General features: G+C 25.0%; 8 protein-coding genes and 1 long non-coding RNA gene across 11 annotated transcripts; 5 read left to right on the forward strand and 4 right to left on the reverse strand.

The window, feature by feature from the left end:
- Positions 1-5,201: 5,201 nt before the first annotated feature.
- LOC126895558 (uncharacterized) lies at positions 5,202-11,824 on the forward strand. Its single transcript, XM_050667549.1, has 2 exons — positions 5,202-5,416; positions 10,432-11,824. Exon 2 carries the CDS (start codon positions 10,440-10,442, stop codon positions 11,550-11,552), a length of 1,113 nt encoding a protein of 370 aa, XP_050523506.1. The 5' UTR covers positions 5,202-5,416; positions 10,432-10,439; the 3' UTR covers positions 11,553-11,824.
- Positions 11,825-21,994: 10,170 nt separating this feature from the next.
- LOC126900951 (uncharacterized) lies at positions 21,995-24,568 on the forward strand. The gene is made up of 3 exons (XM_050676993.1): positions 21,995-22,126; positions 22,188-22,284; positions 23,243-24,568. The coding sequence occupies exons 1-3, from the start codon at positions 22,109-22,111 to the stop codon at positions 23,626-23,628; spliced, it is 501 nt and encodes a 166-aa protein (XP_050532950.1). The 5' UTR covers positions 21,995-22,108; the 3' UTR covers positions 23,629-24,568.
- A 379-nt stretch (positions 24,569-24,947) lies between these two features.
- Positions 24,948-29,728, reverse strand: LOC126900925 (uncharacterized). The gene is made up of 4 exons (XM_050676965.1): positions 29,623-29,728; positions 27,230-27,327; positions 27,049-27,147; positions 24,948-26,440 (listed from the first exon to the last, which is right to left on the reverse strand). Exons 3-4 carry the CDS (start codon positions 27,064-27,066, stop codon positions 25,469-25,471), a joined length of 990 nt encoding a protein of 329 aa, XP_050532922.1. The 5' UTR covers positions 27,067-27,147; positions 27,230-27,327; positions 29,623-29,728; the 3' UTR covers positions 24,948-25,468.
- LOC126900936 (uncharacterized) lies at positions 29,427-31,105 on the forward strand. Of its 2 annotated transcripts, XM_050676983.1 has the most exons (3): positions 29,427-29,773; positions 30,224-30,596; positions 30,807-31,105. In XM_050676983.1, the coding sequence occupies exons 1-3, from the start codon at positions 29,653-29,655 to the stop codon at positions 30,808-30,810; spliced, it is 498 nt and encodes a 165-aa protein (XP_050532940.1). In that variant the 5' UTR covers positions 29,427-29,652; the 3' UTR covers positions 30,811-31,105. The 2 variants fall into 2 exon arrangements, with proteins under 2 accessions (XP_050532940.1, XP_050532933.1); XM_050676976.1 differs by lacking the exon at positions 30,807-31,105 and having other exon boundaries at positions 30,224-30,786.
- A 554-nt stretch (positions 31,106-31,659) lies between these two features.
- Positions 31,660-35,847, reverse strand: LOC126900961 (uncharacterized). The gene is made up of 3 exons (XM_050677004.1): positions 35,709-35,847; positions 34,088-34,427; positions 31,660-31,902 (listed from the first exon to the last, which is right to left on the reverse strand). Exons 1-3 carry the CDS (start codon positions 35,730-35,732, stop codon positions 31,850-31,852), a joined length of 417 nt encoding a protein of 138 aa, XP_050532961.1. The 5' UTR covers positions 35,733-35,847; the 3' UTR covers positions 31,660-31,849.
- Positions 35,848-36,345: 498 nt separating this feature from the next.
- On the forward strand, positions 36,346-64,818 carry LOC126900915 (tachykinin-like peptides receptor 99D). The gene is made up of 7 exons (XM_050676953.1): positions 36,346-36,555; positions 40,342-41,024; positions 54,044-54,192; positions 62,277-62,592; positions 63,500-63,600; positions 63,665-63,755; positions 64,267-64,818. The coding sequence occupies exons 2-7, from the start codon at positions 40,764-40,766 to the stop codon at positions 64,459-64,461; spliced, it is 1,113 nt and encodes a 370-aa protein (XP_050532910.1). The 5' UTR covers positions 36,346-36,555; positions 40,342-40,763; the 3' UTR covers positions 64,462-64,818.
- Positions 64,819-80,965: 16,147 nt separating this feature from the next.
- Positions 80,966-90,621, reverse strand: LOC126895022 (cadherin-23-like). The gene is made up of 21 exons (XM_050666468.1): positions 90,413-90,621; positions 89,116-89,419; positions 88,799-89,055; positions 88,281-88,712; positions 87,995-88,130; positions 87,670-87,920; positions 87,353-87,608; positions 86,979-87,172; positions 85,891-86,657; positions 85,322-85,730; positions 85,120-85,233; positions 84,735-85,013; positions 84,476-84,659; positions 84,190-84,416; positions 83,796-84,098; positions 83,081-83,201; positions 82,761-83,012; positions 82,410-82,693; positions 82,032-82,346; positions 81,257-81,381; positions 80,966-81,170 (listed from the first exon to the last, which is right to left on the reverse strand). Exons 2-21 carry the CDS (start codon positions 89,417-89,419, stop codon positions 81,152-81,154), a joined length of 5,229 nt encoding a protein of 1,742 aa, XP_050522425.1. The 5' UTR covers positions 90,413-90,621; the 3' UTR covers positions 80,966-81,151.
- A 3,999-nt stretch (positions 90,622-94,620) lies between these two features.
- On the reverse strand, positions 94,621-95,388 carry LOC126895036 (uncharacterized). Of its 2 annotated transcripts, none has more exons than XR_007701581.1 (3): positions 95,315-95,388; positions 95,144-95,238; positions 94,621-94,830 (listed from the first exon to the last, which is right to left on the reverse strand). It is a non-coding gene; the product is annotated as an uncharacterized LOC126895036 (long non-coding RNA). The 2 variants fall into 2 exon arrangements; XR_007701580.1 differs by having other exon boundaries at positions 94,893-95,238.
- A 5,163-nt stretch (positions 95,389-100,551) lies between these two features.
- LOC126895025 (neurogenin-2) lies at positions 100,552-102,329 on the forward strand. Its single transcript, XM_050666471.1, has 3 exons — positions 100,552-101,056; positions 101,128-101,418; positions 101,657-102,329. Exons 1-3 carry the CDS (start codon positions 100,784-100,786, stop codon positions 102,008-102,010), a joined length of 918 nt encoding a protein of 305 aa, XP_050522428.1. The 5' UTR covers positions 100,552-100,783; the 3' UTR covers positions 102,011-102,329.
- The last annotated feature ends 13,790 nt before the right edge of the window (positions 102,330-116,119 follow it).

Genomic DNA, 116,119 nt, shown 5'->3' on the forward strand with positions numbered 1-116,119 from the left:
AAAAAAAAAAAACACATCTTAGTAAAACCAATACCTTCTCAGCTTCGTATCGAAGCTAAAAAGTCATTAAAAACTAGATCGAATTCTTTTTTTTCTATTCTTATACAAAGGTAAAATTTAAGCATATGCACCAAATAATATCAAAATCCTTTTAATTAATATAACAGATATTTATGTCTGATATTAGGTTACGTATGAATAATCAATAAATATATTTTAATTAAAAAAATACGTAACAAGCAATATATCAATATAAATAATTATACAATTTTTAATAAATTAATTTTAAAAAAGTTTTGAATATTTCAATAAATGGCGTCCTCACTACTCATTAAAAGTTATTCAATCTAAATGAGATATAAATCAAATGAACTTTGAATTTTTTTTCACCCCAAAAAGAATTTAGAAAAAAATGCAATAATTGTCATTTCAATGGGAAGGGTTCTGTTCGTATCTCGTTCCCCGAGCGTAAGAGACTGTGATGTTACCGACGCGGCAAGCGTACATTATATAAAATTGAAGCTAAAAAAGATAATTAAAGCTAGTTTAAAAATTCATTATCGTTTTTCTTAATTTAGGGAAGGTAATATATTCAAAATAAGATTAAATTATATATTTAATGTAAGTTAGGTTTTTGTAATTTTTATATTCATTTTTAACGTAATATTTAATTTAACATATTTTTAAAGGACACAGTATTTCTGGAACATTTACAAAAGTTAAGTTGACTTTTGTGAAAATGTTGCTATTTTAAATCATCTAATTGAGCTAGTTCAAAATTTCAGTTGTTTTTATCGACTAAATAGAGACAAAAATTTTAATTGGTGACTTTACCACTGTGGGCTCCACTTATATCACCAAGTTGTACATTTTTTAAAATTAATAACAGTGTAAAATATAAATTGTAAAAAAATGTGCACAAAGAAAGTTTCAAATAAAATTTTTTTTGGTTAAACGTTATTGTCATCGACCTCTTTTTCGTGACTCACAAAATTAAAAAACAAAATAAATTCCTTTTTAAAAAGTTGTACTAGTTAAAAGTCAAAAATAATATTTTTGAAAAAAAAATAGGGGAGTTTGATCTCATAATCAATCCATTCTTAATACGCCAATGAGATTTACACTATATTCTTAAAAATACTTTTAATTAAATTTTTGTAAATAAAACAATTTATTAAATTTTGGAATTTTTATACAAAATACTTACTTTTTCCTTTAACTTTGAATTCCATTTTTAACATAAAAGAAAATATTAGGTCAATTTATTTTTTCTAATTAAAGTATATTATATAAAGATTAGTTTAAGGTATATAAAAAATAGTCAGTATTTCCGGAACATTTTCAAATATTAAGTTGAAAAAGTTCTAGATTTTATACGCTTGTTTGTAGTGTCGGTGGTTAAAGGGTTAGATTTTCAAAAAAATATTCCAAATAATAGGTTAATACTTAATTTATTCATAAATTTTTTTTTGTATCTATTTATATGTTTTTCAAGAAATTACAGCAGTTTTAAGTAAAAAATATCAAAAATTACCTATTTTTAAAATTGTAATTTTTTGGGGATTTTTCTCCTTTCCAGAAAACGAGGGAAGTTTTTCAATTTTTGAGGGCAATGTCTTCAGCTAGATACAATTTCTGAACGTTCGACGTTATTCATCAAAATCAGTCCAATGAATAAGTGATAACAGACACGAAAAAAACATAGTAAAATAATACAGTATCTATAGATTTGCTTATGATAGTGATTTTAATTACTGTTAGATATAATTTATACTTGTTCCAACTATTCCTTGTTCACGCTGTGCTATCGTTTTTCTTACATGTCTTAAACAAACTATAAAATTTATGTACCTAAATAAAAAAATTTAAGTAGATAATAGTTGCTTATCAATCAGTTAATTTATTTAAAAATAATAAATATTAATCAGATATCTTAACATTTACCATTACCTATATATTTCATAAATATTTAAAATTTTATAATACGAAGAATGGTAAAAAATTAGTGCACTTATATTATAAGTGCACTATTTTATATTTCATCATATAATTATGTATGATATAATTTATTTTTAAATAAGTAGGTATGTGGTGGTGCGATATGTTCAAAAATGGATATTATCAATGAGCGCCGCCCGGAAATCCTTCCATATCAACAACACCTGAAAAAATTAATGGCGTAGACTAGCTGATTCGATTTGGTGAAATCGTTAAAAGTATAAAAATTGCTTATATAAGTGATCAGAGTAGAATATGATAACCTTAAGTACAAAAAAGTTACTTCAATATAAGTACCAAGATTATTGATAGAGGAGTACAACAACCGCCCAATACAAACTGTCAGTTCGTTTTGTTACGATTTAGAGAGGAAGGAACTGATTTTTTGGACAAAATAGTGAGTGGTAGTGAAACGTATAAAGAGTAGAGATTGGAAGTATATCATCATCCTTATAGTTCAGACTTTTTATCATGTAATTTTCAATTTTTTAAACCAATGAAAGATGAGTATGCAAAGAAAGATACGACAGTAATCATGTTCAATCTGGACGGCTGTTTCTTAAACATTACATTTACAAACTTATGTAGTGGTACACAAAAAAATAGAGTTTACTCGATTATGCAGAAAAATAGTATTTTATGTCTATATTTAATTAAGAAAAATATTTTTGAGAGTGTTAAAAATGTTTGATCTTTTATCTATGTACCACAAAATAGTGTGTCTATTTTATTAGTAAAGTATGTATTATCATTTCAAAAATATGAATTTGCATAAGTTACTATTGATGTTTGAAATAAGTTTATTCTATTTTGAAAAATATCTAAAATAAATATTTCATTTTTGAAAATGAGTCACAAAAATGTTCAAGATTACCACTAAGAAACTAAACGATTAATACAATAATATTGACTTTAAAAATAAATATAATATATAATGCATTTATTATTTCATACTATACCATTGATTTAAATAAATTATTTCTTAAATTTTTTTTTTAATAGTCAGTGTGTGATAAAAAGTTTAATAAAACATATCCCTTGACCACCACAATTATGAAATGAATATAAATATAACCCAATAAATATTATAATAAACTAACATCAAATAATACCAAATAAATTTTCATTAAATAAATCTTAGAAATAAGACTTTAAATTTAAAGAATAAAGTACCATAATAAAACTTTTTCAGATTTTTCAAGAATAATAATAAATAATTTCGTGTATCATTTTATTTTATAATTATAAAGATACTCTTGATTCTTAATTTTTTTGTACAAACATAAGATTATAAACAATAATCGAATTATTTATATTTGCTGTTATGTTGTAATAATTAAGTAATTGTTGTTCAAAATGAATAATATCAAATGTAATGATTTTATACCTTGTCAGTCAATGGTCAATATATGACAGCTAATCAGGTAGATAAATAATTTATCAGATTTTTATTTGACTGTTAAAATTATTCATTATTAATCAAGGATGATATTTGAAAAATTACCTTCCATCATTGTTTTAATATTTGATGAATTAACAAGCAGCTATGTAAATATGGTAATGACCTAAATATATGCAACGACAAAATTAATTGAATTTGACTTCTAAGGTTTAAAATTTCGACCCTATCAGTATTTCGATGGTGTTTTTTTTTTGAATGAAAATGAAAAGCTGTCTTTCCTTGACAGTGGTGGAAAGACAAGATTAAAAAAGATACATTGAGGCAGGGAGTAAACAACGTAGAAGAATTAGCTTAAAATAGATATGGGCGGAGGCAAGTGGTTGCAAAGGATCTAAATGGCTCATAAAAATCAATAAAGAAGATGAAATATTAAAAGCTGTAATTTTAATTTTCTTTTATTTAACCCGGTGTTTATTAATATAATATTTTTAATTTTATAAATTTATTTAAATGTAAAAACTTAACATTAAATGTACCATTAAAATAATTTTTAGCAAAAAATTCACAATTAAGCATTTAAAGGAAATATTTGCCTTCGTTTTGAAAAAATGTAACTAAAATACAAAAGTGTTACTTAAAATTTATTACTATAAATTTATAAACTGAAAAATAATTTATTATGTAATGGTATTATCTATAGCTATTTTTTTTTTGTAAAGTGAGAAGGTATCACTATTTAATTATCGATTGTTTTGTAAAGAGTTCATAATTTAAATGTTCAATATAATTATAATATATATATATATATATACAGTAATATTTTTAAACTCTGCTACCATTTATGATTACACAGTGACAATATCTGTTATATAAACCAAAACTGTAAAATTATTTTTATATCTGTAGCACAACAGAGAATGCAAATGATTACACATGAGCTACTATCGACCGTCTTGTGAAGTGGTGACCCCACGCTAAATTATAAAACGTTTTAAATGTCATAAAATTTTCCGGGTTCTTTCCGGTCAACTCAAGTACCGGAAATGCTGCTCAGCTACTAAATTACACTATTTCTCTAATCACGTCTTTGGACTATACAGTATTTTATTTTTACTACCACATAGCCATTACCGTTTCCATAAGCAATATCGAATTTATAGTACAATCGATATATTATGTACAATATTCATTTTTTATTGTCTGATTACAAAACTATCGCGAATGATTACATTTTAAATGTTGTATTACTTAATTTAATACATCATTTATCGATATAAGTTTTATTTCACTGTTAANCAATGCATAAACTATTTATTATTTTCATCGTTTTATCTTAATTTAGCCATCTGTAAATAATTATTAGACAATTAACAGTTACACTAATTATTAATGTAGATATAAATTGAGATTAATGTAAGGGAGATATGCATTGGCTTTCTTCCATTGTAATTGTCTTGACATGGCGCCGGTTTTGTCCTCGACCTTTAGGTAATAACTGCCATCAACATTTTTATTATTTTCTCTAACAAATTCTACAGAACAAGTGAATCATACTGGTGATGCTACTAGGTCGAGTCAACGTAGTGTATCGAAGGCCGAGATTGTCCTCAAAAAATGCCAAGCATAATTAAAGAAAAAAAAACAAGATATTTTTTATGTAGAATTGTCCAGTAGCATTATGTAGGAAATTTACGGCGGGCTATTGAAGATGCTCCCTCCAACGTGTCATTGACCACTCTTACACCTACAACATAGTCTATTCCTTAAACGTCTGACCGTATATAACCGATATGCAGCCTCCGATTAATCTGACATACGTATTTTGTGCACAATACTTTTGAGTTAACTTATTGCACATATATTACATGTGCAAACCGTATAAAAACAAAAGCGAATTGGTTACAAACTTATAACGTGCAAAACTTTCGTGCTAACATAGATAAGTAAAATATCAAGTTAATTTTTCAAACAATTTTATCGTGTATTTAATTCATACGTCTACGTAATTGATACAAAGTAAGTGCAAACACATTTAACTTTAGTAGTTTTAAAACTAGCAGTACAGCTAGTTGAATTCTTCAATTTTGTTATTATTTAATTTATTTTTAAATTATTTAGTAAAAATGATATGTAAATCCATTCATTTTTAGACATTTTAATAACAAATAATAATACTATTTTAAATGAAATATCATTACTCTGAATTATTCATTCAAGTAAATAGTGAAAAACTTTCAAAATAAATATTCAAATTAAAACATTTGGGGTGTAGTAATATGTGTGTATGTAGTAATATAACATGAAGTTTTTATTTTATAAAAGTACTTTTTCACTTTTATATTGCTGTACATATAATAGTATATATATACATGTTAAACAAAAAGAAAATAGTTATGTTAATAAAACATGTTTTTTTGCGAATTATTACTTTTATCAAAAGGTTAAATATGAATAAAATACTTTTTTTTACTTTATATTAAAAAATTAAAAGGTTCTTACTTCTATTTTCAAAGTCATGTTTATTTTTAATGTGTATTAAAAAATTAAAATTAAAATTTCCACAATTTCGACACAATTTCTTGTTTTATTAGAGATAATTTATTTATTTTTTAAAAACCGTGATGAGTTATTAATAACTCATCTATAGATATAATGCATGATTTTTACACTTTTAATTCATGATCATAAAAATTGAAAATAATAAGGAATGAATAAATTCAATATTTTATAGAAGGTCGATCACATTTTACGATAAATAATATACTAGGAAATATATATATATTTTTTCATATTATCAAAATAAAATTTTTAATTTATATCTGAAATATAAAATAGTTTTCTATAAATTTTCTATCAAAACAGATTTAGTTATTATACATTATAATAATTATTTATTAACGTTGATTACATTATATTATTATAAAATTTAATAATATCTAATGTTTTTTACTAAAAATAAAGTATTGTTGTGTAGTTATTTTGCTTTGAACAAAACATGTCCATATATAATTCTGTGTACTTTTTTACGTTACCAGTAGTCATTATTTTGAAATAACCGTACAATCGCTCGTTGTCTTTTTAGACTGACTTATTTTATTTGTAAAGGATTGGATTGTAGTTTATATGTCTCGTTAATCAAGTCATTGACAACTCTGCTTAGATATTATTCAACTGTATTTTATTGTATAGTTCATTGTTAATTATTCGTCAGTTGTAATTTGCTTAGAAATATCTTAACAAGCGCTGCATTTTATTTGGTTTTAACAGTATAGTTGTAATTGTTGAATTTAATAATATTAATGATTCAAAATTTAATACAGAATTCATTCAAAATTAGAATAAAATTAGTGATTTTGAAAAAAAAATTTCTTTAGATATTAGTTTGAATCATATATACAGTAGAAATAAATAATTTGGTAAATTTCAGTCGAATAAAATTTTTCTAAGGTGATAAATTTGTAAAAACTAAGCTATAAATTACTTTGGTGGCTTAATTTTGTTCGGTTATGTGCCAAACGGCACGTACGTACAGCCACGTGGTTGTTCAACATTTTTATTTAATTTTAGTTTAAAAACGTGCATGCGTGTATATTAATAAATAAAATTGGTCTCATCAATATAACCCTAGTGATTTTTGTTTGAACATGAACATTACCAATAGCTTAACAAAAGTTTTTTTCTTCTATATTGTAAAATTTTACATTTATACATCTTTGACCTTATTCGAGACTGGACAAACGAATATATAAATGTATTAATTTTAGAAAGAGTGTACTAAGCTGAAATGAAGTAAACCCGTCAAGTGTTTTTAGTTTAAAACATTCAATTTAAAGTTTTTTTTTCGGAAATAAAAATCATAATTTTAAAGAAAGCCCGAGGTAGTGTTATATTTGCGTAGAAATGGAAAGATATTAAGTAAAGTTATGAAAATTTCAAGCCCTTTTTTCCATCTTTACAGAAGTAATGTCCTACTTCTCTGTACTATGTAAAATTTATATTTTTGTTAATATTTATTTCAAAATAACATTCAAGACAATACATTAAAAATGTATATATATTTTATCGATTATAAACGTTCTTTAAATAGAAGAGTTTTTATTGCTTTGCGAAATAAAACACTTACCTATTATTCTTTCTTTAAAAGTACTTTGGTAGATTTGGCAAATATATTTTTTTTATTAGAAGTTTAGAATTAAGTATGGTAAGTAATAGATCTGAGAGTGATATGAAGTATTTTGAGATTCTGTTTACTGACCAAGAATGTAAATAATTATATGATTAATCTAAGCCGACATTAATGAATCAACAGCACTGATATTATTAAATATATTTTTTCCATGTCAATGTGGTAATATAAAACTTTATTACTACGTAAACATAGTATTTATAGATACTTAACGGTTCACGTCAAGGGAATAAGTAATGAATGAAGAAGCGAAAAGGTCAGAGTTTAAATAAAGTAAAAAATTGGTATTCTATAATTAATTGAACTGAGTTCCTCTTTTTCAAACATCTAAGGAACCGAAAATAATTTCCGTTTTCTTAGAGCAACAGATTTTTGAGATTGTAAACTTTGATTGATTAAGTTCTAGTGATCGTCTTTTTTACACGACATTTTTCATTAAGTAGAAAGATAAGTACCTATCATATTCAGTAAACTATTTCGTAGTTAATAAAAAAGTTTTTTTGTTTTAGTTAACTTAATTAACGTGTTATCATATTATCTTCAATAATCTTTTATTTTGTCTCTTAAAAGACACAATATTAATATTCCAAAAACGTCAAAAATTCAAGTACTTTACTAGATTAAAGTTGAACATGTTACAGTTAATTTCAAACTTTCTTAGTGCAAAGTGACGTGTATTGCGGTATTAATGATAAATGTGTTTACTAAGTTCCAAAGTTTATTGCCTGAGCTATTTGTATATGAAGTATACGAAAAAAATGTTTTGAAAACACAGTTAAAATAAATTGATATATAGTTTGCATTGAACTAAAAGTATTTACAATCTAGAGCTTACAAAAATATACAATAATTGAGGATAAAAAGTTTTCAATATCAAAATTTAATTCAAGAAAAAAGTTTTATCACGTAGATCTTATGAAATGCGTGCACAGCGTGAGAATTTGGATTTAGTTATTCTATTGAGAACTGAAAATCAGCGGGTAACTCTGTCGTTAACATAATACTTATTAAAATTAGATATTCTATAGGTTAACAAGGATAAATTATGAATACAAATTGAGTTGAAATCGGTGGCTTAATCAAAAGCTGATGTCAAAAAATGGGTTTTTGAGATTTTTTTTAATTGTATAGGAGGATGAGAATTATATAATATGGATGTTTCTTTCATAAATCAACAAATTTTAACGGGAAGAATTGTTTTATGCACTTAAAAATAACATATTCTATAAGGTTATAAGTCATCAAAAATTTTAAGTTCCCTTCCCTCTCCTGAAAAATTTCTAAGTGATGTATCAGTTTTTAGAATAACCACAGAAATATGAAAAATCATAATTAAAGAGTCGAAATTTTAAAATACACACATCACTAGGCCAAGGTCTAAGATAATAGATACGACAGCGAGTTCTACGAGTAAAACGATTGACATTCTTGTCAACTAGTTAATACAATATATAATTTTGAAATTCTTTATTTATTGCACAAATATGCAGAGATATGAAAATATAATTTACTGACTGGTTCAGGGAAGAAGTAATAATTTCGTAAAATATAAACAAAAGTTTATCATCAATTACAACAGGTTTTATCGATTTTATTTTCATAACACTGTGATCGTCTTCACGCAATGTTTTTTTAGAATAATACTAAAAAAAAACTTGAATAACACGTTCTGGAATAGGGACGTCTTTAGATATTAGAATACTATTTATATATTAGAAAATTATCTAAGAACTGTTCGTCAATTGGGTTCCTGTGTTATATGATTTGTGTAAAAACAATGACTATATTTTATTAATGATAATAATTTTTTTGTATTTTGAAAAAAAAAGTATAAAAAGACAATTTTGAAATTTAGTATAATTTTGTTTTATTTGAATAAGGTAACAACTAAGGTAATCAAATGTTATTCAATTAATTATTCCGATAAAACAATAATAATTATTATCATTATCATTATTACTTTCAGCTATATTCAATAATATTTATGCAGTTTCCAATTTTAAATAATCTTGAATTGTTAAATGAATTTTTTTAAGTTTTATTATTACATTATTTTTTACATTATATCAATAATAAAAAATAAAAATATCAGATAAAAAAAAAATCGAAGAAAAGTACTATATAATTATTCAAAAAATATAATTTTGAGATTTTCGTAAAATCAATTTATAAACGTTTTGTTAATATTGACATATGACGGTGCAACTTAAATTACATTATACATGCATGTGAATATTGGATACCATCCAACGAAATTCGTTTTAATATGTCATTACTTTAGTATAGACAAGAATTATCTTTTCTTTTATAAAAAAATCTATAATGATTTTGATATGATTAATGCTTTTATAAACGTTAAAGTGTGCATTGCTGTCATGTGTCTGTAAGTGAACTTACAAAGCTCATTGGGTGTTTTATTGTCAAAAAGAACGATGCTAGTAATATTTTATATTTTTAAGGCATATATTTAAAAACTATTATCGGTAATGTATGACACGAGTCAACTATTGCTTTTTAAACCAAGTGTAATAGAAACTGTTGTAAGAATTATAATGGTTATTTTGTAAAAACCAAATGAATGTAAATTATAATTTTATATAATTAAAAGAAATGTTAGTTCATTTTAATTTATCAATTGTCATTTGAATACCATAATGTTTAGAATTCAATTTATAACCAAATTTTTATTTTGAAATTTGTATAGCAAATGAATTTATAAAATTACTTTCATATCGTCTAATTTTTAACCAATTAAAATTAATACTATTTTTGCTTTTGATTTTTAATCATTTTGAAATGCATTGAAAAAATAGTATACAAAATAAATTAAAACTTTATGTTTTAGAGACAACCATGAATAAAATCATCCAAGCTTCACTAGTGTTTTTAGTAGCTGTAGTTTTTGAACATGTTTACGCCCAGCCCACTACTACACCATGTTCTTTATCAATCTATCGATATTTGTATAACTTACCCGGTGAAAAAATTCGGCCAAATTTACCAGCAAGTACTTATATTTTTGGTAAGCAAATTGGACCAGAAGAAGCACAAGGAAGTGATCCTAAACCATCAATATTAAAGCCAACAACTGCTGCTCCAGAATACTTACCACCATCAGCACCATCAACAACTTTCTTACCACCACAACCAGTATCAACAACATACTATCCACCACCGACTTTCCCATCAACCACAAAAAAACCTTCAACATCTGCTCCAATATATATTCCACCAAATCCGTACTTCCCGGAAGCATCAAACACAATTGCCGTAAAATCGGTAAAACCAGATTGTGACAATCCAGCGCATAAGCATCAAACTCCATTACCATTTTTCCCACAATACGATTTGCCTAAATTGCCTCAAGCTACATTTTTTTATCCACAAGTTGACATACCACAGCAACCTCCAAAACCAATTTTCCCCAGCTACAATCAAATAATTCCTCAATTTAAGTTTGCAGCACCAACTCCACCAAGTTCCATTTTCATAAGCAAACCAACTGAAAATTGTGATAAACATATTCATGTTTCATCAACTGCATTGCCATCAACCACACCTGAAGTATTAGAAACCAGACAAAAAGACGTTGTAATTCTTCCAGATCCTCTACAAGTCTTAGACGCACCAAAAGCTGACTGTGGACACCCTGAACACCAACATCAATTTGCTGAAACAAAAGGATATCCACAACAAAGTCTCGGCGTTCCATCTGAAGATTATGGTGTGTCATCTCAACCAGATAATCAACCAGCTCCATCAGCCGGATATTCTTATGATAAACCAAGCCCATCTTTTGGATACCCACAAGTTACTCAATTAGGTTATAACTATCCAAAACCTAGCCCATCTTTTGACTTCCCAGGATATTCGAAACAAGCAACATCATATGTAGAGTCTGAGTCTGATAAGTCCAAAGTATCGACTGCCAAGGAAGACGGTGATTTAGTTATACTCAAAGTGTAAAATCCTAAACGCTTTAGCGTTAAAAAATTTCTAATTATATAATTATGGTTAAATTAATTTTACTTAAAATTTTGGGTAATGTGAAGTCAATACTAAGTTACCAATCTCGCACAAAGGACTTTTGTTACCATTATTTTTAAATGTTATTTTCATCTATTTTATTATTATATTTTATTGCTTCGAATGGCGGTTAATAAAGCTCATTGTATTTTTTTTAAGGATTGTTAAAAAATGTAATTTTATTCAATAAAAAAGTAATATTTTTTAAATTATTTATTGTTTATTTATTCTTTATTTGATGTTGTTATTGAAATAGAAAAAAAATTTAAGACATTAAAAAGTTACTTTTATTTCGGTTTGATAGGTAAATAGACGAAAGGGATCATCAATCGTCAGAAGAATATTTTAATAGAATGGTGTTGTAGGATATATTTTGATTCTTGCTTTAGTTTCTATTAATAAAAAAAAAATAATAAATTTGATACATAGGATTAAAACAAAGTGTACATATTTATGCTATCCTATGAGAAAATACTCTAAAGTAGTGCAAAGTATGTACTATTGCGTAACTTGTACCAGATTACGTACAACTACTAATTTTGTACTTAGTAGTTTTTATAAAAAAGGAAATATCTAAATCAAGTCTTACCCTTTCTTACAACTTTTGATGAAGTATAAATAAATGTTTATTCACTGGAAAATTCCAGTTTTTAATATTTAATAATGAATTTAAATTGTTGTGTTTATTAGTTATAAATATTTTTACAGTATTATTATAAAGAGTATTCCAGAGAACAAATATTTATTAACTTTATGAGCGGGACATCAAAATATAAATTAATAAAGAACTTTAAAAGATGAAAAATTTTGATGATTCATTGGTGAAGTAACTCTAGTTTATAATAACAAATAAAAGTTTATTCGAAAAAATAATTATTTAACAAGAAAAGAAGGAGCAGAATTTTTAATAAATCCCACTCTTTTTGTCTACATTTATATTTTTTGAAATTTAATTTTATTTGAAGATTAATATGATATTTAAAATAACAAAAAACTTTTATTCGTCAATGAACACGAAAATTGTTAAGAATATTTTTTTAATTCGTTTAGTATGAAAAGTAATTAAAGTATATATAATTTTATAATTTATGAGGAATTCATTCGTGTAGAATTACTATGAAACACTTGATTATTTTTTTAATTAAACTTAAATAACACATTTTAACTTTATTTTACTATAAAGAAAATAATTAATACTGAGTAAATCATTTATTTTTAAGTCTAATTGTACTTTTAATTTCTTAGAAAGATTTACTGAGTGAAACTTTAGTTGTAAGCTACTGGTTTTTAGAAATTTTAAATCCATTTTGTTTACTTGATATTTGTACTATTTTTAACTAAATTTTACTTAAGTGTTAAATCCAATATAGTATATTAAACTTATAGTCATAATAGACCTTTCATTCAGTGTTTTGAAAAACAATATTTTTATTTGAAAAAAAAAAGAATATACATTTATAAAAATGTTAGAAAATTAAAAATAATTTTACATTATTTAACATTAATAATAAACAATTACAAAAAATATTTAAAAAATTATTTTTTTTAATAAAATTTTTTTTAAGATTCGAAGGCAGACATTTTATAGATGAGTTTTAAAGAAAAATGTTGATACCAAATTCTTATTTTAATATAATAGTTACGTCTATACAGCATTTTGAAGTTTGTTAAATTTTGATTTTTTTTACAATTTTCCTATGGTATCAAATGTTAGTCCATATTCTGTAACGGACGGAAGTAAACACTTTTTACTTTATTTACTGGTAACAGTACGCGATTTCTTTTCCATGGACAATAATAACGTTTAACACGCTTTATACAGAAATGATTATCTCTAATCTTTATTACTAAAATTAGAAACATTATCGTATGTCTACTACGAGTGTTCAATGGTTAGCCAAGTTAAATGTGATAACAATTATTAATTTGCGTGATTCTATCATTGTAATCATACTATTATAGGATAGTCCTTGTTAGGATATTTGATAATAAATGCACTTATTCACTATTATTCACGTTTAAATTTATGATAATTTTATTCAATATGTTTCAAACAATGTTTCTCTAATTTTTTTTAATAATCTTAATTATAGTACTTCTTGTTTTTTAATGGAAAAGAAATCGCGTATTGTTTCTAATAAATAACGCAATAAGTGTTTACTTAATATAATATCGACTAACATTTGATACCATAGGAAAATTGTAAAAAAAATCAAAATTTTACAAACTTAAAAATGCTGTCTAACGTAACTACTGAATTAAAATAAGAGTTTTTGGTTTCAAAATTTTTCTTTAAAACTTATATATATATATAATAGCTATCTTCAAATATTTAAAAAAATTAATTTTTAAAATATTTTTTGTAATTGCAAAAAATAACATAAAACATATTTTAAATATAGTTCTATATTGTAAAAATTGATTAAAAAAAAAAAAGTATAAAGTGTTATGTAGATCATAAGTTATATGAGTTGCCAGTTAGATCTGTTCTACTCTGTATATTAAGGCGCAAATATTACTACAAATTACTTCATGTTCAAATTATATCATTATATAATAATAAATTATATACATTCATTTTTTCGAAATCTAGTACTTTTTTTAATCAGTTTAAGTATCTTTTTAAAAATTAGGATCAATCCAATAATATTTACCCGAAGTATCTTAAAATTTATGTTTGAATACTACAGATAAAATTTGACGATCAATGACTTCGCTAAAGCCTCATATTCATCAATTCATGTTTATTTTGCATATAATAACTCATTTTTAGTCAATTAATAAATAAGTTAATGATTTTCATGGCTTTATAATATTATAAAATGCATAACATGCATCAATTTCATATACTTCTTAAATTTTGTGCATTTCATTTGGTTTTATGGCTACTTATTTTTCAAGATACCCTAAAATATCAAAATTTTTCAAAGTTTCATCACAAAAAAATATATTTTAAACTTAAAGGCATTCTATTGAGAAATTGAAAAAATTACAATATAACATTTTTGTTCTGAAATGAAATAAATATTTTTAGAGTAAAGAATGAAAAAAGACAATGAATATGTGCTACAAGTATTAAAACATTTATAAATTAATTTTTTGAACAATATGAACATTGTTTAAATGTTCCTAAAAATTATTATTATCGATTATTTGCAACAATATTACACAACTTGTGTAGCGTTAATATTCAACTTGATTATGTGTTATTACTATGATTAATATTATTTAGTGACACATTGTTGAGTTAACAATAAAGTAAAAATGTAAAAAAAGTAGAGTTTACTTTTGAGGTATTAACATAATTATTTGATGCAAATCATAATATTACGAAGAATGAATAAAGAATGTATTATTAATATTTAATAAGTATATATAATAATCATGATTAAGTAGATCAAATGATGAAAATTTTAAATCACTATTCGAAACTTTTCGTGGAGTAAGATTATTTAAATAATTCATAAAAATCCTTAGAATTTGAATAACGTTAAAATTTTAATTAAAAGTTATTTAATATGGTGGCTGATGATTCATTGACAAATCCAAAACAGTTCTAATAGGACTGAACAGTTCTATGATTGACTAAGTAATAGCTTTTTAATTCCATTTTTGAATCAAAGATAATGATATTTGGCGAGTCCAAATAGTAGGTGTTAACTTAGCAATCAATTTAGTTTATTTCCCATGGCTCAAAATTGTTTTTTCAAAAGACACCTCTCTACTTCATTTTAATTATTATTTACAAATAATAATTAAAAAATAAGGTTTGTAAAATTATACAATAGTTACCTCTTTGACTCAAAATTATGTAATTAAGTAATTCATAAAACAATAACAATAATAAAAATAAATATAATTCGACAAATAACTTTAAATTAGTATTCACGATTACAATGATGATTTGCATTGGTCCAGCTGCTATACTAAACACACAATTAAATTACAGAAGAGATAAACTTACAAATTATCACTAAAACAATTGGAAACAATTTCGTAATATTGACTAAGAATTCTATTTAGATACAATGAAGAAAGGAACATTCAATGGATTCAGTAATCACTTTTGTGGTTTCTAAAAAGTTTCTAAAAAGTTGATTATTTAACACAATGTAGCAGCTAACTAAACGTACACAAAGTAAGTTATTTCTTATTATTTGACGATTTACAATAAGATTTGACGATTTTCTTTTATTCTTTTTCTATTCGATTAACAACTATTAATAATTCAGTTAAAAATTGAAAATTTTACTTTAAGTTTTTGGTGCAGTTTAGACACACATAAATCTTGTTCGTTTAATACAATTGAAAACTTTACTTTTTTAACGAGAGTAATCAATATTTATTAATAATAAACATAAACAAATGACGATGTAAAGCTTATATGGACTGAAATTTAATGAATGGTAAAATTTATTCAATGTTCATCATTAAATTTCTATATTTACCGATGTAATTAAATTAGAAGCATTATGTTACATTATGTGAAATGTAACAGAAAAAAAATTGTATTGAGATCCAATAAATAATTATTAATTTGATTTGGCTTTCAATTTGAAAAGTAACTACATTTAAGTGCTTTGAAACTTTTAAAGTTTATTGACTAGCACTTACATATGAATAGGCTACATAATAATGTAATTACCTGAATATTCATATTATTTTTTAAATATATAACAAAGAATTTTGAAAACTTGTATTCATTATAATTGAATTTAAAAAAAAAATGTTTTTTCGATAGATTAGTTGTTTTTGTACGATCCATAATTACATTGACGCAATATCTAAAAAGTTTTTATTATTTAAGAAATTACAGAAAATGATAAGTTTCTAAATATTAAAATCTAAATAAATAATGATAAAGTCAGAATTTTTAATTGGAATTATCTTATTTTTAAGGACATATAAAAATCAAAATGTTCTATGTAACCAATATTTCATTTCGTAGGGATAAAAAAGCCATACGACTAAATTATATCATTCTCTGGTAAAAATTGGTATAATTACTTTACTAATTATTATTAATTTTGTAACTATTTTTCGAATTTATATTTAATATTCATAGTAATATTATATCTAAATATATCTATTAATATTGATAATTTTGTAAATTGTGTATATATAAGGTTCTCTACACAGAACTTTTTATTCTTGACGTCATAATCCAGTAATTTATCATTTACTCAGCTTATAACTAAAGGTTAATTGATAATCAAGTTTCATTACGTTAAGTACAGCATTTTGTATATACAGTGAAAATATCAAAGTTATCTAATGAGAGATTAAAAAAAAAAATAGCTAATCGGAAAAGTGTCAAAAAGTTGTGTTAGAACTTTTTTATTCAAAGGCAACAAACTATCTATTAGCTGAGAAATAAAAAACTTAAACCTGAAATGTTCAGTTCTATATACAATATCTTAAAATTATACTTTCAATTATATCTATTTAATATACTAGTTTTTCCAATTATAAATCAAATCATAGTTTGATGGTTAGTTATTTAAATTTTATATGAATAAAAATGATTAATTAATTTAACAATGTTTTTAAATAACAAAAATATTTATAATAATAAAAATTTAAATAAAACAAAATACTTAGAAGGAATAATCCTATGATATATTATACTGATGTTATTTTAACTATATAGTCATTTTGAACCGTTAAATTTTATATTATAATTTCATAACAGAGATCGGTTGAGAAATGAACCGCGAAAATGTCACGCAAGATAACCACATAACATAGTGTACAAGGTGTACGTGACTTAAAAATATATTTTTGTGAGGTTTAGATCTAGCAATAGTATTACATGTGTTGGAAAGGAGCATAAGTCATACGCATTTTCAAGTTACGTATTATAGATTTGCTAAAATAAGTTATACCAGTAGTAGTGATTTGAATATGTAAGCCGATTAAATTTCAAATTTAACGTAAAGCAATATTGAATATATTTATTGTTAAGAGATTTTTTTAATTTAAAAAAAATTGTGACGGGTTTTAAAAAGTTAATTTTATATGATAATATTAGATTTTAAATTCAATAAAATAATGAAAAATGCAATTTTTAAACGATACAATTTTTATTTTACAGTATGAGATTTGCAATAGATGCAAATTCAATATTGAGATTTGGATTATAAATTCCATTGATATACAACTTTAAGAAGCATAGTTAACAAAAGAGCAAACTTTAAATTTTTAGTATATGCACAAGGCGGTTCAGTATAAGGTAGTATCAAAAATGTGCATTGCACCTAAATACTTTTATTTATCAGAGTTTTTTTCATAGTTACCAAGTGTATCTACAAAATAACTTATATAAAAAACTATTGATTTTTTTGTTTAAAAATACTGCATTTTAAACGGGAAAATATTAAGTATAATAATTTATCTAAGAAAACGATTGACTTTAATCATTAATTACCAATATTATGAAAATGTATATTACAAGACGAGTAAAATGTTTTTTCTATATTGAAGTATTTTTAGAATAAAACATTTGATTAAAATACAGATGACTATAAAATGGGACACAATATTAGGCTATTTAATTTATCAAGCAAGGAAATATAAAAGACATAACATCGACAATTTAAAAATAATTCTTATATGATGTAATGCATAGAATTTTAAGGTTGTATAGTATATAACTTCCATTATAAAGCTTTTAAAAATTCGTTCAATTCAAACATTTTAAGTTAAATAAATGATACTAAAGTAGATAATAATATATCATCATCATCTCCTTAGCCTCTATCCCAACTATTTGGGGTTGGCTCTACCTTTCAATGATTTAACAGAATTTATACAACAGCTGTCGACCTGACACAACCTCATTAGGTTGAGGAAACCAGTAATTGACAATAAAGCAATCGGTGACTAGTAACAGCAATCAGCACAATTTAATATCAGCGCTAAGGAGGCGGCTGAATGTCGTCGCATAAATAATTAATACATCAACGAATAAATGACGAACCAATACATAATTGTTTAATTGAATTGACACATTGTTATGTTTCGCACATACGTAATTTATACAATATTTATTATGCTCTTAGCAAACTTAGTTAAAAGCCTGACGGTGTCTTTTATCATGCATTATCGAAATCTAAAACCATGTAATACTCCGGATTCATTTGATCACATATAGGTTGTCATTTTATTGAACAATAGTTAAAACATAAAGTTAAATTATTATAAGTTATATGTGCGTGATAGTTTTGAGAAACAACAACTGTAAAATAGTAGCATATAAAATTCACCATGTAATATTGTACATGTGAATTGTGTTGCATGATTAACGCCCGAAATGACTTTGTTTCTGCGTCGCTGATAACTGTCATCTCCTCAACGAACAATTAAATCTATTATAGTAATGTTACACGTAGAAAATCGCATGGTTTAGGTTGATGATAATTATTGTCACTCCTGAATATATATGAAACTTCGAAAGGAAATTATATCAATTATGCAAATTTATTTTCGTCAAAAGTGTATCTTGAAATATTTCATCTTCATGTATACAATGTAATTTACTATCGCTATACATCTATGGGAGTAGAATATGTGTGATTAATTGAAATCTCCCCGTGCGTGACGGCGCAAACCTAAATAATCATGCGGTAGTTAATTGGGAGCTTTTATTACAGAAACTACTCAAAAAGGCTACGGTATCCAAACAAATAACACATGTAGGTGAAACGAAATCAAATATTATTCGGCAATAGTTTAGCGGCCAGTAAAATGAGAACTAATAGGTTACATAATAGCGTGGGAATTCATATTAAACATCACTCGACTATTGACTTGCGTGGTTGATATTTACTAAATTCTACTTTTTGTCAATAATTTTGGTGAGTTAACGAAAAATCTAACAGCGCCGTTTTTGTAGACAAATAAGAGTAGTTTTAAAAATAAAATAAACTGTTTTAATTATATATAAGATATTTGTGTTTCACAACCTACTATCCAATTTTTTACTGAATACTTTTGTAATTTTGTTTCACTAACAAAATAAACTATAATCTAATTTTTACTTTTAGTTAACATTTTTCTAAAGTGTTGTATGTGATTAACGTAATTTTCAATGATTAATTTTATTACTTAATAAATAAAAATATGTAAATTAAACTATTTTTTTATACTTGACTGTGGCCATATATAATTTTGCATATGTTCAACAAAGGATTATCCAATACACAATAAATTTATGTATATAATATTATATTATTATGCATAAAATATAGGTTGGAAAACGTTGTAATAATAACGATTAAAACGAAAATTTTTGTCAAAATTTAATTGAAAAAAATGTAAAACAATAAATCTTAAATACGTGATATCAATAGAAGTAAAATATAAATTACTAGTTATGGCGTAAAACAATCCTTGTTAAAACAAATATAAATTCTTTTCATATATAGTATCTCAAAAAAAATTTCGTATGGGAAAAAAGTAGCCTTTTTAAAGTAATTGTAGCAATGAATTATGTTTTAAACCCCTTTAATGTTTAACGTAAATATATAGTCACGTTAAAACGATTAACGAAACCGATTGAACAACGTTAAACTTAATTAACGTTATAATATACTCGTTAAGTAAACGTTGAACAAAAAAAAAATAAAATAAACTGACGATGTAGGCATAAATAAATTTATTCATCTTCAAACTTAATTACATTAAGTGCAATTATAAAATAAAATTTTCTTACGTTTTGTAATTTCCAAGCAGTATACGTGAAAAAAGAAAAATTTTTTCTTCAATATATTTTTTAAGCGATTATGATTAAATTATAGAATCACTAAACAATTTTTTTTTTATTAAGTATTCAATTTTATTTGATTACAAAGCTGATTGGCCGATGACGTTTTTAAAATTGTATTGTAATAAACAAAATTTATACTTTAAAATTATACCTCAAATAAAAAATATGTTTGTGAACAAATAATAACTTATTAATGATTTAATATTTCTATATAAATAAAAATATTTCTCGTTATTATATAATCGTTATATTATTATTTTGATCATCTAATGATTTAATAATTTGATGGAACATTTTTCAATTCTTTTGTGCTATTCTCTATGTGAATAAAACCACATGTGTGACGTTCATTAATATAAAAATAATATTAATTTTATATCTTGGACCATTCATAATAAAAGAGCATTCGTCCTAAAAAGGTAATTATTTTCTGAATAAAAGCACATTAGGAAGTTCGAAAAATCTATTTGAAAACAAAATTTGAGTTCACAATGACATCGGTACACTAATACAATCAAGTTATAAAAAAATCGGACGGAAAATAAAACCGCAATAATATGAGTATCTTTATTATGATAATTTGTAATTTAATTTGGCTTGAAAAGAAATTTGTGCGATCGTAATGAATGATACTGTTTTAGTACAATTAAAAAAAAAAAAATTAAATAAACCTAATATTATAGTTTTATATTTTAATAAAAGATAAATACTGTACATATTAACCAGATAAAAATTATTTTTTCCAAAATTACCCTAATTTAATATGAGAGAAAAATATACTTCGGATAAAAATATAATACATATAGAATGATTTTTGTAACGCTACCAATTTAATTTCTCTTAATATAATGATTTTATTGTGAATTTATTTTTTTGACTTTTGTTAGTTACATATTTATCTTCATTTATCAGTTATAAAATATTTTTATGTTCATTCTTTATGTCTTATAGGAGCGTTAACTTTATTTTTCAAATAGTTACATATATTAAAGTAGCTCATAAAATAAAAAATAATGTAATCAAGAAAATAACTATTGTTATTAATGCTATTTAAAAAAATTAAGTTGACATTCTAAAAGGAAAAAGGGATGAACATAAAAAAATATTTTTTAACAGATAAATGGATATACACATGTAACTAACACAATCCAAAAACAATCACAATGAAATTATTATTTCAAGAGAAATTGAATGGCTGATGTTAAAAAAATTATGGTGTATACTGTTATCAGAGTATGCATAAATAAAAATTCCCATATGTAATATTACAAAAGCGTGTAGAACTACAGAAGGTAAACTTATTAATAAAGTTAAGAACAATTTAATAAGACATGTTCCTATGAAAAAATCAGTCAACTCCCTATTATATTATTATTTATATTTTAGGTGGAATTTATTAGTATTTTTTTTTTCATAATATATTTGTGTCACATTATATAAGCTTAAACACTACTAATGTATAGTAGTATTTGAGAGTCGGATAAAAGCGCCCTGCTGTCTAGTGGGCAAACCTGAAGATCTTCAGAGCCTTGAAAATGATGGCCGTAATCATAGGAAATGTACCATGCAAATAAAAACTAATTTAATGTTATTATTTTTTAATTAAAATTTACGCGTTGGCTAGGTTCCCTACTGTGGTCTCTACAGAGTATAAAAAGGAATTAAGGAATAACTTTGGATTATAACATTTTGATTTGTTCTAAAGTACACTGACAAATACTAATTTAATATGAACATCGCAGCTTATGTAAGATAGCTAAAATTTATATCGGCGTATGAAACAAATTTTATTTATTTTGCTGTTATAGGTTGTTTTATTAATTTTGTCAGCAGTGGCTAATGGTGACGATGAAATTATCAATAAAAAAGAAAACTCGCCTAGTTTAGACACACACTTAGAGCCAAGTAAGAATTTATTGATTAATCTTTATATTTATGAATAATTAAAACGAAAATTATATTTATTTAATATAAGCTATTTCATAATTTATTCAATAGCCTCGGCAAATAAAAAAGTCATTAAATATATTAATTAGATTAGGCTAAATTATGGTACGTTAAAGAAGTCGTCAGGTAATATCGCATTTGGCATTACATAGAAAGTAATTATATCTTCATAACTAATGGTTTGTTAAGTATAATTTTTCTAAATAAGATTAACTCGTAAAATGTTTCGTCTACCATGCGAATTAAAACTATTTTTTCTAAATGAAATATAGTACTTAAGTTACTTAAAATAAAGTAGACCGAATTAATATATTATAATATGTTATATACCAAATAGTACCTTTAAATCAAGATTTTACTTGGTTATTAGGACGTCATAGAATTTTATGTAACTTATTATATTTTGTTGGGTTTGTGATAAAGTCTATTTAATCAACACATTTTATTTGCTTAAAAATATCGGCAATAATAAATAACACAAAAAAAGTTTTCTTTTTTTAAATTGCTTATGTTAAATTCTGTGATACTACTGTGAATGAAATGTTAAAATTTTAGTCAGTAATTTTTTTTTAATGTATGTATATTAATTTCGAAATAAAACTCTGACGAAAAAGTAATTTACCACTAAATAGTATAAAAAAATTATTTTATTTTACATTACTTTTACATTTTTTTTTTCAATGTTTTCATTCTTTTTGACAATATGTCATATAAAAACTATAAAGAGTTATATACTTCTTCAATTTAATATTTTTTAATAATTATGAGTACACATTTATTCATTTAATAATTGTTTAAATGTATTAATCATGCTATTATAATGTAATTTTTGATAAAAAAGTTAATTCTGTTTATTTTTTTAAAAATGATTTTATTCTCTAATTATTGTTCTAACATACTTCGGTTTTATTTACAGGTATTAAATACTATGGATACAACAATGATAATTATCAAAATGTAAATAAACATGCATACCACTTATTTAACACTCCGTATTATCAACAGAATCAAGAAAATACAGTTATGTATCCTTCAAATTACCAGCAAGTACCAATCGGAAATATCGATTATTCTTTTGATCAATATTATTTACCAAATTTGAATGACCCACAATCCCTTCAGAGTTTTTATGACCCATACTATAACCAACAAGAACAAAAATCGCAGCAAGTTATATCAAGTCCAGGTACTAGACCGATTCGTCCACCACCACCGATTCCATTTTACCATGGCTCTATGTACCCTCAAACCACTACCGAGCCTAATTGCCTTCCTAAATTAATTTTAAACAACGCACTGTAATCAGTTCATATCGCTATATCAAACTTCCATTGCATATGAATGATTAAAACGATGGGAAAATATTTCAAATTTCTATTAATAACTATTAATTATATTTAGTTTAAAGTTTATTACAAATTTTATTTATTGTAAAATATTTATTATATTATAGTAATAGTTATTATTGTTGGTCGAGGAAGTCCTTCAAGTTGGATAACTAAAATGTTACCAGTGATACAATTTTTTAACATTGGCAACGAACTTTATACCTTACTAAACTTTATAAATATAAGTATAAGTACTAATTAAAAAATATATATCAAAATATTAATATATGTATGTAAAAGTGCGCATTTTATACTATTGTATAAAAGTATAGCGTTTGAATAATATTGCTACCTATATATTATACAAACGTTTTCTACTCAATATCATGTTTACAAAAAGTAAACTTTATGTATTATTAATAAAATATAAAACATACATTTTACATAATAAACTCAAGAATATTTATGTAGTTGAGAAAATGTGCTAAACACATAAAAGTTTTTTTTATACATCCGAAATTATGGTTTTTACATCTTAGAATTAAATTTGAAAAAATAATGAGTAATAGTGTCTTTTCTGTTCAAGTAGTCTGAATAAAAATATTAATTTGCACTTTTTTTGGAAAAACGTTTTTTTCATATAAATGGTACAGGGAAAAACGGTAGGAGTACATTTTTGGATTTTGATATTATAGTTTGATTTAACAGTCCATTAGCTATATTATCAAGTAATGGAATTTATTCGACGAAAAATATTTTTATATTTCTGATATTTAAATGTCTATTTTTGTTTATCACTAAAAGGAGAGAAATTAATAACTTCATTTTTGCTCTTCTAAAAATTTTACAGAAATGGACTACTACCCTTATCCCATTCATATACTTTTATCATAAACTAAAAATAAATAAATTATTTTCAGGAAATTAGCTTTTGCAATGTTTGTAATTTATTAATAATATAATATCATTCTATAATTTATCGTGGTGATAATTTAACTTATTTATCTTGACTTAAACTGTCATTTATAATAAAAAAATATTGATGTTGTAACTTAGTTTAAAAAACAAGTTTTTCAGAAATACTTATTTACAATTATAAGAATTTTCAGAATAAATTATCTTCATTATTTCTTGAGTTGATGTAGTCTTAAACATCCATTTATATTATTAGTTATAACAAGAACAGTGTATTCTTTTCTTTCTTTTGAATAATTTCGAAAAATTAAGATTTGTAAATTCAATTATGATAATAATTAAAAAAAAAATTGTATTTATATTTTTATTAAAAAAGAGGTAAATAACGAAAAATATATATGTTTATTTGTCATTAAATGAACAAAAGAAAAATTAAATTTCTTTGCCAAACTAATGAGTTTAACTTAATTTAAATTCAACTTATTTTTATCATAGTTGCATAGAATTGCTCAAAAATCTCTTCAGAGTTTCTCTAGCAAAATATGCTAATTCGTTGTTTAATGATAGGTTTGATTAATATGTGTTATACATTTTTTTTAAACAAGTTTTAGATTAATTAATTGCAGTGAAAAAAACAATCTTTCAAAAATAATTTTTGTTTTTTTTTAAATTAAAATTTTTTTATTACTAATTATTCTAAAATATTGAACACGAAATTTTGTATGCTATAGTAAATTCTATACTTTTTGTACAAATTATATAAAGTTGAACATTACACGAGATTAAATTTTACTAAAATATGTCTAAACCTTAATGCTTATCTAACTAAGGTACTAATTTTGAAAAAAAAATATCTTATAATTTGTCTATATATTTAAACTAAATTAATTTAATTCGAATTATGTTTTAGTTTTGTAATGTCTTAAATGTTTTTTTTTACTTTCGGAAGTTTCTTCTTCGTCATAAGGCTCTCCTATTTCATCTAATCTATGATCTATATCATCTTCTATTTCTTCTTTAAATGGTTTATCATCATCGATGTTCTCATCATTTTCAATATTTTCTTCTACGTCGTAAGTGTTAGGTACAATTATTCTACTAGGGCTTCTTTCTCTAAAATCTCTTGCTCCTTGCTGCATCGGGGAATAGTAAATAAGCTTTTTGTGATGTGGCTTTTTCGGTTTATGATGATGACAATGTCCTTTTGACTTTTTTTTAGGTTTTTTTGGTGTATGATGATGTTTTTTATGGACTTTAGGTTCACATGGCTTACATGGTTTATGCTTTGGCAACATTGGTGGCAGTTTTCTTGGGTAAAAGCGGTTATGTGGTATCCATTGAACTGGAATTTGGCGTGCAATAATTATTGGTCGATTTGGATTCCTCACTAATATACTCACATCTCTCATAGGCCTCATAAATATAGGATATTGACCTTGTTGCTGAAATAAAGGATTTATGTTTTGGTTATTTTCTTTTGGGACCAATGAAATATCTGTCTGTATTGATACTTCCTTGATTTTTTTGATTTTTTCATAATCTTTTTTGGGTTTTTCAGATACTTCAGGCTTGTGTGAATTTTCATAGCCATCTATGGATTCCAAATCATATCTATTTTCGTTGTGTTCTGAATCACCAAATTGTTGTGGTGCTAAATTTGTTGAAGTAATTGGCATATGTGTCTGAGAAATCTGAGTTTGGTAATCAACTGCAATATTAGAGTTGTCACTGAACCCGTAACTTCGTGAAAGAATATCACCTTTGTTTACTGGCGTTAAAGAAAGTTCATTTGGCGAATAGTCTTTAAAATTTGGTTGATTAGTAGAAATGGTCCGACAGTGAGTTAAAATCACTAACCAAAGTAGAATCAACTGTAAAAAAAAAGTTCTTATGTTATAAAAAATACAATAGAAAATAAAGAGAGATAGTAAGAATAATTCTGACTTTTAAATTTCAATTGCAAAAAAACTTATAAATAATGAACTTATTTATTTTAATCTAAAGCAATATTATTATTCATCTATTACATTTATACGAATCAAAATAAATTTAATTTTCGACATCAGCGTATAAGAATAGATTTATTTTATAAATAAATTAATAATAACTAACGCTAACGATTAGTAATGAGTAAATTTTAATTTTATTATTATTTATTTTATTAGTGTCACCCGTTGCGCTTTATTACTATCTGTCACCTATCGTAGAATTAATGTACTATATCAGGAACCTTCACTGATGTGTAATCAACAACTTGTCAAAGTTTCATGGCAATTGAATAAATGGTGTAGTACATACAAACATATATTTGTTATAACATTAATTGTATAATTAAATGAAAACTCAACTTAAATTAAATACTATTTTAAAATGTACGCATAAAAACTATTTAGTTTAATTTATATTTATTATCATACATTAAATTATTTCTTTTTAATTATAGATATTTATATAAATACATATCATAATATTAACTCACTAATTCTATAGTATCCATCGCTAATAAAGTGATTCATGACGTCCAATTGACTACAATTCTAACAAACATGATGTTATTAATATAAGTCTTGTTGATAAACTGTAAATTGATAGAAAATCCAATTTACATGATACATTAAACACAAATTCCCTACCAATAAATGAAATGGAGCGTATCTTACTAGCTGTGTAAAGTTTTGGTTTGTACTGACACGCGAATTTCTCAATATTATGTCACATTTATCGTTCACTATTATGACATGTTTTTTTTTCGTGAAGACTACAAATCAAAAAAAAAAAAAAAATCAACATTAACTTATGTAACTTTTTAGTAATCGGAACGAAATAGTAATCTACTTAAGGAAGTTTAAAACTCATTTAATGGATGTGAAAATGGCCGAGCCTAAGTCAACAACTATGTAAGTATAGCACAAATAATTTAGGGTCATGGTCAATGATGGATATTAACGAAAGAACCACAGCGGATTACCTGCAAAAGTGACAATCTCTAATGGAAAACAGATAAGTAGGAGGTATCAATGGAAATAATTCAACGTTTAAAAGCATGTAATTCAGAGTTTAAAATTTAACTTTGATCTTAACGTTTCAAATAGAGTAATATTACAGAATAGTAGATATTTTACTGCTTAAACTTAAATATTGTTAAGTTAGAATGAACGTTTACAATAAAACAATAAATTATGTTGTTTCAATTTTCACCAGGTACATCTTGTTTAAAGTTGAATGATCAAACAAATAAAATTAAATGTTTTGTAAATCTCTCAATAACTAATAAAGTACAATACAAATGTGTCCAAAGACTTATATTTTTTTAACATAGAATATTTTTAATAACATCTTATATTTGATGAAATTCTAAAATATATTTTTCTAATAAGATCATTTCTTATATTGCTTGTTGAATATACATTTAAGTGCAATTCTTATTTGAAGTGTATTACTTACAAAGGTTTTTACGTAAAAATTTTAATTATTTTTTAACATTTATTTAATGCATAATATATTATATTTTCTATTATTTTCTTATTATATTATATTGTCTAGACGTATTTTTTACTATTCACTCGTGTTAGTTGGACCGAATCGATTAGTTTTGTTAAAAAAAGGTGTATTCATTCATTTATACAATAAAATCAATATTATGTAAAGATACCTACTTATTTGTATTATATAGTGAATTTTTTTGTTTAGTTTTGCTGTTATTTAAAACATAAAGTTAGACAACATGAAATGATGTGTTATTACTATACATTTTATTGTATATTACAATTGAGTTTTGTAATAGATACTCCATTTTTGAACATAATAAAAGTAATGTATGGTTTACCATGTTAATGACCTCAACCTCATTAAGATATTTTGTGGTATAATTTGGTTGTACTTAAAAAAAGTTTATGTGGTTAGACAATCTAACAGTAAAAAAAAATTAGTCTATTATATGTGCGATTTGCTCATTTTATAATAGAAGTTACAAATTAATCAAATGAATGCCTACCAATAATATTTCTTTACTAATAATTTTATTTGTAAACAAATTACATATAATTAGTCAAATTAATCAAAATACTTTCATTCGACACTTGAATAAATAAACAGTAACACATATATAAAGGATTTTACAAAAAGTTTTCTTAAAAATATATATTAATATATCATTCAAATAATTATACTAATAAAATAACGCCTTTTAGTTTTATTTTTAATCTCGGATTTACACTTAATTTAATACCCAGAAATTAAATAGGAACATTTTATTTTTATTTTTTAATCATACTGAAATTAAATAATTTTTTTTTTCACTTTTTGGATGACTTCCACATTTTATCGTTATTTTACTAAAGAAGATATTATTTTTTTTAAATACTTCATCTAAATGACTAAATACTATTTAAGTGATTTTAAAGTTTACGTTTAAGTTATTAATAATTAAGTAATTTAATTACTACATATTAAAATCTCACTTGATATTTATGTATAAATCTAATATTATAACTTTTTATAGTAGAAATATTAAATTTTAGTTTTATAAATCACAATACAGAAAAGCTTTGAATGAAGTTTACTCTTATTTACTTCTGGATTTTACTTTTTATGTGTAACAATAAAATGTATGTAATTTACATTATTTTAAGTGCCTTAAATCAAATTTTATTTAAACTTTTGATGTTTTAGTGGAATATATTCCTTGATCCTTTTGAATTTAATGAATATTATAAACACATTAGATATATTCGCACACATCTAATTCATGAGCGTATTTAAATTGTACTATCTAGAGTATTGAAAGAATTATGATAACATACATTTACATTTTAAAATTGAAGTTGTAAGCAAAATTTTAAAGACCATTATATTTAATAGAATATTCCCTAGAAAATTAAATTGTTTTTGTTTTGACATTTGCACTTGGATAGACACAGATGGTCAATCGATTGACCAATCAACCGTTTTAAATGACATTGGAATTGCAAATAGTACATGGTCCTTGGGGTTGTTTTCATCGACCTTAAATCCTAGGCTCTTCCTGTTATTACTTTAAATAAATACCATTTACCTGAGATTTACTGAGTGATTCAACGGCAAGATGTTACGACAAGTCACAGTTGTAATCCTTTTGAGTTTCAGCGGCTTATTTGCTTTTGAACATTCTACAAGCCACGAGTCAAGTCATAATTCAGTATCGGGTTATAGTAAAACGTCTTCACGTGAGTAGATTTTTATTTTCAATTTCTAATTCGACGATTATAAAATATTAAACTATTTTTACGATTTTTCGATAAAGTTAACAAATTTTATTGTTATGTAAAGAAACAATATTCACAGTAAATTAAAACAAAATAAATTTGTCTTTTTTAAAATTATATTAATTATTTTCATAGAAAGCGTTTGTAGCTATAGGAATGTGATTTTAGTTATTAAATAGTTGGACAATAGCTGCCCAAAAATTCAGACCTGTGGGTTCATTGTACGCATTACATACTGAATTATAATAATTTTAATTATTCGTTGAATTATTTTGTACAAATGTAATGTCTAAAATCAGGTAGCTACAAATATTTAGAGTAGCGAAAGTTAAATCCTTATTATAGTTGACATAACTTGCACAACGTGGACATTAAAATTACATGGCAATAAAATAATTTTTATTTTTTTAGACGAAGGTGGCCGATCATACAGTTATAGCAAAAAAACATCACATGGTCCTGGTTATAGTTACAGCTATAGCTATGGTACGGACCATGGATCACCATTGTACTTTTCAGAATATGCTCCTCATTTTCATTCGTATAGTAGTCCTCTCTTCATTCCTGATGTACTGTTAGATATTGAGCTGGATCATGATTTAGACACTGATTTGGATTTCTATATAGACACAGATTTAGATTTGGATTTGGACTTAGATTTTCCTGGAATTGAATACGGTCTTGGATACGTTGGAAAATATGGACATCTATACAGAATACCAAAATATGGACATTCTAGGCTTTACAGAAATTTAGATGGACATATTTTAAACTATGGAGGAAGGTACGGATACAGAAATTTAGGATCATCTAATATTGGATCTTTAGGTTTTTATAAAAGATAAAGTGTTTTTGTTCAATGTATTTTTTGTAATTTTTATTATCTTTTTATTAGTTTGACTAAATAGTAAATTAAATCGCGATAAGAGATATTACACGAGCAACGAAAAAAAATACTGTAAACTTCTAATTATTTATATGATTATTGTTTCAGATAAAGTCTTTAGTAAATTCATGAGAAAAAATAACCCTAGTTTCTTTGAAAAATTCAATTAGTAAAAAAGTTAATTTTAAGTTTCGTAAAGAATTAAAAATGTTTGTAAAAAATTAAGTTTTATTGTATAATATTGAAACCATTCATATTATAATATAATAATTAAACTTATAACACCATTTAACCTTTTATTTATTTAAAATAAATAATTATAATAAATTGTTCTACCCAATATGTTTTATTAAAATCATTTTATACATCTACCTCAACATTAGGGTGGGTGTATTTATAAATTGAATAGACTCTGTAACAATTAATTACTTGTTTTTATTTAATAAACGGAAGTATTTGTTTTTCACTTGAATGAATCTTGCAAAAAATCATTGTTTTTAACTATTGATCATCAAGGATAAATAAACTATTCACTTTTATGACTGCTGTTTTTTAATTTAACTAGTCTAATAAATATTTTTTAATTGTTTCTAAGAATTAATTATTGTAACAAAAATCAATTTTGAAGCAATTTTATATAATATTTTTATAGATTAAACATAATTTGTTTTATGATAAACAAGTGATAATGACGTTTTCATAAATAATACAAATAATTATTAAAAGATATTATAAATTTTTATTAACATACAGAGAAATTATTATAAAATATTATATTGTTGAAGGTTGAATATCCTTAAAAAAAAAATCATACCATTTGAAATAAAAGTTTGGGAGGTCATATAAGGATATATTGTTTTCTAAGAACATTATTTACTAAAAAATTTTTAATAATAACTGTATTGTAAAATGTTAGTACACTTATTTTAGATTCATAAAAATAATTCAAAACAATTACATGTATTTATTTTACTTCTTTATACATTTCAATATGATATTTGATTAGAAAAAATACAAAGGTATAAAGATTAATAATATTATAAAAACTGTGATAAATGTAATAAAAATGAAATTCGTATTAAATATTAATATTTGATTCGTGGTAAACTTATTTGTATTAATATGTTTTATTTTATGAAAATTTAATATTTTTAATACATTCTACCTTGATTTCCACCATAGTTCCCGGATCCTCGGTTTCCTTCTATAATAAATAAATTAGTATTAATTAACATTGATATCATTTGTTAATTTGTTTTTCAATACAAATACAATTTAACTATCAATTAAAACCAAATCAGTTATTTCAAGAGTAAGTAAGTTTTGGTATAATAGGAAATTTCATTGTATAATAATTAATTTTTTTATGATCGAATAATTTGTTGTAATTAAGTTTATTTTTGTACTATAAATATTTGAAACAACGTTAAAAAAACTCTGTAATTATTAAAGCCTTAGATCTAGATAGGTAATATTGAACTGGTTAAATTCGAAATTTCTTCCTAACTTACCCAACCAGTTTGGCCAGAAAAATGTCGTAATATAATCGTCATTATTATTTATACGAGACAACACTAAAAATACCCTGTTCATGTACTTAACAATGTTATCTTTTTTAGTTTTTATTAGTATATATTTTTTCATTTCAAATAGTCACCACTTCTATGGATAGAAGTGGTACATTTTAACTTGTTTTATTATACATTATATTCTTACAAGGACATGATCCTTTTCGAACAAAAACTTAGATAGACATTTAAGAGAAATAGTCAAAAGACTCACACTGTTTAACTACATTGTAGTGTATGCGGTTCGATCATAAATCAATTAATAATTACTTTAAAAATTCTTCCTCACCAAAATAAAATCTATATATTATTTTTGTCATCTTTGTTATTCTACTATAAATAGTTAAATGCATTGTATCAATTTTCGTCTCGCTTGTAAAAAAACATGTTAATGTTATATATGTAAATGTCAAACTAATTTATGTTCTATTTCATCTGTATTGATCTCTGTGTTTTTCATGCTTACTTATCAATAAACAATCATACTAAAAATTCGACAGTGACGATTTTTGGGGGTAAAAAAATATTATAAAAAGCCAGAGCAAACCCTTGCTCCGGGCTGTTCATTTCATGCTCCGTATTGGGCTATTCTTTTAGTGGTCCGTATTAAGTTGTGCGAACGTCGTGATCGTCATTGTCGAAATTTTATATGTTAATTTGTGAACTGAAAATCTGAACTTGTGTACTTTATTTATTATTCTCACCGATATCATCACTAAGGATAATTATAAAAACCAGAGAATTTACCAGGTAAGATTTTTTACATCGTTATTTTATGACCCTCGAATTACACCCCGAATCAAAAGTAACTCTCACTTACACATTTTTTTGCACCAACAATAATAATCATTCTGACCCCTGTTTTAGTATTAGTAATATTATTTATGTATACCATTTTTTTTTTTGAGTTACGACAAAAATATATATTTATTCGTTAAACATATTTTTAGAACATTTTATTTGATACACTATTTAATATTTTTATAGGTAGATATTATAAAATAAATGTGTCAAGAACCATTTTCTATGATTTAGATAATATCGTACAAAACGTAGTAAAAAGATTCAAGTGGAATTACAAAACAATAATATAAGTAAATGTTGTGATACAATGGATTTAAAAAAAATGACTGTTGTATTAAAAAATAATCGATGATTTGATAAAAACCATTATCCTGGAAATTGTAAATTCTTTCAAACTTACACGCGAAGGCATGTCACTTTTAGTTTCATATAAGCGAAAGAATGTGTCAAAAACTTTATTTATTATCGTTGTTCGTTGGGATAAGTAAGCAAATTTCAAATTGTAAATGTTACGTCATTGCACTCTAGGTTTTTTAGTGACTATTAATAGCATCATTTATTAAAACATTTTTAAAATGAGAATTTCTTATAAATTTCCCATTTACTTGAGTTTAGTTTTTCAAATGGTGCCATGAGACATATTTTATACTGTTTTATTCAGATAAAGTAACTAAAAACATATTGGATATGAATCTACAGTGAGTCAAGTAAATATTCGAACGTCATCTAGAGAATATTATTTGCCATCGTTATATAAGCCTTTAAGTGTGGTATAATCACTAATATTTTGTAATGATGTTGACCATAGTTAAAGGTATATATATGACGATGTTTAGAGGCAAATTATTTTTTTTAGACACGTCCAAATATTTACTTGAATTACTGTTTGCTTAAGTTTTTGATAATTTTCTTAACATTCTTTATATATTTATTTGGCTAATGGTAATTCATGTAATTCAAAATACAACTGTTTTTATCATTTTAAATAAGCTTTTATAATTAATATAAGTGACTTACGTTTTTTATGCATCATAAAATGTACGTTGGCTCCAGGAATAGTGTAATCATACCCATATCGATCGGGTTCATTGTAGACATTAACCTTATAGGCCTCAGCTCCTTGTCCTTGCCATTGTCCACCTCGATTTTGTGGGAAACCATTTTGTCCAAAGTTATTACCGCCACCATAATTATCAAATCCTCGTTGACCCCTTTGCATTTGACTAGTACTAAAGTCCTGATTACCAAATCTTTGGTTTTGACCATTTCCCATCATTCCCATTTGAGGATTTGGCCATTGGCCTTGTCCGCCAGGACTAGGAAAAGTTAAGACATGGGAAACCAATAAACAAAATACCTATAAGAATAACTGAATTGTATTACGAGTTATGTACATGTGACTTTGATTCTTACATAATAAAAAAGGACTTATAATTTTATGTACTGCTGAAATTAGTGTAATCATTCATTTAACTGTTAAGCAAAATATTTATACTTTATGTTTGTGTAGTTTTACAAATAATAGGCTGCTATGCGATTTTTTTTTTTTTACTCTCGCGCGACGGTCATTTGCATTGACTTTGGCGTTACATCGTAATTACCGTCTTATTTTATGTTAGTTTTCAATTTTACTTTTACCGAATTACATTTTTATAATGCTTTTGTTTAAACAGTAGTTAAATATTATTTTTAACTTCTTCCTTTCAACAAGTATCATTTTATAGGTTGAATAACTATTAAAAATTAGTTGTTTAAGTGTTATAATTAAATATTTATTCTACAGACAAACTAATAAATACGTAAATTTAACAATTTATTTGGCTATGCTTCAATAAAACATCAAGTAAAAACATAAATTGAATAGCATGTTAAATATTTTTATGATATTTGTTTATTTGTTAATAATTAATAGTTAAAAAGAGAGTCATTATGATAAGTTATTTAAAAAATATATATATTCCATTAGATTCGTGTTCAAATTGCATAAACATACAGTGATTGATTTATCGTTAACCACAAAGTTTCCTCTAGAATAATAATAATTTTGTTTTTTTGCTAGTTTAGTAGTATTTTTTTAGATTTGTAAGTGTTAAAATAAATATATTAAAGTTAAATATACTTAGGTTATCCCTTATAAGGGTACCAATTTTGTTTTTTAATGGAAACATTAATATTTTATTTGCTAAAATGTTAGAAAATGATTCAACTAAGAATATCAATGGATATTTCTATACCTATTTTGGAGATTGCGTTATAGTGATGCGTATTGATAAAAAAACATAACCCGCATATCACTTGCACTTAATATTTTAAAACGTTAATAATTTCCGAAATATTGGTTTAAAATTTGTTATCGACCAGTCATTTTCTAAAATTTAAACTTGTAAAATATGTTTAATGGCATTTAATAAAATAAAGTTAATACCCGTGTAAGGGATAAGATATGGACCTAAAAAATACTTCATACAAGTTAAATCGAAAAATAAACATAGTTATTAAATAAATAATTATTATTTTGGGAGATATTTAGTGAATAAATACAATTCATAAACTATTTTATCTAATATTACTGTAATTTCATTTAAATTTTGTTGCAGTAAAAAATAATTATTTAGACTGAAAATTTATGGTAACTTACTGAAGCACTTGATATGGCAATCATAATTAGTAATTTCCTGGAAAACTTCACGTAGAGATAAGTCTAGTGTACTTAAACCAGCTAAATTTGCACTAATACAAAAAATAAATGATCACGAGGGTATTTATATTCTTGTATTAGGAGATTAGACTGTAAGTTTTCTTAAAAACTGGCCTTGTACATCAATCGGGTCGTGCAAACGTCAATCTCATAGTGTAGTCTTCATTTAACATAGACGTGTACTTTATTGTCATAAGTCTTTGGGGTTTTTCAGATTGCTTGGATGGTTTATTTTTAGAGGACGTCATAGGATATAATGTTCAATTGTTAAATAAGTGTCTCGTTTAAACAAAAAAAGACCCCGGACCTTGACTGAGCAAATCGTGACTGCCCAGATTGAGTTTATGCAAAACCTTTTATTTCCGATACCAGCAACTCTCCAGGAAATACCGAAACGGACTAGACACACTATAGCCAATGTTTTTCTGATTTTTAAAAAATCATTCCTAGCACAAACTATTAGGGGAGGAAATTAAACAAATAAAAAATATCTAGATCCGTTCAAAGGGATATACGGTATATTTTATCGCTCCCGTGGCAAGTCTGGCGCAATCGCTTCCTGACTAGCGTTAAGCGTTACTGTATGACATTTGCGCGCATTCAGTGTACCCGAAAAAGCGTGCGGCAATCCCTTCGAGTGAAAATTTCGTTCGGTTACGTAGTAGTTTAACAGTTGTTTTTGTAACGGTTGAATTAGTCAGGGGAAATACTCAAAATAATTGATTAGTGTATAAAAATGAATTACAATAATCATCGAATATTATTAATTGCTTTAATTAGTGTTCATGTAAGTATACGACGAAGCTGTTTATTTTACAACCAAGTCATCTGATTTTTTATTCGTTGTGTTTCAGTATTACATTATTAAAATAAAGATCAATTAAAAAGAATAATAATAAAAAAATTCATTGGCAAATTATAAAAAGTATTAAACATAAAACTTGATATTTTAATTCTTGTGAAGAAGGTGAAAATATTGTAAAATAATATATCCAAAATGTTAATTTTTATAAATAAAAATTTAAATAACGGCTTAAAAAAAATCACAATGTATGAATAATAAATAGATCATATAATAATGTTCTAATATATTATATTTGCTAGAATATTGTAACCAACATATCATTACTAATTAATTAATAATGATACTAGTATAATAAAGGATCTAATTTCCAATGTAAACAATGAATAAAATAACAACATAGATTTGGATAATTAAGTAATTAAATATCGTTTAGCAACATGTGTTGTAGTCAAGTACAGGCACATAAAAAATTATTATATTATCTTAACGATTAGTAACGCATAATATTGCATGTTTTGTGTATTTTTTATCTATTTGCCCTAGTTTACCTTATGTTATTCAATATTATTAAAACTATGACTAGCATACGACTGTAAATATCTTTGTGAATTTCAAAAATTATGGCAATATTGCCTAAAAGAACTTACATCGAAATGAACTTATATTTTATATAGCACATGAATCTAAAATTGGCAAAAATAAATAAAAATACTTAACTATAGTTTATTTTTAAAATTAAAATACCAATAAGAAATTGATAAATATTTATTTAAAAATACTATAACACTCGATAAACTAAAAGAGCGTAATATTTTATTTTATAGAATAATCTTGAACTATTGGTAGCAAAACTAAATATCTACTTAAATTATGGATTATAACTTACTATAGTTTGTTACTTAATCTTTAAGGGAAAATATTTTCTTAACTAAATTTATTTGGAACTGCTATGCTAATTATTTTACGTTAATAATTGTGACTTCTTTTGCACACTTAGTTGTTTGTAATAGCAAATCATAATAATTATCTTTTGAAGTAATACAGTTTTATCAAAGTTGTTTTGTATCTTTAATAGTTAGGAATGAGTTTTTAAACATTATAAATTGTTTCATCTTCTTATAACACAAAGCGAAATACTTCTTCATCATTTTTCAAACATTATGTTGTACTAAAAATAAACTAGCAAAACATATAAATTACGTTATTTGTATATTAAATTAATAATGCATGTTTTCAGAAAAAATCAAATAATACTATTAACATTTGAATAAGTATCAAAAATTATTATTGTTGAACATCAAATAAAGTATGAAAAGAAATTTTATCTTACACCATTTTTATAATGACATGATGTCAAAATATTAAAAATAAATATTTTTACGATTCAAAATGTTGACATCTTAAAAACTGTATTTTTTTTTCTCTAAACTTAACAACATCAATCTTGAATTGTTTTATTGTTTAGAAACTATTGATATTATTGAAATTTGATTGTTTGTGGCAAAAACACTATTTTATCAATTTTTTTATGGTTAGAGACATAAAGAAAATGCAAGTATTTTTTACTAAATATTTATCTAACTTATTCGTTAGATTGTATGTTTTTTCCTATTTTTAACAGAGTTGTTACATATTTAAAGCACTACAAGTTTCAAAACATACATTGGTCTCATGGAACGTTTTAAACATTTTAAACTGTTTACTTATGTTTTAATCAGATTTTTTTAACAACAAAAAAGGGTTTTTAACCAATCCTAATTTTTATACTTTTACTGTTAGGTACCTCCAAAATGTTACCGCGTAGGAAATATTTCAATTTTTATTTCTTGTTAAGGTTTATTTTTTTTATATATTTATTGTCTTATTAGAATTATTGACAGTGTCACTTGATGGACATTATTTATTTTCAGAATTCAATACGTGTCTTTTTGTTTAATAGCTGTTACATACAATGTACTTTTTTGTAGAATATAATAATTTGTTGAATGAAAAAATATTATTACTTAAAAATACAGTATAAGCTATTGAAAACATCTTCTATTCAGTTAATTATGACATTACTGATTTAATATATATTAATAAAATAAATATTTTTTTATAACAAAAAAATTATAGTTTAAACACTATAATGAATATTATATAAATTTCTATCATGTTAATTTATGGACACTGTATTTTGTAAATTAAAAAATAATAAAACAGTAAATCATAACTATGTTATTATTTTAAATTACATTAAAAAATATAATTTAATAATTATACCTATAAATGTTGATCACATTTTTAGTTAAAACGGTTGGTTTAGTCTGTATATAAAGTTAAAATACTTTGCCTGAATATTTCGCATTTTTTACCAATAATTAAATCTGAAAACATAGTGCATCAAACATATTTTTTTCAATGGCAGAAATTGTGCTGTAATTTTCCGTTTTTAATTATCCAGTAAGTGATAGAACACTGTGGATGTAATTAAAATCCTAGTGTCATATAATTTTGTCTAAATATAGTCTTATAAAATCTAGATGGGTAATAATTGGAAAATATTTTACAACAATTAAATAAATGTATTTAACCAACATACGTTAAAATTATGTAATTGATAGTTTTGTAATAAGTGAAATATTTTATTATTTACAAAACTATCAATTATTTAATGCAAAGTAATATCCATTGATTCAAATTTTCATCTGAAAGTTTAAGGGTAGCAAAATATGGTGTTGTGTAATCATAACTTAATTTTATTATTACTTGATGTGTTGAAATTAAACCCATCCAAAATATAGAAAGTGGGTCACAGTAAATACTTTTGTGAGTAATGAAACATTATAATTGTTGTTTGAGTTTGTTTATTGTTTTCAGACAATTTATAAATTAATCTATGTTTAATTAAATAGTAATAAAACATTTAATACTTCTATATTTATTGGGCTTGCCTGAAGTAATTTATATGCATATTTTAAATGATAAACATTTAACTTTCAGGTACTTTTAATAATATAATAAACATGTTTTAATAATATCCTAATGTAGTTATAACTGACGGCACACGCCAAGTGCTATACCCTAGAGTAGGTTTATTGTAGATATATTATATTCTATCTTTGAGAGTATAATATTGAAATGATAAAACACATGAATATAATTCAAAATTTTAAAGCGCCAATATAGAATAAATTGAACTACAGCATAAATTAACTTCAAATCGTAAGACATTGATCATTGGAAACATAATTAAAATTTTGAATATGGAGAAATAACAGACTTTCGTTAAAGTGTAGTATAAAAATTCAGTTCATTATTTAGTTATTAACGTGTAAGCAGAAAAGGCGATTAACTTTTAATAATTGTTATAATTGGCGTATACCAAAGAGAATTCAAATCTTAAAAAAAAAAAAATTACTTTTCCTGAGAGTTTTTTGGAAAATAAAAAGTACATTTTTGTAACGCATTTTATTAGACAAAAATTAAATTCTATTGTTCAATTTCTTAAACTTTTCCATTCAATAAAGATTTTTTGTTCTCTTGTGTTAAATATTTTTCTGTAACTTACTATGTATTTTTTAATAGTGAAATACAATTATATATCTCCATAATTATTACTTATTACATCAAACCTAATCAATTTTAGTAAGGTACTACTGAGACATAAATGAATGGACAAATAACAATAGACTTTGGAAATATTATACATAAATACATTGTTTATAAATTATAAAATATAACAGGTAAATTAATAGATAAATTAATAGATTAATTATTTTTGTTTAGTTTTTGCTGTTATAAAGTCGTTATCTAATGGTCTTCGAATATGATAAATTATGTTTATTGTCACCGTGTAGTACTAAATGTTACAAACTAGTAAGAAGGTTTAATAATATTCAAGTGCTCATCAATATCTAATCGAAGAGTTCAATTGATAATGCATATTACCGCTTTTTAAAATACCAAAGTAATTCAGTATTGCTATTGAATCATACCTGTTGGAGTTATTGTTACGGCCTTAGTTTAAATAGTGAAAAAGGTTTTTTTAAAATGTACGAAAATCATCGCTAAGTGTGCGAAACTAGCCATGCCGATAAAAAAACTATGGAACAAAGGTCACAGTGGCCAAAAGTTGGTTTTCATAGGCTAATGGTGTCGTGCATCTTTTGTAAACACCGCAGCCACCACCGCCTACAACAACCACCGTAATGACCTCTAACTTTACTGTTAATCTCACCGAAAATGGCACTTACAATGAATTGAATGATGACCTTTATCAGGTGCCACCCTTACTGATAATTTTACTGATCATACTATACGGATCAATATCGGTGGTAGCCATAGCTGGAAATGGACTGGTAATTTGGGCTATTACTACAAGTAGACGAATGAGATCAGTCACTAACTATTATTTGGCTAACCTAGCGATTGCTGATATTATCCTAGCACTGTTTGCCATACCTTTTGAGGTAAGTTAATATATTTCTATTAAATACCTACTTAAAATTTTAAACATATTCAACAAATTAATAATATTATTTAAAATTTACTCGCTGTAATATTTGTTGTATTTATTAAATGTAAGATAATATTGTAAATGCAATATTAAAAATATAAGAGGGAGTATAGGTGTAGTGTTTATCTTGAATAAGATGAGAGAAAATAGACTTAGATAGTTTGGTCATGTTATGAGGAGAGAGGAACTGGAAGCTATACAAACAGTTGTGGATATTATTGTTGAAGGAAAAAGAGGTAGAAGAAGACTGAAAAAGAGATGAAAAGATGTTTTTAAATGCGATATGAGAACGACTGATTTACGCCGATGATGTGGAAGATCGTGTCAAGAAGATGTGTGGAATAAGGGTGGCCGACCGAAAGTAGTTGGGGTAAAGAAAAATTTACTTCTTATTGTTTATAATTAATACAGTACTCATCCTTAAAATATTTCATTCCATACAATTAAAAACATCTGAATCTGCACTGAATTTTATACAAACAGTTCAGCATAAAAAGTTTTATTCAAATGAAACACTGTTATTTTAACTTAATATCTCAGTCCTCTTAAAAGTTTTTATAAATATTACTTATACGAGGATATAATTTTTGCATTCTTTAGTTATTACATTATAATTGCTTAGTAAGATCAGCCTCATTAAATAAATTGCAATTTTAATGTGCTTAAAACTTAATGTGTTTATACATGTTTTAAAGTGTTTCACTTTTATATTATGCAATCCTAAAAACATTTTAGTATTAAATTTAAAGAAATTTGTACGATGGTTCAGCTTCGAATTACTTTATATTAATAATTAATGAGAGCATTATTAACCCTGTATTTTATAATATGTTAACAAGAAACTCATAAATATATTAAACATTATTCTATTGCTTGACACATGTTATTATCATCTGTATTTTAATTCTCTAACTTTAATATTTATTCCATATGTAAAATTGACTATCTCATTAAATAGTTGTAGAAGTATAATCTGCAGAAGTGAATTAAAAGGAACGTACCTTTGATACATACTTATCAACAATCAATTGTTAGAAGAAAATATTAGTACTCCGTTCTTGTGCAACTTATATGGAAATGCACATTAAGTATTATTCATAGGCTTTTATTAAAATTGTAGTTGTTGTTGAATATCTTAAGGCATCTTTTGTTATGTAGAAAATGTATTCCAGAAGATATATTGAGTCAATGGAAAATTGACCTATTATGCTTTACTTTAGCATTCTCATATCAGTTTCACTGACGATTGTTATTTAGTTTATAGTTATTATTAATCGCAATTTATTTATAATTTGTACACCCTCACGAAGCCCAGAATGTGTTAAAGTAACACAACTAAATTATCAATATATCTTAAACCTAAGTATTTAGCATCTTAGGCAACAAAATAAAAATTCCATTGCTAATTGGAGTCATGAAATTTGATTAATGAGCAAATTATAGCTTCTTCTTCTTCTTTCTCGCCTTAATCACAACTACTTGGGGTCGGCCACCCTTATCCTAAACTTCCACTTGACATAATGTCCCACATCTTCTACGCTTACATCAGCTGCCCTCATATCGTATTCAATAGCATCCCTCCATCTTTTTTGGTCTTCCTCTACCTCTTATACCTTCAACATTTCTATAACTGTTCTTACAGCTTCCGATTTTTTTTCCTCATAACATGACCACACCATTTAAGTCTATTTTCTCTCGTCTTATTCACGATGGACACTACACCTATACTCCCTCTTATATGCTCGTTCTTTATTCTATCTTCTCTAGTCACTCCAATCATCCATCTAAGCATTCTCATCTCTGCTTCACTTATTCTCTGCTTTACTTTCTTATCAACCGCCCTACACTCTGAACCATATATCATAGCTCTTGTCTTGTATAATTTACCTTTCAGCCTCATTGAAATTCTTTTATCACATAAGACGCCAGACGCTTTTCTTCACTTCAACCACATGCACTTAATACTGTGTCTTACATCCTTGTAAATACCACCGCTCTTTTGCATAATTGACGTTAAATACTTAAAACTTTCCACCTCTCTTACCTCATGTTCTCCTTTGTCAAATTCGTATGCTATTTACCCTGGTATAAGTGCCATCATACATATCTTACATTCACATCATCACTTTTTATATATCTTATATAATGATAATCTTTAGACCTTTTCTCTCATACTTCATCTACACCTCTTAAACTTCGCCTTACTTACTGCACATTTGGCTTCTTTGCACAAGCGTTTATACACCATCCACTCTGCTCTCCTTTTGCTCTTTTGCCATACTTTAAATTGCTTTTTCTTACTTTCTATGATTTTTTGAACGTCCTCATTCCATCACCAGGTTTCCTTTTTTCCTGTCATTATACTCCTACTATCGCCAACAATCTCCTTTGTAGTATTTTTTACACAACTAATTAATCTATTCCACACGTCATTTATGTCTTCCTCAACATTCCACACCGTCTTCTCTTTTACCATCTTTACAAACTCTTTTTCCCCTTTCAATTTCCACCACCGGATTTTCGATTTTTCCCCTGTGTTCCTTTAATTTTTGTATATTCTCTTTCCGGTACACCTCAACTCCATTACCATTAGTCTATGTTGTGTAGTTACACTCTCGCCTGGTATAACTTAACAATCTTTTACTCACTTTACGCTCTCTCCTTTCCATATAAAATAATCGATCTATGATTTATTCCTCCCACTCTTATAAGATATATAATGTTCTTCCCTCTTTCTAAAATAAGTATCAACCACAGCTAGATCATACGATATTACGAAATCCAGGATTCTTTTTCCAGCCTCATTCCCACTAAAACCTTACCCTTCATGTACTCTTTCATATTCTCTCCTCTCATTACCTACATGTTCATTCATATTTTCACCTATCATTGCATCCTCATTTCTAGGTACCCCTTGCTTCACCTCATCCATATCTCTACAAAACACTTTCTTGTCTATTTCATCATATTCTACTTTTGGTGCCTATACACTTATAACATTCAGCATTTTTTCCTCGAATATCAATTTTACGATTTTAATTCTGCCACTTTTCCTAGTTACTTCTACTACTTTACTTTTCATCTCCTCATACATTATTATCCCTACACCATTCTTTGTACTAAAATTACCTGAGTATATTATTTCATAACCTTCACCTATTTCCCTCGCTTTCTTTTCTTTCCACTTAGTTTCCTGTACACAACAAATATCCTCTTCAATTAATTTTCTACTAATTCTCTACTTCTATCAGTTAATTTTCTAACATTCTAAGTACCTATTTTTACTTTGTATCTATCTTAATGAGCAAATTACAGCAAAAAACTTAAATATAAAATTGATACGATTTACAAAGAAACAGTAATAGAAATTAATTGAATTATAAAATTAATTTCTTGAGGGTTTCAAATCACTTTACTATTTAATGAACAGTATAATATTAATAATAGTAATCTATAATCTTATTTGTGTGATACTACACGTATAATAAATATTTACTAATTGAAATGCTTGTTGATCTTAAACTATTTATAAAGTACTAAAAATGGAAATTGTAGCCAACCCTGTAAATTTGTAAATACTTGCATAATATTTTAGTTTCAGATTTTTATACTATTTTAAAATAATTATGTCAAATGAAATGTGTCACTTATATAATTTTAATAAATGATTTAAATGCTGTAGGTATATAATTTTATTTGAAAGAGTATAGATTTTAGACTTAGGCGCACTATAGTATAGCACGTGATTATTAAGAATTTGAATACATCTTGATTTGTGATAAAATTAGATAAATATTAATGATTTAACTTAGTGATAAAAAGTAAGTCTAGTAATGTAGCAAAATAATAACAGAAAAATGATAGGAAGAAACAAAAATGATCTACTAGATACATCGTTAAATTACACTAACTTTAACAGAAAGTCTAATTTCTTCGATATAATAACAATAATATTGTGCGGATTAAATGATTTTATAGTGATTTGTACGCAAATATTAACCAATGTTTGATAAATTTTAATAAGTTTTTCAATTATAAAATATAAGTTGTTGATATAACATTTTCAACAATCGTAATTACCGTAAAATATTTTTAAGTTGGATGCTCGATTATTATATTTATTCAAACTCTTCTGAATTAGAAAATTGAAAAACTTTAGTTTCGTTGTCCTTGTATTTTATCAATCATTTAACTTAATTATACTGTTAGTTTGTTATACAGTTAGTTTCTATTTAATATTTTCAAAGTACTTTGACTAATAAATCAAAACTCATATTGCATAAATTGCTATTCAGTTCTTGGCAAGATGCAAATAAGATTTTTTTCATAATTAATTAATAATTACTTCTGGCATTTTATAAAAAAACAAGTTTAGTAAATGTTGAATTACTTACACAAATTAGGTACCTTATACTACACATAAATCAAATTTCAACTTAATGCATTAACATTATGAAACTTTATGCTAAAATTTCGATACTATTGTAGATGATTTTACAACTAACAAAAAAAAAAAATCTAAAATTACTACAAAATTTTTACATTTATTAGTTAATGTTTTGTATTTGATAACCAAACAATCTAAAGTTTATAAACGTTTTTATCTATAAAGATACGCAAAAAGTAATGGTTTCGCACTTCTAAAATATGAATACAAAATAAATAAAAGAGATACACGGTCTATAATTCAAAATTACATTGGTTAATTGTTCAAATTATAAATGTACGTTTTCATATTTTAAAATAAATAAATAAAAAAAATTATTTTAATACATCTTAATATTTTTATACTAAATAATAAATTGTCATTTTTATTTGTTTAGAATTAATATATTTATTTATTAGCTTCGATGCTAAGTTGAGAAGGTATTTTTTTACTGTGATGTTTTTTTTTTTATTATTTTTTTTTGTATCTGTGAACGCTTAATCTCAGTTCTCGCTGAACCGATTTTGATGAACAATACGTCAAAAGAAAACAAATAGACCAATTATATATAATTTTTTATAAATTTGACTCTTTACCTGCCCACAGGGAGGGATTCAAAATGACAACTTTTTCATAAAAAATTAACATTTTCAACTTATCTTTTGAAAATGTTCCGAAAAGATTGACACATTTATATATACTTTAAATTAAAGCTTATGTAATATTTTTTAATTTGAAAAAAAAATTTACCTCGGGATTACTTGTCTTCATGGTGAAAATGACTACCGTATGCAAAAATATACTATATTTGTGTTAAAATTCTGGGTTTTATGTTTTATTTTATTTCAAAATACCTGATAAAGGTAGTACACTAATTTTCATAAATTTTATATAAATCAAATTAATATAGCATATAAAGTTAAAATTATTTATATTTTTTTGCTTTTTTAAGTCGAGAAATATAACTTTTAAATTTGATCTAGCTTCAATTGCCATTTCTTTCAGGTGACAAAAGCGACGTACGGTTGCCGAGTCGGTAACATTTGTGTCTTACGCGCTTGGGGTACAAAGTTCCAATCCGAGTATGGCAAGGAATTTTTTGCATTTTTTTCTTAATTTTTTTTAAGTTAGAATAAATTTTCAACTCATTTGATTTTTATCAAATTTCAAGAAGAAATTTTCTTATTCATATTAAAATTATTTTACTATATTTTAGGTTTTAGTTTCAATGCAAAGCTGAGAAGATATTTTTTTGTGACTATCATTTATTTTTTCTACTCTAACTTGACCTACTTTGAATGAAAGAGTTATATAAATAGTATTTATTATAAAAAAATTGTATTGATCCAAATATTTTTTAAAAAGTTATAGCATTATAAAATATAAAAAAGAAATTTTTTACAAAAATCTTATTTTTTCTTATTAACTTTGATGACCGTTTTATAATAAAGAATGTTGCATAAACTTTAATTTAAGATATATATAAAATTGTCAGTATTTCCGGAAAACACTTTCAAAAGTTAATTTTTTGTTTTGAAAAAGTTGTCATTTTGAATTCCCACTATGGACAGGTTAATGGTCAGATTTATAAAAAAAATACATCAAATGATAGGTAAAGACACCGTACATCTAATTTATATATATATATATATATATTGATTTTTTCATTTTTGAAAAAGTTATGGCAGTTTTAAATAAAAAAAATTAAAAAATTAACGATTTTTAAATTTGTAATTTTTTTGAAGATTTTCCCCATTTACGGGGAACGAGGGAAATGTTTTTCAATTTTTGAAGATAATGTCTTCGACTAAATATGATTTGTGATATTTTGACGTATCATTGATAGAAATCGGTTGGTGAAATCTGAGAAAAAGTGGTAACAGACACGAAAAATAAATAAAAAAATACATAATAAAAAAAAAAAACACATCATAGTAAAATTAATACCTTCCAGCTTTGCAGCAAAGGTAAAAAAAAATCTTCCCAATTTTGTTTCTCTTTTAGATAAAAAAAATGTTTAGAAAGTTATCGTAAAATAGGGCTAATTTGCATCTAAATGCACCGAAATAAAATTGTCTAATATTATTGCCTATTTGTAATGAAATATGTGGAAATATTTCGAGTATAAAATACGTAGGCATATTGTGTAGTATGTTTTCACTGTTATATTATATATTATTGTTCCTACTCTTTATTTTTAGCACTTTACTGTTATTACAAAGTAATATTTAAGGTGCAAAATTGATCTATATTATAGTATTAGTTCCATAATATTTATTTCGAGATAGTTTAACGCAGCAGGTTTAGATCAACTGAATAATGTTTTTGTACACATTTAATTATTAATTGGATAACAACCAAGTGAATGCATTTTTTGATGCTGGCATTTGTTACTTTCCATAGGAATGATGCCAAAGATTTTACTATCAACTTCATTCATTTATTCAGCTATTTTCGGTTTCCAAATTCGTCCATAACCAAGGACACAATAATACTGTTTACCGAATCGATCAAATATTTTTCTAACATGGAATTACTATTCATATACTATGTGTACAATAATTGCATTATTTTATACATCCTTTAGTTATCAGATGACAATAACTTTTTTTATTAGAATTTATAAATAATCTTTATAATAAAAGCCGTCATTAAGTCATAATGGGTAATGAATAAGAAGTTTGAGTTTAAACACTGGCGTTTATCCTTAAATGTATTATGTGATTATTTTTCTTAAAAATCTTAAAGATGTAATTATACATTAGTTAAATAATAATTTAATCATTATGATTAGAGAATTTTTTAAAACTTCAGGTAATCGAATTCAAAGCATTCGTTTATCATATAGAACTTTTTTTAATTTGTATTCCTACTTGATACCTAACTCTAATTATATATATATATATATATATATATGTAACTTGTACATTTTGTATTCTAAGTTTTTCATATTAAGTTTTCATATTATTCATATTAAGTTTTTTCTTTCTTCTTGTTACCTTATGATTATGTTTATGATGAGATTGCGTGATTTTTTATTGTATAGCCAAAATGTGCTTCATTTAGGAATAAATATTTCAATTTATTATTCAGTTTTTACTAGTGATTAAATTCTATATAAATTTTCTTGATTTTTAATAACATCAGTTATTTATACTAAAGTTGTTTATTCAATGTTTAAATATTATCTTGAAATTTTCCAAAATAAATCAATTATTTATTTCGTCAAAATGAAATATACCTTATAATAATTATATTATATAAATAATTATAACCATATAATAATTAATGAAATAAAACCCAAATTACATAAAAAATACCGTCTGTAATAAAGTTTATTTTATAAATATTTTTTTTAAATCCAAGCATGAGCCTATATTTGGATTTAAAGAATTAAATACCTCAAAAACTTTGGTTTATTAGATTTAATAGAACTTTTTAAGCCCACGTCAGATCATGATATAATCGTTTGGTGGTGTGACTTTTATTATGTATAAGCATAAAACTTTATATTACATTACTAAATTATGCAAATTTTTCTATTCATAATATGTTTAGATTTGATACAAACTCGATTTGGATAATTTATGTTATCAACTTAAAATATAGTTTGTTTTAAAATGACCTTATGTTATTTTCATTATACCTTGTTTTTAAGAATCGAGTACAGAATTAAAGGTACTTACCTTTGTGTGATTTTAAATACTTACTATTAAATTATTTTCTGAAACTAATATTTGACTGTTAAAATATATTTTGATAAATTTAAAGTAAAAATCAATTATAGTATAAAAATAATGTCATAATATTTAAAAAAATTAAACATTTTTATTTGCAAAACATTTTTATATATTATTAAGAATATCTCGATAGATTTATTCTATAATCAATTTTTGTGTAATTTCGAATCCGTTGCAACGTTTATCTTCGGAACTATAGTTACAGTTCTTAACTATGCAAATTATCATTGAAACTCTACAACCAACAATTATACCCTAGAAAATAACCTTAATAATATAACAATCTGTAAAAGCTTTAATATAATTAAATTTGGATGTATCGTAAATATTTCCTAATAAACAAATTGATTTAATAACATGAATATCATTTAAGTTATATTATGTCAGAAAAATTAAGTGGCTATAAAAAAAATAAATATCGCTTCGTATTTTAATTATTATTTTGATTGATACTCACTGTTCGTAAGTTCAAATTAAATTAAATTTATCACTATTGTTACTATTGATATTCTTTGTTAAAAATCATTTTTGTTCAATTATTGTTAACAAACATGAAAGCTATTTCATGTAAATGATTTTCGTCATTGAGTATTAAACAAAATACATGTTTCTATTATTGAGATAATTTGTAGTGAATCAAAAAAAGAAAAAATAATATAAAAAACTTTACATGTAATAAATGTATTATTTTAAGGGGTTATTAATTTAGGGAGCTACTTTGAGAGTTGCTTAAAAGTAATAAGTTAAATAGAATATGACGGGATTTGGGCTCTTATTTGATTCACTACTTTATTGTATTAATAATATTATTACTCGGGATATGAGTACGAGGGTCTGTAAGAAAGATAGAAGATGATTGAAAAATAAAGTGATCTTTATTTTATTAATATGTGATTCATTATAATTAATTGTCAATTTTTAAATATCAATAATGCCACGAGTTTTGACGGTTATCGATGATAGGTGGGATTGAGTCATTCGCGTGTCTACTCAGAGTGGTATGGTGGCTATACATATGAACCTCCAACCTAACTCCTGAAATAGACACGTATCAACGATATAACTCTGCCAAGTAACTCTGTACAAACATTATCGATTTATTAAATTTACTTGGTATATTTATTATTATTGATAATCACTTGATTTTCCTGTATGCCTACTTAATCTATGTACTCATAAAATTTAATTCTAAACCTTATTTATTTTTGGTGAATTTATTAGATTCCTACCTTGATATTTTCTGCTATACTCTTAAATAAATAGATGTTGTGTTTTTCTTTGAACAAATATAACTGTGTTGACGGCGGATCACTTCTTGCATATATTTCGTAGTGTGGAATGATCGAGCGTAGTGAGTGCCTCTGTAAATATCTGATTTCATCTGTCTCAGAATGCTCTTTATTTTTGGCTTTTTATATTAAATTTGACCGTAGTTCAAAGGCAAGAAGTAATCCCCGACGCCACCGTTATTTCTTTATTAATCGTAATTTATTACATGTTATTTATTACATTTTCATCAATAATGATCTACATATTATAAAATACTATCATATCTTATATAATAATTTAGACATAGTTTATTACCCTTCATCTTATGTGCTACCATTACATATTGTTTATTATTTCCTGTTTGTTTTATATAATTAATATATACTCTTTTTCTACGAAGTTTCATTAGTATTTTTAAACATTTAAAAGGTACATATATATATCTTATTTTTATTGGTATACATTTTATTTTGTGTAATTGATTGATTGAAGTCTTAAATACTACATTATGACATTAATGATCTAATGTGTATACAAATAATTTATTATGATATTAATGATGTACTATGTATATCNGTAATTTATTATGACATTAATGATGTACTATGTATATCATTACAAATTATAATTACTTTTGCATAGATTAAAAATAATTATTTAAATTCTTAAATATTTATCATTTTTAAAATATTAACTACTGGCGTCTTTAAGGAGGATATAGATGTAATATTTCCTCCATGACAAAAATTGTAATATGGTGCCATATTACAATGATACAAATTTTTTGTTTAGGCGAGTTAGTGAACATTTTTCATATGTATTTTTCTCTAAAGGCAAAATTACACTTACATCACTGGAACTTACAAATTGTTTATTTATTTAATTTCTACTCATTTTCAGATGTTGGATACCTGTTACCCTAAATTAAACTGGTATTACTGGGGAAGGGATAAATGCAGTGGTTTCTTGTTGCGTTCTGCACTGGGACATGGTGATTTTTGCCATTATGTATGGTCACCCATCCGTACACTACGATAGCAGGCGTGATCTGACAATAGAGTTTTGAAAATTTAAATGTGTTTAAAATAATAACTTTAAAATTTAAAATACACTATACTTATATTAAAAATTGTTTATATTATATGCCTGATAAAATTTGAGAAAATGTGTTATCGATGATGTTTTTTTGTTTACTTATAATTGATAAAGCAAATAAAATTAATTTAAAACTAATTTAATTTAAATGAGGGTGTATAGTTAATTTAGACGTAAAATACACTCCTAAAATTAATATAATATTTACATATTATGTAAATCTTGAGTAGTACCAATTGAGTTATATTTTTAACTATCATATCTAATTTACATAGAATTATTATACAAAACAATGGTATGAACACAATCCAAAATAAATGGAATAGCATGACTATGTGAAAGGTAATAATAAATTTTGTAGAAAATAATTTTTATTCATCAAGTATGAATCATAAAATTCACTTTTACCAGCTTAATTATTTATATTGCTATCGCAACTTTAATGTTGCACAGTCACGTACAATTTTTTTAAAGACAGCTTTTTGTGCTTCCTTTTTAATTCCTACCAAAAATTTTACATCACAATTAGAAAATTTCATGAATATTAAATTAAACAATGTACTAATATAATACTAAACAAGAAACAATATCAGTTTTACTTAACGACTTTAAATCATTTTAAAATAAATAAAACAGTCACTATAAATTTATTAATTTTAATGTATGTTATACTTCAATTTTTTTTAATATAATATACACTTAAAATAAAATTATTAGAGTTTTTGTTTGCATTATAAGATTATACCAAATCAAAGGAAAAAAATTTAGTTTTTAAAAAAGTTGAACATAATAAAATTTAAGGTGAAAGGTAACTTAACAGTTCTAACATTAACTAATATTGAACACTTTTAAAAAGAATTGGTGGAAACTAAAGAACTTAAATCTTTCAACTACGTTATTCACTAGGGACTTAATGTCAACATACTTGAAATTTTACACTGTTAACGACACTATGAAACTAAAGTCAATAATAAATAGGAATCGAATTGCCCAGGGATCTTAGGTGTTATGTATAAAACCAGACGAACTCGGTTATGTATGTTGGTAATGTGATTTGTACTTATACCCAGTTAATGATACTTTAACTGACATTTGTTAACGGCCATGTACAAAACTATTTCTTTTAAAGACAACCTTGAAACATAACAACGTAACCGAAACGTTTAAATACGCTATTTAGAAAATGAAAGGTGGATTTTCATTGTCGACTAATAATCATTAAGCAGTTCGTAATCCCCTTAATTAAAGAAACATTCAATAATATTATTTATTATTGTACTATTTACTAAAAATAATATTTTTATTTTGATAATTTGTAACATTTAATTTTTTTATGAAACAAAGAAAAAATAGAGTAATCTAATACAAGTAATATATAGATAGACTAAATAAATTATATTACCATTAAATTACTTTCATAATATAAACATAATGTAAAAGTTATTTAAAGGATGACAATTCTATACTTTTTGTTTTATTCTTAATATTTTCAACTGATAAGTGTTAAGAACTAATCCTTAAAAATTGTTCAAATTTTTAAATTTATCTAAACGAGCTGATCTTAATTATATTTTTTATGGTTATTGATCTCTCGAGTAATTTTGTTCATTCAAATACAATATTTAATAAATTCGAGTCTTTATTTGATTTTTGTTTAGATATTCTCAAAACAACATTTAAGTGTAAATCATATTCTCATTGAAAGATAACATTTATTAAATATTTAAAAGAATGCCACAAAAATATACATTTTTTTAATTACTAATACTATTGTTTGAATTAAAAAATGCTGCAGAGTCCATTTTTGAATTTTTTAAAAGTAGCATTTGATAAAAAATTATTTATCCATTATGGATATATAATTTTTGACAAAACTTTTAAAAAAGTATTTAGTAATCTAGACTAAATAATCCTAATAGAAAACTATTAAAAATCGTGTTTTCTTTATTAGTTGCATGTCAATAATACTATAAAGTCGATTTTAAATATGTATTAAAATATTTGTTTACATTTTATTATCAACCTATACGGGTTCTCTTATACTCTTTAAAGATGTATTCATTGATATTACTATATAGTAATAAAGAAGTTTTCTGCAATGCAAACATAACTGTTTTGGTAGTTTTCTGACACACAATTTCTAAAAAAATTGTTTTTTTCAATATTTATTGAGTCAGAATTCCTAATTACTCAAAAGTATTTGTTAATCTGCAATAAAATATTTTGGGTGATTAATATTTTATCAGCTGCTAAACCTAAAAAAACAAATTATTCTATTTACTTAAGTATCTATGATAGAGCTTATGATATGTCTTTCAATAAATGTAAAATGAAGATAGACCTGAGTATGCAAAAATAAAGTAACAAGTTTTTTTTTAGATTTCATACATAAAAATGCTTATTAATGCAAGTTCTGAACATTTATATGTGAAATATTTATAGTTCCAGGCAGCATTACTACAAAAATGGAATCTGCCATCGTTTATGTGTGCCTTTTGTCCGTTTATATCCGCACTGTCAATCACAGTTAGTGTATTTACACTTACAGCCATTGCCGTGGATAGACGCCAAGCCATTCTGAATCCATTCGCGTAAGCTTACTACTTTTATACTTTAAATTTTTTATGTGTAGTAAATTACAAACAAATTTTGTTATCATTAGTGTGAACAAATATTTATGTAATGAAATTATGTTTATAGTATATTATTAATTAGTTGAACTGAAATAACGAATGTAATCGCTGTTATCAAAAATCTTTAAAGTTATTATGTTTAAAATATCTATTTGTAAAAAATTACTTTAGTGCTCATGTTAACGTATTATTTTAAACAGAATTAAAGCAAATATATTATTGACGTTTCAAAATAAATTTTATTAAGACAGAAGTCTTTAAATTTAATTTGAACTATGTTTGTACTATTTTCATTTTATTATAAAAAACGAGGAAAGTAAATTTTTAGCATATTTTATAGGCAATAAAAATGATAAATTTTAACATAAAATTAAAAACAAATTATATATTTATATTATTACATTCACATATGAATTCCTCAATAATTTCAAAAAATAACACAGTCTAATTTTCCGGAAAAATCAATTCTTCAAGAAATTTTCAAAGAATTTTGAATTTTATAAACTATAAAATAAGAACAAGATATATCATTTAAAATCGGAATATTATTTATATATTTATAGTTAGAGATTGATTGAAAAAACAGTAGCATAGTGGGGTCGCGGCACAGAGTGGACGTGGCATAGTTGGGTCAAGTATAATGATATCTGATTGATTGAAATCACTATCATAAAAAACGCTTCGATGCAAAATCTGTACATAGTGTTTAATTTTAAAAAAATTGGTGGATTATTCCAAAGCAAAAGAAATTCCTATTTCCTTTATTATTCCTGATTTATTTCTTGAAATTAGAAAACTGTTTTATGGATAAATATTTATTAAGGATTAAATATAGTATGAGATTGATATTTAATAATTTAGTATTGTAGTTTTTTGGGAGAATTAATAAAAAATTATAAAGTAGTTATTACTTGTATGGCAAACGTGTAAAATAATTGAAAGGTTTAATACAAAACTTTACAAAACAAAATTTGTTGTTAATTATGAATTAAAGGTTTTACAAGGAATTGTCTACTGATTCAATAATATACTTTTATTATTTAATTTTTCGTGCTAATTTCAAATCTTCAATTAGATTTTTTCTATCACCCCTAATATACTACTAATTAGTTAAAAAATGAAAAAATTTCCCTCGTTTCCCGTAAATGGGGAAAAGCTTCAAAAAAATTATAAATTTAAAAATCGCTAATTTTCAAAATTTTTAAAAAATTTTTTAATAAAACCTGCCATAACTTTTTTAAAAATGAACAAATCAAAATAATTTTTTTTTTTATAGATGCTTGAAGGCTTTAATTATCATTTAGTATATTTTTTTTATAAATTTGACCCTTTACCTGCCCACAGGGGGGGATTTAAAATGACAACTATTTTACAAAAAATTAATTTTTTAAACTTAACATTTGAAAGTGTTCCGGAAAGTCTGACACTTTTATATATATCTTAAATTAAACCTAATGTAATGTTTTTTATTATAAAAAAAAAAAATTTCGAACTTTATTTTGTCTTCACGGTAAAAATGGCTGCCGAATGCTATTTTTGTATAAAAATTCTCCATTTTAAATTTAAATTTTTTACTTTAAAATGCTATAACTTTTTAAAAAATGTATGGATCAATACAAAGTTTTCATGAGAAGTAGTATTTATATACATCTTTCATTCGACATACTTTATCTTAATCAGGATATAAATAAGGAAATAGCAAATAATGTAGCTTTTGGAATAATCCACCAATTTTTTAAAATTAAACACTATCTAAAGATTTGCATCGAAGCGTTTTTTTATGATAGTGATTTTAATTACTGTCAGATATCTTACTTGATCCAACTATACCACGCCACCACTGTGCCGCGACCCCCCTATGCTGGGTTTTTTTCAATTATAAACTTTCATTAAAATTAACTTTAAATAACCAAAAAAATACGTTGAACATGACATTTTGAACCGAAATTTTGTACAGATTTGTTTTAATATATTAAAAATAAAAATAAATGTTTAAATGTACATAATACTTGTTTTTATAAATTAGTAATAATGTAAAAAAAAAAAAATCTAATTGTAGTTATTCAATCTAAAAGAGATAAAAATCAATTATTTAACATTTTTTCACCTCAAAAAATATTAAGAAAAAAATGCAAAAGAAACTATTCAGCAGACGGATTTGTACGATATTTGATCTTTTGACATATTTTTCATCAAAATCGGTCTAGTGCGGTTAAGAATAAGTGGTAACAGTCACAAAAAAAAAAAAAAAACACATCATAGTAAGATTAATACCTTTTCGTCTTCGCTAAGCTTTTCGAAGCTAAAAAAAAGTTAAATCAGTATGATAAATGTTCTTGAAATTTAAAAGGGATATTAAATTTTTGGTAAAAATTGAATAAATACATTAATTGTTTTTATATTAAGTATGAAATGTATGCTTAAAACTGATTTATTATAAAATCAAGTAGTTTTAGAGGTGCGTTTCCCAACAAATTTTATTAAAACAGAAAGCCTTAAAATTTAAGTTGTACAATATTTGCATTGTTCTATTTTAAATTGAAGGAAATTAAGAGAGGTTAAAATAAATTATCTATTCTTAATTATTATTGTACATGAATTAATTTATAATATCGTTATATAACCGTTTTTATCCTGCTTTAATTTTCTAGAGAAATCAATTCTCCGAAGACACTTTAAAAGTAAATAATTTCTATTTTATAAAATTTAATAACAAACTCATGGAGAGTGAAAAAAATTCAATAATGCATATCTATATAATTAATTAAATTAAATTATTGATAATAATTATTGTCCAATTACTATCCAACAATACGAAAATTAGGGAACCCATGTTTTTCTTGTATGCCTTTGTATCTAATATTTCTTATACATTTTTTGAGGTATTCAATTAATTAAAATTTTAATATCAGAAATAAACTATCCAAAGCAATGGTTATTATAATAAGAAATAAAAATAATAGATAATATTATATTAATTATAAGTTCATGTTATTTAGTTAGATAAAAAATATTAATTACTTAAGCTAAAGATGTTTTACTCATATTTTATTTTTGTATTTCTTATAAATTTGAATACTAGATTTTAATAATAAGATTTTTGGGCCAGATATATCTAAATATGGTAGCTTGATTATAAATAAAGGAATTAAAATTTAAAAAAAAAAGTAGTTTGATTTTAATATTATTATTAAAATTTGTTTATTGTAATTATTATATTAAACGTTTAAAACATTATTTTATTCGTTTTTAGCGTATTCTGGTATAATTGATAAATTTAAAACGATTTATTAAATATTTGTACGTTATATAAATAATTTTTCTGTATAATTTTATCATCTAATATAGACCTTTTCCATGACCTTAATAGCCTCTACTTTCTGTTATTTCTGTGACACTGACTTTGTACTTTAACTTTGTAATTACCTCTTTTGCCCATTTATGATGTCTCATTCCTGGAACTAATATTTTGCCCATCTAATAATTTTAACCATCACTTTCTTTTTTATTCAACGTCAAAGTTACAGTCTTTTCCTACTAATCTTGTTTATAATCTTTCCAACGAATTTGTATTCTTTCGGTTCGCTTATTATTAACTTATATTTGCTGATAATTCAATTTGTCCAAATTCAACGGCTTTTTATTTTTATTCCTAGTCTTAATATTAGACTAAGATGTTCTCTCATAATTTTGTTCTTTTACTTCTGAATTTTATGCTATTTCCTTGGTCCTCGAGCTTATTCGATTCATCAAACTTTCAATTGTTTTAATATTTTCTAATTCATTGAAAGTTCTTTTTTTCGCTCTTCTAACCTTTTTAAAAATGCTGATCTTTTCTCGCTGTCAAACTGCATTAACTCGTCATATTTTTTTAGGTAATTCAAACAGAGAATTTTTATGGTGTCCTAATCACGTAGGTATCTTTTTTATACATTTGTATAAAAATTAAAGAAAAACTATAAACAATTGTCTAGGAAATCAATAAACTAATTAATAATGAGTATAATCGGGTAATGAACATTAATAGTAACGAAAATTAGTTATACACATTAACTTCAAAATCAAAAAGAGAATATCTTTTATTTAAAAATAAGCAACCACAGGTTAATATCTTAGGTTAGAATTTTTATCTTTAAATAATTTTTACCAATCTAATTTCATCTGTATTTTAAAAATTAAAAAAACATTTCATGCAATTTTTGTTAGAGATTTATTTATAAATTTGGAGCATAACTCAGATTGTTATTGAACTGAGATGGACATTAATTAATTCTCCTAAAGCTTAGTTTCTTTTATAAGGTAACAGAAACATCGTTATAATCTATGGAAACAATAGAAACCTTTTTTTAATTTCTAATCACTTTGTTTGCGAAATAATAATGATTATATACAATATACTATTAAACTGATTGTAAATAGATACTGTTTGTAGACTATATATAGGTTATAAAAATCCTTTCTTGTATTATAAAATTATATATATAATAAAACAACCTAATGAAATTTATTTTTGTATTAAACAACAAAATTATATCAGAAAACACTACAACGAATAAAGCAAACGTTTAAAATTATTATTGCAATAAACATTTTATAATAATAACTTAAAACAATTTTTTTTTAATTTCAATCCTTGTATTTATATTTAGGCTGTCAATAATAATCAAGTATTGAATATTCAAGAATATGGAAATATTGTAAAATATAAGATTTCTCATGAAGTTTATTTATGTAGATTAACAGTCCAGATAATAATTATTAAATACTTATTATCTTATAATATTAAAGTTGTAATAAATCCGAAATATGAACTTGTTAAAGTTTTTATGGATTGCTGTATTATTTAATATATACTTAAATATATATACACATCTTTAGTTTTGTGCTGACGTTTCGAACTTGTTGCACAGTTCATCTTCGAAGCGACAGTTACAGTTCTAAATTATATTGTCGGCCTATCTTGTTTTCTGATCATTTTTCTATCGCTAATTGATAATCATATATGGATTATTTTTGATGTTGATAGAGATATACAAATTTTTTTTATAATATAGTCAATTAATTATTTGAAAGAAATTATATCAAATAAAGTGTTAAATAAATAAATAAATAAATAATGGTAAAATTAATACTTTCTCAACTTTGTATTGAAACTATAGTTTGTTAGGATGGCAAAATCATACACTTTTCTTGATTTTTTTGTAAGTAGGGACCTTATGGCAGAACTTCAGGTTCTGGTGCTCTAATTACAATTTTATTATACATTTTAGTAAGATTATAATTCAAATTACACAAAATAATCATTCAACATTAAATTTATCATATGTAATTGAGTTTTCTATGGATTGATTCAAGGTATTTTAAACAATTTGTTTATATACTTGTTCAATCATGTACTATTTTTGGATAATTGTACGCATAAAAGTAGAATAGTCAATTTATTTGATGAGGAAGAGCTAAATTTAATCCTCCCTCGCCCCAAAAAAAAAAATTGTTTCTATATTTCAGAGGGACTTAATTGTAAATTAGAAGGCTAAACCCTAGCTCTCCACTCCGCCCCCGAGTCTCGTACCAATATTTTATTATATATGTTGTTCAAATCTCATTTTATGTAATCCTTGAACTGTATCCTTATTTACTAAACATTCTGTACAATAAAATTTAACAAATATTAGCACTAAAGTATATAAAATTAAATATTTTTCGCGTTTTTCAGTCATTAAAGTTATTATTCATTAAACATAAAAAAAAATAAAACATTTTTTGTATGTTTTTTTCTCAGGTTTTTTTTCAAATAAGAAGTAAAACTATTTTTTTAAACCTATGGTTGTGGATGTTATTGTCGTGTTGTGTTGTTATGACTGTCTGCTTGTAATTGATGTTATTTTCGTTGTTGTTTTCGACGTTCTTTACATTTTACTCTTCCTTTTCTGAATGACATTTTCCAGGTATGTTTATTATGGCCTTTCATTGTGTTATTTTGTTTATTATCTAGTCTTCTTTTTTCTTGGTAATAGGTAACCAAGTCTTTCCGATTTTCCATTCATCTTCTTTGTTTTAATTTTCTATTTCTATTGCTATTTTTATACATTTGATTACCAAGATGATATCCTTATTCAAAATTTCGACCTTATCAAATTAGATTTAGTGTCCATTGTTTTTATGTATTCGGCTACCGTGGATTTTAATACCCTTTGATAGTCTACGTCTTTTTTATGTTTTTTTATTCTTGTTGCAATTGCTTTTTATATTTGTCCAATATATTTTTCCACATGAACAAAGTATTTCATAGAATTCTAATTTTCGCATCCAGTTATACGTCCTTTGGGCTTCGAAGTTGTGTTTCTAAGATTGTGATCGTTTTTAATTCAGTCTTATTTTGAATTTATTTGTGGTTCGGCAGATACGGTACGTAAATTCTTGTGTTTACGACAATATTAAAGTTCCTTTTTATTTTCTACTTTGTTTTNAATTCTTGTGTTTACGACAATATTAAAGTACCTTTTTATTTTCTACTTTGTTTTCATTTTAGCTAATGCTTTTCATTTTTTTTCTTTCGGCTTTTTAATGTTTTGAATAGTATAACTATTATTTAGAAGGGTTTTCTTAAAAAAAAATGTGATTTCTTCTTTATTGCTGTGTTCGTCAGCTAGTTTTACAATTCTTGTTGCCATTGTATATTTATACAATGTTTAAAAAGTTAAAAAAAAGGTAAATTGTTAAAAACAATGAAAAATATTGAAACCCGTTTCCTTACTCACTGAACTCTATGTATAGTTATTCCATTTTCTGTGTAGAGCGGTGGTTTGAATCAGCATATATGTGTTTGTTACATAAACGGGTTTCTATTGTTCTCATTGTTTGTAAAAATTGATCTGTTTCCTTATTTACCAAACATTTAGTACATGTTATGTTATGTATTTTCACTGTAAACTGTATGTCGGTGTGTATTATTGTATTATTAGATATTCCAAGTACTATTTTAGTTGGTTATCACCGTGATATCAAAGAACAAACGTGAAAAACAGTGTTTAGTAAGTAAGGAAACGGGTTTCTTTTGTTCTCATTGTTTATAATAATTGATATGTTTCCTTAATTACTGAACACTCTGTATTGCTTTTTCTTTAAACTATCCCATGAATATATTTAGAAAACTGGTGCTAATTTTAATCGTATTGCCATCTTATCAGTTTGTTAATAGATAATTTCTAGTTTGAGTGACAACTGTTGCCTCTGTACAAAATTTCATTAGGCTGTGGAGAATTTTATCTAGCCATTTTTTTTCTTTTATTATGTTCAGTGTGATTTTTACTGACATTAATATATAGAAACTATTCTGGTAATGTTATTAGATAATTATTGTAATATGTAATGTATAATATAAAAGGATTAATTTAAAATATTATAATATATTCTCAAACATATGAATTGTGGCCATATTATTTTCTGGTAACATTGCTGTAATATTTTAGACTAAAAAAATAATCATTTAGAAATATTTACAGTATAGTTATTGTTCTTTTTAAAATTGAATTTTGGAAGATATGAAAACATTTTTATATTTTTATTAAAGTATTTTAAGTTGAAAATGATTAAAATTATAAATACAGTATTTTACCAACGTATTGCATACATACAATTTTCTAGAAATATATTATTTCTATTAATTTTGAATTGTTTGATACCTTATATTTTTCTGATATTGTCATTACATAACAATTTTAGAATTATTATTTGACCATTCTCTTATTATTGTTATAACTTTAAATTTATAACATTAAAGATTTATTAAATATCTATAAATAATTCAACATTTTTACCTGGTTAGTTCAGACCTAGTACTTAGGGTAATTAACTTTTAATTAAAAAAAAAAATGAAAAATATTGACCTACACAAAATCTAATACATCATATAATTTCTTTATTATTATCCGAATGAAAATATGTAAATATACTTTTATAAATTGGATCACAAATATTTAATATTAAATTATTTAAAAATTTTTTAAGATTTATTCATTAAAACATAACCATATTTACAGAGCTCGTACGTCTAAGACACAATGTCTTATAGTAATAGGAACTATATGGATTGCTGGACTAGTGTTGAGTTCACCGATGGCTTACAATTTTCGTGTTGTATACCTGGATGAAGACTGGCCATTTTGCTCGAATGTAAATCTTACGAGAGAAGTAATGCTCGTATATAAAGCACTTTTAGTCATTGTGCAGTACGTTATACCATTATCCATTATGACTTGGGCATATTCTGGAATCGGCTTCGCTCTTTGGGGGTCATCAGCACCTGGTAACGCTCAATCACAAAGAGATTTAAACTTGATGAGAAATAAAAAGAAGGTAAGAACTTAAATTTCATATTCTAGTGGATTTTATTATTATAAGGATTATTAAAAATAGATATTTTTGTATTTCTAAATAATTAATTTTTTTTATAAACCTATTTTTAATGGCCATTTTAGTATTAATTTTTAGAATAGAAGCTCATTAATAAGGAAATTTCTATTATTGCAACAAAAAATTTTTCAATTTAAAATTAATCCAAATAAAATCATTGTTTTGAATTTGTTATAAAAATATTATCTATAATAAAAAATTAAAGAAGTATTTTTTTTAATCAGTTTTACATTAATATAGTTCAAATAAATGTATTGAAATGGTAAGAAATAACTAAATTTAAGGATAAATCCAAAGTATATTTAACATTCTTAAAAAATAGAGTATATTGTCAGAGAATTGTAGAAAACAGATGGAAACTATTTTATTAAAATGATTCAAAGTTATATCAAAATTTATGCACTAATATAATTCAAGAAAGATCAAGATACTCTTGTAGGAAACGAGAAAATCTCGTGAGGCGCATTCGTTAATATATGAGATTTATCACTTTCTTACTAACTTAGTGTTTAATCTTAAAGACAGATATAACTTAAATATTATATGCGGATATGTGCAAATAGTTTTTATATATTTATAATTTTGAAATATAAAATGAATATTTAAAATCAAACCTTATCAGTCTTTTTTTTATTTTAAATTCTAAAATAAATAAAAATTATGTTTAATCTAAATAAAAATGTATACATTTCCTGTTTCTTATATACTTTAAACAAATCCCTAAAATAAAGTTTGTCTACTATAGATAACCATGAAATATCATATTTGGTTTCATCACTTTTTTTATTTTTCCTTTGTTTAATAAACATACTACTGTATTTTAATTTTAAAATGTTATTTTTACACAAAGGTTATTAAAATGCTGATCATTGTCGTTGCATTATTTACGCTTTGTTGGTTACCATTGCAGACATATAATTTACTACAACATATTTTTCCTAAAATAAACGAGTGAGTGAAATATCTTAAATAATAAATTTATAAATAAATTATGTCCTGCAATTATTTTGTTTAGGTATTCTTATATAAATATAATTTGGTTCTGTTTTGATTGGTTTGCCATGAGTAACAGTTGCTATAACCCGTTTATATATTCAATATACAATGTAAGTACTATAAAAAAAAAACTTTTTATAAAGTTTTTTTGATATCATTTTGTATGTAAAAAATAATAATAATATGAGCGATCAATTATTACAAAACATTATTGCACTAAAATACATTTCATAAAGTTTCAGACCCAATATTACGTAAATAAAGTTTTATTTCGTAGTTATATTTCTTGGACTAGTTTTTAATTCTCTTTGTGAATTTAATATTATTTTTAATATAGTATTCTAAAGTCAGGCAACTTTTTAGTGAAAAAGTCAACAAAAAATGTCTTATTGAATAAGTTTAGTAATCTAGAATTCAATATAAGCTTTAGGGTATGAAATAAGAGAACGATTAGAAATTTAATGCTTTTGGTAAGAATTTGATTTAGTTTTGTCAATTTCAAATGAACCAAATTGAACAATTCAATTATTTTTAATATACTATCTATTTAAAACAATCAATTTAATATATGAGTAATTTAGATATTTTAACTAAACATATAAATTAACTTTATGTTATCAGGAAAAATTTAAACAGGAGTTTAAAATGAGGTTAGATTTTATGTCAGGAAAAAGGCCATTGACAAGAAATATGAGCATATTTTCTAGTGGAGGGTTTGAATGGCGTACAAACCATGTCAACGTTCACGAACGAAATAAAAAGAATAATTCAATTGTAACCACTGATACTCCACTTATATTAACACCCGAAAGTTAAATGTAACATAAACTAACAGTATGGTCAGAAATTCATTCATTAGTTGAGTGAATAAAACCCATTTATTAAATTTTTGAACTTAAATTGCTGTTACAATGATTCCATTTTCTTTGTCATTTTGGCAGTTATTGTTAAAATATTGTACCAAATCGTAGTATTGTAACATTGAAAAAGTATTGATAATTTTTTCTTTTGATACTTATTTCTTACGAATATACAATTAAAATGAATTGTTAATATATTAAATATCAAATTAATGTTGTAAATTAAACCATTTGTTATATTAATAGAGATTTAATTTAAAGTAGAATTATTGTGTGTACTGTCCATATAATTAGAAATCTAATTACATTTAAAAAAATGTCCTAAATAATTTTTTTTTTTTTATTTTTTAATAATTTTTTAAACTACATAATAGTAAAATTGCAAATTATCAAAAGAGCTCATATGTGTGTTAAAATAAAAGAAAAAAATTGTATGTTGTTTTTCATTTCACACAACCAATATAATCAAAACGTACGTTAACTTCAGTTATTCGGTATGTATTTTTAAAAGATTAGTTATTAAAACAGGTAAGTTCACTAGATAATAATTCATAATTTTGTTTTATTTTTAATTAATGTTAAATTTTCAAATTTAATTCCTAGCTATTAAGTAGTCATCATTCTTATATTTATTTCCATTGTACTCGTTCACAGTACTATTAAAAGGAAATATACCATCAAAAACTAGTTTTTACGTCATCCCGTTGCAGAGTTAATGAATGTTTTAAATTATGACAAAATCAATACATTTTTAATAAAAGTTCGTATAATAAAATTTGCATTGTGTAAAGTTAAATCCATACAATATGGTTCTTACTTAAAAAATAAGCTCTTCCTTTTAGCTTCGATGCGAAGCTGAGAAGGTATTAATTTTACCATGATGTGTTTATTTTTTTTTTTTTTTTTGTCTGTCACTACTTTTTCTCAGCTCTCACTGGACCGATTTCTTTTAACAATACGTCAAAAGATCACAAATTGTAACTAGTTGAAAACATTACCCTTAAAAATTTAAAAATTTTCCCTCGTTCCCCGCAAATGGGGGAAATATCCAAAAAAATTACAAATTTAAAAATCGACAAATTTTGTCATTTTTTTCACTTTTTTTTCTTAAAACTTCCATAACTTTTTCAAAAATCAACAAATCAACATAATTTTTTTTTAAACTAAAACCTTAGATATTTTCCTTTCATTTGATATAATTTTTTTGAAAATTTAACACTTAACCTGCTCATGGGGGGGGATTTAAAATTGCAACTTTTTTACAAAAACTAACTTTTTCAACTTAATTTTTGAAAATGTTCCGGAAATACTGCGTCCTTTAAACATATATCAAATTAAAGCTTATTTTATGTACTATAAAATGAAAAAAAAAAATTTGTCCCGACACCTTATCTTCTATGTGCAAATGGCTGTCGAAATTATAAAAAAAATGTAATATTTGCGATAAAAATCACCTTTTATAACGATGTTTTTTGTACTTAAAACTGCCATAACTTTTTCAAATATTAACTAATCAAAATAATATTTCTTTATATTGAAACCTTAGGTAATTTTCTTTCATTTGATATCATTTTTTTTTGAAAATCTAACACTTATTCTGCTCACAGGGGGGATTTAAAATAGCAACTTTTTTACAAAAACTAACTTTTTCAACTTAATTTTTGAAAATGTTCCGGAAATACTGCGTCCTTTAAACATAAATCAAATTAAAGCTTATTTTATGTACTACTAAATGAAAAAAAAAATTTGTCCCGACGACCTATCTTCTATGCGCAAAAGGCTACCGTATTCAAAAATATGCTATTTTTTTATTAAAATTCTGGGTTTTGTATTTTATTTTATTTTAAAATATATTATTAGGGGAATAAACTGACTTTCATGAATATTATATAATATCATTGACATAGAATAAAGTTCATAAGACATATGAAATTATACTTATTAACATTTTTTACTTTTTTAAAGTCGAAAAAGTAATTTTTAAATTTGAGTTAGCTTAAATAGCCAATTTTATCATGCAACAAAAAGCAACGAACAGTTGCCGAATGGGTAACATCTTGATCTTTCACGCCAAGGGTACGAGGTTCACATCCGTCTGTGACTGCCAAAATTTTGCATTTTTTTTTTGAGTTAAAATAGAATTTTCAAATCATTTGATATTTATCTCATTTAGATTCAATAATTTCAATAAATATAAAGGATCTTATCACTATAGTCTCCCCTCGTGAGAAGAAATTGATATTCATGTTAATATTATTTTACTATGTGGTTCTTTTTNTTCATTGTTATTATTATTTTACTATGTGGTTCTTTTGTGGCTACAATTTATTTTGCCAACCCTCACTAGACCTACTTTTTTCAACGGATACGTCAAATGATTCATTTAAGTTTATGATTNGACGTCAAATGATTCATTTAAGTTTATGATATTTAAGTTATTACTCTTAAAAATAAAAAAAAATATTCCTTATTCAAATAAAAAGTAGCTTAACCAGCTTTTTCCATACAAACAATTAAAATCATTAATTTTTAATATTCTTAAAGTATTTATTGTCGAATTAGATTTGATATGATAAAAGTATTCAACTACAAAAGTAAATAATTTTACTTTATAATTTATTAATTTTTTAACTCTATTTCTGTGTGCTACTACCAGTCTATAATATGCCAAATTTTTTAGTAATATGTTGCTATATAAATCATAAATTTAAAAAAAAAATGATTTTTAGTTTCACCTGAAGTTAACGATGGAGTTTTACAATTATAATTATATTTTTGATAATATGCTCAATTGAGTAAATCTTTTTAACTACTTTGGTTTGATTGGTTCATTTAATTAAAGTAAATTATTAAAATTAATTAAGTTCTGAATATTTCAATTGCAGAATTTTTTTAAACACCAAAAGTTATTAGGATATGATTACTATTCTTTCTATTTCAGTTATCTATTACGATAAAAATGTAAAAAAATCGAATTTTTCTGACAAATGTACTGTAATTAGTAATTATAAAATTTCCAGATTGCATATTAATCTTAAAAATTTCATTTTTTTCAATTTAATAATGTCAATTTCAAACTTGCAAGTTGAACTATAAGTTATGGTAACAAATTCATTTTTTAGCTTCGATGCGAAGCTGAGAAGGTATTTTTCATTAAAACTTTCACTTTAAAAGACAATAAAAAATAGGTTCAAAATGATTACCTTTAACATATTAAAAATCAAAATCAGTATTAATTTAATACAATTTTTTTTGTTCTTAATTATTTTTTTTTATATGTAAATACTTATTTTTTAATAATAAGTAATAATATTAAAACTTAGAAGTAATAGAAAAAGTTTAATTGCACATTTGAAAACATCACGAAAAGTTTATTTAGAAAAGTATATTTTTTTTCTGATGAAAGTTCCTTTTGTTTAGTGTATTTATTCATAAGTAACAAAATTTTTTTATTAAAAAGTATTGCATAAATTCCTTTAAATTTGTATACGCATTAAAAGTATATGAATATACAACTCCTTTTTATTTTTATAATATCTCCGTAAAAATTACAATATTATATTATTGAATACCACTTTCATACTCAATTTAATTACTGTAATTATTATGTATTCATATATTATAGTTATAAATCGGGGTAAAATTAAGAGAATAAGTGTTATTGTTGTTTTTGAAATACTCTACCAATTTCATTTTTTTCTATTTAATGATATCTATTTCAAATTTGCAAGTTGAGTTAAAAGTTATGGTAATAAATTCATATTTTTTTTTTTTAAACTTTCACTTTAAAGGACAAAAAGAAGTTGGTTCAAAATGATTACTTTTAATATATTAAAAATCGATAATAATTTGAAAATAATTAATTATAAAAATTATATAATAGATAATTAAACGAATTACTAATCTGGATATAATTATGGAAATAGGAGTTGATGTTGGGTTGGGTTGGTTACATTTTTAACTTTATAATGCTACAACTCATTGAAAAATGTATGAATCAACACAATTTTTTTATGAGAAATAATATTTTTTAATAATCCCTTTTTCATTCGACATTCTTTATCTTAATCAGGGTATTAATAAGGAACTAGCAGATCATGCAGCTTTTGTAATTATCCACCAATTTCTTAGAATTAAACACTATCTACTGATTTGCATCGAAGCGTTTCTTATGATAGTGATTTTAATCACTGTCAGATTAAATCTATACTGGACCCAACTATGCAACGTCCCCACTATGCCGCGACTCCACTGTGCTGGGTTTTTTTTAGTATACTATTAACTAATAATTGATTGCCACAGTAAAGTTATTATTAGTAATATTGATCTTTAGGGTGGTACTTAAAATTTTTGTTAAAATATAAAAATTATACAATATAGAGTAATTTGAATGCTTATAAAAATGGGATACGCAAAGTTTTAGTTGAATCAAAAAACATTAACCTGCCACAAAAAGCCTTAAAGTTTAAAACTTCAATAATTTTGAACAGCCGTATATTTGTCATTGTATTTTTTCATTATAGCGCATTAAATAGTGGAATTAAAAAAAAAATTGTAAAAACTAAGCAAATTTAAAATAAAATTTTATGCAAATTATATTATTTAAAATTAAAAGTATATTTAATATAGTAATTTAAAACTAAAAGATATAAAAAATATGTAACTTAAAAGCCACAAAAATTACTAAAAAAATCAACGATACGTATTTCAAGAACAATGTTACTATTAGCAACGCTAAACACATAAACAGTAAGTGTTAAATATTTTTATATCTATTTGATTTGAATTTAGATATAATAAATATATTTTTCATTTTAAATTATATTAGTCACAAATAATCAATTATTTTTATATAAATTTTATTCTAATTAATTTTTTATAAATTTATTATTTATGAAAATAAAATTAGTACATATATTTTTGTTGTTACAAACTAACTAATTGAAAAAACTAAGCGTTAGTTTTATAGTACGACAAATAATAAGTAAAACTTGTACTATAACTATTTGTTTGATTAAATCTAAAAGGACACTTCAAGCGTAAAATTAAAATTAATCATTAAATGAATTATTTAAAACAATACTTTTTTTTTTTTTGGAATCTGGATTTTAACTGCAGTAATTGTTGTATTCTAATATATCCATCTATTTTATCTACCAGTCAACATTACATTACCAGATTACATTGTATTATTCGACATTTATAATTAATTTAAAAGTTATTTACAAACATATAAATAAGTATATAAACATATTGTTTTAAATTATGATACCATGTACTCACTAAACTTATGATTAAATAATAAACACAAGAAACGTTAACAATGCATTAACTAAGAAACGGAGATATTCAAATATTATACCTAAGTTAAAAAAAAATTGTTTTTTTTATCACTTTATCGAAAAAGTAGAAGGTAGTATCTAGTCTCGGTCCACACTATAGTTGTAAATGATGCCAGATATCTTGCTTTCAATGTAATTATTGTAAATGCTTATTTTCATTATTATAAATAAATATATTCTGCCTTATTATTTATTAATTTTTTTTAGGTACACTTAAATTACATAAAAAAATTGTAATATTTTAAAATAGTAAAAATTGAAGTATTTTCATCAAAATTAACTGCATCGTCATTCAAGAAGTGAAATGGTAAGTAAAATATTGATATTTACTGCTATATTAAAATATTTATTATTTACATAGAATTCTTATTTAAAAATAATAATTTATTTATAATCTTTTGTGTTTAGTTATTGATCTTTTTTTTCATCGCATCTATTATATAAATATTATATATTTAAAATTAGAACTATATTAAATAATATTAGCCACAAGTGATCAATTTTTATTATATTAATATTATAAATCGACAATTACACAAAAATTAGTTGATAGAGTATTAATTAGCATTATGAATTACAGAAATAAAAAGATGTTAAGTAGTATAAAAAAAGAGTGAAGTATGTACAGTAAAAATTATAAAATACAATAAGGTAATTAAATAGTGCAACTAGCGCACGATATAAAAGAAATAAACACAGTAACCACAGAAATCGACCGAGAATTTAGTTTCACAAAGGGAACATGATTGTAAATGTCATTAGATTCTAAGAAATTTTTAATCAGGCACTTACTAGATGCCAATAAGGAGCAGCTCAATAAGTGGTGGGGAAATCACCAACTGCTTACTCATGCAAGTGGTAAAAAGGAATAGAATTAAGGTTTAATTTATAAGCGAATGCCGTTAAAAGATTATGATCCAGTCTAAGTAATGAAAAGTATATATATACTTTTACTTTACAAAAGTAAAGCTAGAAATGATATTGCGGGTGATATTTAGTTGATGGAACCACGGGACCTTAGAAGGATTAGGAACGATGGACTGATGCCATCACGAAAGTAGATTTAAAATAAAGAAAAACAAAGGGAAAAGAAATGTAGGATAACAAAGAAAAGATGACGCATTTTAAGCCAAAGAATCTGGAAACTCGTTACCACGGAATCGGCGAGTCTATTTTTTTTTAGTTTCAAATATAGTTTATAAATAAAATAAATTTTAATAAACTAGTCTATCTTAAATTTGCGTTAAACAGTTTATTAAAGGGAGTATTGATTCCATTATGCTAAAACTTTCAGTTGCTCTCGATAAATGCAAAATAAGCGACTGAGATACAGTTTATGTATTAATTACAACAGCCGAAGCATTGTGTGAGAACGTTGAAAATTAATTATAAAGAAATTTTCAATACGAAACTCGCATATACGTATCCATAATGAGCGCATTGAAAAATTCGCAATTATTATCGGATAACTATTGATGATTCTAATATTATTCATTGGAATGGTACGCTTTTACCTTAATTAATAGAAAAAAAAAGTTAATAGATTTCATATTATTTCATATAATAATGAGAGTCAATTACTAGAAATTAAAGCTATCGATAAAGGAACAGAAAATGTCATTCTTTATATACTTATCGATTGGTATACAAAAGAAAATGTTCAAACTTTTTGCTGTTATAAAAATATACTCAAATGTGGGTAGGTTTAACATATTTGTATTTTATTAAAAAAATCACTTAGACCGTAATATTTTATACTTACTATGTCGACAACACATCTATGACTTTTTTAGACTTGCAGTCTAAAAAAGATTTTTTTTTAAGTTAATTGTATATAAAACTTTGTGCTGATGTACCAAAATTTAAAGGTTTTCAACAAAATTAGAGATCATGTAAAGATTATCAAACTTGAACCAGGTATAAATAACTACTTTGTAAACATAATTAAATGACGTATAAACATGTGTAACCTTTTTAAGATTATTATTAATCAGTAAACGTGTATTTATACATGAAAAAATGTATTAAAAAATAATTTTTATTAAGTTATTTATTAATATAATTAAAAAATAATACGTGCAATATTTTAATTTAAAATATCATTTTTAAATTATTTTTTTAATCTAATAAAGTAGATTTTTATGAAAGTTTATAATTTAAAAATGTTGAACTTTTAAACACTATTTTAGCTCAGATTGCAAGCTTAAAATTTATATCATTAAATTGTTAATACTCTTTTTTAACCAATTAGTAATAATATCGAAAATTTTTAGAGAGAAAAATCTAATTGCAAATTTGAAATCAACGCAAAAAAGGGTTTAAAAAAGTATATTTTGATTCTGATGAAAATTTATTGTGGACCATTTATTCATGATCAACAAGTTTTATATCAAGCTACTCGATTTTTATACAGGTTTTCATTAAAAATAAAAACTACTTTATCATTTTTTATAACTTTCTCGTAAAAATTACAATATAAAGTTATTGAATATCAATCTCATACTATAATTGATTGCTATAATAGATATATATATATATTCATATATTATACTTAAAAATCATAAAACTACTAATTAGGAATAATAAAGGAAATAGGAGTCAATTTTGCTTTTGGAATAATCCACCAATTTTTTAAAATTAAATTTTACTTATAGATTTTTATCAAAGCGTTACTTATGATTGTGATTTTAATCATTGTTAGAAATCATTATACTTGACCTAACTATGCAACGTTATCACTGTGCCGCGATCCCCCTGTGCTGGGTTTTTTTTTTAGTACTTAAGTGTTTATAATTGTTATCTATTATTATTTGAAAAAAATATAATATATTTTATTTGTTCAAATAATTTTTGTATTTTGAACAATGAATTTTCTATAATTTTTAACAAACTATTTACTTAGGCATATTAGTTTACTAACTATACTGTGAATATTTTTTATAATAATTATTTAACCTAAAAAAATAATTAATTAACCATTAACATATTATTAATATAGTCTTAAATAATTGAAAATTTGGAATTATGTACTTGTATTTTCAAGACCAATAATTTTAACGTAAAAAGAAATAGTAGCACAGAGAAAAGTATAGTGGATATATGACAGTAATTAAAATAACTATTTTAAGAAACGTTAAAAATTTGTATCTATAAAATTGCTATAACTTTTTATTTTTAAACAGCCTAATCTTTATAAAGTAAAAATCGTATTTTTAGAAATATTGATTGTAATTGAATATATAATTGCATAGGGAAACAATTTTTTTTTACATATATGTAATATAAGATTTAATTTAATATATGTTTAAAGGACGCAGTATTTTCCGATAATTATCAAAAGATATGTTGCAAAAACTGCTATTTGGAATCACCTCTATGGAGAGGTATATGCCACGGCACCCACTACTATGATACCGTTATTTTTTTAATCAAATACTTTTATTTTTCCAAAAGTATTAAATATTTTTCATATACTACTGGCATGCATTTTAATAAGTGATAGTGTAAAATTTACTTTCAATATATTTCAGAAAATATGTCAACACATAATACATCTTAAAAAGTTTATTGGTGTGTATATTAAAAAGTATTGCTTTATTTACGAGGCTATTATGCAAATAAAAATCGTAAGTGTATCGATGTGTTAAGAAAAACATATATATCATAATTAATAAGTAAATGAAAAAAAATAAATATTTGGTGTAACGTTAACTCAATTATATAATACTTCTTCTCCAGCATTTCAGCTTCTTTGTTTCTCCAGGGGAGTTTATGCGGAGTGTAGTTTTGCAAAAGTATATTCATAATGTGCGAAATGAGAGCGCAGCACGATTATTTCGGCACACTGTAAAATATACTTGTGTACAAATATAACAAACTAATTTAATATGCTATACTGAACGTATAATACACTATAATATATTTCTTACAAAAGAAAATCAAGCTGGGTTAAATAAAATTTAATTATTTTATATATAACAAATACATGCATGTATTACTAATATTTAACAAATCATCTGTATCGTCGTTTATACTACAGCAATACGTATTTACAGGTTTTCAGGATGATTAAAAAACAAATTTGAATTACTTATATTTTAACACAAAAGGCTATTTTACTTTTATAACATACAATGAAACTAAGTGTCGTTAAAAAAAGTATATAATAAAAAATGCCCAGAAATACTTAGTATATCATTATGTATAAAAATTTAATTTTGTCAACTTGTGATATACGCCCTGTTGCAGTATAAGCGTTAATATGTTATTTTATGTACAAAAAGAAGATAACTGAACTCTTAATTATCGGTGGTTGTTGACAATAGACAAATCAATTTTGCCCATAACAACTCATTAATATATTAGAAATATAATAATATTTATTTGTGAAAGAACTCTCAGTGTAGCTAAAGCAGCAAAATTCATTAAATCACATTTATGAAAAATAATTTTTTTATAATTTATTAAAACAATATTTAGTAACAATATTTTATTTTGGCAAAAACAGACAGAATCAATTATAAGAATAAATAGGCCGTGCCTAGTTGAGGCTCTTCCCTAGACCCGGTGCCCTGCGGTCCTTATGGACTTACGGTGCATTAAGTTTTTTGGGCTACTCTTTCAGGTAGGCATTGATTCCAGAAGGAGTACCCGGCTACATCGGGCACGATAAGTGTTGTGCAGGAAAAGTATTACTCCAATTACAGTTTAACAAAAATATAGTAGTCATTTAATTAATAAAATGAGTAAAATTCAAAAATCATAAATAGTGAAATGTATAGGGTATTAATTTTACATTTTTTTACTAAAATCATCACAATATTTTAATAATATTTCAATTTTAACACTATTTTTGGTATCATAAACATTAATAAAATTGTGTTATGAAGTTAATGGTAATAGGTTGAAATGAATACTATAATATAGAATTTCAAATAAAAGACCACACATATAAAGTTGTTTTAGAATCTAATACATAAATATAAATTTTAATTAACATTTAACGTAAAAACTGTAGGAAAATGTCCTACTACAAAGAACAAGATTGTTGGTATGGTAAGGCATTCTATAATACTAAAAAATTTGTTATAAGAGAAATAAAGTTGAAGGAAATAAAAATAATAATAAATGAATTTTTCTATCATATAATACTTACTTTTTTTATATATCCTATTCAATATTTTTTATTAGATACATGAAATAATAAAAAAATAAATAAATTACCTAATAATATAATTCTAAAATATTTACTCCAAATGTATCTTTAAATACCGTATTATTAGTACACTTGTATACTTGTACAATATTTAAACACAATTGACATGCGCAATCCAAAATAATATCCTACTAAAAATTAAATGCACGGACTTAAAAAAAAAAAGCTTATAACTCGGTCAAAAATGAACAAATAAATGACATTTTCAAGGTATCTTTAGAATGTCTCTGGGTAGGTCTGGTAAAAATTTCAGAATTTAAATCGAAGAACACTGGCAGCTATGAGCGTTTTTAATCAAATTTTTAAACGCTCACGGTGTGATAAAAAATTTTTCTCATCTTCGCGAATAATTTTCCTAGAATAATGTCGTCGAGTTCTTTCATTAAAAAAAAATATATATTTGAAAATTGTACATTGTTAATTTTTCCAGCGTTGGATAATTTTTTAAAGTCTTATTATATAATAAGATTTTTATCAGAGCTTCTAATCTTTCACTGAACAGTGTTGGGTTGACTGATCATCTAAGATTATTTCGTGATTTATGGTGTTTGTTATCAAAAAAAGAAAAAAAGAATTTATTGGCTGGCGTTTTTTTCTATGTCGAACACAAAAATTATTTTATGAAGATAATATAAATCTGGTCATCCTAGACGAAATCGAAGTACTATTTACTGTTCTCACTTCGACCAAAATTATACTCAAGATTTAATTTTTCAGTAAGATATTATTTGAAAGATAATTTTATCATTTACAGTTCACTATTTGTTTTTAAAACAATTGATCCAAATTTTAGTAAAATAAATCTATTGTGTATAATATATCTTATATGGACTTTGACACCAGTAATAGATATTTTAAAAGACATGATTTTAAAATAAAACTGTTAAAAATTAGTTTTTAAATTATTCATCGTATTGGGTAGAATGAAGTAATAATCACAGTATTATTATCTTTAAGAAATTTATGTAAATATCCTGACTCGCGTTTGATCTTTTTTATTAGGATAGTTTTAGTAAACAAAGATAGTTTTCAAAAATTAAACTTTTCTGAATTTATACAATTTAAACTAATTTGAAAACTTATTGAAATGAGGTGTTCCAAGTTTCAGGTGAATTGGAATAGATTAATCTTTGACAAAAAAGGCCTAAAGTTTAAAACCTCAATAATTTTAAATAACCCTACCATTTTCATTGTTTTCTTTAAAATAGTATATTATTTAAAGTGTTCACAAAACAATTTTAAAATAATATTTTAAAAAAATTTATCCTAATAATTTTTTTTAGAAGTTTATTATTTATTAAGAAAACACTTATATAAATACTTATATTGTTTAACTTACAAAATAATAGAAATGTCAATGATAATTTTTTTATTCGTGGTAATTATCATGACTATTTATTAATAATTAACTTTAATTAAACCTCCAAGTTGTGAAAATTATCTACAAAAATATCTATTAAGACTTGTATTGCTCAAGTAAAAGATAAAGTATTAAGTACTTTATAAAGTATTAAGTATTTATTGATATTATTTGTCCAAACTAAATATTTTTAACAGTAGTAAATTACCGTACAACATGTATTTTTTTTTTAATATGTATCTTTGTTAAACTGAATTCACTTAAAGCTCTTGATTATTAATAAAAGAGATGAGTGTCTTTTAGCAGAAAGTGTGTATACTAAACAGTGTCAAACAGTATATAATATACTTCTTCGATTTAAATTCTGAAATTTTTACCAGACCTACCCAGAGACATTCTAAAGATACCTTGAAAATGTCATTTATTTGTTCATTTTTGACCGAGTTATAAGCTTTTTTTTTTTAAGTCCGTGCATTTAATTTTTAGTAGGATATTATTTTGGATTGCGCATGTCAATTGTGTTTAAATATTGTACAAGTATACAAGTGTACTAATAATACGGTATTTAAAGATACATTTGGAGTAAATATTTTAGAATTATATTATTAGGTAATTTATTTATTTTTTTATTATTTCATGTATCTAATAAAAAATATTGAATAGGATATATAAAAAAAGTAAGTATTATATGATAGAAAAATTCATTTATTATTATTTTTATTTCCTTCAACTTTATTTCTCTTATAACAAATTTTTTAGTATTATAGAATGCCTTACCATACCAACAATCTTGTTCTTTGTAGTAGGACATTTTCCTACAGTTTTTACGTTAAATGTTAATTAAAATTTATATTTATGTATTAGATTCTAAAACAACTTTATATGTGTGGTCTTTTATTTGAAATTCTATATTATAGTATTCATTTCAACCTATTACCATTAACTTCATAACACAATTTTATTAATGTTTATGATACCAAAAATAGTGTTAAAATTGAAATATTATTAAAATATTGTGATGATTTTAGTAAAAAAATGTAAAATTAATACCCTATACATTTCACTATTTATGATTTTTGAATTTTACTCATTTTATTAATTAAATGACTACTATATTTTTGTTAAACTGTAATTGGAGTAATACTTTTCCTGCACAACACTTATCGTGCCCGATGTAGCCGGGTACTCCTTCTGGAATCAATGCCTACCTGAAAGAGTAGCCCAAAAAACTTAATGCACCGTAAGTCCATAAGGACCGCAGGGCACCGGGTCTGGGGAAGAGCCTCAACTAGGCACGGCCTATTTATTCTTATAATTGATTCTGTCTGTTTTTGCCAAAATAAAATATTGTTACTAAATATTGTTTTAATAAATTATAAAAAAATTATTTTTCATAAATGTGATTTAATGAATTTTGCTGCTTTAGCTACACTGAGAGTTCTTTCACAAATAAATATTATTATATTTCTAATATATTAATGAGTTGTTATGGGCAAAATTGATTTGTCTATTGTCAACAACCACCGATAATTAAGAGTTCAGTTATCTTCTTTTTGTACATAAAATAACATATTAACGCTTATACTGCAACAGGGCGTATATCACAAGTTGACAAAATTAAATTTTTATACATAATGATATACTAAGTATTTCTGGGCATTTTTTATTATATACTTTTTTTAACGACACTTAGTTTCATTGTATGTTATAAAAGTAAAATAGCCTTTTGTGTTAAAATATAAGTAATTCAAATTTGTTTTTTAATCATCCTGAAAACCTGTAAATACGTATTGCTGTAGTATAAACGACGATACAGATGATTTGTTAAATATTAGTAATACATGCATGTATTTGTTATATATAAAATAATTAAATTTTATTTAACCCAGCTTGATTTTCTTTTGTAAGAAATATATTATAGTGTATTATACGTTCAGTATAGCATATTAAATTAGTTTGTTATATTTGTACACAAGTATATTTTACAGTGTGCCGAAATAATCGTGCTGCGCTCTCATTTCGCACATTATGAATATACTTTTGCAAAACTACACTCCGCATAAACTCCCCTGGAGAAACAAAGAAGCTGAAATGCTGGAGAAGAAGTATTATATAATTGAGTTAACGTTACACCAAATATTTATTTTTTTTCATTTACTTATTAATTATGATATATATGTTTTTCTTAACACATCGATACACTTACGATTTTTATTTGCATAATAGCCTCGTAAATAAAGCAATACTTTTTAATATACACACCAATAAACTTTTTAAGATGTATTATGTGTTGACATATTTTCTGAAATATATTGAAAGTAAATTTTACACTATCACTTATTAAAATGCATGCCAGTAGTATATGAAAAATATTTAATACTTTTGGAAAAATAAAAGTATTTGATTAAAAAAATAACGGTATCATAGTAGTGGGTGCCGTGGCATATACCTCTCCATAGAGGTGATTCCAAATAGCAGTTTTTGCAACATATCTTTTGATAATTATCGGAAAATACTGCGTCCTTTAAACATATATTAAATTAAATCTTATATTACATATATGTAAAAAAAAATTGTTTCCCTATGCAATTATATATTCAATTACAATCAATATTTCTAAAAATACGATTTTTACTTTATAAAGATTAGGCTGTTTAAAAATAAAAAGTTATAGCAATTTTATAGATACAAATTTTTAACGTTTCTTAAAATAGTTATTTTAATTACTGTCATATATCCACTATACTTTTCTCTGTGCTACTATTTCTTTTTACGTTAAAATTATTGGTCTTGAAAATACAAGTACATAATTCCAAATTTTCAATTATTTAAGACTATATTAATAATATGTTAATGGTTAATTAATTATTTTTTTAGGTTAAATAATTATTATAAAAAATATTCACAGTATAGTTAGTAAACTAATATGCCTAAGTAAATAGTTTGTTAAAAATTATAGAAAATTCATTGTTCAAAATACAAAAATTATTTGAACAAATAAAATATATTATATTTTTTTCAAATAATAATAGATAACAATTATAAACACTTAAGTACTAAAAAAAAAACCCAGCACAGGGGGATCGCGGCACAGTGATAACGTTGCATAGTTAGGTCAAGTATAATGATTTCTAACAATGATTAAAATCACAATCATAAGTAACGCTTTGATAAAAATCTATAAGTAAAATTTAATTTTAAAAAATTGGTGGATTATTCCAAAAGCAAAATTGACTCCTATTTCCTTTATTATTCCTAATTAGTAGTTTTATGATTTTTAAGTATAATATATGAATATATATATATATCTATTATAGCAATCAATTATAGTATGAGATTGATATTCAATAACTTTATATTGTAATTTTTACGAGAAAGTTATAAAAAATGATAAAGTAGTTTTTATTTTTAATGAAAACCTGTATAAAAATCGAGTAGCTTGATATAAAACTTGTTGATCATGAATAAATGGTCCACAATAAATTTTCATCAGAATCAAAATATACTTTTTTAAACCCTTTTTTGCGTTGATTTCAAATTTGCAATTAGATTTTTCTCTCTAAAAATTTTCGATATTATTACTAATTGGTTAAAAAAGAGTATTAACAATTTAATGATATAAATTTTAAGCTTGCAATCTGAGCTAAAATAGTGTTTAAAAGTTCAACATTTTTAAATTATAAACTTTCATAAAAATCTACTTTATTAGATTAAAAAAATAATTTAAAAATGATATTTTAAATTAAAATATTGCACGTATTATTTTTTAATTATATTAATAATAACTTAATAAAAATTATTTTTTAATACATTTTTTCATGTATAAATACACGTTTACTGATTAATAATAATCTTAAAAAGGAGGTGATAGAATAAATTTAATTTCAGATTTAATATTCTAATAATTATTGTTATATTAAGATGAACATCATCAATAGAGAGATGTACATAATGTCTCAGATGTAACTCTCAAAACTTATAACATTTGATACAATTTTTATTCTGTTACAAATTGTTATAAAAAAATTTAAGCCTTCTTAGACTATATATAAAGCATATTTTTTATTATTTATCACTAAAAATAAAAAAAAAATAATATTTGTAAATTTTTAAAATAGATATTCTTAGCCTTATTCTTGCAAAAACTTTTGTTGAGTTGATAACAATTTTAGGACATGTTCTTATTAAATTACAATAATTTTAATAAATAACGTAGGCGTGTAGCGAACGTGGATACAGTTAGTACTGCAGAATGCACACTCTATACTATGTAAATAAATGCATTCAATTGAATGAGTATTTAGCTTAAAATTTTAATTAACCCATACATTTTTTTATATGAAAAGGACTCAAAAATAGCAATTATAAAATTTTGAAAAAAAATTAATTTTTCATTTTATTTTTATAAGTGGTAAATAATAAAACTATGCTATAAGCGTAGTCTAAGTAAGTAATAATTAAAAAAAAATCAACTAATTGATAAATGAATCAAAATTTATAAGCATGTCAGTTAGATTTAAAATGCTGTATAGATCAACGAAAATTATTTCCATTATATTTTTATATATTACAAATAAATTAATTGCACAATTAATTTTTATTTACATTAATTTTTAAACTATTTATTCATAATATAGGTACATAATTTTGATTTTATGTATTAGGATCACAGCACATAAATTAATGGCGCACTCATTTTTTGCGAGCTTTTGTGTATAACTTGGTCGAATTATCGTAGTCGTTTCCACCTAAAAATGATAACCTTTAGTATAGTTACTCAACATAATTTAAATCAATATTAAATTATTTATAATTAGTTCTTTTATAATATTACCTTTTATAAGAACAGCATAATATGCAACCAGCTATAAATGATGCTATTCCAATGAAACTAGCAATACCCAGTACAGATAATTGGATCCACGTAACAGTGGGTTTAATGTGTTTAGGAGAACATCGCTAAAATGAATAAAATATAATATAACTATAGTTTAAATGTTAACATAATAATGTTTCATAAAAATCCTATCTATCCAAAATACTTCTAGTACTGCGTAACCATTATACAGGGTGTTCAGTAAGTTAGGAAACAGTTAAATTGTTACAAACAATGAGTACAATAGAAATTCGTTTCCTTATTTACTGAACACCCTATATATTGTATATACAGAGTGTTCAGTAAATAAGGAAACGGGTTTCTATTGTCCTCATTGTTTGTAACAATTTACCTGTTTTCCTTACTTACTGAACGTCTGTATATTACAATATAATGCTGGGTGGCCTGCATAACTCATTGGGAAATGCTTTTTGTGTTAATAAGTAGGCATCGAAATTTGATTAATTTGTATTGAACTATGTATGTTTTTTTATCTTCTCCAACACAAATAAAAGCCTTTAAGAGAAGATGTTCAATATACACTTATAAAGTTATTCAGCAATAAAAACTTAGAAAATATACAAATAAGTCTACTTTCTTTATTATTATAAACTCTTTATGTACAAATTTGATTTTCCGTGACTTAAGTCGTAAGTACATAGCCCAAAGTTAAACAATTTAAAATAAAAAAAAAATAATTAAGTATAAATTAGTAACTAGAGAAAATTTTTACCTCAATTGTCTTTACATCATAATGTTTGTAAACATTTTTTAATTCATAGTTAGAAGGATCTTCTAGTAATGTTATGGTATTTTTTGTATCATAGTTATTAGGACCAACCAGTTGAAAGCATGAACCTGTACTACTAAAATCTAAGCTACCATCAACTTTTGAGTAAAATTGCGTGTCATACAAGTTTAACGTAGCTTGGGATAAACTCAAGGCTTTTTCGACGTCTTCTTTAAAACTTTGTAAGTTTTGGCCCACCACATTAGGGGGTCTTGTGAAGACAAATTTCAATAGACCGTTATCTCTAACAATATATACCTTAAAACGATATTGATATTAGTAATTATGTTAAGCTTATAAAAACTATTTCAAACAAAATACCTTGACGGTTAAATTAGAATGTCTCCCAGGCACATCACTATTTACAGCTGCAACTACGATACTGAAATGACCATCTACGAATGGAATCATTGATGTTGTAGTTCTTATTTGACCAGACAATTGATCTAAAAAGAATGGCCATGTTTTTATATTTTGTGCATTATCCATACGATAAGTAAACGTCAGATTTGTTATGTGGTACGTAATTAATTCAGCTGAACTATCAATATCTGTAGCTCGAATCGTTGCTATTACTGTATCAAGAGGAATACTCATTCGAACACCTAATAATAAATTTGATAAAATTTCAGTGATTAATTAATTTTTTATTGCTATACTTTTAAATTATACCTAGCGTTATATTAGATCGGACAAATTGAGGCAAATTGTCATCAATATCATTAATTTTTATAAATACTTGTCTTTCAGTTGCATCATGCTTATTATACGATTTTTCTAAACTATAAGCCTTATTTTTCCGTTTAAAACATTTAATTGTTAATAAATATTCTGAAACAATTTCTCTATCTACGCTTTGATTAATTCTTATCTCAGCAACATTATTTGAAGTGTTTAAGTAAAACATATTTCCCTCATTTCCATCTGTTTTAAAAACATGCTTATATATTTAAATATGAGATATAAATAACATGGTATTAAATTATACAAACCAATAATGGTATAATCAATCAGAGCATTTTCTCCGACATCTGGATCAAAAGCTTCTAAAAATCCTACAATGGTACCGGGTAAGGATTCTTCATCAATTTCCATCATGAAGGGTTTTTCCTCCTAAAATCAATGTTATATCATTTAAGATAATGTTATATATTTTCAAAGAATGGGGAGTTTTTAACATTGTCTGTAGTGATTTCAGTTAATTACCAAAATATGGAAAATTATTTGGTTAGTTTTTTTTTTAAGGCTTTAATACCAGTGAAAGCAAAATTATTGAATATTATAACTTATATTCTTAAAAAAAGGATTACTATTATAGTGATATTTCTTTCAGATAACAAATTTTGTTGAAGTGTTTTAAATTAGTAAACATTTATCCATAAATAAAAATGGTTGAAAATATTAGAAAAATAAATTTTAGGATGTTCTAAACTTGTTTTTCAGACATATTTAATTTTAAATATATTAGTGATGATTTATAATGACTTTATTAATTTATATTTTTAAGTAAGAATACTCCTCATTTTGTGTTAATATGTATATTAATATACATATATAAAAATATTATTTAATGTTTTGTTTGCACATATACTTAGAAAATTTTAAAGTTAAGTTACGTGTTTTAAAATAAAAAATTTGTTTAAAAACAATATTAATAAAAACAAAAAAAATAATATTCACATTTAATTAAACATAATTAATATTTACCACAGATCTATTAAAAACAGGTTTATTATCGTCAACGTCAGTAACAATAACGTTAAATGTTTTTATTGAATGTTGTGGTATATCACCCATATCTTTTGCCACTAATACAAGAATATATTTATCTTGAGTTTCTCGGTCTAGTATTATTTTGTTTGTTATTATGCCAGTCTGCGAATCAATTGAAAAAGCCGAAGAATCTTTAGACTCTTCCAATAAGCTATATAAGATAGTACCTTCTAAGGTAGCTGGATCATCAGGGTCTGTGGCTAATGCCTTAAAAACTATTGAACCGACTGTTGAATTCTAAATTTAATTGGTTTAACATATAAAATTATTAGTTTAAAATGTTTACATTTTTTTTATTTTAAATGTATACAAACAGTATAAATTTTACCTCAGATATATATGCAATTTCTTCTGAATTCGGATGTATAAATGAGGGAACTCCGTCATTTTCTATTATATCACTTATGTACAAACTAAGTTTCACTTCAGACGATAGTCTTGGCTCCCCATTATCTTCAGCTCTGATTTTTAAATCATACGGTTCAGAACGACCTTTTCCTGTTAATCTTTTTGTAGTTTTTATTTCCCCGTTAGTTGAATTCACATACAGAAATCCTATTAAAATCTTATTAAGTCAAAATAATATTATATCTTTAAAGTAAAAATTATCGTACCAGTAAGTTGTTGTTCATTAATAAGTTTATAATTAACTGTACCCGATGAACCTTCATCAGGATCTTGTGCAGATATATTTAAAACACTAGTATTAGGGATTACATTTTCTAACACTACGGCGATATAAGATGATGAATCAAATTTAGGAGCATTATCGTTTAAATCTTTAACGTCAATAAGTATCTAAAAGTGGATCGATATATTAAAATAATTATATGTAAATAAATGACAATAGTTTTAGTTTATAAAATCATTTACTAAAGCTGAAGATCTTTTTTGATCATTTCCTCCTTGAGGGGTGTCTAAAGCAAAAACAGTTAAATTTAAAGTTGATGTTTTTTCTCTATCAATAATTCTATTTCCAGATGTTTTTATTTGGCCACTCAATGCATCAATAGTAAACAAATTCGAATTAACTCCACCTAATTGGTATGTGATTTTTCCAAACTCTGATATTGGTAAATCTTTATCATTTGCTTTGACAGTTATTAAAACTGTACCAGTTGGACTGGATTCCATTATCGTTGCTTTATAAATCTAAATAGTATCATTATTATATTTTATACATTCCAAATTAATTAATTAATAATATTAAATATTTTGTTGCGTGAAATTTTGTGACATTTTTTAAGTAATTACTTACGGGATATTCAAACTCTGGCGCGTGGTCATTGATATCTTGAATATCTATTACTATTGTTTTAGTTGTCGATCGTTTTCCATCTTCTGTTGTTACCATTACTTGAAATGTTAAGATCTAAATTGTTTTGATAGTTAATATTATCCAATTATTGAGTCGCTAATGATGTAAGATAAACCATTGGTTGTAAAATCAATCAACTTACTGTTTCTTGAAGTGTTTCATAGTCTAATCGTTCTATTAAAATAATTTTTCCTGTATAATCAATAGCGATTTGTTTTGGTATAGGTGTAATAGATTTGAAATCATTTAGAGATGAATTAGTCAAAACATCAACTGCTTTAAGCTGCGAAAGCTCGGTACCGATCGGAGTTTCTTCGTTTATTTTAATAATCAACATAGATGTATTTTCTTTTAACCACCCAGAGTTAGTAAATATTGGATTTTTGCTGCTATACGGTTTAATGAAAAGAGTAACTTCTGTTTCAGAAAATTGTTTTTTAATATTTTCCACTGCGTTTTTATCTACAGCTCTTATTTTTAAAGTTATCACAGACGCTAATTCATAGTTTAACATAGAATTTACCTTTATTTCACCAGTGTGTTTATTTATGCTAAAAAAAAAACGTATATTTTAATATGTTTAACTTAATAAATATTCATAATGAAAAATTTTCATCTATCGCACTTGTGTTTTATACTACAATATTATTATAATATATAGATAAAATTTAAAAAAGAAAAAAACACTTAATTATTAAATAAATTTCTTACTTGAATACATTTTTAATTTCATTTAAGCTTGCATTTTTTAAAGGCAATCCAGTTTTATCATTTGCCCTAATTGGTTGGACAATTGAATATTCTACATCAGCGTCTTTATCAGGGTCGATCGCATTGACTTTCAATACTACTTGATTTATTTTCGTCGTTTCATCAATGTACACTATATTGTTCTGTGCATTACTGAATTTAGGCGGCTTATCATTCACATCTGTCACGTTAATTAACACATTAGCATTGGCTATCTCTCTGATCGGTTGTCCGCTGTCCTTTGCAATAACCACTAAATTATAGGTAGTTACATTTGTAATATCCAAATCGAGAATAGCATTTTCCGAAACAGAAATAATTCCACTTTTTGAGTCAATGTGGAAATTGTCATTACTGTTGACTAAAGTATACTCGATCTTATTATCTGATCCGTCTGGATCAGTAGCTTCAATTTTGATAACTTCAGAGTTTCTAGGTGTATTTTCCGGCACTTTAGCAGAATATTTCGTACTCTTGAAAACTGGTCTTTGATTTCCCGGAACGCCCACTTTAATATAAATATTAACATCCGTGTGAAGATGTGAATCGCCCAAATCGGTAGCTCTTACAGTTATTTCATATTGACCTCTGGGTGTATGGCTTGAACTTACTGATGAATTTAACGTTAGCTCTCCAGTAATTGAATTAATTATTAGAACGTTATCATAGTTTGAACCAACAATCGAATATCGAATCATTGAGTTTATTCCACTGTCAGAATCTGATGCCTAATTATTTTCAACGTTATAAGTTAAATATATACAATAACCAGTGGCGTAGATACGATTATTTTCTGGGGAGGGGTAGTTTATTTCATATTAAATATTTGACTAATTAATATTTAAAAATGTATTTTTTTATTTAAAATTAATTGATAATATTGTTAACATAATGTAAAAAATAATGATAAAAAATAATTTTAAATCGTACCTTTACTTTATTTATAATTAATTTTTTTTTTTTGATTCCTGGGAGGGTTTAAACTCCTTAACCCCCCTGTATCTACGCCACTGACAATAATTAATAAACATGAATTATTATATATGTACCTGAACAAAAAACTTTGGTTGAAATTCTGTAGCTCCCTCTCTAATAGTTCTTCTATATTCTAAAGAGTTAAAAATTGGTGCATTATCATTCACATCGACTACTTCAATTAAAATTACTACGTGAGATGTTCGATTTCCTCCATCTTTAGCCTCTAGAGTAAGCGAATATGAACTCTGTTGTTCGTAATCAATTTCTATAAGAAAATTTGTTTTTTTTTTCATTTCATTTTAACAGTTAATTTAAAAAATTTTAAAACAAAATTTATATTTTATATTTACAGTTATAAATAGTAACATATAAGTTCATCTAATCTAAATTAAAAATCAAACATTTATAGCTAAAATTACGTCTCATACAATTTCTTAAAACTTACTATTTATCAGATATATGCCTCCAAATTCTGAATCACTGCTAAACTTATCCATTCCAAATCCTTGTAAACTATAAGTTAAATCACCGTTAACACCACTATCTAAGTCAGTAGCAGTAAGATTAGATATTTTAGTTCCGGGTTGAAGATTTTCATTTACCGAAAATGAATAAGTCAGATTATCAAATTTAGGTAAATTGTCATTAGCGTCTAAAACTTCAATCATTATATACGCCGAAGAAGCTTCTTTGAATCCTCCCTGAAGATGCAAATTTATTATGTTAGAAAAACTTATAAAGTAGATATTGACTATTATTTACACTTGTATTATCTTGATACATTGCAACTATTTCAAATTCAACATTAGTTACTCCAGAATCATAATCAAAACCTTCGTTATCAACTAAACGTATCATAGCTGTGGTTCTACCAATAGCTGCTTCTGGAACAATTTTAAACCAATTGGATACTCTTGGGTCATTTGACTTCATAACTAAAACGTATCTTCCATTGTCTCCTAAATCTGGATCGTTAACTACAATGTTTAAGCCTGGTAAAGGTGTACCGATATCTAAACAAAAGAAAAATACATAGTACTGTGATATCTAATATTTATTAAATAACAGTAATAATTATTTTTCTTACTTATATCCTCTGATACTGATGTACTAAAAGTGTGATCATTAAATTCAGGTAATTCATCGTCAACATCTTGGATAATAACAGTTACAATTTCGTAACTCACATCACCCGATGTATTATTATCTATGAGTTCTGAAGCCTGTGAATTTATTTATTTAATAATACTTCAGAAAGACGAAAAAAGTTTAATACATTGTTTTCATTATGTTTGTTGGTAAAAATTGTACTATAAATAATGATACATTTCATATCGTTAAATGTTAAATTAAAATAAAATATTTTATTTTACTTTTAATCTAAATGTATAAATGCCTCCAGTATCAGATACCATTTTATTTTCTCTATCAATTGGATTATTAGTTGTGTATATATTTGCTGATCCGTTAGCTCTATTTTGGATTTTGAAATATCCAAGCGAATCATCTTCTATACTTATTACAACTGATCTTTTGATACCTGCATCGCCATCTTCAGCGTTTACAGTTAGTACTTGTACACCAGGAGGAGTATTTTCATTTATGATGATAGAATATGGTGAATTAATAAACACAGGTGATTCATCTTGGATGTCTTTGATAACTATAGAAATATTTGCCACAGACACCAACGAATTTTTTTTGTTGCCATCTGAAGCTTTAACACTCAATTTATAAGAAGATACACTGTCAAAATCTAACGGACGAGCTAGCCGTATTAAACCGTTATAAGTACCAGCTGAAATCTAAAAATATATTTATAATGACAAATTAAAATTTTGTATAAATATTTATTATTTTATCTTTTTTTTTTTTATTGTGTTTTATTTACTTTTTCAGTAAGGAGATTAAACGTAGTACAAGGTAGATTATTTTGTAAACATTCCAAAGACAATTCACCATTGAGTCCAATGTCTTTATCAATAACAGTTATATTTCTATAAATTATGCTTCCAATTGGTGTATTTTCAGGTATACTAAACGAATATGGTCTTCCTAAGAACTCGGGAGGATTATCATTTACATCAATCACAGTTATTTCTCTTCTCAGAGATACCGTACTTATATCAGAATTTTGTAATGGTTCATCTAATAATAACTCCATTTAAAATTTTGTAAACAATAATGAAAATAAACAAAGATTAATACCTGTTACGCTAATGACAACCTCAATGGAGTTAGATTTTTCTCGGTCCAAAGCTTTAATTAATGTTACAACGCCTGTTTCTCTATCTACGCTAAAATATTGCCCACTAATTGTGTACGTGACTTTAGAACCATCAGGATCAGCTGCCAAAAGTTTGTAAACTGATTTACCAACTGGAGTATCTTCTGTTATTGTAAATCGAGCCATATCTCCACCCGGAAGAAATTGAGGTAGTTGATTTGTTAGCGCACATTTTGATAATCCAAAATAAATTAATAGTAATAAAAAAACCAATTTGTTCGCCATCTAAAAATATAATGTATCATAGCTAAGTGTCCTTAAACTCTTTTGTATGTGTATTAATTTTTTTCTATGATATATTTTTTTCTTAATCATAGAGAGGTTTTACTTTAGTGAATATAAATTTCATAAGAATGAACCAATATTAGATTATGTTACTAAATCATAATTTTATGCAGAATGATTCATTAAGGATAAGGAAAATTACTTAAAGGAAATCATTGTTTCGTTCAAAAACTCAAATAAAATAAAACTTTAGGTTTTCATCCTTTAACGAATAAAAAAATATTATTTAAATACATATTATTATAATGATTATTCAATCGAACAATATTTTTCTTTGTGATATATTAAAATGTTTGATAGTTTCTAAGATAATTAGTGTCTTATCCTTGAATCACTTTGTATACAATAGTCTTTAAATTATATGTTCATTATATTTTATTCACAAATAAAAAGACCAAAGGTTAAAAATAAAATGAATGTCATTATTTAGGACTAAAAAAACATTTAAATCTTCATTTCGATTATTAAAACCACCTTGCACAATTTTAACGATATTTGAACAGTCACTCGTATGTTGTTTTATGTAATTATTACACTGATAATAAAACATGTTAAATTTCTATTAAAATACTGTTTTGTTTTAAACTTATAAATCTAGAAAAAATCAACAATAATAATATTAATGATGAATTATGTAACTTAATGAAATCCCATTAATTATTAATAACGTCTAATGGATTATGATTCTTCATTTTTTTGTTTTAATAAGTTTAGTGATATTGAAATAATCTAAGATTTATTAATTTGTTTTTAAAATTAGATAATGAATTTTAACTATTCATAATTAATAGCTAAGATACTGTGTAAAAGATAAAATATAATTTCTTGAAAATTTTAAAATGAAACGTGATAGCAAAATGGATACCTACATGTGGTGATAATTAATATAAAATTATAATTTTAAATAATTAATTGAAACTTTTAAATTCATACTTGGTGAAATCACAGCACAGCTTAAAAAAATCATTCACAAAGGATTTGGCTCTTAACCGGTATTTGAAACACTACACAATAACATGACACAACCGAGACGCACACCAAATCCACGTCACATGATGAATTCGACCTAAGGAATCCAGGTAGACTGAGCTATTGAGGGGTCACTCAGCCGGCGGAAGACGATGTAGGTATCTTGGGAACTGGTATCTTTGAACACGTTCAACGATGCAGCCAACTGCGTTTTGACCACAAACGAATTAGATATGCGCCACTAGGTGGCATGGAATGAAACTACAATATAATTACTACTATAATAAATAGACATGTTCACAGAAAATCGTAACTTTATTTCAATTACAATTTGTTTTTAAATAAAATAAATTATACATTACAATACTAATTTTAAAATACAATTTCTTAAACTATGTTTAGTTAATACTTGTATTATATATTTATTATATTATGATAAACGTAAAAGTATTACAGTTAATTCACAAAAAAAAAACCTGGAATTAAAATCAATTAAGAGGAATTTACTGTAAATTAGTACAAAACACTAAATAAAATTTTAAAAAGTTTATAGTAAAACATTTAAATTTTATATAATGTTATTATTAACGAATATGTAATCTTTAGCTGAAAATTACGACAGTAGGGAAAACCGGTTTGTAAAGAAAATGTTTAACTCTTTGTACGATTCACGATTGTATAAATAAAATGGGTCAATTGTATACGGTTTAATGATCGAGGCAATTAATCTTTAATAATTAAATAGCTTAAAGTTCATTAGTTTTATAAAATTTCTTAAAATTAAAAATTTTATATCTTATATCAAGTTGAGCTATTTCATTTTAACAGATTGTAAGTCTTTACAAAATATTTCATGATGCACACAAACACTTTTTTTATTAATTCATTTGTTTTTTTATGCAATTTGTTCAAAATTGATTAATTTTGTAGTGTTAGCCTTAAATGTCAAAATAAAGTTTTTTAGTTCAAATGTTTTTTGCTAGTCTTCCCTCAATTGAAAAATCGTGAGTACGCCACTGCCGTCATGTATAGTTTATAATATACTTTATAATTTGAAGTTTGTACACTATATAAAGTATATAAAGTAACATTAGAAATTGATATAATGTATCAACTGATCTAAAATTACTTGAGGGTTACTTACACTGCACAGTCGGTGGCAAACAAAAATAAAAAACGTGATACTAATTTTATTTTAAAATTAGGTCAGATACGACAATAGTGGATAAATGGAAATCAATAGTTCTAAAAACTGTTAGACGTCAATATGTACAACTAAAATGGTACAGAACAATACCAGACTTTCTATTTTAAAGTAGTTATAGTAAAAATAATATTAACATCCAATTATTTTCATTGTAAACTTTAAATAAGTTCACGACTCAAATTATAAAATAATGATATACAGAATATTTGATTTATCGTTTTCAACAAGAATTATTTTAAGCTACTAATAATTTTAAGGATTTTTTCTTGGCTTATTTATGTAGCATTTATTTCTCGATTTATAAGTGGTTTAATATTTTTAAAGTCTTTTTCTCATATTTTATAAAAGTATAAATTTATTAATTTTAATAGCATCAAATACATTTTACTAGCATACATTTTAAAAAATTGTCTGACTAAGAAGATAACTGGTCAAAAAAACTATTGAACGAGTATTTTGGAAGATATTAACAATTTTGTATCCGAGTAAGAGAATGAATATGATAAAGGAGTGTGACATTTAATGATAAAAATTAAATAACCCTCATTTCGTTGTCAAGAATTAATGTTAATAACTTTTGAAATTCATGTTCAAAAAATAAGTAACACTTATCGAAATAAAAAAAAAAAAATATAAATAATATTATTAATATTTATGGTGAAAATTAGTAGTCAATGATAAATTAATCATCCTGTATAAAACAAATTACTTTAGATCTAAAAAAATAATATTCGAATAATAAATCATGAAGTATTATTACAAAAAGTATATTCCTTAGAGTCCTGTAAAAATGTAATTAGGTATCATCTCGAAAGTGTGATTTCAGTACAATTAAAATGTTTAGGTCAATTAAATTCGTGTTTTTTACAATAAAATTTAAATGATGTATCAATCAATATAGGTTAAGAAATATTTTATAATGAAGGCTAAGATATACATTATCATAAATAAAAAAATTAATAAAAATATTCTAAAAAAATAGGCATAAGTTTAGAAATGTATATTAAATCTTAATTTAATTTAAAAGAAAAATATATTTAAAATACATGTTGTTAAAATTATTTAGTTAAACATATTATTATCAAAATGTTTTTAGATATTATATAATTATAAAACAAAAAAATAATAAATTGATATAGTTGATGTATTTCTTTATAAACAATAAAATCATATTTTTGTGATTATTTGATTTACTAAGAATGGCTTCATATCTAATTACTAGTTACTAATATAGTTTGTTTATATGATCTATAAATGTAATACATCACAAACTATAATATCTTAACTATATTATCCATAGATATATTGAACCTGTGGATATTTCTTATTTTTAAATGATTACTGTTAAATAGTCCCTGGTAACTAAAAAAATTAATATCATACATAAATTTTTATTGTAAAATAGCATACGAAACCTCAGTGTCTAGTTACCTTATCAATTTTGTATGTAATAACTAATTATATTACGATGCTATATAACAAATCATGAGATTTGAATGGTTACTCGACTTTAAAGCGAAAAATAAGTTTATCGCATAAATTTTTGTTTGGATAAATTAGGTGAATTCACATTGCCGTGAAATAATTTATGTGATAAATTTGATATTTCATGATGAAAATCAGAAAAATTAAATAGATTTACCTGTTAAAAACTTGGCGAATGAATTCACCAATGATGTTACCCAATGTTTGATTAAATACAATCTAAATCTACTGTATACACTTTACATTTGAAATAGAAGAGTTGACTGAAGTTCTTTTTTATTAATTATAATTTTAGGAAAATCTACAATACACCTAATTATATCTGTTTAGTTAATTATTTTATCTTCGTTTATCATATTTATGATTCACTCTTATTATTGTTATAAGAAAAACACAAATGAGTCACAGTCCAGCGGTTTTGAGTAGTATCGGGATAGTCATACCGTGCAGCTGCGACGACTTTTGATTTTAAATCATATTATTCAAAAAATTGTTCTTGGTTCATTGCAAAAGCTAAATGATGTGTCAAAACAGTGATATTTTTTTTAAGTACTCACAATCTAATAATTTATTGATTAGTAACATATATCAATAAATAGACTACTTCCATTGTTCCTATTGTAATTGATAACATTAAGTAATTTATACATTATACAGGAGCACCATATAATTGGGAAAAAAGTAACCGAACAAAACAAAGTAATGTTTGTGATGTTCAAAATAAAATTCAACCGTTACTATAAATACCTTAAAATATAATTTTAGCTTCGATGCGAAGCTAAGAAGGTATTGGTTTTACTATGATGTGTTTTTTTTTTTTTTATGTATGTTACTACATTTTCTTAGCTCTCATCGAACCGATTTCTTTAAATGATACGTCAAAAGATCACAAATCTAATCTAGTCGAAGACATTACCCTTAAAAATTGAAAAAATTTCCCTCGTTCCTGTAAATGGGGGAAACCATCAAAAAAATTACAAATTTAAAAATTGCTTATTTTCGAATTTTTTTCAATTTTTTTTACTTAAAATTGCCATAACTTTTTTAAAAATAATCAAATAAATATAATTTTTTTTATATAAATGCATGGTATCATTACCTTTCATTTGGTATATTTTTTTTATAAATCTGATCCTTTACCTGACCACAGGGAGGGATTTAAAATGAAAACTTTTTTACAAAAAAATTAATTTTTCAACTTGACTTTTGAAAATGTTCCGGAAAGTCTGACACTTTTATACGTATCTTAAATTAAACTTAATGTAATGTTTTTTATTATGGAAAAAAAAAATTCGGATTTTAATTTATCTTTATGGTGAAAAAAGACATCAAAATTAATATAAAAAAATATGATTTTTATAAAAAAATTTTTTTTTACATTTTTAACTTTATAATGCTGTAAATTATTGAAAAGTCTATCAACACAATTTTTTTATGGGAAATAATATTTTTTAATAATCCTTCTTTCATTCGACATACTTTATCTTAATCAGGATATTAATAAGGAACTAGCAGATCATGTAGATTTTGGAATAATCTACCATTTTTTTTAAAATTAAACACTATCTAAGGATTTGCATTGAACCTTTTTTTTTTTATAGTGATTTTAATCACTGTCAGATATCATTATACTTGATCCAACTATGCTTCGTCACCACTGCGCTGGGTTTTTTTTTAAGCAACTTCAAACCTAGTTTTATAAAATAATTAACAACAATTAATTCGTAATTAATGTATACAATGTATATATACTTAAAAAAATATTCGGAAATCATTATTTTGCTCAGTTCTATAATCAGTTATACTGTTACAATCTACTCAACAATAGTTATTGTTAATTGTTTTTAGATATCAATAATTCCATCTAGTTCAGCCTGAATGCTTTAGTGCTTTATTCAATTCATTGAAGCAAAGCTTATTAGAAACATTGACATTATACGGAAACAGATTTCAGCTAATACGTTTAAAATTACACTGACCTACATAAGCTTTTAAATAATTACCGTAAAAAAATCTGCTTCAATAAAATGTCAGTGAACCAGAGAGTTAATAATCCAAGCTTCCTTTGTAATTTCCATGAAACATTAGTTACATACACCTGAATAAAGAATTACATTGCATACGATGTAACAACTATTGAAAAAATAATGATCACACAGATTTCAATTTCTTACTTGTCACATTTAGTCATTATCAAATAATTAAACATTACTATGATTTTTGAAAAATAAACTTCTTAAAATCTTTTTTTCTATTATTCTTTTCTAAATAGAACATATTAATACTAACAAGTTTTTATTAAAGAGTGTTTAATGTTCCTGAGAGAGATATCTAAAGAATAAAAAACAAATATGATGATTTTCATAAAAGCTTAGTCAATGTTATAATAAAAAGATTTGCACGCATAGATTGATACTCTTTTTTTATCTAATTATGACTAAGTAAAAAATGTTTAGATATGATGAAGTGTAAATGTATTTTAATCCACACATTTGAATAAAACTAAACAAATAAATAATATGATAGATAAAGTGAAATTTAATTTACAATGACTTTAAAAAATACTACAACTTTTACTTGTTTTCTCAATACCGGAGATACATTTCAACGATACATATACTTTTTGTAGGTTTTTAGGATGATCATAAAATAAATTTGAATTATGTATATACTAACGTAAGTGTTATTTTTATTTTTATAACATACAATGAAAATATACAAAGTGTTCAGTAAGTAAAGAAACAGGTTATGTGTTACAAACAATAACAATAATAGAAACTTATTTCATTACTTATTGAACACCCTATATACCTTACAATAAAATATATAATAAAAAATATCCAAAAACACTTATTATATTATTATTGATAAAATTCTCATTCCGTCAATATTTGAGATACGCACTGTTGGAGTATAAGCAAAATATATTCTATTCATACATACAAAATTTGGTAGGAAAAATTAATATAATCTATTTTACCTTTTGAAAATTCGGAGTATGAAATTTAAAATTTCCAAGTGGTTTTTTACATATTTATTAAAGATAACGTACTTCCATTTACATTCAATGCACGCATAATCCATACTCGATTTAACTTTGTTATCGCTTTTAACACTCTTAAACTCTAACAATACAGTCAGTTTGAATAGAAATACTATACAAAACATCATACAAAACGGTCTAAATCCCTGACACACTAATATTTTAATGCTTAAGTATAAAAAATCTATAGCGTAATATATTTATTGTGATCATTCGAGTTTCGACGTCGGTGAAAGTAAAATGATAAATTGTAAATATTATTATGCACACTATTGTAATAAGTACAGTATAAAATATACGACAGTTATAATTAGTATATTACCAATAAAATTTTTGCTTTGATTATTATAGTTAAAAACAAAATGCTTTTCAGTAATACGCATGCATTATTATTTCATGATTACGTTAATTAATGCAAGACTTGTCATATGAGAAAAACCTATACATGCATATTATATAATAATGCATGTTAGATTAACGTTAGTTTTATTATTATACATTTATTAGCACAGTTGAAGTAAGTTATCCATTATTTGAAATCAAAGTATAACCTTACAACAGATTTTGTTTAGAAAATGTATTTCATCAAACTATTGCGAGTGTAAATTTAAGGTAAAGTCGCAATTAATTATTTTATGTGTTATTGCAATATATTTTTAAAGCTCAAAAATTTTTTTTGTATAATGACGCAGAACACTTATAAAAAAAATCTGTACTTAAGCTGTTATTGGATAGTCTGAGTTAAAGTCACAGCCGAATGGCTTTTAAAGGGCGACCAGCGTCAAAGCTATTAACGAATATTATTGTTTGTACAATGCTCATGCTTAAAATCAGTGTTATATCGTTACCGGGGTAGGAATTGACAGGTGCTGTTACGTTCAACGATCTGGAACGCCCTTTTTTCATTTTTTATACATAATGTGTCGCATAAACCATATACGAATAATCGGTAAAAGTTAAGGATGTTGAATTTAAGCACAGCTATTGTTTGTCTTCGAATATATCATTCATTTTTCAATCAACCCGCATAATATTTTTGGCAACTGTTCACTAAGTGTGATAAAGAAAATACTCGTAAAGTAATCCCAACTACTTAAAAATTGGCTATTCATTGATTAACAGAAATTTAGTTATTATTATCACTCATTAATTTTCTATACATTAGTATCAAACCTCAGCATAGAAAACAGATTGAACTATATTAAGATGTACAAAACTCAGTAGTATAATTACTAATTATTTTGTCCCATGTATTACAAATCCTAAGGGTTCTATAAATATATTAGCAATAAATATTTGAGTTTTTTTTTAACTGATTATTACCATGTCTCGGTTGCTCAGGGAATATTTTATAAAAAAAAAACTTTATATTTCTTTAAAGCTATTTAAATGTAGAATAAGTATAAATAAAGTAAGTATTTTAAATAAAATCTGTATCACAAAAGTGGATGTAGAAATAATCCTTAGATATATTTACTGTTTTATAAAAGTTAATTTTAAATTACTTTTCTTTTTACCTACTCTTATGACACTAGTGTTAGATGGATCAATACCAAAAAAGTAATGCAAACTAAGTGCAGTTCTTTAGAACTCGTTAAATTAAATTTCAAAAAAGAAAAATATTAGTATTATGTACTTTTTTATGTACAATTTTATACAAACAAAAGTTTTTTTGTACAACACTCTTTATTCACATTATGTAATATTGTTCATAAAATGAATAAATTAAAAAATTTTAATCAACATTGCACCAAGTTTTATTTTCTAACGAACTTTATCTCAGAAATTGAATAATTCATTGAATGATTTGTCTAAATCAAAATTCATCTCTTACAATTCATTTATTTATTACATATTCATCTCATTAACCTACATTGTATAGCAGACATTTTTATGTAGTTATATTACATGGATATAGTCTGGTTGAAACTAAATGTTTAAATTTATTAGTTTTCTATGCTGAGAAGTAGACGAGCTTATAACCATTGTGTTTTTTTAATTTATTTTGATAATAATAATAAAAAAAATTAAACTCACGGAATTAACCATTTCTTGTAATACAAAGTAAAATTATTATTCTCTTTTTATTATTTTTCAAACAAAAAGAAATGTGAAATATATGGATATTATTTTTTATTGATATTATTTTATTTCAAGTGAAGTTAGATTAATACACACTCACACACATATTTTTTTATACGCAATAAAAAAAATGTTAACATTTAAATGTCACAAATTATGTTGTAGGTACAATGAGATCGTGACTTGTTTATGTGACTTTACGATATCAATGTATGTTACTCACAAAAGAAAGTTGAGAGATAATCTTAGTCTTTCATTTAGTAATAGTTGCTGAAAACATCACTAGCCTACTAAACGCGCGTGAAACAAAAACAATTATGAATATATTTTCCGAGCAGTGTTTCATATGTCTCATATTAAATCGTGTGAAAAATTGCGTAACATTAATTCTTTGTGTCTAACTAAAAATTAAGAGCTTAAAAATAAGTAGGTACTTATTTATTATCAAGCATTAGTTTAGTCTAATTGTGTGAAATAATTTGAATGTATATGTTTGCTCTTGTCAAACAAATCAATGATTGACATACTTTATAATGATTTTTGTCTGAATGAGTACTTTTTTGCATAACTTACTGATCAATCTGTTTCAGACTCAAATTATTACACTGTGTTTTAACATATAAAGCCTTTGTTATGTACAGATGATGACTAGTTATTATTTGTTAAAGGTAATAATAAATAAAATATACATTATTAATGGTAAAATTAATGAATCATTGTCATTTGATTTAATTCTATACTTTTAACCCATTCATTTGTACATTAATAGCATAACGATAAGCTATACGAATGTGACTTTTATACAGCGTTTAATTACCATGCAAATAACAATATCCAGACTGACAGTTGGCAAAACATAAACACAGGCGAATGACCGGTAGTATGGTCAACGTTTTAAGTTATGCTTAAGTAAGAAGCCTACCGTTCTCTAGTAATCATGATGTTTCCTTTATAATAAGTTAATAGAATGCTATACGATAATTGAGTGCCCGTCAGAGAATCCCTCGTGTTTAAATTAACATTCAAAAATTCAGTTAATCCGTTCAATAAGCAAACAAACAAATTTTATAATACAGCTTGTAATGCGGCGTCTAAGCGTTAATGGATGGCCGGGTGCATATAACTGTATACATTGTTACAGAATTCAAGTTTTGAAACGAACAAAAAAATAGAGAGAGTATAGACTTTGAATAGGGAGTGATCTTTAAAATAAAACCCCCGAAGGGCCCAGTTAATAATTTACCAACCCTTTTCTTTTCAATGCAACCCGTTTTGTTCCGGTTGTTCGTGATCCCCCAACATCCATGTACTAACAATGCGGATACAGAAAGTCTTTTTTTTTTGTTTTGTTTTTTTTTAACCCGCACCCATCTGAGCACTGTCAGTATATAATACATACAGAAACGTTGATGAAACTTTAAAACACTAAACATGGTAACACCGCAAATCGGATTAGACCTGAAAATAACATTAAACATACAAGCATACGAACAAGACTTAATGGATGTATGTTTGTTTATTATATATTGGTAATCCACTCATTATAAAAATTTCTCGACTTAAAAAAGCAATCGCGGACGACTATCCATTGACTGTTACTCGTGTGATTTTTTTTTTTTTTACTATTCACATCAATAGAATACTGTTCAACGATTTATAGTCATCCGGAATACATTTCAATAATATATTAATAGTATCATAACATGGGCTGTCGAGCTTAACATATCTGTGTATATTGTAAGTAATTATCACTATCTTAATTGCATTGTGTATGGTTGGTTGATTGTCGTCACGGTTGTATTTTTTGCTAAGGCAAAATGAAACGAAGTAAATAATATATCAAAACACCGACATTCCGCACATCACAATTCTATCAGATAAAAACTCTTAGTCAGGATTAAAAAAATATTTATTCTATACTTGACTGCTACCAAGCTGGCGAGAATATCAATTTTTCGTTTGTTCAAGATGTGTACAGTTTTTGTTAAATTATAAAAAAAAAAAAAACACTTTTTTTGCTCGTATATGATTATGAATTTACACACTCTCATAATAATAGTTTCATCTTGGCAGGGAACATAAACGATTCCGATATCGTACTTAATGTTCTGCTCTAATTTTTACTACATGCGTTTACAATAACAATAATTTTCAATTTGTCTCGGATACTATGGACATCAATTGATTCACTATTTACTTAAGCCAAAAATTGCTCGAAAAAATAAAGAATGGTAATAAAACATCATGTTTTTGATAACCCTTTTTTTTCAATTGTAACTATTAACTATGTTTACTATGTGCATCTGCTATGATGTATATTCTTACAAACTTTGACAGTATATTTTATAGTTCGAGACGAATTTTATAAAAAAAAAAAAAATCCGTAAAATCGCTGATTTGCAAGAATAAAAACAGTTCAAACTCAACCCCCACACATGTATGCATACGTCATAATGCAGTATATTAGGGTGCAGTTGCACTTGTCCAATGGTAAATCGGCGGATCCGCCCACCCTATTATGAGTCCCGAGGGTGCGATGAACCACTGTATAGGCTGTTACTCAATCAGTCTCTTGGCGACCATGGATCCAAAGAGTTTGTACGGTCTTGACGGTTCTGACTCAGGTTTCGAAATGAGCTTCGATTCAGAAACCGAAGCAACGTTTTCGTTCGACGATTGTACGTTAGGCTCAGAAGAATTTGCTTCATCTGTGAGTGTAGTTGAAGAAGATTTACAAGTGAAACCTAGAAAACGTAGACAGAGAAGAACTAGAGAAAGAAGTCCAACACAGGTATTATAATATTGTTATTTATATATTTTCTTGTAAAAATAATTTGGAAATTTTCATTTTATTTCTGGTAGATCATTAAAATAAAGAAACATCGTCGCATGAAGGCCAATGATAGAGAAAGGAACCGTATGCACATGTTAAATGAAGCACTTGACAGGCTCCGATGCGTACTACCCACGTACCCTGATGATGCAAAACTAACAAAAATAGAAACTTTGAGATTTGCACACAATTATATCTATGCACTATCACACACATTACAAGTCGTGGAATCAACCGACCGACCACTTCTTGAACAAAACGAGCCACTAACTCTTACTATGGGTGACGTGACCGTCAGTATCGGTCAAAATGGCAATACAGTAAATAAATCTTAATCAATTTAATAAATTAATTTTATGAAATTAAAATAGAAAATTAGGCATAATTTATTATAAAAGATTAAATATTTAAATTGTTGTATTCTTTTATAAATATTTAACTTTTAAAAAATACTATATAAGTTGGTTTGATTATTATATTAATTTGGTCATAAATTTATTGATAAATAAAACCAACGTGTCTAGTATAAGTTTTACTTATAGTTCATTATTATTTTAGATCACTTCGTCCACTGGAACTTGTGCTCTAGCACAGCAAAAGAAACCATGTATGATGAGTGAACCACTGGCGACTTCAACGCCGGTCAAAAAAACTATCGGCCCCTTAAATCAATATGCCAACGACTCGGGATATTTTGAACAACAAAGCTTCACTAATAGCCATTCCGTCGGCTACACCAATGAAAATTACCAGATAGAAAGATGGACTCCAAAACCTTGCGACTTTCAACTACCAAACAAATACTCGCAATCGTACCACGAATATCAAAATACGTGGTCGCAAGACACTGTTTGGCAGAGTTCGATATACGCCGATCAGAGGTATCACGAACCAATGATTTTTTATTCTTGAAAATCCATAAGACTGCTACTAATATTACGTTAATTCTTAATTTTATTCTTACCATACTTGGCGGGTAACTACAACGACACTATCTTTTTTCATATCTTAAACGTGCCATTTTAAACAAAACCAAATTAAGTATTCATCCGATATTAGTTTACTTTGTTAACATATTTTCACTTTCTAGTCGTTTAATAATACTGTTTTATATCGATGAATAGTTCTTGTGTAACTGTAGCCAAACTTGTTTAACTTGTATTAATTATTGTTTATTTTTGTAAAGACTTGTTGTGATTTATTTTTTAAATAAATAAAGATGAAATATATATATTTAAAAATATATTTTTTTTTATATTTTAAATAAATCCTTGCTTTATATTTTTACTACTTAAGCCAATTGTAAATCTAGCAGTAAATTAAAGAAAAAAAAATCCATACTAATCTTGCGGTAGTAAAATTTTAGAGCGAAGGCCCATAATTTTCCACAGCAACGCCTTTGAAATTGTAATCCGTTAAAAGCCGATTATAACCAGCTCAATAGTGGGTTTGTATACCCCCTGTGAAGAAGTTGTTATTGTGTGTAAAACGTTTTAAGTTAGGCAAATAACTGATATTAATACAGGAAAATCATAGTAGTTGGTAACTTACAATATTCTATATTAATATTTATTAATGTTGAACAGAAAAAAACATGTATACTTTTTGAGTTAACTATTATCAAATCAAAATAAATGATGAAAAAATCTTAAAAACTATGGAAATTTTTAGTTCATTTTTATTTTACTAATAAATAAATCAAATAATTTGTAAGCGAGACCGTAACTAGCAAGTCCGGGATTTTTTCTAAAAGCAAAAATATTGAATTTGCTACATCATTACACTCAAAATAATTTTCAATAGACAAACGTTTTTTTAATTCAATTTGTTACACTTAAAATATCAAACACATAAATAAATGACTTGAACTTATTGGTTACTAAGTAAAGTTGGATAAATAATTTTTAAAATCATGGAGGAGTTTTTTTTTACCAATTTAAAAATTCAATATTTATTTCCTATTTCTTTTTTTTTTTTATTATAAAGTACAACTTTAGCTGCAATGATCGAGATAGTTACAATTAAAATGTTTATTATTATTATACAGTTAGATTACAATTCAAATTTTATCGTTAAGTTTTTCTTAGGAATCTAATTATTATTCTATTTTTTCCGGGTTTGTCCTTAATGTTGTATTCATTCTCATGTTCTTCTGTGTATCTTCGGTATTCAATGAGTATATGTTAACTATTATTCTTACTTCGCACGTTTCGTACATAGGAGGGTCTTTCTTTTCCATCATGTGACTATGAGTTAGTTTCGTATGTCCTATTCTTAGACTCTGTATTATCGTGTTGTCTCTTCAAGAGGATTCTATGTTCTTCCAATTAGTAATTGTGTTATTAAATTAATTGAGATTGGTTTCTTGTTTTTTTCACCGGTTTAACCATATATTGTCCATTTTATCTTTTATTTCTTATCTCTCTATTTCAATACAAAATAATTTGATACAATTTTTTATAAATTAGTGATTTTCTTTTCAATTCAATAACAACAATTAATATTTTTAAACAATATAAAAATGTATTGAACTTCGTAGTCAAAATATATATTCGTGGTTTTATATAATAACTATTTTTGTTGTTTCAAGATATCAGTGTATTTAATATTTTTTAATTCTAAGTAATATTAGCAATAGTTTGATATTAGACTTTATTCTAAAAATTTTTAAATATTTTACTATATTTAAGCATACAACTAAAATACTTACTATCTTAAGTTACAATTTGTAACTCATTTTCTTTTGACAACATTTATGAGTACAACATACAACACCTATAATTTCGTTCTTTAATTATTAATTATACTATAAAAAAGATTATAAAAACTTTGTTAATTAAAGTTATATTTCTAATTGAATCTTGTATGACATATCGTATTAAATAAAAATATTTGAATGTGTTAAGGCTTTTATGGATAGCTATGTTGTTTTCGCATAAATTATGTTTTTAATGTGGTTTAAAATCAAAAACCTAATAACTTAAAAGCAACAATAACAATTTAAATACATTAAATAACTTAATGTGTAAAAAAAAACTATAATTAACATATCAGGAAATTACCAAATTAAATGAAGAACTATATGCTAAAAATTCGGTTTGGTGAAAAAACAAAATGATAGTTGTTATCAACATTAACACGATAAAAACAACAATAGATAATAAATATCGACGTTATTAATTATCAGCATATATAAAAATAAACTGTAAATGAGTCAAGTCAACAGTATAGTTGTAACCCTAAATCTATGACTATCGCTCTATAGATGAATTTTGTTACGAGTCCAAACCATAAGCACAAAACTAAAGACATGGATATATTAATAACTTTTATCAGAAAATTCAACTGTTTAAAATTATATTTATATTATGAACATCTAATTATTGATTTTTTTGTTAAAATAGTATTTTCTATTTGTTTTTTGAACAATTATTAGATTAGTAACCAAAGCTTTATAAAGATCCTAAACAATTTATCAGCTTAGAAGTCTTAAATTTTGTTTTAGTATTTTACATAATAATAATCAAAATGTCGTTTTAGAACATCATTATTAGGTTGTGCCAATATTTTAGAGCTTTACTGTATGTTATGTTATACAAAATTATATTAAATAACAATAATTATTTTTACTTATTATATAAATAAAATTATATTATTGTTTTTTCATAGCTTTCTTGTATTTAGTTATGTTTTTTCATTTCAAAAAATTGACTTAACATTTTGAAACTATTTACTACTAAATACTGTGGGTGATGATTAAGAAATTTAATTTAAAAAATAAGTAAAATAATTTACTTTAAAATATATATAATTAAAATTTTTGAATTTGTTAATAAATAAAATTTAATCATGTGTCAAGTAATCTATTCTAATTTTTTGGTTTATTTATACTATACCATTACGAATTCTTTAACTCGATACAATTTTAATGGTAAACGAACACTTGGTGTATTCTTACGCACGTGCTTTATTCAATACAAGGAAATGCATTAAATAAACAACATGAACACGAGGAGGATATTATAATGTTGTAGATATCACGTTTATCTGTTAAAAAATCTTCCGGTAAACATACGATCGCCGTTAAAATAATCTGCTTTAAGTCTTTTATGTAAGATGGCACACAATAACCGGATTGAAATCGGAAACTGAGAAAAGAACATAGATGTATTATTGTCATTTCTTTTGTAGGCCGAAGTCGAGTGTGTGTTTGTTTGCAAACATATTATCATTGCCTGGCGTTCAATTCGCCGGCTGCCGTTCGCTGTCACTAAACGACACGTACCATTACAACTGTTCAGGTAAAGACCGATTGTCAATATACTTTGCCGGTTTTGTTAATATAAATCTGATTTGGTATGATACGTTCAATGTTAACTCTAGTGCAAAAATAATAATACGATATGGGAGCAAAACCGCATAATATGATATCGCATCTCAAGAGTGATGTACTATACCGTCACGGCCGATTGAATTTGGTTCATAGCGTAAACCTTCTGCAGCAATAAAGGAAGGAAAAGAGTATTTTAAAAGTGTTTTCAAATGTTTCAGTACTGTTTCCACTCTTAAGCCAGATGCGTACATTGTTTCGTTTTTGGATAACTATAGATGGCCAAACGTATAATATTTAGCTGATTGTGTAACATTTACCTGAATCCGCATCCTCTTTCTAAAACGGCTGCGAACTCTTCGCCAAGTGCATTATATTTGCAGTGTTTTCCTCCACTCGATCTTTATGAAAGCCGTCTGATGTACATCCTCTTTATTCAGAATACACAAGTACGCTCACAAAGTTGTGTATGGCGTTCTCGGGGTTTTATGGATATTAGACCATTGAGAATAACATTTCCAGTTCCAGGGTCAATTATCGTTGTTGTTGTTGTTACTTCTTCCTATTTCAAAATTTAATCGATCAAAAACTTGCATAATACTACCAATTCATACATATTGAAGGATTAGGGTACACAAAAATAATAAAAATATTTTCAGTTGAAATTAATAATGAAAAATTATTATATAATATGTTAAAAACCTTAGTTAACTAGTATAATATTCCTATGCGAAAATATGTATATAAAAAACAATATTTTATCAAAACAATATTAGTTTAATGAAATATTAATAACTAATATTTTTAACCTTTACAGTTTTTACAACTTAAAATTCTAGATGGCGAAAATAAATTCCTTTTAAAGTAATTAGTATTGTTGGAAATAATCAATGAGTTCTGCCTTATATAAAACTTTTGTATACTTAAATAAATTGTTTTACTTAAGTAAATACGAGTGAAATGAAACAATCGATATACAAGGCTTGTAGATAAATATTGGGTTTGCAGAATCAAAGAGGGTGAAAATGAATAGCGATGTGCCGATGACGTTTATTTTCACTGTTTTTCATTATTCATTGCGGGTTACCACAAGACCAGTCAAGAGCCAAATTTTCAATGACATTAAATGGAAACATCTGTCCCTTCAGTTTACCCTACATAACATTTAAACGTGAATCTACTTATTTATTAGTCTAGATATATTAAGACGTATACCTGTTCACATAAATAATTGTTCATGAGAATGCACGGACGCATATAGAAAAACAAACATTGTTCAATGGGTGATTAGTATGAAGTTGGATTTTCGTCATAGATTTTATACCCATCGTCTTTCTGTACCCAATTGAAGAGCATTGTCAAATGTTTTTTATCTCTAATGTATATCATATATTTTGACGGTCAATACAAGGGCGAAAATAGTTAATTGCCGTTAGCTATCGGCTTTTAGCCAACAGTTGGTGGAGTGCCTTGGGGGACTCCTACACTAACAATGGGTGGTCTGCTCTGTATATGAAATTCGTTGTTGTGTTTCGTAGATTTTGCTGGTGGTGGCAGAGAGTAACGTTGTAAAGTCTAGGGGAACACACCACTTGAAACGAAACCGTTCCGGGGCGCTGGTTTTGAATAATAATCGCGCGGTGGCTGGCGCAGTGTTTTGCCTGGAGGGCGAAATCGGTTTTTCGAAAAGCGAAATGAATTGAAAGCACAGATACGGAATAGAGAGGACAATAAATCCGTAAAATTTTAAACAGCAGGTGTCCACACAACGGTGGTAATTGTTATTCCATTGTGTCAAGGTGTCCGGTGTCTGATTAGTTGTTGGCACGCGACATTACCGTCAAAGTGGGCTTTTCATTACATTTTAATTACTTTAAAATAACGCACACGAATTATGTTGACTAACGATTTTTATATTATATTGTTTTCAGGCATTCAGTTAGAGCTACACGTCACCAGGTCAGTTCGGCCTGGTATGACGCAAAAATAACTAAAAAGAAATAATTACAACAAAATAGAAATTAGACGAATCATGCTGTAAACATAAACGCACTGACAATCATAACGTATTTTTAGGAAATACAGAATTGTGTAACAAGTTATGTGTAAAAAAATAAGTTAGTAACGAGGAATTGATTACAAAAAACTTTTTATTGGAAAATTTTCATTAATATTAAGATACTGTTGTAAAATTCAACTTTATAAAGACACCTAAAAGAAAATATTGAATACTTGCTTTATTATGAATAATCATATACTACTAATTTAATAATTTAATACAATATTACTATTTGTAAAATTTCGTTATTTTATCAATAGTCTTGTTAAAGTATTCGAATACTCACTTTTAAATATTAGTATAAAAAATTTTTTTTTTAATACATTTTCAAATACTTTATAGTTCCATGTGTGTTTAAATACTAAACATTTGTATTGCATTATTTTATTTATAATTATTAACCAAAATAAAAAAATCAACGCATTACAGCATTCAAAAGTGTTTTTAATTTATACTCAACTTTTTTTTTGTTCTAGACACAGGCCTGGATCTTGTTATAATTTCAAGGGGGATCATTTCATAGTTTTTGATAGCTGAGATTTTAAAGAAGATTGACATTTTTTTTTTGTATGTCCTACTTGTTTATGCACTAGTATTAAAATAGAATATATAAAACTTATTTATGAGAATCTGCTATAGACTTATATTTTCAACGATTATTTCTTAAAATAATTAAATTTTTTTGTAGACATAAACATTATCACATAATCTAGAAGCGATTAGAACAAATGATCTTTTGAAAATAACAGCATTTCAACAATTACTTTTTAAACAAATTGAACTCTTCGTTTATGAATTTCGTGATTTTCACCAATTTACTCGCTAAAAACTTCTTTTCTTTAAAATATTTATATGTATATTTTTAAATGCAATTGTACAAATACGTATTTTAAAAGTATTTTTAACGTAATTGTTATAATATTAATATCATCTAGTATTTTGTTAGAAGACGTTATAAATACAGAACATCTCAGGAAATTTTCCGTTTATTTAAATGTAATTCTATTTATGTTTTAATTAATACTTCCGTAAACTGAAAAACAATTAACACAGTTCTTAAATGAAAATAACAAAAAAAAAAGTTTCATTAAAATGTTTACTGTAATATTCATCTGACAATCGAATAGTATAATATTGTTGTTAAGTTGTACTTATTTACTTGTAGATTTTCACATTATAGTTACTATAAGTAAAATATAATTCAAATTTTTGAAGATTTTCTTAACTAAATCCTTACGAATAACCGAGCCGCTTAGGACGAAAAAGTATAAAAACATTATTTTTAATTTTGAGAAAATCAAGTTCTAAGATCTTGCTTCTCGTATTTTTATGTATTTTCTTTTTACTAAATAGAACTATTTTATTTCAATCTAACTATACACTTGATTTTTTTTAAAGGTCACTTATACTCCGTTCAATCTAAGAACTTCAAGGCATATTTACATAGACATTTTTATTTTTGTTATTTAACAAAATAGAAACACAAAATAATACTTTAAAGGGTTTTATATTTTTAAACATCTTTACTTTAATTATGTTTTATAAAAATAAATATAAATATAAAAATTCTATTAATATAAATGTATTAAAAAATATACAAATATAGTTACTCTAAGATCAATGTTGCCTTTTATAGATAATGTATTATTAAATTATAACGATCTATACTTTCAATACATTTTTATAATTTCAGAATTGCCATACAATTTTCTAATAAAATAAGCTAGTTCAAATAACTACCACAGTTAACTTTAATTGACTGAAATTATCAAAAAATTTCAACACTTCGACAACAAAAATAAAAAATTTTCAAGATACCAATAATATTGAGATATTATTTATGTTCGATAAAATAGTATGCCATACAATTTTTATCATCACTACAAGATAGCAATCTAATTGACCTGCATGATATTGGAATAGGGTCGTACTAAGTAACCTTATACTAAGCAACGAGAAATATGGTTCATTTTATATCTAACGGCAATACAATCGTAACTAAAATCATCGATGTGTGAATTATATCGGACCAAGCCAATATTGTTTTTTATTCATCATGTGTCTTCAAGTAAATAGACCATAAATGCACGATCAACGGTTTCTTGCAAAATGTTTACTTTATATTTTGTAAACTACTGTATTTGTTTTCCGGTAAATCAATACAATGTTTCGTAGATCGTTTGCCAACATAGCTCGTGCCCTTTTATATTTCTTTTCATATTCCTCATAATTCGATATTTTTTTAAACAGTAATCCGATCCATGTACACCATGCGTTCTTGCCACGCCATACAATCAAACAAGGCCGCAGGACAAATGTAATCCCTTATTTTCAGCATGCCGGACCCATTGAACGCGACCTTTCCCCTTGTTTCATCTACGCCGTACATAGTTTATTTCTGCTCTCCGGATGTCTAAAAGCGTCATAATGCTAGTTAGATGTTTGATTGGCGGCTACGACCGCGACCGATAATCCGGTTAATTTCCATTTTTCCCCAATGCTACTGTCCTGTATATGACATATACTAAATTATTTATTTGATATAACATTTAATTTAATGGTATTAGACGGAAAAATGAAACAAATTGAATGTGCGAATTAATATAATTATAATTTACAATATAACATAACGTATAAGTGATTAGTAGAAGATGTTGTTAAGATACCCAAACTAAAGGGTTCAGAACAATAACTAGTTATCTAAATTTTTTTTTATATTTTCTGATAGTGAATCATTTTATATTTATTCGGTGTAGTCACTGGACATATACGTCTATCAAAAGGTCTATTATCGTAAAAATAAAAAAGTGTAATATAAAGTATTAGAACTATTCAGTTTTTTAAAAAATTCCAAAAAATGCCGGTTATTGCAATGAAAGGTTCAATCATTTTTTCTAACTCGGTTAGTGTACAGACAATTAAACTGTACAGATGTATTATTAAAAAAACGAACTAATAATGAGTTGACTAATTATTGACTAACCCTAACAAATTAACAATAGTTTTATTTTTAAATTAGTTTAAAACTTATAAATTTATTACGTTATTTTTAACTACAAACAAATTATTTTATATTAGAATATTGCTTAATATTCTATTATCTCATTATGAATGTGTCCTGCAATAATTCAAGCATTAATTGTTTGATTGCTAATTTCAATATTATTTTTTAAATGCCCAACACAGTGAGTTAGCAGCATAGTTGGGACATGTATAGATTTTATCTGACAAAGTTTAATATTACTGTCATGAAAACACTTCTATGTGAATCTATTAAAGGTTTTTCTGAAATATTTTATACTTTTCATATTAAGATAAAATAGCTCATACAAAAAATATCGTTAGGAAATTTTTCTTTTTTAATCATAAAGCAGTTCTTTTTAAGAAAAAAAAAATTTTAAATGCTAATTTGTACAACAAGCATAATTTTAAAATATTTTTTTACATTTCTAAAATTAAGGAAGTTTTTTCAAATTTTCGTTTTAACTAAATTAAAATCGTGTTTTTACCCTATTTATTTATTTATTAATAAATATGATGCATAAAAAAACAAAATCGGTTCATTGAGAGCTGAGATTTTTCTTGGACGGATATAAAAAAAACGCACATAATGTAAAATTAATACCTTCGCAGTTTTACATGAAAACTAAAAAAAATGCTAGAAATATGATTGTTTTTAGAAAATTTTTAAGTATTTTTTATTAATTTATTAATATCAGAAAATTAAAAGTTCAGCGTTTTGAATTTTTTTTAATTTATTAGTAGATGATTGCTATTTCTCATAATTGTTTCAATTTTCATTATTTGAACAAAAAAAAGTAATTACTTAAAAGGTTTTTAACACCACCTGATAAATTTTACTCATTACAAAGCTATAGGTCAAATAGTTTCACATTACATTACTGTGATTGATATCACACTATTAGCTGCTTTTTATAAACTAATAGTAATGTACTCTACTGACATCACTATTTTTAAACCAACATCAGATGGTAAGAGGTACATTAACTAAATTATTTCACTTGTCATTGAAATATTTGTTTACTTAAAAATTATATTTTTGAACATTTTATATTTAATGAAATAAGCTTATTTTGTAGGGCTAATAGATTAAACTAACTTCATTGGTTCATTACTATTAAAAAGTAAATAAAAATATTATATAATGTATACTCTAATTTTGAAAGTTAAAAAAGTCAGAGTATTAGTGACTCTATTGATGATGTATAGAAAATTAATTGTTAAAATTGTTGGTTATTAGTGAAAATTATTTCTTGATTAATCATAATTATAATATCCCAAAGTATTTTTTTTACTAAAAATAATTATTGACTCCATAGTCAAGAATAAAATAATTAAGTTTATGGAATTATTTTTTATAATACTAATGATACTTATTTGAGACTATAATGTAATACGAAGTCATGATTATTAAACTCATCTATAAATACTAGATTTTTTTAATTAGTATTGTTTTCCAATTGATATATATATATTTTCGCCTTTGGTATGACCATACAAAACTTTTGATGGCCAGATGTTTTATTTAATCTCTTATGTTCCAACGCCTCTTTGTGCAAATAGCGTAAAAAAAAACATGGTACATTCACCCCAGTGTACCAAAAAAATTTGTAAAAAACGGTAAAAATCTTCCACTACATCGATTCTTGTGTATAGGAAAGACCGATCAATTTTTGCAATTATTGACAAGGGACAGATATTTTCCATAAAAAAAGAGGGCAAAATGTGTTTAGCAAGAAAAAAACCTACATAGGTGTGTAATAGTAAACCGATCTTATTCTTTACGGTTTGCGAATAATGATATGTAAGTAGGTCTGCCGTAATCGATCCGGGTGCACGACGAAGGATGAATCATTTTAAAGCGCATAATATGTCACCTAAAACATCAAATAGTAGTGTCCAGGAGGCTTAGTTTTTTATTTACACCTCTGCGTGATGCACGACTTATTTTTACGTCCCGTAGGCAGATGCACTGGTCCCAGGGTGTTGAAAATTTCAATTGATTTCCCAATACTTAAAGTACCACTTCTTTGTCTACGCAAAATGGCAGTGTTGCACGTGACTAATTGATATGTCTTTTTAACAGTTTTTTAGCGATACCGCAATGCTTATTATTTTATTTACTCCTATCGCACTTCACCCGTAACTATCGACACGTGTCCGTGCTTGTATTACAATTAAACGGCGTTTACCGCGATCTGTGCGCGTGCCAACTGGTCACGTGCTGACACTTTACTAGTAGTCGCCTTAACGCGTGTTTACTGGAAGTTAATAGAAGATGATCCGTACGTAACACGCCCCGTGTTTAACATGAACGCAATTGAACAATTGTAGTTGATACACTCTAGTGGCGAAGCCATAAAAAAAATCAATAAAAAATTTTAACCATTTTTTGGTCGTTTCATAATCGTAATCATTTTTTGATTAATAAACACTTATCTTTCGGGACGATTCAGCTGTAAATTGAATGGCTCGTTATTCTGCATTTTAGAGGTTTTTCTTCTGATATAAAATAAACTTTTGTAAATGCATAAAGCCCCGAAAAGTTCCGAAATTGAATTATGGGGCCATTTTTAGTTGTCACACTTATTTTAATCATTCCGAGTACATCGATGATAAATAGGTATTCGTATTTGTTTTTCTCAACCATAATTAATGAATATTAATTAGGATTTTAGTTTTGGGTGGCGTATCAGTTTACTGTCCCCTTGAACGAACATAGTTCTTGTGGTACTGTATTATTTATAAAATATGATAAATTTTCAAGGAGTTGGGTGTCTCAAAAGTGGTACATACAAATGTTATAAATGCATAAAATCCCGAACCCTATTTATAAGTTTTCACCGAAAGAAATAAGATTTTGTAACATACTACGCATAAGTTTGTATATTATTACGAAAAGTATAGTGAACATTTTACTATGATAAAAAATCAATCGTTTTGGTTTACATTTTTATCAAAAACTTAATATTTAAAGTTGTACGAATATGTTTGATGAATCAAGTCGGTGTTTTGAAATTCATGTTTTATAGAACATTTGTATATTTCAATGGTTTTATATTCATTAAAAATTAAAAAATCAAACTTTTACGACACGTTAGAAATGTGGTTGATAAAAACGGGTGCACAATAATTAAATTATACAATTGTGATGATTCGTTTCCAGTATTAGACATGCTGTTATACATAGTCCAGTAACTTAACAAATCAAATGTGTACACATGATTAATACTAGTTTACTCTCTTTTTTCTCTGCCTGTCGGTCTCGATTGTACGTTCTATTTGTATATTATTCGCATTCGTCATAAGGGGTAAATAATAAACCGGCGAAGAATAAAACAAAATATTATAAATGCTAGGGAGTGGTGGTAACGGTGGCAGCCAGACACAACGCGATACGTCATGGTGTTAAGTACACAAGGGGTGCAAGGAAGACAAAAAAAAAAAGCAAGAGAGAGAGTGGTCCACCCCCTTATATTTTTCACGATAGTAATAATAATCATAATAATAATAATAATAGAAATAATAAAAGTGCAGGTCCTGAGTTCGTGATTTGCTCGCGGGGCTGTGATGTTATAATATATGAGGACGCAAGCTGCGCTCAACACACAGAACAAAACAAATAATCGATGCATTCACTTCGAATGCGAAACACAAAAGTAAAAATGCGTTGGTTTCGTTATTAACATTTGCTTAAAGCTCTTTCGAACAAGTGTCTAGAACGTACTTTCATTGCGCACTTCATAATTCATCGTAGTATAGAAATGCCAAAACATAAAACATTATTGTTTAATGATACCTCGTGATAATTCTTGAGAAAAAAATGAGTTACTTAAAATTATTATTTTAGTGCAAGACGCTACAGAATTCAAAATACTTGTTTTACACTTGAATTCGGAATTGTTGCCTAAATAGTTATTGAACTATAATCTTTAATTATTTAATTTACAATCTATTATTAATTTAATTAAAAAAGAAATATTAGTATTCATTTATAACTATATGTAATTTACACTCATTAATTAATTTTCAACTTACAATTATAAATACTTAATTACTATTTATTATCTTTGGAACAATGTTCTTTTCACTAAAAAATTTGCAATTCAATTACACTCTCAATAATATCGCATTGGTCTGCTTTCAAAAATACATTATTATGAGCACAAAACAATTTCTATGAATAACATATAATTCTGTTTCCTGAAAAAAAAAATAGTGACAATGAAAATGTTAAATTTAAAAACGAGCACGTGGGAAGTGGTACTAGTTTTATGATTTGTAAGTTTAATGATATGTGCTCACAACAATAGAAACGCTCAACTGGTGTGCACTTGACACTATTCAACACTTCAAAGTAGAAAGATTAACAAGATTTCTAGAAAGATATCGCTTAGATCTTATTTATATAGCATAGTTTATATTTACAACAAACTTTCGACTTTTTAACAAATAGCGTTCGATTGAAATACTTTAAAAGTCGTTTTGTAGAATTCCATAGGCACTACTTTGAAAGTAGTATTTTTAAAGTAAAATAAATTGCATGCGCAAAGTAATATATTAACATCAGGGTGAAATTTTACGGTTCTCTGTTTATGTACATTTATCTTATTTTACATAATCGTATGTATTAGAATGGAAAAAAGTAATATACAAATCGAAAGGATTAATGAATAAGTCATAACCATAATGTGAATATACATTTCCTTAATCTGCTACATACAATTTTTTTTATATTTTTAACATGGTAAGATTATTTTACAACAAAAATGTTTAGTTAGATTTAATTTGTAACTTATGGACAGAAAATTCTAATATCTAATAATTAATATAATTGTAGCGACCCTCAATCAATTTTACACAGACTTATTATTTTTAACTATAATAAGTGTAGTCGGCTTTAATTTTTTGCTTTTGGAGCGTCACCGAGCCATTCCTACAGTACCTATGGGCAGAAATATTCTTGAAAAAAGAATCTATTTTTATATAGTATTTCGCTATATTTTAAAATAATTTTTCATTTTTAATTTCAGTTTTTCTAAATTTAATAGTAATATTATATTAAAACATTTTGTTATGTGAAATATGATACAATTACACAAAGTTATTATTTTCATTTTTCAAGGTATATCACAATTAAGAAAATAATTTATTGTTTTATAATAACAAAAACAACATCCTATTTATTACTAACAGACCAGACTAACTAGTCAGGACTATCACGTGCGATTGGTCCCTGTGTGTATTAGCATCTAATAAAATGATATAAGTACAACGTAACCTGATTTCAATGTATAATTATTTTAACTCATTTTTTCAAAGACTTTTACATGTGTCTTATTAACATTAATGAATACATCAAAAACTTGAGTTACACTATCATACTGATACATAATGTTAAATTATAAATAAAGTATTGTTGGTTATATCTAAGAATCTTTTTTAAATATATTTTTCTACAATAATCGTTATTTTTCAGTTTAAAATGTAACTGTTTATTTTTTCAATTATTGTTCATAACAATAATTTTAGCTTCGATGCGAAGCTGAGAAGGTATTGATTTTACTATGATGTGTGGTTTTTTTTTTTTTTTTTTTTTTTTTTTTTTTTT

This window comes from Daktulosphaira vitifoliae, unplaced genomic scaffold (assembly GCF_025091365.1).
Source record: "Daktulosphaira vitifoliae isolate Bord-2020 unplaced genomic scaffold, ASM2509136v1 Scaffold_1, whole genome shotgun sequence".
Classification (NCBI taxonomy): domain Eukaryota; kingdom Metazoa; phylum Arthropoda; class Insecta; order Hemiptera; family Phylloxeridae; genus Daktulosphaira; species Daktulosphaira vitifoliae.

What these genes read in the sequence shown, in the direction of transcription:
- LOC126900961 (XM_050677004.1), bottom strand. Translation starts at nt 35,732, where the DNA reads ATGATTGCCATATCAAGTGCTTCA. An exon ending in TTGCCATATCAAGTGCTTCA is followed by an intron (nt 34,428 to 35,708) that starts GTAAGTTACCAT and finishes TTATTCTTATAG; the next exon opens with GTATTTTGTTTATTGGTTTC. An exon ending in TTTTATGATGCATAAAAAAC is followed by an intron (nt 31,903 to 34,087) that starts GTAAGTCACTTA and finishes TATTTATTATAG; the next exon opens with AAGGAAACCGAGGATCCGGG.
- LOC126895022 (XM_050666468.1), bottom strand. Translation starts at nt 89,419, where the DNA reads ATGGCGAACAAATTGGTTTTTTTATTACTATTAATTTATTTTGGATTA. An exon ending in AACCAAAGTTTTTTGTTCAG is followed by an intron (nt 86,658 to 86,978) that starts GTACATATATAA and finishes GAAAATAATTAG; the next exon opens with GCATCAGATTCTGACAGTGG. An exon ending in GATTGATTATACCATTATTG is followed by an intron (nt 83,013 to 83,080) that starts GTTTGTATAATT and finishes TTTTTAAAACAG; the next exon opens with ATGGAAATGAGGGAAATATG.
- LOC126900915 (XM_050676953.1), top strand. Translation starts at nt 40,764, where the DNA reads ATGACCTCTAACTTTACTGTTAATCTCACCGAAAATGGCACTTACAAT. An exon ending in ATTTTTCCTAAAATAAACGA is followed by an intron (nt 63,601 to 63,664) that starts GTGAGTGAAATA and finishes TATTTTGTTTAG; the next exon opens with GTATTCTTATATAAATATAA. An exon ending in TTATATATTCAATATACAAT is followed by an intron (nt 63,756 to 64,266) that starts GTAAGTACTATA and finishes TTATGTTATCAG; the next exon opens with GAAAAATTTAAACAGGAGTT.
- LOC126900951 (XM_050676993.1), top strand. An exon ending in AGACACACACTTAGAGCCAA is followed by an intron (nt 22,285 to 23,242) that starts GTAAGAATTTAT and finishes TTTTATTTACAG; the next exon opens with GTATTAAATACTATGGATAC.
- LOC126895025 (XM_050666471.1), top strand. Translation starts at nt 100,784, where the DNA reads ATGAGTCCCGAGGGTGCGATGAACCACTGTATAGGCTGTTACTCAATC. An exon ending in GAGAAAGAAGTCCAACACAG is followed by an intron (nt 101,057 to 101,127) that starts GTATTATAATAT and finishes TATTTCTGGTAG; the next exon opens with ATCATTAAAATAAAGAAACA. An exon ending in TCGGTCAAAATGGCAATACA is followed by an intron (nt 101,419 to 101,656) that starts GTAAATAAATCT and finishes TTATTATTTTAG; the next exon opens with ATCACTTCGTCCACTGGAAC.
- LOC126900936 (XM_050676976.1), top strand. Translation starts at nt 29,653, where the DNA reads ATGTTACGACAAGTCACAGTTGTAATCCTTTTGAGTTTCAGCGGCTTA. An exon ending in TTATAGTAAAACGTCTTCAC is followed by an intron (nt 29,774 to 30,223) that starts GTGAGTAGATTT and finishes TTATTTTTTTAG; the next exon opens with ACGAAGGTGGCCGATCATAC.
- LOC126895558 (XM_050667549.1), top strand. Translation starts at nt 10,440, where the DNA reads ATGAATAAAATCATCCAAGCTTCACTAGTGTTTTTAGTAGCTGTAGTT.